Source organism: Molossus molossus, unplaced genomic scaffold (assembly GCF_014108415.1).
Source record: "Molossus molossus isolate mMolMol1 unplaced genomic scaffold, mMolMol1.p scaffold_m16_p_14, whole genome shotgun sequence".
Lineage (NCBI taxonomy): Eukaryota > Metazoa > Chordata > Mammalia > Chiroptera > Molossidae > Molossus > Molossus molossus.
This window is the reverse complement of record NW_023425349.1, coordinates 66044069-66165964: the sequence shown is the minus strand read 5'-3', so window position 1 is coordinate 66165964 and position 121896 is coordinate 66044069. Positions and strand designations below refer to the sequence as shown.

General features: G+C 36.7%; 2 protein-coding genes and 1 non-coding gene across 3 annotated transcripts; 2 read left to right on the top strand and 1 right to left on the bottom strand.

Annotated features, from left to right (window-relative positions):
• Positions 1-665: 665 nt before the first annotated feature.
• Positions 666-96179, top strand: ZDHHC21 (zinc finger DHHC-type palmitoyltransferase 21). The gene is made up of 9 exons (XM_036261375.1): positions 666-757; positions 6588-6720; positions 39535-39733; positions 40999-41097; positions 56344-56455; positions 59558-59696; positions 78669-78785; positions 95124-95167; positions 95714-96179. Exons 3-9 carry the CDS (start codon positions 39580-39582, stop codon positions 95844-95846), a joined length of 798 nt encoding a protein of 265 aa, XP_036117268.1. The 5' UTR covers positions 666-757; positions 6588-6720; positions 39535-39579; the 3' UTR covers positions 95847-96179.
• On the bottom strand, positions 28458-30875 carry LOC118629323 (spermatogenesis-associated protein 31D1-like). Its single transcript, XM_036260361.1, is given in 1 exon segment — positions 28458-30875. A coding segment is annotated over 1 exon segment (2418 nt).
• Positions 91124-91265, top strand: LOC118630398. Its single transcript, XR_004959622.1, has one exon. It is a non-coding gene; the product is annotated as a U4 spliceosomal RNA (small nuclear RNA).
• Positions 96180-121896: the final 25717 nt, after the last annotated feature.

Sequence of the window (121896 nt, the reverse complement as noted above, 5' to 3'; positions counted from 1 at the left end):
AACGAGGGTAAATGCCATCCTCAAAGGAAGGGTCGGTCCACCCTGCTCCCCGGGAGAGGGGGTCGGTGAGGGTGTGCGTACAAAGAGGACGGCCTGGGCAGAGCTGGGAAAGTGGCCTGGGTGGGTGGGGAGCCGGGGGCCCAGGTGCGTCAGGTACGAGTGTTCAGGTGGCGGGAGGTCCGGCCGGGCGTGCGGCCTAGGTCCGGGCGCGTCTGCTCCCGCCCGCGCCGCGATCTCTGGTCTTTCGGCCCTCGGCGGCTCCCATCGAGCCTCCCGGGCGCGGAGCGGAGGGCGCGGGCGGCAGCCGGTCACTCTGCGGCGCGGCGGGCGGATACTCGCCTCGCCGGTCCTGGCGCTCGGGCTCCCGGAAGCGGAAAAGGAGCGCGGCCTTGCCTGGGCGGCGGCGGCCCTGGAGGGAGGAGGAGGGGCAGGAAGAGCCGCCGGCGGCCGCGATAGCAACGGCGGCCAGAGGAGAGCCAGCCGGTGCCGGTGAGTGTGTGCCGGCGCGGGGGCGACGCGGCCACCCCTCCCTGGCCCCGCCCGGCGCTCCGCGGCGCCCGGCAGCCCTCACCTGGCCGCGCCCCCGCCCGCGCCCTGCCCGCGCCCTGCCCCCTCCCGCACCCGCTCGAGCGCCGGGCGCTCCGGGTGCCCTGCTCGCCCCGGGCCTGGCCTCCCCAGCATCTTCAGCCAGAGCGCAGCCGCCCGCCGGCTGCCCCTCCCGTTAACTGGTGGTGAGTGGGTTCCAGCTCGAGTAGAGGTGATTTTGCTAGATTTCTTTTCATTCTTTCTTTCTTTTTTTAAAAAAATGTATTAAATCTGTGCCCGGAGTTTCTCGCTTGTGAACTACTTGTTTCCCTCTCGGGACTCCGCGTCGGACTCGCGCAGGGACCTCGGATTGACGCCGCCACAGCCTTTCATTCATTTCCAGATGGCCGGCGTGAGGCCGCAGAGGTCCGCGGGAGGGGAGCTAGTTCACTCCCTCAGGGACCTGCCGCCCTCCCTCGCGTCCTAGGGCGGTCGGGGGCATGGCTTGTGGATGGCAGCAGTTTGCACTTGTAACCACTCACTGAATAGGTCTCTGCATTTTAACTGGAGAGTCCATTGAAAGTGGTGGTCTTTCTCAAGCTATATTTGGGTCACGGTGTGTGATGCCCTGTGGGTCAGTGGGGGATGTCTGGATCTCTAGGGCTCAGAGAGCCTGACCGGTTATTACTTGAAAACATTGCGATATAGTCCGTAGAAGTACAAGAGGGAAAAAAAGAAATCAAGGTCATTGTGGGCGGGTCATAAATCATAGTGTAAAGTTAGAGTCTAAAGTAAAGAGGACTAAGGATAATTAAGCCTAAGTTAAAAACTTGCCAAATGGGTCCAAGCCCAGTATGTTAATATGTGTACTTAAAAAATTTACTACCTTGTGGTGGTAATAATAGTAATAGTAATAATAATAGTAATAATAAGGTAGTATGTGCTATACCTGGACTAAAATGCTTTTGGTGTAATATCTTGTTAAAATTTTCCAACTTTTAGATTTTATTTATGTTAAAGATAAAACCCAGAGAGGTGCTTTATTTTGCCTTAGTTATGTATTAATGGCAAAAAGATTTTTGAAGATGGGGTGAGAAATCAGAAAGAAAGAGCCAAATGAGATTTAGTGTTGTGGAAGGAAAAACTAGATTTTAGTCCCAATGCTGTCACACACTAGCCTGGGGGGTCGTGGTTAGGTCAGTGACCCATGCTGTTTTGTCTCAACTATACAACTAGGGAGTCAGGCTAAATTCTCTAAGGCTTATTTGCATTTCCATGTTTACTTGGCATATGCATGTTTGTAAATAATTTAAGATGCTTTAACATGTTAAAGGTACATTTAAAACATTTACTTGAAGAAATATTGGTAAAATTATATCAAAATACAAGCAGGAAATGTATAATTCTATACTTTTGAAATAATGTTTGGTGTAGTACTATTCCAGAATTTCTCATTTGGGGTATAAAACAATAGGATTATATTAGTTACCTTCAAACTTGTAATTTCTGTTAAACAAAACATACTTTAGAAACTGTAGTTGGAGTAAATGAAAGAGAGCATATTTTAAATAAAATGGTGATAACTGTGTTACATTTCCTGTCTCTGGGTTCTAGTTAATAAAATAAATTTAAGCATTTTATTTATTTAATTTTTTTTTCTTTATTGATTTTTTAGAGGGAGAGAGAGAGAGGGAGAGAGAGATGGAAACAGAGAGAGAGAACATTGATTGGCCACCTCCTGCATGCCCCCCACTGGGGATCAGGCCTACAACCTGGACATGCACCCTGACCGGAAATCAAACCAGCGACCTCTTGGTGCATGGGTCCATGCTCAACCACTGAGCCACACAGGCCGGGCGAAATTTAAGCATTTTAAAGTGCAGGTACATAACCATTAGCTTAACAGGTAGGTTCTAAAACAAGAAGTAATCAGTGAATCATAAAATTTTTACTTACTTGCCCACTGCCTGATTTCTTTAATTCATAGGAAGTGATTCAGAACTTTCAAAAGGAGCATGGATAAAATAATGCCATGTATTAGTGAAGAAATGAATTGAAAAATCTAGTAATGTCTCCATGGGGCTTTTTTTTCTGGCATTGTAATTGAATATGTGTCAGTAAAATCTTTCTCAGCTTAGAAGGCCACATGGTGGTGGTATCAGTACTACCAGGCATAACAAGGAAGGGAGAGGAAAAGTTATTTTTATTACCAGAAAGTTGTTCTCTAAGCTCAGTTTTACTTTATATTAAAGAATGAAGACTTTTGCTCTGGTTGGCATCATCCTGTGCACCGAATGGTTGCTGGTTCAATTCCCCTGCAGGGCACATCTCCAGTAGAGGGTGTGCAGGAGGCAGCTGATTGATGTTTCTCTCTCTCCCTCTCCCTGTCTCTTTCTTTTAAAATCAATAGAAAACATTAAAAAAAGAATGAAGACTTTTCATTTAGTAAACTATTAGGACTCAGATTCTACTTTTTAAATGCACTAAATATAAATGGCATTTTAGCATTTAGTAGAATAGTCAGTGCATTAATACCTCAAGTTGAAAATGTTTGAACTGTTTTAAATCAGTACAAAATATAGGTAAAAGATAAGAATGGAAAATCACCAGTCTTTCTTATTGTCAGAATAGTGATTTGGGGGCAGGGGGGGATGTTAAGAGTCATTGGTAAATTGACTTAGCCTAGGTTAAAAAGCCCATCTTCATAGATAGGAAATAGCACTGCTCACATTTTCACAAAGTTTTCCTGGAGACTTCAGCAATTGAATCAGAATGCCTTACTTTAATTATGCATTCTTCATTAGTTTCTAAAATCAGGTTTTGATTTTCTTCCATGCTTCATTCTATAACTCATCAGTCCTCCTGCTTTTACTTGAAAGAGATTTAGTGTACAAGCTTCAGTTCAGTCTCTCAATTATAGATCACATCTCTGTTTTTGGTTTTCTGCTTGAAGAGACCTCATGCCAACCTGTGGGAATGGAACCTCCCTACATGCTTGTAGTATGATACTAGCTGAAACACTGTACCATTTGAGGTTTCTCATCTTTGACAGGTAGTTCCCAGACTTTAGTGTTAAAGAAAGTAGGTAGCTGGGGTATGGTTAAATTGTATTACCACTTTAACGGTGGGGACCCAGAATCATTTTTCATTCTAGAGTTTGTAAGACTAGAAATATAACTCATCTTTAAGTTTTCCTTCCTTTCATTTGCCAGGCAATTTCTCATTTCATCATGGCAACAAACTTGTGAGTTAATATTTTTATCACCGTTTTAAAGATAGTTAAACTGACTTGAAAAGAAACTAAAGCTTGGAGAGCTAATAAGAGACTACGTCATAATTTGAATGTGGCTCTTTTTTTAATATCTGTACAAAATTTATTTCCTACTCTATTGAAATAAATTGAATACTGATGTGGTATTTAAAAAATTCAATACCTTATTGGCTAATTATTAAGGATAGCTATACTTGAATTATTTAACTTGATCAATTTTCAGAGTAGATAAAATCAGAAGTTAAATAGCTGTATAAATATATACTTAAAGGTATATAGTTCTAACTTTGTTTTTAAAATTTATTTTTAGCTGCAGTTATAGGTTTACATTTTATATATTCATATATAATATTTTCTTTTGGGGAATTAAATGTTTTGGTGTACCTTATAAATTGTTGATTATATTCTTTCAGACATAAACAATGTTAAAAATTTAATTACATTTTATAGTTATGAAAGTTTGGGATATTCTTTGTTACCCAAAATTTCTTGGATTTTTAAGGCTAACATTGCTTTTATGCCATGTAGAGGAGATTTGATTCCACAATGGTGATGATGCTGTTGAACTAGATGAAATGTTCATCTAATTTTGGATACTATGGCTGCAGTGTAGATCTAACAACTATTAGGACTTTTTCTTGATTTTAAGGCAAGTGAGTGACTGGGGTTTGACTCATGGATGGTTGACTTGTGCTATTACCTAATAATGTTACTGGCAGAAACTGCTGTGCTGAAACATTAGGTAGCCACCATAGAGTCATAGTTTTTGCAGCATTATTGACCTTGGCCATGTTTCAGAACATTTTGATATACCAGGTTTAATTCGGCCTGAGATATTTTTTCCAGAAGATGAATTCATTCATTTCCCATTAGGACAGCAGCTCCTTTACTTTGTCATTCCATATTTTGTCTCTACGAAACAAAAGTACAACCAAGGAGACCACTTTAAATTAGCTTAGAAAGTTAGAGTGGAAATAAATTACCTTTGACAATCTAGTAATCATGGACCATAGAAAAATTGACCCTGGGAGAAAATAGTTTAAAAAAAAATCTCTAGGGAATGGAAATGTAATTATAATGATTTTGATGTATTTTTACATATTCGGTATGTAATAGTTTCTCATTGCTATGGTAAGCAGTATGCTTAACAAATTAATAACTTGTCCTTTATTTCCTGTCAAAAACTTGGGAACCATCCTAGCATGTTCTCTCTCTTTGCTTCCAGTTGTTCACCAATTCTTACAAGTTTTACTTGTTAAGTTCTTAATTACTCTTTTCCAGCATGCCTCTTGTCTTAAGTTTTCCTTCCTCCTCCTATCCCCTCTCACTTCTAAGTTACCACTTTTGGAGTGCTTACCAGGTGCTCTAATTTTTAATGTGGGTAACCAGTAAGTCTGTCTTATTTCATTTAGCCAGTCTGGGAGCCTTATCCATCTACCTAAGTCTATTCTTCAGAGTGTTGCTCTTCTTTCCAAGATGCAAGTTCATTATGGCATTCTTCTGTCTAAAATCTTTCAGTGGTTTCCACTATATTCAGGGTGAGATCCAAACTCATTGGCATAATTTAACAGTGCTTTTCACTTTTGGATCATTCTCTGCTTGTGTGTCATGAAATAATACCAGAGTGCATCACATATAGTAATGGTATTTATCTTTACTAAATACCATTTACTATCTTTACTAAAGATAAATACCATTTCATTAAACTCTTTCAGTTATATATTTCATACATGAAATATATACTTATATATGTAATATATTTGTGTGTACTGGTAACCTCATGAAATATATTTTTTAGAATTGATTGCGATAAAAAGGATAGACATGTTTTATCCCATTCTTCCATACGCAATGACTCTTGTCATTTCAGCTTAATTGGATTCTCTCTGCCTGTTTTTATACCTTTGCTTATTTATCCCTTGTTCAGAAGAGCCTCCATTCTTCATTTAGCTAATTCACATATTTCACTCTCTCCAGAAATCTTTTCCTGATGGCAGTTTACCATGATAAATGCATTTTTATATTGTATTCTAGTGCACACATAAATGTTCACATAAGTGAAAAAAGTTCTATGAAACAATATCCTTCCTATATGAGATGCTTTCTTTTCTTCTGGCCTCCTATTTACCTTGTCTTATATGGTATTGATCTTGTCTATTTACTACTCTTTCTCCACTGAGGATAGGGCCTTTCTCATATTTTCTTCCAGTTCCAAAGTACAGTATATAGTCAGTAGATATTGATTAATTAAATATTGAATCAGTATATGTTATCTAGAACTCTTTACATGTTATTGTTTAAGCTTGAACTGTAGAAACTAACTTTTATGGTTGCTTCTCTTAATGGTTTTATTACAGGAGGATCATTTTTCTCCTTAACAGCATTTTAAACTAAAACTTGCTTCTATTTTAAGCTCTTAATTTTATGTTTATGAATTGTGATTAGATAGTTCTAGCCTCACATCATGATAGACCTTACATTGCATTTTGTTCCATCAGTGATCTCAGAATCGATTGTCATTTTGTGATTTGTGCTCAGGAAGCTTGATGAAGCCCAAATGCTGAACACATAATGCTGATTTGATTTTATGAACACTGAGTGGTTTCAAAAGAGAACTTTCATGTATAATGGTAATCAAATGCACATTTTTTGTGGGGGGCTCTGAAATCAAGTCGAGTTGAATCTTATTTCTGAATTTAAATCTTCATAATTGACATTTTTATGGTTAGATTATTTAGCTGCTTTCAATTTTACCTTTGTGAGAGATAATTGTTTGTTAAACCATTAATAGATTCTTATGGAGAACTGTTATTGAAGAGAGATCCATTTGTTGGAATGTAAAAAAAAAAAAAGAATGAATCAAGATAAAACTTCTAAATGCAAGTACCAGAAAAATTACAACACATCACAGTGAATTGCAAGTGGTAAGTCTGCATTTAATTTTACATGGGAATATGTTTCTGAATTATGTGGCATAGTATCCTTAATTCTTATGGTTAGATGCATTTAACAATTGTTCATTTGCAAAAACAATAGTTTCTTTATGTTTATTTAAAATTATTTATATTAAATTTTAATTAAACATTTTCTTAATTAAGACTTTTTCCATAGAGAAAAATAATCTGTAAGTAATACTATTTTCAGAAACATGTTTCAGGATCATAAATCTTATGTGGCTTTACAGTTAATGCTTCTGCATTGAATTTTTTAAAATACTCATTTTCAAAGCATTGAAGATAAAGGTAAAATATAGTGATAAAGAGAGGCTTAAATTAAAGATTTTGTTTGTAAGGTTGTAGTGTCTACAACCCTGAGGCTATCTTTATTTTTCAGTTGGTTGAAAATAACTTAGAAGTGCATATGTTTACTAATAAACTTAGAAAAACACAAAATATATACATAAAACGTGAAAGCTTTGTCATTGCTCTTTCCTTCCTTAGTCCAGTGATAACCACTGGTAACAGTTGTGTAAGTGTGTTCTCTTTCACACTTTTTTCTATACATATACAGAAATTACTTACACATACACTACTAACAAAAACAGAATCATGTTGTATGCCTTTCTATAACTTGCTTTCCCCTCCAATATTTATTTATAAAACATTTTAACAGGAGAGTTGAAAGAATTATAGTGTAACATCGGAATATCCATCACCTACATTATAACTAATATTTTACTGAACTTCATCACATACTCATCCTTCTCTCTGTTCATCTGTCAATTCACTTTTTTTTTGACCCCATTCAAAGTAAATTGCAGCCAGCAGTACATTTCCTCCCCTCTCTCAGTACTTCAGCATCCATATTATTAACTAGAGGTCAGTGTTGATTTACAGGGTTTAAAAAGGTAAATTTAATACCATGAAATGTAACAATCTTAAGTGTATGTTTGCTGAGTTTTGACAGTTCATGACGTGTGTATCTCAAAATCTTATCAAGGTAGAGATCTTGACCAGCACCAAAGAGGTTTCCTTGTGCCCTTTACAATCCATATTTTTTCTCCTTTCCCTTCAGGAAACCATTATTAAGACACCCCACCCTCATAGATTTTGCCTATGTAACTTTTTTTTCACTCGGCACTATATGCGGGTAGCCATAAGGAGAGCTAGAGCTACCACCTTTATTCCCTTTTTTTTTCTTTCAGAGTTGCAGTGACTTGGAAATAGTTTACACTGTGGATTTTATAATTAATCTTTCCTCTACCTCTATACAGACATTTAGGTTGTGCTATATTATTGTGATTACAAAAAGTGCTGTATCCTTGTAGACACTCTAATAAGTGTTTTTTAGGTATTAACTAGAAATAAAACTGCTGGGTCAAAGAGTTTGATATTTTAATAGATACTGCCAAGTTGCCCTCCAAACGATTGTATCAGTTTACATGCATACCAGCGTGCCCTTTTCTCTCTGCCCTCTTGACATTGGGTGTCATCTGTCTTTCTAAAATTTTGTCAATACAAAGAATGAAAACTATACCTAGTTATTTCACGTTTTCTTAATTCCTAGTCGTCAGCCATTTTTTTGCTTCTGTGAATTTGCCTCTCTAAGTATTTCTTTTGTATGTTTCTTATTAGTCATGTTATTATTTTCCAGAGATGCCTTGTCTTTTGACTTTGTTTTTGGTATGTCTTGGGCTTCAGAACTTTTTCCTTTATGTGGTCAAACTTGACCTATAGGTCTTGCTTGTAAAGGCCTATCTCATTCCAAGATTATAAAACTACTTGCTGTTTTCTTCTTCTAGTTTTGCTTTATATTTGGAATAGAAGAGAAAGAAAAATCACTTTGAACTGAGGTGCCAGGAACATTTTTATATGGAGAGTGAGATTCAAATTGACCTTGAAGTGTAAAGTTGAATTTAGAGTAAGCACAATGGTAAGAACATTTCAGATAGAAGTGGGAGATGGAATACATTCTTCATGAGGTGGAGAGTCAGATAAAACTGTAAGTTTAGACATATATGTTTGGCTAGATTTCTTGTAAATTGTTTTGACTAACTTACCACATTCTAAAATCTGCATTGTGGTGTTATAGTTTTCTGTCACTTTTTTTTTTTTATAGTGACTTGAGTATTTTTCCTGCGGAAAATGTGTGGTGAAATTTAGTTGCCTGAAAAGGCATAAAAGGATAGGTGGTTTCCTACCAGAATAGTTTGAACATTGCAAATATTTATGTAGTCCAGTTTATTAGAATTGAATTGTAATTTCTTTTTAAAAAAGTTTGTGCTGTAGTAATTTACATCATTAATGAAGTTAGTCACAGCACTCAATTATAGTTACCAGATAGCAATCTTGAAAAATGTTGAAGTACCAGTGTGTCCACTAGTTACATCAAAGTTTGAGTTATGAGCTCACCATTTAATATACAAATTAATATGTTGGAATCTCTAGCTAATGAAAGTATTTTACAAATGCCACCCTTAAGACGGAGCAGCAGCATTACTTCAGTTTGGTTGTTTCTCAGGATGTGTAATAGTTTCTGTTCAGCCATAAGCCACTCCTGGTAGACGTGAACTGAGTGGAGTGATCCTGCAGTTCTACCAGTTACGTGTCTGGTTGTAATCTGATTTGGAGCTCTTGGGAGACTACTGTTTCTTCTCTGCAATCCAATTATAAGGGTTATGTGGCACTGCTTTTCACTAATCAGGTATTTAAAAAAAATATTCAACATCTTATTTATTTACTGTTTTATTTACTTATCCTTTGCTCACTTTTTGTTAGGGATGCTTGTTCTTTTAGAGTTTATCTGTATGTATATGTTTACATCCAGGAAAAATGGATACATTTTTAACTCTGCTTTTCACTATGTAATATTTTCTGTTGTGAAGAATCTGTCTCTTCTAGTGATAAGAAAAATTTATTCTCTGGTAGAGGAAAATAGAGTTTAAAAAAAAACAAATGAATATCTGATCATTTTGCTGCTTGTTTTGCTGGCTTGTTCACTCTTCTGTTTCTAATATTAATAAATTGGGAAATAAATAATGAAATTACTGTGCTGTATAATTATTGTAATTCATAATCTGTTGTTTAGTCCTGAATGGAACTGAAACATGAAAAGAAAGAAGTTAATAATATTGAATGTGTTGAGAGACAGAGCCTTCTGTCATTTCTCTTAGCACTTGATGGTTGGCAAGATTGTAAATATAAACATTCTTTTAATGTTTCTCTTTTTAGCTATGTAGATAGCTTATCACTTTTATTTGAGCATCTTTAGTTTTTAAAATAATACCCAGCAAGTTAAGTATCATGCTTTATCCTCTGTGACTTTTCTCGCGTAAATGATACTGATAGGTATTTTAATTTTCTAAGTAAAAGGTAATGAAGTTCAACTTTTACTTTTTTTAAAAGACCTAGGCACTATTCATATTTTAGATTTCATATGTAAGGACTAATTTAGACTGTATCTGATTTCAACAATTGAGTGGTGTTGCATTTGAATTCCTGTCTCATTTTCAGCTGCCTTAATATTTGTAGGTTCTAAGAATGATAGCATAGGGGTTTTCTTTTATTTTTATTTTTCATTTATTTATTTATTTATTTTTATTAATTAATTTTTGTTACAGATGTTTCTCCTTTTTCCCCCACTGTTTCCTCCCCCGCCCCGTCCCGTCCCGTCCCCAACTTTGTTGTCCATGTCCATTGTTCATGCATACATGCATATAAGTTCTGTGGTTTATCTCTCCCCCATCACCCCCTCTTCTGGGGATTGTCAGTCTGTACCCCACTTCCACGTCTCTGGGACTACCCCATTCCTCAGACTGTTATGTTTATTATATTCCACAAGTAAGTGAGATCATATGATACTTGGTTTATTTATTTTTTTAGAGCGGAAGGGAGAGAGAGATAGAAACATCGATGTAAGAGAAGCATCAATCAGTTGCCTCCTGCACCCCCTTACTGGGGATCAAAGCCCGCACCCCGGGCATGTGCCCTGACCACGAATTGAAGGAGGACCTCTCAGTCATGGGGTGATACTCAATCCACTGAGCCACACTGGCCAGGCTAGGGTTATTCTTTTAAAATTAAGTAACCCTTAATCTTTTTTTCTTTGTTCTGGTAGCTTTGTAACTTTAAAGAACATTGTCAAGGCCCCTAAGAAATGGTACCCTGAGGCTCTTCAACTGATGATAAATTATTCTAAGAACAAAGTAGTCTGGGATATAAACTGAAAATCTGGGAGTCATCTTTGACTCTTTTCCCTGTGACCCCTGATATCCAATCAATTAGTACAATTACTGGTTTGATTCTGTTTCTTCAGTTGATCTCTTCTCCAAAACAATTTTGGCTTTTGTCTTTCCTCACCCTAACTGATCTTTCATCTTCCTCGTCAGAGCTTCAATAATTTATTTAGAGTATAAATCTTGTTATAGTAACCCCCTTCTTCAAGCTTTCCATTGCTTAAGAATGCAATCTTAATATTCTAACATGGTATTTTTATGTCCTTCATGATACAGGCCCTTCTTCTCACCACTCACTCTCTAGTGAATGACTTTGTGATTTATGATGGCAACTGTAATACCTCCTACAACTTTTACTCTTGTATACCTCTTGCTCTTCCTTCTGTTTGCAGTATTGTCACTTTGCTTCAATAACTTTAACTCATTTTTTTAAGACTGAACTTAGATTTTACTCCCTATAGGAAGTCTTGCCCTGATCTAACTAGTCCCTGTCTTTTGTGTCTCTAGTAACAATTTGACTATATCTCTGGAACTTACCTTATTATACTGAACCCATTTTATGACTCTCTTCCCCATTAGACTGTTAATTCCTTTAAGCAAGTATGATGTCTTATTCATCACTGTATCTACAGTTCAACTCATTGTTGTAACATTGAAGTCTTAGTGAAGCTCCTGGATTAATGGTCCCTAGATACCACTCAGCTGTATCATGTACAATTGGGGAGCATTTTAAATATTTTGTTGTTTTTTGAGTTTTACTTTATAAGGAATTATGACTCAATAGATCTGGATTGGGGTCTAGGAATAGTATTTTTATAAATCTCCTCAGTTGATTCTGGTTTGCTTACAGGTTTGAGAAAACATCATCCTAGTTTATTATTTTATTAAAGGTGCCCTCTATAACCTCTATAATAATTTATTGTTTAAGCTTATAAGTTACATCTATTAAAGTATGGATTTTTTAAGTCACTTATTTTGTACCATAGGTATAGAAATATCTTAACATTAAGTGGCTCAGTGGCTCATTGGGAGACCTGTTAGCATTTTGTTAACACTCAACTGAAATAAGGCCTCCCTTCTTTTTTTTACCTTTTTATTTATTTATTTACTCTTTTGAAAAATTTATCTTTATTGTTAAAAGTATTACCTATGTCTCCCATTTTCAACCCCCAATAGTCCTGCCTTCCCCACACTGTTGTTTGTATCCATTGGTTATGCATATAAGTTTTTCATTTGTCTCTCCCCACCCATCCTTCCCCCTTCCCTCTGAGATTCTTCAGACTAACAACCAATTAGTACTTGTTAATCCCTTCACGTTTTTTGCCCATGCCCCAAGCTCCCTCCCATCTGGCAACCAACAAAAAGTTTTCTGTATCTATGAATCTGTTTCTGTTCTGCTTGTTCATTTTGTTTGTAGAAATCTGTTGTTGATAGATATGTATTTATTGCCATTTCATTATTTATGTTTTTATCTTCTTCTTCAAGAAGACCCTTTAACATTTCATATAATACTGGTTTGGTGGTAATGAACTCCTTTAACTTTTTCTTGACTGGGAAGCTCTTTATATGTCCATTAATTCTAAGTGATAGCTTTGAGGGATAAAATAATCTTGGTTGTAGGTTGTTGCTTTTCATCACTTTGAATATTTCTTGCCACTCCTTCTGGCCTGCAAAGTTTCTTTTGAAAAATCAGCTATCTTATGGGAGCTCCCTTGCAGGTAACTAACTGCTTTTCTCTTGCTGCTTTTAAGATTCTCTCTTTCTCTTTAGACTTGTGCATTTTACTTATGATGTGTCTTGGTATGGGCCTCTTTGGGTTCATCTTGTGTAGGATTCTCTGCCCTTTCTGAACTTGTATGTCTGTTTCCTTCACCAAATTAAGGAAGTTTTCTGTCATTTTTAAAATAGATTTTCAATTTCTTGCTCTCTCTCTTCTCCTTCTGGCACCCCCATGATGCGAATATTGGTGTGCTTGAAGTTGTCCCAGAGGCTCCCTACAATATCCTCATTTTTTAAAAATTCTTTTTTCTTTTTGCTATTCTGATTGGGTGTTTTTTGCTTCCTTATATTCCAAATTAATGGTTTGCTTCTCAGCTACACCTACTCTGTTGATTCCCAGGAAATTATTCTTTACTTCAGTTAGTGCATCCTTCATTTCTGATTGTTTCTTTTTTATGCTCTTGAGGTCCTCACTAAGTTCCTTCGACATCCTTATAACTAGTATTTTGCACTCTTCATCTAGTAGATAGTTTGTTTTCATTTTATTTAGTTGTTTTTCTGGAGTTTTGTTCTGTTCTTTCATTTGGGTTATGTTTCCTTGTCTCCTCATTTTGGCTGCCTCCCTGTGTTTGTTTCTATATATTAGATATAGTTGCTATATCCCCTAGTCTTGATAGGGTGGCCTAATTTAGTATATGTCCTGTAAGGTTTTGTGACATAGCCTTACTGATCACACCAGCTGGGCACTTTAGGTACATCCTCCCCCCTGTGTGCATACTGTGCACCCTTCTGTTGTAATTGAGTCTTGATTACTGTTGGCACATCAATGAGAGGGCTTTACTCAGGCTTTTCAGCTACAAGGACTGGCTGTGACCTCTGACCACCTTGGAGGATTAACCGTGCAGGGGGCCACCACACAGAGCAAGACTTACTCTAGCAGGGCTCTTGTACCCACTGAGTTAAGTCCTTGAGTTTGTTGCTTGTGGAGGTGGTTGGGTGGTGGTGCTTCAAGGTGGTCTGAAGCTGTCCACGGAGTATGCCGGCTCTGGGGCCTCCTGGGAGGTACAGACCAAGGTCAGCCACTACCTGGGGCCACCAGGTGTAAGCTACAAATCATTCTTTATATGGCAGCTGCTTGTGCTGGGCTTGGAGGTGCCCATGCAAGACCAAGCTGTGATCCAAGGCCACCTACTGGTGCTGGGTCTGGGGCCATTTTGCGAGAGGAATGGGGCTTACTGAGGCCGGATGCTGCTTGTTTGAGAGATGTTGGGAAAATCTGAAGCATGAGCCAAGACAGGCCATTCCTATGGTAAAACCACTGGAAACAACTTGGGTGGGCTGGAAAGTTGGGTGGGGCAGGGTCTCAGGGAATCACCAGGGTGGGGCAAACAGTGTGAGCCAGGTTGATGGGGTCTCAGATATGGTACCTGCCTGCCGGCTCTGGGGAGAGAGGGCTCGACAAAGGAACAACAGCCTTTGCCAACACTTCTGTCAGGGAGAAAGCTACCCCTCCAGCATTGCCATGATGGCAAACAATTTATTTCTTCCCAATGTGTTTCTGTTGCCATGCAAGTAGCTGCCCCTTTGTTGGAGCTCAGAGGGAAAGAGTCTGAGTGAGTCCTTGTGGACCCTTTAAGAGAAGCTCCTGGGACTCCAGCAGCCTCAGCCTCCTTCTGCCTCAATCCACGTTGGTTTCTATAGCCAGAAGTTGTGGGGAGTTGTCTTTCTGGCTCTGGTACCCTGAGCTGTGGGGCATGTTGTGGAACTGGGACCCCTCGCTCTCAGGGGGGACCTCCAAAGCTGTGATATTCCTCCTGATTTTATCTGCCACAAGTGGCTGTGGAACCAGCCCTTCCATGTCTCCACCCCATCTATCAGTCTCACTGTGATTTCTTTACTTTCCCAGTTGTAGGACTTTCATTCTGCTTGAATACAGGCTGTCCCGAATGATGGTTGTGTAGTTTAGTTGTAATTTTGATGTGGTTGTGTGAGGAAGCAAGTACCATGTTTACTATACCCAGGGATGGGGAAACTTTTTCTGTCAGGGTCCATTTGGATATTTATGACATCATTCGTGGGCCAAACAAAATTATCAACTTAAAAATTGGCCTGCTATATTTGGTCACACATTTAATTAACTCACCCCTAATGTGATGGCTAGAACTACTCTTTGGTGAGGCGTGTGATATTAGCTGGTATTGATAATGTTGCTTCTCAAAACTGCTTTTCCAGGTTTTGGTGGCAGCGGTTAGAGTGTCGGCCTGCGGTCCAGAGAGACCCTGATTCGGTTTCCACCAAGGGCATGTACCTCGGTTGCAGTTTGTCCCCCGGCCCTGGTTGGGTTGTGCGGGCGGCAACCACTTGATGTGTCCCTTTCATGTCGATGCTTCTCTCTCTCTCTCTCCCTCCCACTCTATCTGAACAAAATATGGAAAAATGTCCTCGGGTGAGGATAAAAAAAAAAATACAGTACAATGCAGTATAATAGTCTACTTTCAAAAACAGTGTAGAAAATATAGAACAGAAAGGGTAAATGTAAAGATTTTTATGCACATCATAAATTGTTAGTCAAAAAGTAGCTAGATAAGTAATATTCAAGTTTAATGTATAGGACAGATTTCCCCAGGATTTAGCTAGTCTAATAAAAGAAAGAATTCTCCATTAAGACCTATGTAAGAAAAAAGTCTTACCCCAAAATTGAATCCAGTCATTTGATGATACATAAGGTCGTCAGAGTCATAATCAGCAAACAACTGGCTAAAGAAAAATAATTTATCTTAGAAAAGTTCCAACTAAGAATTTTTTGGCCCATGGCTTAACGCCTTTGCCTTCCATTTGTAGTCAGATTAGATTAGACTAGAATAGATTAAAAATTGTGAAACCAGATATAACCACACTAAGTAAGATCATGTGAACTTTCAGTCTCAGGATTTTTTAGGCCCAAATCGGTGATTAATTAATGTTGTACTTATTTATGATCAATTAAGAATCGAGAACCTGCTTCCTATTTTAAACTAAAGATGTTTTTAAAAGAGAGATGAAGCTTCAGCACAATTTACCTTTTATACTACTACCTATAGTAGAAAAAGTTGGAAAACACCCGAATAGCAAATAATAGAGGAATTGTTACACAGTATTATATCCACTCATTGCAGTGTCTTTCCAGGAGTGGTGTCAGACACCCAGATGTGGACCTGCGGGAGGATGTTGCTGTGATATAATCCCCCACATTACCTTGTCCCACACTAAATACTCATGTGGGCCTGACGTCGGGTTGTTTGTTGTGAGACATTTGCCGTGTGTGGAAAGGCAGTGTTGCATAGTCTCTACACCAGTCAGGAAGGATTGGGAGCCAAGACACAACCCACAGATGACCATCAAAGACAGCATCTCGCCCTGGCTGGTTTGGCTCAGCAGTTGGAGCATCAACCTGTGGACCAGAGAGTCCCGGGTTCGGTTCCCACTAAGGGCACGTACCAAAAAAAAAAAAAAAAGACAGCATGTCATGCCTGGCAGGATCTTCGGTTGATAATTTCATGGGGTGCCCTGGGTGAACTTGAAAGTCATTGTACTTTCTGGGAATATGCTGTTTTAACTCCTGTATTATGTAGCCAAATGTTCAACTTCCCTATCTTTTGGTATTATAGAGTCTTTGTTTTTGTCTGGAGTCTGTCAGCCTCCTTGCAGTCCTATTTGACATAGCCCAACTATGATGTCATTAAGATTTGTATTTATAAAGACACAGTAACATTATGTTAAATACTTAGTCCATAATGCTAAGCAGAAAATGGTAGAATGCAAGCATGAATGTGCTCTGTTTAAAATGAACAACTAATCTTAAAGAAAAAAAGACAGACAGCCCTGGCAGAGTAGCTCAGGTGGTTAAAGTGTGTTTTTAATGACAAGGTTACAGGTTCAAACTCCAGTAAGGGCACATATAAGCAGCAACCAGTAAATGCATAAACAAGTGGGACAAAAAATTTTCTCTTTCTCTTCCCTTCTTCTTTCTAAAATCAATTAAAGAATAAAAAATAAAATTAATTTTAAAAAACAGAGATTAAAAAATATTTCCATATATTGACAGTCAGTATAAAAATAAGGTCATTTTTTTCTTCCTCTTATTTAACATCTTTGATGAACATAGACAACTTTAAATAGGGATATAAAATTTATTTATTTTTAATTAACCTGCCTCAGTTCTCTCCCCTTAAAAAAAAAGATTCTGTAAAATTTAAAAGATGTATTCTGGTTGATCCGTGCAAATAATTAGGACTACATTAACCACTGATGAATTTAAGTCAGAGATTGAGGGTGAAAATAACCATAGCTAGTTTCCCTCTTTATTACCTGTAGCCTCTTAAAGATATCTTTGCCTTAGCTACAGGCTGAAGATCTTTTTTATTTAATCCAGTCATTCCAAGAGCAGAACTTACTGGAGGTCTGTGAACAACAACATCCAGTAAGGCTTGAGCTTTATTCATGGATCATCACTCATGGGTCAGGGATCATTAGGTGTATAAAAATGAATTCTTGGTTCTGCATAGTCTCAGATGGGTTAACTGCCTGGGAGTGTAAAAAAGAGCTGGGACCTGTAAGAAAATGTGAAGGATGCATTTTTCCAATGGGAAAAGGTATCCTTAAGATTTGTATCAAATAAAAATAAAGGACATATATTTGTACTTTTGACATAATCAAATTTGAATTATTTCTTTGTAACTGTAAAATTCAAACAATAAAGAATGAGTACATAAATATTAATGTAATATTATTCAGAATATTAGAAATCTAAAAAAAGATAACTATATAAAAATTATACAAAGACAATGAATGATTTACTGAAGAAAAATCACATAAATTTATAGAAAAATTGTCATTTACAATTACTTAAAGGTAAAGTAAAAATGAAAAGTAAAAGATAAAGACAAAAGTAAATTGAAAGTTAAATTAAAAAAACACCTTTATAAATACCTGGCAATAACACATAGTCGTACACTCAGATTTATAAGGAGAGCTGAGAATGATTTTGTATTTCTGGATTACTAATTAGAGCAAAAAAATTGTAATGCTATGTGACTGTGTAAAAGAACAACGCACGTATATACCAATATAAAATAAGTCCAGTACATGTAATGTGCTACTACTTCTTTTAGAATATTACACATGAATATATGCATAAAACATTTCTAAACAGAGGAAGCCACTTCTGCAGGAAGTGCTGGGGCAGAGATTCCAGCGTCCAGCTGGCAGCAGGACATTAGTGGCTTCATGTTATCATGTCATCTGGTTCATGTTGCCCCAATTGCTTTTTCTGGTCATGTTTCATCCAAGCCCACTTCTTGACCCTTCTAGAGATACTGCAAATTAATCAATATTTTAATAAACCATTTTTACCTTAAACTATCAAGAATGTACCTGCAACTAAGTATCATAAATAATACAGAGACTAATAAATTATGTAATTATAATATTCATTGTTTTTAAAAATTAAATAAATTATTTTCAGTGCACTGTGTACCCAATCTAGAGAGACCTGTAAATGGAAATTGTTGTCCTTCCATTTAAGCTTCCTATCTAAAATATTAGACATACTGTAAATTTAGAAGACAATCACTGGGATCTATAGCAGAGGATCAGTCAGATACAGGCAAGCCAAGAACAAAATGAATCCAGAATGACCAAAAATGCAACAATAATCAGAAGTCCCTAAAAAAAAAAGAGTAGATATTTTTATTACTTATGTGAAATGAATGTATTATTTATTGTCTGTAAGCATGAATAGTTAGCTTTATTAAGCACTTAATTGGAAAATAATTATAACTTTGAAAATAACTGATCATTATGAAGTCATAAGTTACAGAGTTTTTCAAAGTATCTGCTACTGTAATATCACTAACTTAGAGTAAACTTGTTGGAATAGTGGAATGGAAACCAAATTACAATGGGTTGGGATGTATTAGATCACTGGGTGGTTTTATTTTTCTGGAAAGATCGGTGATATGGAAATGAGATAAGGATTATTAATGGAAAGGATATTTGTTCCAAAGTAACATTTTATTTGTGCAACAAATGTCCTACAGAAATTGGGTTCCCATATTTTAAAAAAAAAAAAAAAAAAAAAAAAACTTAACTAGAGACTTTAGACCATTTACAAAAATAAATTCAATATGAATCTTAAATCTAAATATAATTGCTAAAAAATAAACTCTCTAGAAGAAAAAAAATCAGAAAAAACTTGGGTTTGATGACAAGATTATAGATACAACATTGAAAGCATGACCCATCAGGGAAAAAAATGATATGTTGCAGTATATTAAAATAAAATTTTATGATCTGCAAATGTCATTAGAGAGAAGATCAATAGACAAGTCATAAACTGGAAGAAAATGCTTGCAAAACACATATCTAATACAGAGCTAATATTCAGACTATGTAAAGAACTCCTAAAACTCAATAATTAAAATATACAGCCAATATAATATGGGCAGAAGATCTAAATATACACCTCACCAAATGATGCCTGATGAGTAAACTTGTGGAAAGATATTCAACATCATTTGTCATTTAGAAGTGTAAATTAAAATGATACCCCCCCTCACATCTGTTAAATTGGTTCAAGTCCAAATCTGAGAGTTCCAGTTGCTTACAAGGATGTAAAACAACAGGAGCACTCGTGAATTGCTGGTGGAAATACAAAATGATAGACAGTGGAAGACAGTTTGGCAGTTTCTAACAAAGGTAAACAAAATCTCACTATATAATTTAGCATTTGTACTATTAAATGTTTACTCAACTAATTTGAAAACTTATTCCTACACGATAATCATTATGAAAATGTTTATAGTAGCTTGTTAATCACCAATACCTGAAAGCAAATAAGATGGTTTTGATAGGTGAATGGTACACCCATTCAATGGAATATTATTTTGCAGTAAAAAGAAATGTGCTATCAAGCCATGCAAATACATAGATACATCTTAAATATGTATTGATAAGTGAAATAAACCAGTTTGAAAGGCTATGTACTATAATATTTATATCACCTCTGGAAAGAGCAAAACTGTAGAGATAATAAACAGATCAGTAAATGGTAGAGATTTGTAGAGCTGCTATCTAGGGGATTTTTGAAGGTGGAGAAACTGTTCTGTATGATACTGTGATGATACATATGACACCATGCACTTGACAAAATCCATAGAATTTGACAGCACAAAGAATGGACTTTAATGTTTGCCAATTAAAATTAATCATTTAATTGGTCAAGGTATCCCAAGATGGAATGCAGATATGCCAAAAGCATCCAACTGTATTACAGATATATGAAACAACTTCAGTGGAGGAAACAAGCAGAAAAGGTGCTATCCTAAGTAACTTCAGAAGTTAGTGAAGACTATAAAACTAAAGGTGAACATAACTATTCATAGCAGAGAACCTTAGTTGATAAAGTTGTTTCTCAGGGGTGTTTAGGTTAACAATTCTGAAACTACTATGTATCTGTATTCTAAAATGGGACAATTAAGTAAATGCATGTTTACTTGTTAGAGCTAGGTTTCTCACTGTTGAAGTGGGAGTTATAGATAAACATGGGGACAAGGTTAGATAGATCCATGTGGTAATGAATTTGATTTAGAGACATCAGAATGAACTCATTTGAACTTAATATAGATACAGATAATTACATATAGAAACATGTATGTACACAGTTTAGCATGCATACATATTTCTTTGCTTTGTCAGCTAAGAGTATCTAGAACCAGACACCCCAGTAGCTATGAGCAAACCTAATGCCCAAATACTAGTTTTTAATACGATTTACCAGTAAGGGGAGCTGGGCTCCTTGGCTGATTTTAGGACTAGGCAGTGAATATACAGGACGAGCTTTTAGCGTATCATAAGGACATGTAAGGAAGTGCTTTTAAAAAAAAGAAAAAAAACACCCACACAAGTATGGAGGTAATGTGACAGGCACACAGGAGCCAATGAAAAAGCTCCTAATGGCCAAGTCTGGACCAATATGAGCAACAAAATAGACAAAGCAGTATTGGATTATAGTCCAAGGTATAATAAATATCAGTGAGTCAATTCTGATATAATGCGATTAATGGTTTGATAGATAAATAGAGTAGAAATCCTCCATCCAAATAATTTACGTACATACAAATTCTTCAGGGAGGTGGAACATCACTCTTTACTCCTTATGGGTGGGCTACACACACATAACTTTATATTAAAAATTGATATCCAAATGAAAATGGACAAACTTGCTGATACCCAATGCTATTCATTTGTGATGTTCATTGTGATGTTATACCCTTGAATACTCATCTTCACTTATTTTTTTTGAGAAGGGAATAAAACAGTTAAAACTACAAACGAGAAAGAAGAGACGTTTGCTGCTCTATAAAGGTGTTTCTCATTGCCGTGAGCCCAGGGCGCTGTGCTGGGCAGGAGTCTCTCGGCATCATTGCAGTTGGTCTGCGGTGCAGGACTCATGGGTGGGTGACTATTACTGGCCACCTGGATATGTCCCCTTCTCCTCCTGCAGTGTACCAGCAGCAATGCTGTGACAGAACAGGTTTGTCTTGAAATCCTGAGACATTTCTCACACCAGAGGTGGAGTTTACAAACACACTGATTTGGGGATGTTGGCTTCACTTGACTTCCTGGGCTACCTTGTTTAGCCTGCAGCCATGAGGTGTTTGTGAAACCTCCAGTGGGGGAGCCTGGGGTCGGGTGTGAGGCAGCCCTGGGTGGAGAAGAGCATCTTCGGGAGCCCTGACTGTGAACACTCATTCCCGTTTCCATACATGAGATAAAATAACATATATATATATATATATATATATAGAGAGAGAGAGAGAGAGAGAGAGAGAGAGAGAGAGAGAGATTTTCTCAAATATCTTCAGATAGGTGGAGGGGGGGATGAGGGAGAATAAGAGAGAGAGAGAAACATCTATGTGAGAGGGACACATCGACTGGTTGCCTCCTGCACGACCCCGACCAGGGCCGGGGACAAACCACAACTGAGGTACGTGCCCTTGGCCAGAATCAAACCCAAGACTCTTTGGTCTGCAGGCTCACGCTCTAACTGCTGAGCTGAAACAGCCAGGGCTATATATGATATTTTATTTTTATATTTGCCATTACGGATGTCTCCCATTCCCGCCCCCCTCACTTAGCACCCCTCCCACAGACCCTGCCCTCCTTACCCCTCCCTTTGTCCCTCACCACATTGTTGTCTGTGAGCATGGGCTCCGCATATATGTTCTTTGGCTAGTCTTTTCACCTTCTTTCATCCTGTTCACCCCCCCACCTCCCCTCTGACGTGTCAGTCTGTAGCATGTATCCATGTCTGGCTGTTTTATTCCTAAGTTTATTTTGTTAATTAGATTCCGAATATAAGTGAGATCATATGATACTTGTCTTTCTCTGACTGGTTTATTCCATTTAGCATAATACTCTCCAGGTCCCTCCATGATATCTCAAAAGGTAAGTTTTCCTTCCTTAATAGTGCCACCTTGTATTCCACTGTGTCATTGTACCACAGCTTTTTTATCCATCTACTGGTGGGCACTTGGGCTAGATCTAGATCTTGGCTACTGTAAACAGCTCTGCTATGAACATAGGGGTACATATATTCTTTCTGATTGGTATTTTGGGATTCTTAGAATATATTCCCCAAAGTGGAATCACTGGATCAAATGGCAGTTCCATTTTTAATTTTTTGAGGAAACTTCATACTGTTTTCCACATTGGCTGCACCAGTCTGCATTCCCACCAACAGTGCATTAGGATATTTTCTCTCTCTCTCTCTCTCTCTCAAATGTTTCTCCTTTTCCCCCCATTGACACCCTCCTTCTGATCCCATTCCCCACCGCGTCCCCAACATTCTTGTCTATGTCCATGGTTACCCATACATGCATATAAGTTCTATGGTTTATTTCTTCCCTCCCCCTCGACCCTCTCTTCTGAGGTTTGTCAGTCTGTACCCTAGTTCTATGTATTCTCTTTTGTCCACATATTCTCCAGCACTTGTTTGTTGATTTATTGGTGGTAGCCATTTTAGCAGGTGTGAGGTGATAGTTCATTGTGGTTTTAATTTACATCTCTCTGATGGTTAGTGATGTTGAGCATTTTTTCATATATCTATTGGCCATCTGTATGTCCTTTTTTTTTTTTTTTTCCAGTTTTTATTCAGATAGTGTGGGAGGGGGAGAGAGAGAGAGAGAGAAGCATTGACGTGAAAGGGACACATCGAGTGGTTGCCACCCGCACAACCCAACCAGGGCCGGGGACAAACTGCAACCAAGGTACATGCCCTCAGCAGGAACCGAACCCGGGTCTCTCTGGACCACAGGCCGACGCTCTAACCACTGAGCAAAACCAGCCAAGGCTGTATGTCCTTTTTTAAGAATTGTCTATTTGGGTCCTTTGCCCATATTTTAATTGGATTGTTTTCTTCCTGGTATTGAGTTGTAGAAGTTCTTTATATATTTGGGAAACTAACCCCTTGTCAGATGTATTATCGGTGAGTATTTGCTCCCACACAATGGATTCCCTTTTTATTTTGTTGATGGTTTCTCTTGCTGTGCAGAAACTTTTTAGTTTGACATAGTCCCATTTGTTTATTTTTTCTTTTGTTTTCCTTGCCCTTGGAGATATATTGGCAAAAATATTGCTACGAGAGATGTCTGAGATTTTCTTTAATGCCTATGTCTTCTAGGATTTTTATGGTTTCATGACTTACATTTAAATCTTTTATTCATTTTGAGTTTATTCTTGTGTATGGTGTAAGAAGGTGGTCTAGTTTCATTTTTTTGCATGTACCTGTCCGTTTTTCCCAACATTTATTGAATAGACGGTCTTTACTCCATTGTATGGTCTTGCCTCCATGGTTAAATATTAATTGACCATAGAAGTGTGGGTTTATTTCTGGGCTCTCTGTTCTGTTCCATTGATCTATATGTCTGTTCTTATGCCAGTACCAGGTTGTTTTTATTACAATGGCCTTGTAGTATAGGTTGAGATTCAGTATTGTGATCCCTCTAACTTTTTTCTTCTTTCTCTAGATTGCTGCAGCTATTTTGGGTCTTTTTTGAGTCCATATAAATTTTTGGACTTTTTTCCTAGATCTGTGAAATATGCCATTCGTATTTTAATAGGGATTGTGTTGATTCTATAGATTGCTTTGGGTAGTATGGAGATTTTAATGATGTTAATTCTTCCAATCTATGAACATGATTCTTTCCCTCAGGAAAAAAACACCTCATAGAAGAACAAGTGTCCGGCAAAGTTTCGAGGAGGATGGGAGTGTTGCCTTCTCTGAGCACAAACTTCTCCTTCATGAGTGTCCTAGTAGTTCTCATCTGCAGGTAGAAATGGCCTCAGTTTGAAAAGGGAAATAAAAAAAGCTTGAGAGAGCAGAGCAGACTGCACCAATGAACAGAAAGCATGACAGAGGAGACGAGGGCACGGCACACCCACGCACCAGTGGCAAACATCACTAAACTCTCTAGTAGTCCTTTTGCTGCCAGGATCCCTGCTAGCCTATTCAGCCCCTAATAGCCCTACAGCGCCTAGATTCTCGAATGTAACCGCCTTCACCCATACGGTGCCCAGCCCTGCTGTTTCCTCTTCTCTCTGCCCAGTCCCTTCTCTCCCCACAACATGTTTAATTCTTTATTTCCCACAGCAGTGGTGCTAGTCCACAACACACAGGACCGAACTCATCTTCATTAGGGAGTGGGCTTCTCTTTAGCATGACATCTAATGAGTATGACTTGAATATATTTAGCAATACATTTTTGTTTATTGTTAATCACAATGATGGTTGCTTTTATGAAACCTTAATGGTTGTTTTCCCCATCTACTTTTTAACTTTTTGCCAAAAGTCATACTGGATCTTTGTATCTTTTGAAATAACATAATTTTTGTTGATATTGTAGATGTATTTATTCCACCTCTTCATTCCAGATAATCCTTTAATAGTTATAACCACTACAGCATCACTATTAGATTATAAACTACCGAAATAAAGCCCTGTGTCATTTCCTTACTTTTCTTGCCTGCATTCCCTCACTGAGTCTGGGAATCAGTCTTGGCCCCAGACCCTCATCCTCCCCCTCCCATATGAGGATATTTTACTGGAAGTGACAGCTCCATTTTTGATGTGTCTTCTCCTGCATCCCCAGCTTCACCATCGTCTCCAACCAAAAGCAAGGAAACTTGAAGCCTCCTCCTCCCTTATTCCTCCTTGGCTGCCAGAGGTGTCTCAGAAAAATCCTTCCACTTACCTTTGTACTTCCAATACTGTTTTCTTATAACAAGACGGGTCCTGACTGTCCCTAAAGTCCCTAAGACTCACAGCCACAAAAGTATCTGTTAAGATCAGTATAAGGTAAAGCTACACCAAAACATTTCCAGGTGAGAAGGCATTATAAAAATGGCACATTGGCTATGTTCTGCAAACAAGGGCCTTGTCATAGAAAGGAAAGGCTGAGAGCCTGGTACAGATTCAAGGAGACTAGAGACAGGACAACTCAGTGCAGTGTGTGCTGCTGGACTGAGTCCTGCGATAAGGTTTAAAGAGCCACAGAGGACAGCACGCGATAGATTGACACAAATAGAATATAAAGTGGAGATTAGTGAAAAGTTTGATGCCAAATGTTATATTATTGAAGGGACAAAATGCACGGAATGTAAGAGAGTCTTTTTCTTAAGAAATATACTGGAATATTGAAGGAGAAAGTGCGTGATGCATGAACTCAAGTACGCAGGAATGCACGCATGTTTTTCATCTGTGTGTGTTCATATAGAGGGAGGAAGGGGAGTGAGGGAAGGAGACAGAAACAGAGACAGAGACAGGGAGAAGGGAAATCACAAATGCGTCGAGATGTTAGTAGGTAAATCGGACAAAGGGTTTCTGGTTTTAGCATGCATGCAACTTTTCCACAAGTTTAATTATTTTCAAATAAAAACATTATAAAAAGGGACCATTGATTGTTTTCCTGAATGTCACCTGCCCTCTGAGATTTCTGGCTTGACTTCCACGGCTGCCACCACCCACCCAGACCCCAGAGGTGCGCAGTGCCAGCTGTAAGGCAGTTGTCTGCTGCTGCCCCAGGCAGGAAACCTGGCGTCCACTGCACACGTGAAGCTCGCCAGCTTTTCTAAAGGATTTTACAAATTACTGGAGACCGGCATGCCTCCCCCAAAGAATAAAAGATTTAACAAACTATAAAAATATGAAACAAAACCAGTAAAATAACAAAAAACTCGAGATGTTTACCGCACGGAACACCTCTTTCCGTATAACAGGAAGGAAAAAGGAAAGGAAGAATGTTTAAATGTTTTGTTGAAAAGTCCCCATCGCATGGCCTCTAGCTCCTCTGTGAACTGTGGTCCAGCACATCTGTGGAGGAGTGGAGATAGCCTCAGTTTGAGGAAGTGAGATTTGAAATACTTTTGAGAAATTTTGAGTTGAGAATGGACTAAGGAAACAGGGACCTAAGCTCCATTTATTTTGTTCATGTTAGTAAGCGTTTGTGGAATGAATGAATGATTTCCAGGTAGTTCCGGAGCACCAGTAGAATTGACTGTGAGATTTAATCCAACAGTGATCAGTTTCCTGTAGGAGGACATCACTGGAAAAACACAGAGTTGAAATTTTGCCCGACAGAAAAGATTAAAGGGGACTGGGAGGGGCCCATTGTAGTGGAGCTTTTTGAATGTTACCTGATAGACCATCAAGTCCACCTGGGTAAGGGAGGCAGATAAGAGCTTCGTGGATGGACAGGGAGTGGGAAAATGACCTGGATTTGCAAAATTAACAATGGGCATCTATGCTGGAAGGATAGGGGATGAGGCCACAGGTGTGGAGGTCCGGCTGGACTCCCGAAGGTAGAGGTGTGCCTGGTGATAGCCCTACGGTGTGGCAGTACCTGCACTGCAGTGAAGTAAAGGGCCCTAGATGAGACGATGCATGAACTGGGGGCTGGGTTACTGGCTGCTTGTCCACAGGACGTTAGAGCCCTCCACTGCCTGCTCCCCTCTTCAAGTTCCCTGCCTGGGGCCCATCCCACCTTTCTGTCCCTACTAGAAGTTTCACAGATCTGCACCTTTTCTGTGACCCCAAGCTTCAGACATGGTAGGTTGAACGCATCACTCTGGACAAGAAGATACAAGTGTGGTGGTGAGAGGGGGCTGTGGTGCACATCTGCGGTTCTTGTTTTGTGTTTCCTCTGTACACCCAGGATTCACAAGGTTTACTAGGAAAGCTCCCTGAAGTGCCCACCAGGACACTCACTCCATTTGTGATTCAGTCTGTGCAAGTGGACTTGCCTTCCCTCCCGACCGCTGTAGTAAGGGTGGGTGTGTGTGCAGCTTTGGCCAAAAACAGCATTCCACGGAGGCCCATGGTGAGCCCTCAAATATCTGTAACCCTGGCGCATAGTCTAGAACTCACCTCTGGCTCGTGAGAGCCGCAGGTGTTCTGGGGAGATTTATTATAGCTCCACCAAAGCCATGAATATCCAAGGTGACATCTCCACCCTGATAGGGGAACTGTGCACACCAAGGGCAAGATCGTATATATTTCCACCCAGCATGGACGGTAGGAAGGCACCAAGGTCACCTTTCCCATAGACAGGGATGCCATGCTGACGACGTCCCTGCCAATACTGATCGAGTACTCGAGGAACAGCCGTGCCTCTCTGGTGTAACACCTCAGTGTGCTGTGCTGTGCTCTGATCAGCCCCGGCAGGTGGAGCTTAGGTCAGTGTGAGGAAGCTGGGAGCAAGGCAGTGTCCCAGTGTGGGGCTGACGAGCCATCAACCTGTGTTCCACCCGCAAGGTCACTCTTTCCCTTCATTGGCTCTTCCTTTCTCACTCACTCTAAGGCATCTTTTTCTTTTCAGTTTTATTTTACCTGGGAGGTAGGTGCCTGCCTGGTTAACATTCATTCCTACCACTGAGAGCTGAGTGATGCTTTTGCTCAGCAATGATCTGTCTGTCCGTCTGTCCGTCCGTCCATCCATCCATCTATCCATGTATCTATCAATCATCAATCCCTAGCTTGAAGAAATAACTGGAGATGGGAACCACTTCCTCAAGGTGACTTTCCAGTAAGCACACTTCAGGTTAAAGTATGTGCTTCCCTAACATGTTAACATGACCCACAAGAAAGATCTTTGAGCAAGGTCTATGCTGTTCCTAGACCCTACCCCAACCAGCCCAGGATCCACTGCAGCAACATCCCCCCAAACACTCCCATTCGGGGTTCACCCACCTGTGGGATCCTCTCAGAAAGAATGATTAAGCCACTGTCTCTTTTTCACTGATATCTCTGAGAAATGTACACGTCCTTGATCTTCAGCTGTAGAAGGCCTGTCTTCTCTTCTGCCCTAAAGGATGTAAAGCATCCCCGAGGGGCAGGTGCACGTGTTCACCAAGGCTGAGCTGTGAGGAGGAGGCAGAGCCCATCTCCCAAACTTCATCGGGAGGAAGTGGGCTTCGGGGGAGGACACGTGATTGCTTCTCAACAAGAGTCCAGGGGACTGGTCACTTTAGGAAGCCAAAGGAACTAACTCCTTCCTTTTCCTAAGCACAAGCCCTGAGATACTCCAAACCCATGTCCCAACACAGGACACAGAAAAGACATCACTATTGTTAGAGAAAATTTCATTAGACAAGTCAGTATTCTTCACAAGGAGGGAATTTGGAAGTAGGATATTTTTTTCCCTGGAAATCTTGGGGAAACATTTTTTATCTAAATCAGAGAGACTGATCTCTGAACTCAGTGCCTTCAGCAGTGGTGAGAGCAGCAGGAGGTCCCTGGGCAGCTTGAGGCCTGTAGGTGGGGCTTGGATGGGGCACAGTCCCCCTGCGGGGCACAGATTGGGGGTGCTTCTGACATAGTTGTTGGTCCTTTAATGCCACAACTTTCTGGGGGTGTCCGCCCTTGTTTCTGGTCTGTCTACTACTTGCAGAGCTCTGGCCAGCGAAGATGGCTTCTTGGCGGCCGGACTTGGTATGTGTCACTTTACAGGAGGGAGTCCTGGAGCGGAATGGATGCCCCTGGACAGGCTCTGCTCGGGCCCCCACTGCTGCCTTCTGCTGAGCTTTCCCGAACTCCACTGCCGAGGGAAGGGGCTCCTGCGGGCAGGTGGTATCGACTGCATGCCGACGCCTCTGTTTCTCTTCTGGGAACTTCCCAATGTCAGACCTGACTCTCTGAACCTTCATCCTCCCAGGAAAGGGGGTTCTACTTTTGACTGGGCCTCTGCTCTGTGCAGATGATATGGGCCTGCCCTTGCTCTGGGAGTGTTCTTGCTCTGTGAATTTTCTCTCGGGATGAAGCCATTGGAAAAAGGTCTTCATTTTACTTATGAAAAGGCTGTCAGGAGATTGTCCCTTCTGTGGTAGGGTCTGGGGAGGCTTGCCACCAAGCATCTCCTCTAATGCTGTGTCCTGAGAAGGAAATCTCTTCCTTCTAGCTTGGGAAGGCCTCAACCCTGCATCTCCTCCACTTCTCAACCCTGCATCTCCTCCTCCAAGCTCTTCTGATCGGGAGCCTGCGGGGCTCACTTTCTTTACAGCTGGTGGGAAATGCTTATCCTCACAAATCCTCAAGATGTTCTTAGGAACCCAAGGTTCCTGCCTGTGCTCCATACTGACTCCTCTGTCCTCCAAATGGACATGCAGCACCTGGACAGCTCCCGTGTCCACAGTGGAGACATCCTGAGCGGGAGACAGGGAGGCTTTGCAAGTCAAGCTGTCCGAGTCATGGTGCGTGTCAGTGGGTTGGCCTTGGGCCTGGCTGTGGTTCCCCTACTCCAGTTTAGACTTTAACTCATCAATGAGTTCCTTCTGTACGTCTGATAATTTGGGATTTTGGAGAACTGACATTTTTGGGGGGGACTCTTCAGTGGTCACAGTAGTTTCTCCTTTATTCTCATCCACATTTATCTTTTGGGAAATTTCTGGTTTGCTGGTTGTTAAGAGGTCACTAGTTTTGGATTAAAGAGCATCGAGCTCCTCGGCCCTAACTGTCTCCCTGGACACGGTGGGCATGGAAGCAGGTTCTGACTTCTCCCCATTTGTGCCCTGTAGTATTTCTGCTCTGTCACTGGCATTCACAGTCTTGTCCTTCAGCTCATGCCCGGTCCCTGCTTGCACTGTGGGCAGCTTTGGTCGTGGAATGTTGGGTCTCGGAGTATGTCTCTCACTTGTTTTGCTAATGGTACTGTTTGTGACAGGCAGAAGAGTCTTTTTGGCATTCAGAATCTTTTGTAGTTCTTCTGAAAGTCCTTGTCTGATATCAGAGGGTGAATTTGTCAGGGTCCCTTGTCCTTCCTTGTCCACAAGTGGGGCGGCAGGGAGAGGAAGATGCAGGATGGTGGCTGAATTCTCTGGTCCCTCTCTGTCCACGTGGGGGGATTTAGAGTTTCCTCTCAGGGCTGTGAAGCCCCCAGATTCGGAGCTCACCTCAGAAACCAGGTTGGTTGAAGAGGAAGACTTGGGATCAATCAAGGAAGGGGGTGAAGTATCTCTCAATTTAAAGGTCTCTATGGACTTACGGACTATGGGGGGAAGGCCCTGCACCATCCTTGTACGAAACTCAGTAATGTGGGCTTCCAGCATCTGCTGAGCGCTGGACTGAAGGAAGGAAAGCTCCTGGCATGTACTCAGGCGGTAGCCCCCACCCACTGGGGCTGGCCCACTGCTCCGTGCTGTTTCGGGGTGGGGCTTCACAGGAGTCTGCCCGATCGTGTGCCGTGAACTATGCACAGTCCCTGGGAGCTGACCTTCACTGATTTCCTCAAACTTTTTGCTCAGGTGTACTTTCAGGACATGTTCCAGTTGTCTCTGATTTACGCTCTGTCCTGACATCATTGAGTTTTTCCCTGACAGATTCGTAACATAACTGATATTTTCTATATTCTTATGTGAAGAACTCTCTGAGTTACTCAACAGATGATCTTTTGGATCATTCTCTTGGCTGTTTCCCTCATCCTTCCCCTCATCCTCCTCTAGCTGAAACATGTCTGAGGCCCTCTTGTAGAAGCTTCCTGGTTGGCTCAATCCAACATGTAGATTTTTGCTACTCTGGCCCTTGTACACAGAGATCTGTGAGAGGCCATAACTGCTCTTTGAGTCAGATATGTCTGAGCAGTCGCTCAGAGACCTCATCAGTGACAGGGACTCATGGACCCTGTGGGGCAGGCCCTGCTGCTGTTGGATGAGTCTCTGTCTAAGGTGATGCTCAAATATCTCAAAATTGACTGCTGAGAGGAAACTCTATAGGATCGATTGAGATTGAAACATGGACATTAGCGGGCCGGCAGTAAGGAGAGGTGGACGCTGAAGGACAGGAGTCGGTCTTAGAATTTTGAATCACAGAAGGTACCCACAAACTTTCCTGTTTCTTCTGCAACACATTCCATTTCTAGGTGTTGAATGTCAGATGAGGTGAGACATTCTGATTCATTCTGGGGTCTGTGGACATACACCCTGATCTGGGATGTGGGACTGGGTGGTAGGATTTGGAGTTGGGATTGAAGGTGGGCCTGGGGTTGGATCTGAGTAAGAGGTAGGGGTTGGGATTGGAGCAGGGTTTGAGGCAAGAGTTGAGGTTGAACTTCAGGCAAGGATGCAGGTAGGAAATAAGGAAGTACTGGGGATTCTTTGCCTATGGAGGCATTTGAGATGCTATTGAAAATAAGGGTTGTGGAAGAGTCACCCTAGACATGGACAGCAGAGGTCAAGGACTCTGTGCAGAGATGGAAAACCCCAGTAAAGCTGGATAAGTTTTTGCTTTAAATGATCCTCCCAGGTCATTGGATATGAGTACTGCTGTACTGAGTCATGCTCATCAGAGCTGAGAAATGGGAGGTGTCTAGGATCTATAAATGTCACTGCAGAGTCTCCCCCAAAGAGTCTTTGTAGAATGGAGGGCAGAAAACTCTTGATGGAAATCACATTGTGTCAGGGTTGAAGAGAACAAGTCTTTGGGTTGGGGTGGGGAATAGTGCACTGGGAATTTGGATTCCGAGGGAGGAAAAGGCTCTGGAGACAGGGTTTGATCCGGTGATGAGGGTGACAGAAAACTACCCACGGGGGTCATTGGGTTAGGGGAGAGAACGGAGGAGGGAGGAAAGGCTCAGGCAGAGGAGGTGGTATCAGGTCTCCTGGAGGGACTGCTGAGATGGCAGAGGACTGAGTGAACAATGGCTCAGTCGCAGGAGCTGTGGGAGCCCAAGGGGACACAGAGGGAGTAGACTCTTCCAGGCCCTCTGAGTACAGCAGCTCCTTGATTTCAGCGGTTGCATTATTACACACCTCACAGGAGGGGTCTGGACATAAAAGCTGACGAATGCGGTTGGTATCATGATGCTGGCCCAGGGGGCTGCAGGAGACAGGAGGTACAAAGCTGCAGCCAGGACCCGAACAAGGAGAGGAGGACCTACTGGCCTGGTGGGGGTGGGGCCACCTGAAGCCTGCTGCCCCTTCCCATTGCTCCACACCCATGACTTCACAGTGCACTCGGGAGCACCCACCCCAAGGCATTCACTCACATGCCCGTTCCTATGGCAACCCTTCCCATGACTATGGAAGGCTCCACTGAATCCCTGGAATTGCGTAGAACATGCTACAGAGAGATCAGGAAAAGGGGGGAAGACTAGTCACCTTCTCAAGATAGAAATCAAGCTCCTTTTCTCCTCCTCTTCCCTGTGGCAATATCTCAAACCTGGGAGACCAGGAGAGTGGGTTATATGCAAAGAAGGTAGAGAAGCATAAGCATTAAACAGGAGTCCCTATATGGGCAACCATTGGGATATTAGACTCTTTTTTTTCCCACCCTTTATTGATTTTAGAGAGAGAGGAAGAGAGAGGGAGAGGAAGATAGAAACATCAATGTGAGAGAACATCGATTGGCCACCTCCTGCACGCCCCTCACTGGGGACCAGGCCCACAACCTAGGCATGTGTCCTAACCAGGAATTGAACCAGTGACCTCTTGGTGCATGGATCAACGCTCAACCACTGAGCCACACCAGTTGGCCGGGATATTAGACTCTTAAAGCCCCAAGAATTAGTAGAGAAAGTCATATGGTCAGTGATAATACTAATAAGGTCCCGTGTATGTGTGTGACTTAATTTATAAAGTACTTTTAAACACATTATCTCATTTGCTCTAAACAACTCTGTGAAGCAAAGAGGTTAGTGGTTACAACAAAGAGGAATCTGATCATCCTCAATCCAAAGTACTTTCACAAAGTCAGGAGACAGAAGTTCTGACTCTCGCCGTCTATGGGGCAACACCCATGGCCAAGGTCCCTCACTGCTTCAAACCCAGGGACGGCAGAGCAGGGAATCTGAGAAGTGTCTCAGGTTCTGTCTTTCCGTGAGCCTCTCCTCTGAGGGCTCTGTTTCCTGAGCGGGTGTATCTACCAAGTGACACAGAGATCATGGACCTGGTGCCTCATGGAAGGAGAGAGAAAGGGTCCCCATGGGGAGCTGGGATGGAATAGGCGGAACCTTACCTTTCGGTGTCCCACCTTTCCTTCTCCTCTTGGCTCTGCCCTGACGCTGAGAACACAAAGGAAAGAGTGAGGGGTTGGGACTCATTTCTCACTCCTCTCCCTAGGAAACTCAGACATTTATTATCCAAGACCAGTGTCTCTCTGAGCTGACCAATGCATTGTAATTAATAGAACTTTGTGTCCCTTCCTTGTGTTCATTTCCTTGTGTTTTTAATTTTCCCATCTTGAAAAACTCTAAGTGTTTTGCCTACGAGGTCCACACTTGGTGTTCTCAGAGGTCCTCTGCTCACTGAGGCACATAATCCGAGGTCTGCAGTCACGTCTGTTTCCTCAGAGAGGACCCTGTAGCCTGGGATGGTGCTCAGGCTGCAGCCTCTGCTCAGAGGCTCTCAGAGGCTCAGCACTGCTCTCCTGACCAGCCCAACACAAAGGGTTGGTCCAGTGATGCCTGACGGGAGTATGACTCGTGACGAAGTGCTGGTTAACTCTGACGTCCTACAGAGATCCCCAAGTCCCTGAATAACTTGACCCAGAACCAGGGAACCACTGTGTTTGTAGCCAGAAACCTGCCACCACACCCAGATGGTCTGTGAGCTTCATATGGGAACCCGAGTCCTCCCTGAACCCCTAGACCTGCCTGGTCTCTTCCCCTGGTCTGTTGGCGCTTGCTCAGGGTTTCTTACCTTTCATGTGTGTTCATTTTTCCAGAAGGTTGGGACTGATGGAATTCCCACGAGGAAAATGAAGAACAGAAGGAACAACCACAATACACAGATGCAAATTAGGTTGCTGTCACTGTCTAAAGATTCTGAGCAGAAGCTCAGATAATGCTCTGGAAGGCTATTCAGAAATAGGCAGGGCTCCATTTGAGGCAGCTGAGCTCTGAGAGTGCAGACTCTTGACTTTATTGCCAGAGCACTGTGGAGTCACACAGGGTTTCTGAGGGTGAAGGAGGGTACACCTTTAAGAGGATGTATCCACAGCCCCTTCCCCCACCAGCCTAGCGGATTCCCTCCACACTTCTTGGGCCTCTAGGTCCTTCTGCCCTACTCTGCTATCCTATTTTCCAGTCTGCCTTTTAACATGTTATGTATTTACCTTAATAAATGCTCTGTTTGTTTCATCTGTAACCCAGATATTTCCTGGGTCCCCCTTTAATGTTTGGAGAACTTGAGTTCTGTGTCACTATGTCCACTACCTTGCAAGTCTGAGGTCCTGCCTGAAAATTATGCTTGTGCCGACATTTATACTGAGGACCATGTATGTCCTCAAATCCAAGTTACACAAACCTGGGTACAGAACTTAAAGTTCCTTTAGACTTTCTTAGTTTTGTGAATGTTAAATAACAAATTTAACATTCAGTTTTTATCAGTAAATTATAAGAAAATAAATGTTTAAAACATTATCCCTCCCAGGAATACACACATATTTTATATATATCTAACCCCTAAGTTTTGTAATAAAGCTCAGGGCATTTCAGGTGGTAGTTGGCAGAGTAAAATCCCCAGATAACCCCATGACATCTTCCCAGTTGAGGTCCATCACCACACAGAAGTCCGGTCCCAGATCTCAGACTATACTCGGTTATCTTGTCTCCAAGGGGGAGTGTGTTCCAGAAGCTGTGCTAGAATAAGTGCTGCTATTTAGGGGGGCTCACTGAAGATAAGTCATTAGTTTAGGATTCTCAGACGTTTTCAGATTCCTAGGGACCCTCCTCAGTGCTCCCTCACTCCCGTCCTGATCACTACCCCTGCGCTGGACCACATGGGTGCAGCTGTTTTCAGGATCCCCAAAGGCATCTGGTTCAAATGGAAAGGGTGTAGCCTCTCAGGGCTGTCCGCGCTCCCGTTTACGTAGTCATGGACATGACATGCTTACCCTGTGCTCATGTTGAGTCTCACTGAACTCTCGCCATCATGGGTCCAGTGGCATCTGTGCCCGGGGGCTTCCCATATGCTGTATGTAAATGGAAAGGCAGGTACATGGCGGGCATCCCCTCCGCTCGTAGGCGTGCACCATTGTCTCCTCGGACTTCACTTACAAACCCGAGTTAGATAAAATTAAGAACCTCAAAATAGTGACAGTGGAGCATTAAGCCCACCCTGAGTGCTCCTGGGTGTGTCCCCTGAGTGACAGCGCAGGTGGTATTCCTGTGTCCTGCTGTGCAGCTTGGTTCCTCACCTCGGCTTACATCCTGGTCTTCTCACGTTTGACCGTGTGAACTTGAGGGTGTTAGTCAACCTCTTGGAACCTCGGTGTCCTCGTTGGTAAAACAGGAAAGCACATAGTGCTTATTTTCAGCTGTGGTATAAGGCATTTGTCCAGTGTCTGTCCTACTACTGGTCAAAAGAAATATAATGTGAGTCATAAAAGCCAGTCCCATGTGTACTTTTAAAATTTCTACTAGTCATCTTTATAGAGCTCAGTCTCTGATTTTTTTCTTCCTGGTCTTTGCTCAAAAGTAACTTAACATCGAAAGTCCTTCCCTGACCATGCTGTCTCTTGTAGGGATAATTCTAAGGTGGCCCCCATGATCCCCACCCCTGGGTGTATTGTCCCATTGCAAGTAGAACCTGTGATTCAGTGAGATCTAACTCCCATGATTAGGTTACTAATCATTGACTGAGTGCAGATTACCCAGGGTGGTCCTGACCTAATCAGAGTAGCTCTTAGAAGATGAAGAAGCAGGTACAGACATTGTCTCTCTATCTCCATGAGTTCTACAGCTGCAGGAACTGAATTCTGCCAACAAACATAAGTTTGGAAGAGGACTTCAAGCCTCGGATCCTACCCAGCCCTGGCTGACTCTTGACCACAACCTTGTGAGACTTAAGCAGAGAACCCAGGGAACCATAGGCCTTGATTCCTGGTCTTAGACAATGTGAGATAATACATGTGTGTTGCTTTAAGTCACTAAGTTTGTTGTGATTTATTATGCAGCAATCGAAAGCTAATATAATATCTAAAATACACTTTCTCCCAGTATTCTCTATTCCTCTTTCCTGTATTATTTTCCTTCAGAGCATTTTTACTACCTGAAGTTGTATTATGCAGTTATTTACTTGTTTAGTCTGACTGTCCCAGTGGATTATAATCTCCACAAGGGAAGGGACTCTGTCTTTTTTGCTGCTGAATTCCCAGCTTCTTAGAACAGTGCTTGGCACACAACAGGTAACTCAGTAAGTATTTGTTGAATGAACTCATAAACAAATATATGTGTTCAGTGTTTTCGTAATAAAAAAAAAATTCTTACAGGTGTACTTCAAGCAAACTTGGCATAGGGAATCTCAATTTATGCATAAAGGAATTCAGTGTTGGTTTTTATTTTCTATAACAATATAAAATATGAAACCATTTACCAAAAATTCTACTTTGGTGCAACTTTTTAGGACTATATGTATTGCATGAAGCAAAGTATACCTGACAGTTTAACGGCCTCATTACAGTTTCTTTCAACAAATGTTACTGTATTTTAGCAGCAAACAGGAACAGAATAGGAGACAGACAACATTGACCAAGGGCACTTGTTGAAGGACATTTCAGTTAGAAAAGCGTATTGAATGGATGGAATGATTAAGGTGCTACCAATGCAGTTTAATTGCTCTTACAAATAAAATTACTTTTAAAAAAAAGTATCACCAACGTCCCTGACTTTTCCCCTCATTGACCCCCTCCACCCCATGACTATTATGTAATAACCAGTTTATGCTTCTTAACCCTTTCTCATTTTTCACTCATCCTTCCAACCCTCCTCTTATCTGGTAACCAAGAAAAAGTTCTCTCTATCTATGAGCCTGTTTCTGTTTTGCATGTTCATTTTGTTTGTAGATTCAATTGTTGATAGATATGTATTTATTGCCATTTTATTGTTCATATTTTTGATCTTCAAGAAGACCCTTCAGCATTTCATGTAATACTGGTTTGGTGGTTTGGCATTGGGGAGAGAGCTGGAGAGGCAGCTTTCTACTTGCCAGACATGCTGGTGGAGGCCTTTGTTCCTTTGGTGAGCCCTTCCCATGGGGCCAACAGAGAATTTACCAACCAGGCTCACACTGTTTGCCTGCCCTGGTGATATTCTGAGGCCCTGCTCCACCCAACTTCTGGGCCCACCCAAGTGTTTCCAGTGGCTTTACCATAGGAATGACCTGTCTGGGCTCATGCTTTGAATTTTCCCTAAATCTCTTAAACAAGCAGCATCTGTCCTCAGCGAAGTGGCCCCAGACCTGGCACTAGTCGCCCCTGGCCTTGGTTCACAGCTTACATCTCAGCTGGGCACCTTCAAGCTCAGAACAAGAAGCATCCATCTGCAGATAGCTTTGTAGCTTATGCCTGATGGCCCTGGGTTGAACACAGACAGTGGCTGACCTTGGCTTGCTCCTCCTAGGAGGCCCCAGAGCCAACACACCCAGTGGACAGCTTCAGACCACATTCAGGCATCACCACCCAATCACCTCCACAAGGGACACACTCAAGGGGTGGACTCAGTGGGTAAGTGTTGTTCTGTGTGGTGGGCCTCTGCACAACTGATCTTCCAAGGTGGTCAGATGTTGGTGGTCAGTGGTCACAGCCAGTCCTTACAGCTGATCAGCCTGAGTAAAGCCCTCCCATTGACAGGCCAACAGTAATTAAGACTCAGTTACAACCGAAAGGTATACAGTCTACATGGGGGGTGCACCTTGAGTGCCCATCTTTGGTGATCAGGGAGGCTGTGCCACTGGACCCTACAGGACACTGACTAAATTAAGCCACCCTTCCAAGCCTAGGAGATGTAGCAGCTCTACCTAGTACATAGAAACAAACGCAGGGAGGGCAGCCAAAATGAGACAAAAAACATGGCCCAAATGAAGGAACGTAACAAAACTCCAGGAAAATAACTAAATAAAATGGAGGTAAGCAGTCTAACAGATGCAGAGTTCAAAGCACTGGTTATAAGGATGCTGAAGGAACTTAGTGAGGACCTCAAGAGCATGAGAAAGGACCGACCAGTCAGAAATGAAGGATGCGCTAACTGAAATAAAGAAAAATTTATTGGGAATCAATAGTAGAGTAGGTGAAACCAGGAAGCAAACCATTAATTTGGAATATCGGGAAGCAAAAAAACCCAATCGAAACAGCAAAAAGAAAAGAGAATCCAAAAAAAATGAGAATAGTATAATGAGCCTGTGGGACAACTTCAAGTGTACCAACATTTGCATTACAGGAGTGCCAGAAGGAAAGGAGAGAGAAGAAGAAATTGAAAACCTATTTGAAAAAATGACAGAAAACTTCCCTTACTTGAAGGAAAGAGACCTACAATTTCAGGAAGCAAACACATCTCAAACAAGATGAACTCAAAGAGGACCACACCAAGACACATCATAATTAAAATGCAAAAGTTTAAAGACAAAGAGAGAATCTTAAAAGCAGCAAGAAAAAAGCAGTTAGTTACCTACAAGGGAGCTCCAATAAAACTGGCTCTTGATTTCTCAAAAGAAATTTTGCAGGCCAGAAGGAGTGGCAAGAAATATTTAAAGTGATGAAAAGAAGGACCTTCAACCAAGATTATTCTATCCTGCAAAACTATCACTTAGAATTGAAGGACAGTTAAAGAGCTTTCCACGCAAGGAAAAAGAAAAGCCCCATTTAAACAGGAGTCTTCTTGAGTTGGTAGTAATGAAATTAGTTGGGCTTCATTCAATCAATTTAAATATTTTTGGCAATTTGTAATTACTTTTTATTACAATTTTTCAAAATGATATATAAACATTTTACTATGATTTAAAATTAAACTAAATTGCACAATAGTTATGTGTATGGCTCATTGAATTTTTTTTACATAGGTATATACCCATAAAGTATTACCCAAGAGATAGAACATTTTGAGCCCCTCAAAGGTCCCTTGTGTCCTTTTCCAGTTAACAAACAATCCACCACAAAATTACTACTATTTTGACCATTAGTTAGTCTTATGATTAAAACTACTAAAAATTATATATATGTCTTTTGGGGGATATATGTACTCATTTATTTTGGGTTTATACATGGAATTTCTGGTTTAAGGACAGACTTGTGTTTAAATTCAGAAAGTAGTGCCAATTTATATTCTATGATAGCAATTTATAAAGAAAATTTAAATTAAATTATTTGAAACTTATGGTAAAATTTGAATGTCCTGAAACTTATCTTGGTTTTCTAAAGTATTTTATTTTGTCAAAAATATACAAAGAAAATGCAAGTATCATTTTATAGTTGCCATTATTGTAGTTTTGTTTTAATCAAATAATTTTTTCTGTATAATTAACTTTTTTCATTTTTCTCTTTCCTTAGGATTGTCTTTCCTTGTGGGTCGACAGGCAGTAATAGGACTGCAAAATGGGTCTTCGGATTCACTTTGTTGTTGACCCACATGGTTGGTGCTGCATGGGTTTGATTGTCTTTGTTTGGTTATACAATATTGTTATAATTCCCAAAATTGTCCTGTTTCCTCACTATGAAGAAGGACATATTCCAGGCATATTAATAATAAGTAAGTTTCTAAGTCTTTATTTCTTTATATAATTAAAGATTTTTCTCATTATGAATGTTTTTGGAATTTAGTGCTACTATGATAACTTTCTTTTTAATATTAGTGCTGTTAATACTAAGTTATTTACTAAATTATGGAAGTTTTAAAAAAATGTTTTTTATATACTATTTCGCAGGGTTAGATAAATGTGATATCATACTCTGGAAAATATTAAAGATCGCTTTTTAAAAAAACTGGTTCAATAATGCTAATTTGTGCATATTTAATATTTCTGTTATGTACTTATTACAGATGTAGAAAGAGTGTAATAATGAAGATGTATACATTAATGAGAAGTGAGATTTTTATGATAAATATTATTGATTATGATGTTCATTATAACACTTTGAACTTGCTTATGATTAAGTTTGAAATGACATATTTTATAATTACATGGCATTTACAGTTTCCATGTGCATTATGTCATTTGGACCTTATAAGAGCTGCGGAAAATACCATCTCTGATACACAAATGATAAAATAACCAGCTGGGGTTATCACTTGAACTAAGTTTCCTATTACAGATGCAGTGTCCTCTTCTCCCCCCAACAAAATGCATATTTTTTATTCATTTAAAAGGTAGAATTATGAATGAATCCTTTTTCTCTTAGTGTTACTTTGTCTAGTTTTTTATGTAAAAAAATTTTAATACAATTATTTCTTGATTGATTTTTAAGAGAGAGGGGGAGAGAGACAGAAACATCGATGACAGAGAACATTGGCCGCCTCCTGCATGCCCCCCCACTGGGGACTGAGCCCACAACCTAAGATCTATTGAAAGGAAAAATTAGACATCACTAACTCAAAGTAATTTTGAACATAGCCAGTTAGAGTTAATGAAGAAGTTTAATTGCAGAAGAGGTTTTACAATGCTGCTTTAATTTTTGAAATATAGTAATTAAAAGGGAACCCATTCATTTATACTATTATTTATAGGGAATCTCTGTTAATAAAGAATCTGATTAATAACAAGTTTATCAGTTATTATGCAAAACATTTAAAAGTTGTACATTTAGGATAGTCCTCTTGGCCATATTAATTTTTTTTATCTTTTGAAAATGATTTATCTGGATGGTATTAATTAAAATATACATTTAAACTTTAAATATGCTTGTTGATAAAAATGTTTCAAAGGGGTAAGTGATTAATTTTCTTTCTTACCTTTCTTTTCCTTACCTTTCCTTTCCTTCCCCTTCCCCTCCCCTTTCCCTGTCCCTTTCTTCCAGTATTCTATGGCATTGCCATATTTTGTCTGGTCGCTTTAGTAAGGGCCTCAATAACTGATCCAGGAAGACTCCCTGAGAACCCTAAGATCCCACATGGAGGTATGGTACCCTTCAGATTTAGCAGTCTTACTATGCCAGAGTTACTGTTTTTATTAATGTATTTATTGCTTTTAGTATATATTGGTTATATATAATATCTACTACAACTTTCAAGTTTTTTCTTAGATGTTTCCTTTCCAGACTTCTTATTTAAAATTGTAAATCCCAGTTGACTCCTCATACCCCCATTCCTTGGCTCCCTTACTGTTTGTGTATTTGTTTGTCGCTCCTCCCACTCTAGAGCTGTATAACCTCTGTGAGGGTGTAGATTTGTCGTTTTGTTTTCTTCATGTGTTCAGTACTGTATCCTTAGAGCCTGGAACAATCTCTGGGTAAATATTTGTGGAATAGTATATATATTTATTTGAGAAATTATATTTTTATTTAATAAAGGATATTTTGGTGGTGCCACTTGCCTCATGATATAAGTATAATGTTGCTTATAGTAAATCATGCTGTATTATAATACTGTTGCCTATATTTTTCCAAGTTCTAACAATTCAGTGGAAAATTTGAAAGCCTCGGTCTAGTGTCAATTGAAGGCCTTTTTTTTTTTTTTTTGGTTAATCCTCACTCGAGGATAGTTTTTCATTGATTTTTCAGATAGAGTAGGAGGGGGAGAGAGAGAGAGATGCATCAACTGGTTGCCTCCCACACGACCCTAACCAGGGCCTGGAACTGAACCGCAACCAAGGCATGTGCCCTTGACCGGAATCGAACCCGCAACTCTTTCATCATCAAGCCCATGCTGTAACTGCTGAGCCAAACCGGCCAGGGCGAAGGCAATTTTTAATGACCTTACTGCATAGTAACAACTCACATCACAAAAATAAATTGAAAATGCATTGCTTGTTTTATTACATGTTAGATATAGTAAATCCCATTTACCCTCTTTAGTGAGTTTTATCTTTTGATTATTTACTGTGTAAGCTTGTATTTTTTTTTCTTTTTTTATTGTTGAAAGTATTACAAATGTTCCCCTTTTTTCCCCATTGAGCCCCTCCTACCCACTTTCACCCCCCTCCTTCCTTCCCCAGCCTAGTGTCCGTGTTGATTGGTTGTGCATATATGCATATAAGTTCTTTGGTTTATCTCTTACCTCCCCTGCCACCCCCCATCTCTCTGAGGTTTGTCAGTCTGTTGCTTGCTTCCATGATTCTGGATCTCTTTTGGTCAACAGCTAATTTTGTTCATTATGTTCCACAAATAAGTGAGATCATGTGATACGTGTCTTTTTTTTTCTGACTGGCTTAGTTCGCTTAACATAATACTCTCCAGGTCCCTCCATGTTGTCTCAAAGGGTAAGAGATCTCTCTTTCTTACAGCTGCATAGTATGCCATTGTGTAAATGTACCACAGTTTTTTTATCCACTCTTCTATGATGGGTACTTGGGCTGTTTCCACATCTTAGCTATTGTAAATAGTACTGCTTATGAACATAGGGGTACATATATTCTTTCTGATTGGTGTTTCAGGCTTCTTAGGATATATTCCAAGAAGTGGGATCACTGGGTCAAATGGCAGTTCCATTTTTAATTTTTTGAGGAAACACCATATTGTTTTCCATAGTGGCTGCACCAGTCATAGTGGCATTCCCACCAGCAGTGTGCTAGGGTAGTCTTTTCTCCACATCTTCACTAGCATTTGTTGTTGGAGGATTTGTTGATGGCAGCCATTCTGGCAGGTGTGAAGTAATATCTGGTATTTATTTTAATTTGTATCTCTCTGATGATTAGACATGATGAACATTTTTTTCATATGTCTCTTGGCCTTTTGTATGTCTTGTTTGGGGAAATGTCTATTCAGGTCCTCCACCCATTTTTAATTGGCTTGTTTGTCTTCCTTTTGTTGAGTTGTATGAGTACTCTCTATATTTTGGTTATTAACCCCTTATCCAATGAATGTATCATTGGCAAATATGTTCTCCCAGAGAGTGGGTTCTCTTTTCATTTTGATGTTGGGTTTTTTTTGCCATGCAGAAGCTTTTAAGTTTGATGTAGTCTCATTTATTAATTTTTTTCCCCTTGACCTGGGTGATGTACCAGTGAAAATTTCTCTATATATGATGTCTGAGACTTTTGCCTACATTTTCTTCTAGGATGTTTATGGTTTCACGGGTTACATTTAAGTCTTTTATCCATTTTTAGTTTATTCTTGTGTATGGTGTAAGTTGGTGGTCTACTTTCATTTTTTTTGCCTATGGCTGTCCAATTTTCAAGCACCATTTATTAAAGAGACTGTCTTTCTTCCATTGTATGCTCTTGCCTCCTTTGTCGAATATTAGTTGTGCATACTGTCTTGGGTCAGTATCTGGGTTCTTTGTTCTGTTCCATAGATGTATATATCTGTCCTGATGCCAGTACCAGGCTGTTTTGATGACAATGGCTTTGTAGTATAACTTGATATTTGGTATTCCTCCCACTTTGTTTTTCTTTTTCAAAATCGCTGTGGCTATTCAGGGTCTTTTATAGTTCCGTATAAACTTTTGGAGTGTGTGTTCTAGTTCTGTGAAATATGTCATTAGTACTTTAATAGGGATTGCATTGAATCTCTAGATTGCTTAGGGTAGTGCAAACATTTAAATGATGTTGATTTTTCTGATCCATGAACATGGTATATGTTTCCACTTTTTAATGTCTTCTATTTCTTTTTTCAATGTCCTATAGTTTTCTGAGAAGGTCTTTTACCTCCTTGGTTAAGTTTATTTCTAGGTATTTTACTTTATTTCTTTGTTGTTGCAATGGCAAATGGGATTGTTTTCTTTCTTATTCCCTTTCTGAGTGTTTATTCTTGGTGTATAAGAATGCCATCAATTTTTGGATGTTAATTTTGTATCTTGCTACTTTGCCAAATTCATTTATTAAATCTAGTAGATTTCTTATGGAGTCTTTAGGGTTTTCTATGTACAATATCATGTCATCAGCAGATAGTTTCACTTCCTCCTTTACGAATTAGATTTTGTTTATTTTTTCTTCTTGTCTTATTCCTGTGGCTAAGACTTCCTGTACTGTGTTAAATAAGAGTTTTGAAAGTGGGCACCCCTGTCTTGTTCCTTTGTACTTTATTCTATTAGGAAATTTATATGTCTTTGTTATACATTATAGAACCAGAATACTTTGTTATAGTAATTCAGCATTTTCCAAACTTGCTGCACATTAGAGTCACCCGAGTGGTTTTAAAATCATAATGTCCAGATCACATCCCATATTAATTAAATTAGGATGTGGAGGTGGGAGCGAGATATCAGTACTTTTGAAAGATCCGAGATGGTACAATGTGTAGCAAACTTTGGGAACCAGTAATTCCTTCTGAAATTAAATTAAGTGGCAAGTCACTTATAGAGCCTGCCTTGAATTCCTGACTGTTGTTTTTTGAGACCCATCGTTTAGGGGCTTACTTAACTTGGCATTCCAAGTTTGAATGATTAAATGGGAATGGTATGACTCTGATGTTTACACAGCTGTAGAAATTTCTGTAAACTATGTTGAATATTTAGTTTTTATTAACTTAGAGAAACAGTATCACTGTCACTTAGCAGTTTGTGTGTGTGCGTGTGTGTAGGTATGCATGTTTAGGCAGGGAGGGTGGCGCTCTTCAATTTGTACAAAATCCCTCTTCTCAACTAGTCTAAACCAAAGGCTTTAAAATATAGATACAAAATATAGATACATATATTTTTTACTTTAATTCCAAAACCCAGTGTTACCAGAAAATCAAAGAAGCAAACTTTTTCTAATTCAGGACCCATTTCTGATAAAATTGTTAGTTTGCAGTGGTCAAACACTCAAATACCTGCATGTGTCAGATACTACAAATCAGAGTATAGGGCTAGCTAAAAACTGTTTCATATTGAAAATCTCTATCGTATCTGAGGGGAGTGGTTGCTATTCATCTACTGTGAAATTTTCATGTAGATCCAGTATTATTAGATCTTAAAATTATTGAAGTCAAAATAGGGAATATTAATATTTATGAGAAATGTCATGATTTTAAAACAATATTGGCAACTAATTCAAAATTTTAAAACATTGTTTTTAAATTAATACCAAACAGATTATATCTGTGGGCCTATTTGAATTTATGTGAAACCACTTTGTTACCTTTAGCTTATAGACTGTAGCAATGGAAGACATCATTTTACTGACAATTGGATGTCGGCATTATGTCTTGTCCCAGTTGACATTTGTCCTACTTTTCTTCACTGAGTTCGGAAGATTTCCCTTTTGTCCAATTGAAAAAAGTATATTAATTTATCATATTTTAATGTTTTCAAAGTCTCTTGATATCTCATGTCATATGATCCTCGGTAATTGTATGAGGTAGGTAGCCTGGGTAATCACGAGCATAGTTATCCTTTAGAGGTCACATAGCAGATTATTACTGAACTGATTAAGGTCCCATATCCTTGTCTCTACCAGCTTTTACCATGGCTCTATATACGGATTAATAATTTTAGCTCTTTATTCACCTTTGATTTGATTGTGGGGAAAATTTGAACTCATCATATGTTTTTAGTGCTGGTTAACTGATTATTTTGTAAATATGGTTTTAACTAGTAAATACAACATTTTAACAGTGAAAAATAATATAGCATGACTAAAAATTTGGGGCCATAGAGTAGTGACATTTATTGAGCTTCAGGTTGAGCAGTTTGGTATAATTGAATTCTTTAGAAAAATAATATAAAATCCTAATATTTCTGTGATTTCTACCATTTTAAAAATTCACTCTGAAGTATTTTATATGCCTCTTTTTATTTTCTTTTGTTTGTTTTTTTTATTTAATTAATTAACTTATTTTTGTTACAGATGTTTCTCCTTTTTCTCCCACTAATTCCCCCCATCCTCTCCCTCCCCGCCCTGTCCCCAGCTTTGTTGTCCACCATTGTTCATGCACACATGCATATAAGTTCTGTGGTTTATCTCTACCCCTCCCCCACTCCCTCTTCTGGGAATTGTCAGTCTGTACCACACTTTTACATCTCTGGAACTACCCCGTTCCTCAGACTGTTAAGTTCATTATATTCCACAAATAAGTGAGATCATGTGATATTTGTCTTTCTCTGCTTGGCTTATTTCACTTAGGATAATACTCTCCAGGTCCCTCCATGTTGTCTCAAAGGATAAGAGATCTTTTTCTTACTCCATTGTGTACATGTACCACAGCATTTTTATCCACTCATCTACTGATGGACATTTGGGCTGTTTTCCAGATCTTAGCTATTGTAAATAGTGCTGCTATGAACTTGGGGGTACATATATTCTTTCTGATGGGTGTTTCAGGCTTCTTAGGGTATATTCCTAGAAGTGGGATCACTGGGTCAAATGGCAATTCAATTTTTAATTTTTTGAGGTAACACCATATTGTTTTCCATAGTGGCTGCACCAGTTCGCATTCCCACCAGCAGTGTACTAGAGTCCCCTTTTCTCCACACCCTCGCCAACACTTGTTGTTTGATGATTTGTTGATGGCGCCCATTCTGACAGGTGTGAGGTGATACCTCATTGTTGTTTTAATTTGCATCTCTCTGATGACTAGTGATGTTGAGCATTTCTTCATATGTCTCTTGGCCATTTGTATGTCCTATTTGGAGAGGTGTCTGTTTAGCTCCTCTGCCCATTTTTTTAATTGAGTTCTTCGTCTTCCTTTGTTGAGCTGTATGAGCACTCTATATATATTGGAAATTAACCCCTTATCTGATGTATCATTGGCATTTATGCTCTCCCATAGATTAGGTTGCCTTTCCATTTTGGTGATTGTTTGCTGTGCAGAAGCTTTTTAGTTTGATGTAGTCCGTGTTTTCATCTTTTCCTTTGCTTCTATTGCCTTAGGTGATGTATCAGTGAAAATTCTGCTGTGTATGTCTGAAATTTTGTTGCCTACAGTTTCTTCTAGGATTTCTATGGATTCATGAGTCACATTTAAGTCTTTTATTCATTTTGAGTTGATTCTTGTATATGGTGGAAGTTGATGATCTAGTTTCGTTTTTTTGCATGTAGCTGTCCATTTTTCCCAACTCTATTTATTAAAGGGGCTGTCTTTACTCCACTATATGCTCTTGCCCCCTTTGTCGAATATTAATTGAGCATATTGTCTTGGGTCCATTTCTGGGTTCTCTATTCTGTTCCATTGATCTATCTACCTGTTCTTGTGCCAGTATCAGGCTGTTTTGATTACAGTGGCTTTATAGTATATCCTGAAATTTGCTAATGTGATCCCTCCAACTTTGTTCTTCTTTTTCAAGATTGCTGTGGGTATTCGGGGTCTCTTTTGGTTCCATTTGAACTTTTGAAGTATTTGTTCTAGTTCTGTGAAATATGTCATTGGTATTTTGATGGGGATTGCATTGAATCTATAGATTGCTTTGGGTAGTATGGACGTTTTAATGATGTTAATTCTTCCAATTCATGAACAAAGTATATGCTTCCCCTTTTTGTATCTTCCTCTATTTCTTTTTTCAATGACTGGTCATTTTTTACAAATAGGTCCTTTTTTTATTTTTATTTTTATTTTTTTAATTAATTAATTAATTTTTGTTACAGATGTTTTTCCTTTTCCCCCCACTGATTCCGCCTTCCCCCTCCCTCCCCGCCCTGTCCCCACCTTTGTTGTTCATGTCCATTGTTCATACATACATGCGTAAAAGTTCTGTGGTTTATCCCCCCCACCTCCTCTTCAGGTATTGTCAGTCTGTACCCCACTTCCACGTCTCTGGGACTACCCCGTTCCTCAGACTGCTATGTTCATTATATTCCACAAATGAGTGTGATCATGTGATATTTGTCTTTCTCTGCTTGGCTTATTTCGCCTAGGATAATAATTTCCAGGTCCCTCCATGTCGTCTCAAAGGATGAGAGATCTTTCTTTCTTACAGCTGCATAGTACTCCATTGTGTGTATGTACCACAGCTTTTTTATCCATTCGTCTACTGATGGACATTTGGAACACATTGGAAGGACTAAACAGCAGAGTAGAGGTCCTTTATTTCTTTGATTAAGTTTATTCCTAGGTATCTTAATTTTTTTGCACGATGATAAATGGGATTTTTTTTTTTAATTTCTCTTTCTGTGACTTCATCATTGGTATATAAGAATGTCTTGATGTTAATTTTGTATCCTGCTACTTTGCCAAATTTATTTATTAAGTCTAATAAATTTTTGATGGAGTCTTTGGGGTTTTCTATGTATAGTATGCTGTCATCTGCGAATAATGACAGTTTCACTTCCTTCTTTCCAATTTGGATCCCTTTTATTTTTTCTTCCTGTCTGATTGCTGTGGCTAAGACTTCCAGTACTATGTTAAAATTGAGTGGTGAAAGTGAGCATCCTCGTCTTGTTCCTGTTCTTAAGGAAAATGCTTTTAGTTTTTGCCAATTGGGTATGATATCGGCTGTAGGTCTTTCATATGTGGCATTTATTATGTCGAGATATGATCCCTCTATTCCCATATTGCTGAGCGTTTTTATTAGAAATGGGTGCTGGATTTTGTCAAATGCTTTTTCAGCATCTATTGATATGATCATATTATTTTTATCTTTCCTTTTGTTTATATGTTATATCACACTTATTGATTTGCGAATATTGTACCAGCCTTGCATTCCTGGGATGAATCCCACTTGTTCATGGTGAATAATTTTTTTGATGTATTGCTGCATTCGATTTGCTAGTAATTTTTTCAGATTTTGGCATCTATGTTTATCAGGGATATTGGCCTGTAGTTTTCTTTCTTTGTAGTCCTTTTTTTCTGGTTTTGGAATTAGAATTATGCTGGCCTCATAAAACTAGTTTGGAAGTCTTCCTTCTTCTTGAATTTTTTGAAATAGTTTGAGGAGAATGGGTATTAGTTCTTATTTGACTGTTTGGTAAAATTCCCCGTGAAGCTGTCCGGGCCTGGGCTTTTGTTTGCTGGGAGAATCTTGATTACATCTTCAATTTCTTTTGTTGTTATTGGTGTGTTCAAGTTTTCTATCTCTTCCTGAATCAATTTTGGGAGACTGTGTGTTTCTAGAAATTTGTCCATTTCGCTTAAATTGTCGAATTTGTTGCCGTATAATTGTTCATAATATTTGTGAACAATCTTTTGTGTTTCTGTGGTGTCAGTGATTACTTCTCCTCTTTCATTTGATTTTGTGTATTTGGATTCTCTCTTTTTGTTTCTTGCTGAGTCTTGCTAAGGGTCCATCAATCATGTTTATCTTTTCAAAGAACTAGCTCTTTGTTTCATTGATCCTTCGAATTGTTTTTTTGGTCTCCATGTCATTTATTTCTGCTCTGATCTTTACTATTTCCTTCCTTCTACTTGCTCTGGGGTTTTCTTTTTGTTTGCCCTCTAGTTCTTTAAGTTGTGAGGTTAGATAGTCTATTAGAAAATTTTTTTGGTTCTTGAGGTAGGCTTATAATGCTCTGAACTTCCCTCTCAGAACTGCTTTCGCTGCATCCCATAGGTTTTGTGTTGTGTGTTCATTTTCATAGGTTTTCAGGAAGTTTTTAATTTCTTCCTGTATCTCCATGGTAACCCATTCATTGTTCAATAACATGCTATTTAGCCTCCATGTGTTCAAATGTCTTTGCATGTTCTTGTTGCAATTGATTTTTAGCTTCATGCCATTGTGATCTGAGAAAATGCTTGATATGATTTCAATCTTCTTGAACCTGTAGAGACTTAGTTTGTATCCTAACATGTGGTCTGTCTTTGAGAATGTCCCATGTGCACTTGAGAAGAATGTGAATTCTGCCGTTTCGGGGTGTAATTCTCTGTAGATACCTATGAAATCCATTTGATCTAGCACTTCATTTAGAGTCTGTGTTTCCTGGTTAATTTTTGGTTTAGATGATCTATCCAGTGATGTCAGTGGGGTGTTGAAGTCACCTGCTATGAATGTATTGCTGTTGATTTCTCCTTTGAAGTCCTCCAGAAGATTTGAAATATATGTTGGTGCTCCTATATTGGGTGCATATATGTTTACCAAGGTTATATCTTCCTGTTGGATAGATCCTTTCAATATTATGTAGTGACCTTCTTTGTCTCTAATTTGGTCTTCATTTTAAAATCTACTTTATCAGATATGAGTATTGCTACCCCAGCTTTTGTTGCTTTCCATTTGCCTGAAAGATTTTTTCCCATCCCTTCACTTTCAACTTATGTGAGTCTTTTGTTGTGAGGTGGGTCTCTTGTAAACAACATATATGTGAGTCGTGCTTTCTTATCTACCCAGCTACTATGTGTCTTTTTATCAAAGCATTCAAACAATTTACATTTAAGTTGATAATAGATATGTACTTATTTATTGCCATCTTTTTTAGTTTGGTTCTATTTTTCTTCCTATTTCTTCTAATTACAGCAGTTCTTTTAGCATATCTTGAAGTGCTGGTTTGGTGTTAATATATTCCATCCTTGTTTTTCATGACCTCTGATTACTTCATGCCACTCCCTTCTGGCCTGTAGTGTTTCTGTTGAGAAGTCAGCTGAGAGAGCCTTATGGGGTTTCCTGTGTAGGTAACCTGTTGCTTATCTCTTGCTGCCTTTAGGATTCTCTCTTTGTCTTTAATTTTTGGCATTTTAATTACTACGTGTCTTGGTGTGGGCCTGTTTGGGTTCTTCTTACTTGGGGCTCTCTGTGCTTCTTGAACTTGAATGCCTTCTTTCTTCAGACAGTTAGGAAAGTTTTCTGTCACTATTTCTTTAAATATATTCTCTAACCCTTGCCCTTTTTCTTTCTCTTCGGGGATGCCTATGATGTGAATATTATTATGTTTCTAGTTGTCCCACAGTTCTCTTAAGCTATCTTCCTGTTTTTTAATTGATTTTTCCTTTTGGATGATTTTTTTCTACCCTGTGTTCTAATTCACTGATCCGGTCCTCAGCTTCCTCTACTCTGCTGGTTAGTCCTTCCAATGTGTTCTTAATTTCTGTTATGTCATTCTTCATTTCCACTTGGTTGGTTTTCAATGTTTCTATATCGTTACTCATGGTGCTGATGTCCTTAGTCATGCTGTTGATCTTCCTCAAAATCATGGCTCCGAATTCTACTTCTGATAATTTGCTTAACTGCATTTCATTGATCTCATCTTCAACAGAGTTCTCTTGTTCTTTCATTTGGGATTTGTTTCTTTGTTTCACCCTTCTGGCTATCTCAGTGGGTTTTGGAGCCTGCCAAATTTTCCCTGTGGGTGTTGGTGTTCTGCTGTTTGTGGCTCCCTCTACTGGGTTTGGATGAACCTGAGTGGGCCCACGTTAAACACATCTGTCAAGTCTTACTTTCCTGGGTAGATTTGCAAGCTCAGGAAAGGTTCTGTTTTCCTCTAGCTTTTTCCTGGTGGCTAGTAGTCTCAATTACTCAGTGCCTTGGAATGTAGCCCTGGTGTTCTGCGTAAGAGGATTTCCATAGTGGGGGATAGATGCTGGTTATTAATCTGTCTCAATTTGGATTTCTTTGCCTCACCTGGGAAAGGCTGATTCTCAGAGGTGGGGGCTGCTGCTTTTCCCCACAGCTCGGGGAAGGAGCACACTGTCCACTGTCCTTTGTGGCTGAAAATCAGCAAAATCTCTGAGTGTCCTCCAAATCCTGGGTGTCCCCACAGACTTCCAGCCCAGTCTGCCCTCCCTCTCCAGTAGCCCCCAGGTGAGTGGCTGTGGCTATTTTAGCGCTCTGTCCTGGCTCTCTGCACTGTGGAGTGGGCTTCGTCTTTATTCCCCAAGGGTGCTGCTCACAGCTAAGACTGTTGCTGTTCATGGGCTCCCAGCCCACCACCCTCTTGCGCCTCTGCAGATCCTACCAGTGTCCCTGGTTATATGGTCCTGTCCTGCTGCTTTTCTGTTGCTTTTTTCCGAGGATTTGTCTTTATTTTAGTTGTAATTCCCGTTTGGTCCTGGGAGATCGTCTGCATAGCTTCTATTCACTCCACCTCCACTTTTCACATCCTCTATGCCTATCTTGTGCGCAGCTGGGTCACACAGGCCTTCCTGGTGCCCCAGCACCCTGCAGGTCCCACAGGTAACTGGATCGCACTGTCCCTTTGGGGACCTGGCTATATGTCTATGTATGGGCTGCTGGGTCGCACTAGCCTCTCTGGTGCTTGAGCACCCCACAGGCCCCGTGGGTAACTAGATCATGCAGTCCCTGCTGGGTCGCACAGGCCTCTCTGTTGCTTAAGCACGCTGCAGGTCCTCTTGTAACTGGATGGCCCATCCCTGCTGGGTCACACTGGCCTCTCTGCTACATGCCTCTTTTTAAAAACAGAATTAAATTTAATATCTATATGACTCACCAAATATGAAGCAATTTTAATATAAGAGAATAGTCCATTTTCTCATGCCTAGATCCCCAGAATTTGATTTTATAAACTTCGGGCACGTACGTAAAATAGTCAAATGTAATTATTCAATGTCTATAGTATTCAAATTATTCACACACGTCTGAAATATAGAAATATTACTTTGTTGCTTTCAAATTTATGAAATGATTTAATTCAATATCCTAACTTTTAAAACAGCTTAATTAAGTATAATTCATATGATACATAATTTACCCACTTAAATTGTATACATTCATGACTTTTAGTATATCGACAGAGCTGTGCAACCATCACCACAATCAGTCTTAGAACATTTCATCATCAAGCTCTTTTTCAACTGGTAATTTTGACTTCACTGTTTTTTGTCATCACTAAAGCTACTTTTTGACATATTGTTGGAGAACAAAGTCTTCCTTCTAAGTTATGTATGTGTGTGTGTGTGTATAAATAAATAAATAAATATATATATATATATATATATATATATATATATATATATATATATATATCTTTAAATTTGTTTGATGCTGTTCCCTTGAAATTTAACCCAAGCTGAAGGGATGCATATGCTGTTAATGCTGAGGGTCATGTACTCACTCATAGTTTTGCCTTTTTCCTTCCTCTCATCCTTTTTAAAGGTGATTTGTAGGAGACTTACTGTCATTTATTTCTTACATTGGCAACCAGTTTTGTCAGGGAATCACTATTAAGACGTAAACCTTGTATTGATTCTGGTATTTTTAAATTATATATTTTTCTAAAACATTACTTTTTGATTTTTAAATGCAGTTTTTGAGAAAAGGCCCCCTAATATGTGAGTCTTTTAACATACTTAACAGAAAGCAATTCCTTCCTTTCTGATGGGATAAACAAAACAAAACAACACCTTGCTTTATATTCATTCATGCATTTACAGCATTAATAAGACCACATATTCAATAGTATGATGTTGTTTATAAATATTAAACAGAGCCTCAATGATTTATGGAGTTTGTCCTTTTTCCTTTGATTAGTTTTTATGTTTTGATTTTTCTTTAAAAACATATATCTGTGAGTTTTTAAATTTTTTTGTAGTTACCATAACTTAGCGATTAGATTTTCTGTCCTATAGGCTTTCATTTTCTATTTTCTATTATTAGATGGCTAGTACAAAAGTATTGTAGGCACTTATCAGACATCAGAATGTATGAGTCACCAAGATCCTATTTGGACATTAGTACACCCTGAAGAAAAGGAAAGAGAGAAGACTAAGAAATAATTTATAGATATTTAGGATAGGTTAAACTGGATGGATTTTTTTCTTGGTATACAAGGAAAAACATAGATGATACTTTAATTAAATTTCTAGATTTTTACAGTACATAGGTGTGTGCTTGTGCTCATGTATATGGGTGCAAATGAGTTTTCATAGTTATTTCTCATTTTAGATGCTTGTCTTGCATCTTACATTTTAGCTAGAGGGATGGCTCAAGCTCTTTTAAGAAACAAATTTATGGTCCAGACCATAATGCAGCAAACTCTTTACTTGGAAGATCAGATAAAATATTTTCAGCTTTCTGGATTATTCAGTCTCTGTCACTGTTTCTCAGCTCTATCATTCTAGGGTGGGCATAGTTTTGTTCAAATAAAACTTTATTAATGGACATTAAAATTTGATTTTCATGATTTTTACATCCCACAAATTATTATTAATATCAATAATTTAAAATTGTCAAAACTATTCTTAGCTCATGGATTACACAAAAATGTGTGCTGGCCTGGATTTTCCTGTGGACTGTAGTTTGCCAGCCTGTGGTCTAGACTACCGAAGTACAGATTATTTCTGACTATAGCCACATGCTCTCTTCTTTTCTGAGGATATCACATTTTACATTTGAACAAAGGAATTTTAGTCTCTAGCTAAAATTGCCAATAATGAATACACCATATTTATGTTTTAGGGATTGGTTTAAGAAGGTAAATGTTGTCTTTTAATGAAAATTGGCTCACTAAGGAAAATCTCTTTTTTGACTGTATTTTTTTTTTTTTTTTTATCCTCACCCGAGGACATTTTTCCATTTTTTGTACAGATGGAGTGGGAGGGAGAGAGAGGAAGGGAGAGAGAGTGAGAAACATCGACGTGAAGGGACACATCGAGTGGCTGCCACCCGCACGACCAACCAGGGCCGGGGACAAACTGCAACCGAGGTACATGCCCTTAGTGGGAACCGAACCTGGGTCTCTCTGGACCGCAGGCCGACGCTCTAACCTCTGAGCCAAACCGGCCAGGGCTTGACTGTATTTTTTAAAGTATGTGAATTCAGAGTTTTAGCATTAGAATGTTTGAGATTATCTAGTTAAATGGGGTGGGGGGAGTGATATGCTTGTGACATTGTGTTTTGCTGCATATGGATAAGTTGCCATTTTGCAGTTAAATAGTACTGGTTTAACTAAATTAAGCTTTAATAGTGTTGCTTTCTCACATGATATGTTTTCATTAAAAGAACTGAAATGAAAGTATTTATTTTAAAATGAGATTTTAAATGTAAAAGTTGATTTTTCAACTTTTATATTATTAGAACAAATTGTTTGATATAGATTTTTATTTATATTTTATTGATTTCTTCAGAGACATCTGTAGCAGAATGTGTTTCCAACGCTTCACTATATAAAATTCCAACATACTGATTTTACTCCTGGCCATTAAATTAAAATTGTGTATCTTTTTAGAAAATTGAATCCTACCTGCTATGTTCTCTTATTTATGTTTAGACTCATTTTTTTTAAATTTAAACTTTTTATTCTTTAGCAAACAAGCATTTAGTGACCATATACTGTATACTAGGGTAATACTTTGCTTATTCTAGTATTTACTCTGAATGTGGAGTTATGTTAATTTTACTATGCCAATACTTTTAGTGAGGTTAGAGTGTAGTTTAAAAATAAGTGATGGGAGGTTTAAGAATTTTGTAAAAGTAAAATTTTATTTCAACAAATATAAAGATTCCTTCTGTGTAATAAAAGTTGTTTCTTCTTGATAGATCACTATTCCATATAATTTTTATGGATCTGATTAGAATAATTTATAATGAAAACATTACTTTTCATTTCTGTAAACTTTATGTTTTTAAGTTTTAAATAAAAAATTATTTGTAGGCTCTTGGGCTAGAGGAAATTATTCTTGGTGGTAGGACTGAGTTTTGTAAAGAAATTTACTTCTATTAAATAGTAATTTTCTTGTAACTTTTTACTTCTGAAGCTGTTCTTATTTTTAATTGTTGAAAGTATTACAGATGTCCCCCATTTTTCTCCATTGACCCCTTCCTTCCCGCTCCCACACCCCTCCTGCCTTCCCCAGCTTAGAGTCCATTTTGATTGGTTGTGCATATACTGAAACTATTCTAATACCTCCTAAACTCATCTGAAATTCTTTTCCAAATCTCTCCCATAAACATTCCCCAATGAATTCAATAATATTAAAAAATAAAATGATTCGGGGATTGGGAATATAATCTGTTTCTCTAATGAGGTTATTGGATTGATTTTGATTTATTAATCCATGAAACCAAGACTCAGCATTATTCCTTTGTTAGAACCTTTAGAAACTAAAATTTCTAGAAATTAATTTGTTTAAATAAAATTGTTTTAATATAATAATTTGGTTGTATTTATGGTTTTGTCATTAAATTTTACATGTAGCAATATGTCAGAAACCCAAATACATTGTTTGATGTCCCTTAGTTTGACTATTAATATTGTTTTATTTTATAGTGTTTTAAATCAGAAACATAAAATCAGACACATATACAACAGATCAGCAACATTTATGGGAAACATTTATACTGGAGACTAGAAGAAAACTTTCTTAGACATATATATTGAAGACTTTCTATAAAATCTTCTAAACAGTTATTGCTAAATTTCAGCATTACTCATTTGCCTGTGTTAAATGGATTTTAATTTCTTTCTCTAGAAAGGGAGTTCTGGGAATTATGTAACAAGTGTAATTTGATGAGACCAAAGCGCTCCCATCACTGCAGCCGCTGTGGCCACTGCGTTAGGAGAATGGATCATCACTGTCCTTGGTAAGAAATGAATAATTCACTTTCAGAAAAAAAAACTAATGAAAAATAAATGGTAGTACTTAGCAGATTTAAAAGTTATATTAAGGTGATGTAGTTTAAAACATCTTTTAATAAGCATACAGTTTTTATATGGTTCTCTAAACTCCCAAAGTCATTTTTTTTCAGAGATCCTATCTTTTCTAACAAGAAAGTATTTGAGTAGGAAGCTAAGAATGAACAGGCACCCAAATATGCAAAAGAACTAAGGCGATTAGAGTAACTGAGGCATTGTATGTAAAGCATTTTATAGTATCTGAGACTTTGAAAGTACTTAAGTAATAGCTCTTATTGTTTCTATCCGTAATGAACCATATACATCTTATTGTTTATATTTCTCTTTCCATTTGTTTAAAGAATAACACATTTCAGGTACTCTGACCTCATTTCTCCTCATTTAAGCCTTTTTCAGCATTATGTATTTTAGGTATTAACATTACATACATGCTGCATGTGTGTGAGTGGTAATCAGCTATTTCTGCTGAACTGCCAACACTTTTGGTCAATAGGTGGCTCTCTTGTAATATTTAAAGAAAATGTTAGTTGAAAAATATGTTTTAAAACAAATGTTAGAATTCTGCATTGTATCTCATTTCAAAGCTGTCACAAAAATCTGACGAGATACTGTATTTAATTCTGTTTCTCTAGCATGGGATCTTGGTATAAATATTTAAACTGGTATAGTGTAGCACTTTATAATAAACATACCTATATACATCTGTACTTATGTTTGTGCATACATGTGTGCATATATACAAAATTAACTCTATCACAGGCTTGTTAAATTTATAACTGCATTTATCTAAAGTTGACTCAAGGGAAGAATTTATCTTTGCCTTATAATGTTAATCAATTTAGAGTTTGCTTATTTTTTGATAACTTGATAGCACAAGTTATTAACATGGTTTTAGTGGAAATTTGGGTTTTACTATAAACTGATAATTTAGATAGGAAGTACTTTTCTGAAATTAGGAAAAAAACATTTTAGATTAAAGCACTTTGTTACTATATATATTTCATCAATAGAATAGCATAGTGTATAACACATAGTTGGTCTTTTAAAATGTGCCTAGAATTTATGCAGATTAATCCTCAGGTATTTTCTGCAACTGAGTGATCTGTTTATAATTATAATAGTAATCGATTAATAAAAGCTGGCTAAATGAGTAAGTGGTAATCACACTGAAAAACTATTTTATGTACTTTTTAGAGCAAGATTTTTGATTAACTAAAATATAATAGGTGTTCATATACAGATGAAGATGGATACTTCCTTTTAGAATAATGCAGTAGTTTAAGCTTAAAAACATAAACAATGAATTAGGAAATATTTTGGTACTGTAGAGATTAGTGATATCATTTATTTACTTTTAGGGAATAAAGATGAACTCAGTGACAAAATAAAGTGATATTTAGCCTAAACTCTAAGATTGGGGTGAGTTCTTTGTTTCTAGGCCTCTTGCTTCCAATTTAGTCAACTTCTTAGATAATTGATGGGAAGAAGAATGGAAGTAGAAAGAGTTGTAGGATGGAAAGGCGGTAGACCAGGGCCTAAATGGGTTTAGGGATTTTCATGATTGAATTGCCTAATAGAGCCTTGTTGAGATACTCAGAGTGAGGGAGATTATACAGTGTAAATTGGAAGAAAGAAGAATTTTTGTTATTTTCAGAAACTGCATTGTTCTAATTGCCTAACAGCTTTAGATATGGAGGTTAGTTCTTAGATCACCATAAGATTTTCTCTATTTGTGGATCTGATCACTATTTCTATGTAGTATAATTATTACCAAAGGAACTCTTACATGTATAGACTGAGTATGTTAAGTGTTTCTTAAAGCTCTCTGGATAAGAAGAAGGCTATTATCATAACAGTTATTTCTTGAATTTGGGGGGACAGGAAGGATAAGTCTTCTTTTAAGCAGTATCTGTTGAAGAGTATTCTTTTTTTTTTTTTTTTTATCCTCACCCGGACATTTATTTTTCATTTTTTGCACAGATAGAGTGGGAGGGAGAGAGAGGAAGAGAGAGAGAGAGAGAAACATCGACGTGAAAGGGACACATCGAGTGGCTGCCACCCGCACGACCAACCAGGGCCGGGGACAAACTGCAACCGAGGTACATGCCCTTAGCGGGAACCGAACCCGGGTCTCTCCGGACCGCAGGCCGATGCTCTAACCGCTGAGCCAAACTGACCAGGGCTGAAGAGTATTCTTAAGTGAATACATAAAAACACTTTTCTGATAGCCCTGCTTGTGAATAACAAAACACAGCATGAGCTCTTAAGTCTAAGAAATGCCTCTGCAAGATTTTCTGTTCAGTTCTATATCTGATTTTAAAAATTATTTAACAACACACTTTTAAAACAACAGTTTAAGTTAGGAATTGAACCTGTTTTATATATGTATAACAACCTTTGGAACCATTAATCATTTAGCTTGCATTAGCTTTGAAATTTTTGGGATTATGACATTAATCATTTTTCCTAGTTATGGTTCACTATTGTATGGCTGGAAATGTAGCTCTAAGAATCTGTAAATAGTTTTGGATATGTATTTATTTATGGCAGTCAAGTATAGTTTTTAAAAGTAAGAAAAATTGTGAATGCATAGCAGTTATGTCAGAATGGCAGGTTTAAATTATTTTACTTCATGTCATTGAAATTGCTCTCCAAGCTAGAGTGGAAGAGCAATGTATGTATAGAAGAGGGTTCTTGTTCTGTTGGCCACTGACCAACTGTACATCGCTGGCAAGTTTAACTCCTTTGTTCCTGTTCTCACATCAGTGGAGCAAGGAGACTGCCATCTGCTCTTCCTGCCTCGCTGGGTGGTAGTAAGTTGAAAGGTGATCATACACGTGGACATCCTTTGTAAAGTGGAAAGTGCTTTACAGATGTGAAGTGGAATATTTATATTATATCTTTTTCTATGCACTGTTTGCTTTTAGGTTTGAGTGACTGTAGTGTATCTCCATGAAGTTAAGCATATAGGAAGTTCTTTGTGTTTATTTTTAGTTTTACCAATCTGAAATTAACATCTTATTAAAGTAAAAAAAAATTTTTTTTTTCAGGATTAACAATTGTGTTGGTGAAGATAATCATTGGCTCTTTCTGCAGTTGTGTTTCTACACTGAACTTCTTACTTGCTACGCACTGATGTTTTCTTTCTGCCACTATTATTACTTTCTTCCACTAAAAAAGCGTAACTTGGTAAGAAATGTTTATATCCACTAATGTTAGAGCAGCTGTAGCATACAGTTATCAGCGTGGTTCCTTTAAGTGGTTCCTTTAAGATTGAAAACAAAAGTAACAAAAAATATACCCCAAATTAATGGATTTTAAAATATATTGAGATTAAAAAGGTAAACCCTAATCAGACATTCCCATTTGATCAAATCCATTTATGATTATTAGTGTTGAATGACTTTCTTTAAAAAGCAACATACCACCCTGGCTAGTGTGGCTTGGCAATTAGAGTGTTGGCCCATGGACTAAAGGGTTGCCGGTTAGATTCCCAGTCAAGGGTACATACTTTGATTGGAGGTTCTATCCCCAGCCCTGGTTAGGGTTTTGCCGGAGGCAACCAATCTTTGTTTCTATCTATGGGTATTTTGTGCATGCTAGTAGTGTAGTTTTAGGAATGTTTCATTTTATTTATAGAATAATTTCTGATATGATTGGTACTATATTTAGAATATGTAAAAGGTTGTACATAATTCCCAAGAGTAACTTGTTTCAGCTAATTGAGCCTAATAAGAAAAACATTACAATAAAATTGCCCAGTAAGATTAAGGTCAAGATTTTTTAAACAGTGAAAGAAAAAATGTACTGACGTTAATAAAAAGCTAATAGATGTTCTCTAGGAGGGAATGCATTGTGTTATCTTGGAGGAATTGGAGAAACTATGGGCCTTGGGTTAATTAGACCCTCCACCTATTTTTTTTTAAATGTATTTATTTTATTGATGAGAAAGAGAGAGATATCAATCAGTTGCCTCCCACATGCGCCCTGGTCAGGGATCAAACCTGCAACCTGAATATGTGCCCTGAACAAGAATGGAACTTGTGACCTTTCAGTAGTGTATAGGATGATGCTCCAACCAACTGAGCCACACTGGCCAGGGCAACTATCTAGATTTTTATATTGCATTTGCCAACCCCTGGTAGTGAAATGATCTTGTCCTAATAAACAGACATACCTGGGATTAATGCCTGGCTTTTCTTCTTATATGCATGACCTTTGACATATTGTTTAACCTTCCTGGATTGCAATGACTTCTTCTGAAAAATGTGAATAATCATGATATTAAATAAGATAACCCATGTAAAAGTACCTGGTTTATAATAGACCTTCAATTTATGTTACTTTGATTGTACTGAAAGCTCTCAGAAGGAAGGAACAATTTATCTTTGGCCTGGTTTTATGAAAATTGTACAGACTTTAAAAACATTACTAGGAAATTATCATAGACTTAAAGAAATTCCAATACTCAAATAAGAATGAAGTGGTAATAAGGATTAGACATTTGAAATTACAAAATATAATTTTCTCTCCAAATGAAATACAGAAATTCTGGAAAAATTACTACTAGCAATTGATATTTTTTAATGGAAAAACTGATTATAGGTGATAATATTTGAATACTTAGAAATATATATTATATATTTATATGTATTTTGGATGTCAACAGAAGACTAGCAGCATAGTAAAAGTTTATTAAGAGATTAAAAATCTAGATGAAAATTGAGTGTAAATTAGGTTTTAAAAGTTCAAACCAGATTTTCCTTAGAGCAATCAATTGTAGAAGCAATACAGATTATTTTTAATTATTAAAAAATCATAATGTTATCCAGTAGGCTTATCAAATAAAAATAAAATAATTAGGTAGCATGCTGGTTGTAAATAAGTGCCTTAAGTAATAAGCAATAAGTTATAAATAGTTCCAGGGACCTGACAGAGTCATTCCAGTAGTGCTGAGCAGTTGTTGTTTTAGCCCAAGTCTTATAGTATCCTTATTGTATTAAGTAGGATGCTTTCATAATTACCTTCGTATTAAAGATAATGAAATTGAAACCCACAGAGGTTATGTTACGACATTTCCAAAATCACATTGTGGAATCTGGTATGTTTTAACTTTGTTTATGATACATTCTCTGAATGAATGTGGTGATTCATGTATTATCAAGTTAGGTATATGGAGAACGTTATCATATGTTGCTCAATATAGGAAAAGACAATTTTGTTTGACTATTTTAAATTCATAAAAGTGGAATGTTTATTTTTAGTGTTTCTAACCTACTTAAGTTTACTAGAATAAATCTAAATTCTAGGACCAGAATTATAATTAAGCTTAGAGAAAACATTTTATAATTTATATATCCCCAAATATTTCAAGGATCTTGAGGCAAACCAGATGTTCAATAGGCACTTAGTATTCATTGAAATAAATTCTAGTCATTTAATTGATTTAGATGTTGATAATTTGAAGCTATATTACTAGTTGCATACAATCTTAGAATTCTAGTATCTTTCTGGATTGGATGGATTAACTCTTGTATCACTATAAATTACACCTCTTTGTCTGTAGTAAAGATTCTTTCCTTAAAGTATTTTTTTTTCTTTTATTAATTTGCTACATCAGCTTTATTTTGGTTAGTATATTTATAGTATATCTTTTTTCTTTTTTTTTTATCCTCACACGAGGACATTTTCCCTTTTTTTTTTGTTCAGATAGAGTGGGAGGGGGAGAGAGAGACAGAGAAAGAGAGAGAAACATCGATGTGAAAGGGACACATTGAGTGGCTGCCACCCGCACGACCCAACCAGGGCCAGGGACAAACTGCAACCGAGGTACCGTGCCCTTAGCGGGAACCGAACCCGGGTCTCTCTGGACCTCAGGCCGACACTCTAACCGCTGAACCAAACCGGTCAGGGCTCATCGTATATCTTTTTCTCTCTTTTTACTTTCAGTCTTTCTCAGTTGTGATGTTATTTCATTTTTTAAAAATCTAATGTGATAATCTTTGTCTTCTAATTAGAATACTTAGTCCATTTTTATTTAGGGTAATTTATATTAATTCTATCATCTTAGTACTTATTTTATGTTTGACTCATCTGTTTTTGTTTTTTTGTTTCCATTTTACTCCCTTTTTTATGCCTGCTTTGGAATTTTCAATTTTAAAAAATCCCATTTATCCCTTCTGATAGCTCTTATTTATTTTTCATTCTTCTTTTAATGAAAACATTCTTCCTTGATTTTTTGAAGTTTAATGTTAGTACTTTGATCATTGCCCAAATAAATGCAGTGGCCTTAGAACACTTCCTATCATTATCATTTTTGCTGTTGTGGGGTACAAAATAAATGTAGAACTAAACGACATGATAAGACATTATTATTGTTGTTGTTGTTTATATATTATGTGTTATAGTGCATGTTATTTGAAGTCAGTTTTCATTTAGAGTTATCCAGATATCAAAGCTTTTCCTAGTTCTTCATGTCTTTATAAATATCTAACTTCTTTCTAGGGATATTTTTTTCTATCTATTGGTGAAAATTTTCTGGAACAAATTTTTCTAGTTTGGGTTCACCTGAAAATGTCTTTATTTCTTGTTCATTTTGAAGGATTTATTTCCTTGGAGTAGAATTATAGCATGGAGTTATTTCCTGTTATTAAAGGTGTTATTCCATTGTTTCATGGTTTCCATCATTTTGTTGTAAAGTAAGTTGTTAGTCTTAATGTTACTTCATTGAAATAATGTATCTTTTCTTTGGCTGCTTTTATGATTTAGTTAAATAGTTAATTATTTAAACTTTATTGAGGCATAATTGACCTATAAAAATGTAAATATTTAAATTGTACCTAATGGTGAATTGATACACATGTATATTGTGAAAGGATTTCTTCATTTATTTAATTAAAACATCCAAATATATCTCCTTTTTTGTATGTGAGAACATTTAAGTTCAACTCCCTTAGCAAATTTTAATTATACAATACAGTGTTATGAACTATGGTCATCATGTTTTACATTGTATCCTCAGACCTTATTCATCTTATAGCTAAAGTTTATACTACCCTTTGAACAATCTCTCCCTATTTCCTGCAACCCCAGCCCCTAGAAACCACTTTACTTTCTGTTCCTATGAATTTGAACTTTTAAAAAAAATTTTTAAATTCCACATATAAGTGATGCCATGCAGTATTTGTCTTTGTCTGGCAGATTTCACTTAGTCTATATATTGTCATCAGGTGCATCGGTGTTGCAAATGTTCCTATGGCTGAATAATAATACTCCATTATGTATACATACCACATTTTCCTTATGTAGTCATCTGTTGATGGACGCCTAGGTTGCTTTCATATTTTGATTAATGCTACAGTGAACATGGAAGTGTAGATATCACGTTTTCATTTTTTTGGATATATACCTGGAAATGGAATTGCTGGATTATGTGGTGGTTCTATTTGTAATATTTTTAGGAGCCTCAATACTGTCTTCCATAGTAGCTACACCAGTTTACTCTCCCACCATAGTTTACAAGTGTTTCCTTTTCTTTACATCTCATTCTTACCAACATTTATCTCTTGTTATTTTTTTAATGATAGCTGTTTTAACAAGGTGACAGGTGATATCTCATGACTTTGATTTGCATTTCCCTGATGACTAGGGATGTTGAGCACCTTTTCATGTAACTGATAGCCATCTGTATGACTTCTTTGGGATAATGACTACTATATATATACTTCCATTGCACATTTAAAAATTTTTATTTTTTGCTACTGAGTTGTAGGAATTCTTTATATATTTTGGATATTAACCCATTGTCAGATAAGTGATTTGCAAGTTTTGTTTTTTCCCCCATCCCATAAGTTGTCTTTTCATTTTGCTGACGATTTCCTTTGCTGTGCAGAGGCTTTTTAGTTTGATGTAGTCTCACTGGTTTCTGTATTTTTGTTTGTTGCTTTGCTTTTGGTTTCAAATTCAAGTCTATGTCAAGACCAATGTCAAGGAACTTACCTGGTATGTTTTCTTCCCTGAGTTTTATGGTTTTATATTTTATGGTCTAGTCTTTAATCCATTTTGAGTTGTATTTTGTGTATGGTGTGAGATTGGGATCCAGTCTATTCTTTTGCATGTGGATGTCCAGTTTTTCCAACACCATTTACTGAAGAGACTGTCCTCTCCCCATTGACTAATCTTGGCTCCTTTGTTGAAAATTAATTGACCATATATGCTTGGGTTTATTTCTTGGCTTTCTATTCTGTTCCATTGATCTGTGTGTTTGTTTCTTTATGCCAGTGTCAAACTATTTTGATTGCTGTAGCTTTGTAATAGGTTCATAATATAGTTTGAAATCAGAAAATATGGTGCCTTCAGCTTTCTGAAGATTGCTTTGGTTATTTGGGGGTCTTTTGTAGTTCCATACAAATTTTAGAATTGTTTGTTTTATTTCTATGAAACACACTGTTGAAATTTTCTTAGGGATTGCATTGAATCTGTAGATCACTTTGGTAATAGTATGAACATTAAGAATATTTAATCTAATCCATGGAATAGCTTTTCATTTATTGGTGTCTTCTGTTTTTTTCATGCATGTGTTATAGGTTTCATTGTACAGATCTTTCACCTTTTTGGTCAATTTATTCCTACGTATTTTATTCCCTTTGCTTCAATTAAAAACAGGATTGTTTTCTTACTATTTCTGTCTGATAGTTGTTATTAGTGCAACTGATATTTGTGTATTTATTCTGTCTCCTATAACTTTACTGAATTTGTTTACTAGTTCTAACAGATTTTTGGTGGAATCTTTAGGTTTTCTCTGTACAATATGTCATCTACAAATAGAAACAGTTTTATTTTTTCCTTTCTAATCTGGAGACCTTTTATTTATTTTTCTTGCCTATTGCTCTGACTTTCAGTACTGTGTTGAATAAAAGTGGTGAAAGTGGGCATCCTTGTCTTTTCCTTGTTCTAGCTTTTAGCTTTTCACCATTAAGTATGAGGTTTCTGTGAGCTTGTCACATATAGCCTTTATTATGTTGGAATATGTTCCCCATATACCCAGTTTGTTGAGAGTTTTTATCATAAATGGATGTTGAACTTTGTCCAGTGCTATTTTTGCACCATTTAGATGATTATATGATTTTTATCTTCCGTTTTGTTAATATAGTGTACCACATTGATTGATTTGCAGATGTTGAAGCATCTTTGCATCCTTGGAATTAAATCCCACTTGATCATGGTATATGATTCTTTTAATATATTGTTGAATTTGGTTTGCTGATATTTTGTGGGAGATTTTTGCATCTCTGTTCACCAGGGATATTGGCTGTAATTTTCTTCTAATGTTCTCTAGGTTTGGTATTAAGTTAATACTAGCCTTATAATATGATTATGAAAGTGTTCCCTTCTCTTTAATTTTTGAGAAGTTTGATAAGAATTGGTGTTAATTCTTTAAATGTTTGGCAGAATTTAATCCCTGAAGCCATTTGATCCTGTAATTTTCTTTGTTGGGGTGTTTTAGATAATTGATTCAATCTCTGTACTTAGTAATTAGTCTGTTTAAATTTACTGTTTCTTCATGATTTGGTCTTAAGAGCTTGTATGTTTCTAGGAATTTATCTAGTTCTTCTGTCCAATTTGTTGGTAATTTTTCATGGTGAAGTCTTTTTTGATCCTTTGTATTTGTGTGGTATCAGTTGTAATGTCTCCTTTTCATTTTATTTGAGTTCTCTCTCTTTTCTTAGTGAGTATAGCTAAATGTTTGTCTATCTTTTTTTAAAAGCAGATTTTATTTTATTTTTTTTCATCGTTTCAGTCTCTTTTATTTATTTCTGCTTTGGTCCTTTCCTTTCTCCTAACTTTGACTTGGTTCTTTTTTTCTAGTTTTCTTTTTCTTTTTTTGATAGGAAATAGGAGAAACTTCATCTTAATTCAGTCACTGGTGTACATATAACAAATATTTCTAAGGCTAAATAACAGAACATTGGTCTTAATACAGCAGTTCTTTTGATGATGGTATTTATTGAAATTTTATAAAGATTTATGATTATTGGGTTTTGTCTCTGTGAAAGACTAGTTTCAGTTTGCCTTTTCTCTTATGTAGTGCTTCAGGATTCTCAGCTGGAAAACAGGTGTTTACTGCAGGCTGTGCCTTCTTATTGTTTTCCCCGCTCTGTGATAGTGCTCAGATCTCTGAGCCTCCACTTTTACTCAATCTTTCATAAGTACTGCTTATGAATTGCCAAGTACCTTATTGCAGCATTATTCACAATAGCTAAGATCTGGAAACAGCTCAAGTGTCCATCAGTAGTTGAGTGGATAAAAAGCTGTGGTACATTTACACAATGGAATACCATGCAGCTATAAGAAAGAAAGATCTCTTACTGTTTGAGATGACCTGGGGGATCTGGAGAGTGTTATGCTAAGTGAAATAGGCCCGTCAGACAAAGACAAATATCACATGATCTCACTTATTTGTGGAATATAGTGAATAAAATAAACCAATGAACAAAATAGATCCAGAGTCATGGAAGTAGGGGACAGACTGACAAACCTCCGAGGGAAGGTGGATGGGGGGGGATGGGAAGAGATAAACCAAAGAACTGATATGCATATATGCATAACCAATGAACACAGACAACAACGTAGAGAAGGCGGGGAGGGAGGAGCATGGAGGAGGTTGTCAGTGGGGGAACAAAGAAGGAACATCCATAATACTTTCAATAATAAAGATAAATTTAAAAAAACAACAACAAAGCAGTGCAGAATGTATGAATCACCTCCATGCATCTCTACTTTCTCTGGGATCTTGGGCCTTTAAGTCCTAGTTAGTTTGGCTACTTTCTAGTGTCTTCAGTAAAGCAGTTTATTTATCAATTAATTTGATTTTATCTGGATTTTAGTACTGTTCTTATTGGGAGGGTTTGTCTCATACAATCTCTTCCCTCACAGGTGTCATTGGCACTAGCATTTTGTTTAAAAATTTCTTCCCAAGTGATTCTAATCAGTGCTGCCTAACTTGACAACTCCAGGAGGCAACACTCAGTCAAAAGTCTGTGTAAACAGTGTCCTATGGAGTGGTGCAGAACAGTACTCCTGTAGGAGTAAGGTTTGAGAACTGTTGTACTGTAGGGAGTAAGACTTGTGATGGACTTTATAGTGTAGGTAGAGATTAACCAGATGGGGACATGAAGGAAGTTGTTGCTGGACAAGAGAACAATAAAAGACTTGAGACAGTAATTGGAATAACTGGTTTTAAGATCAGATCTGTTCTGTAATACAGTATAGCAAATATTTCTAGGGCTAAATAATAGAACATTGTGCCTACTATAGCAGTTCTTTTTGTTGTTGTTAATTCTCACCTGAGGATATGTTTTTCAATTGATTTTTAAATAGAGTGGAAGGCAGAGAGAGGGAAACATTGATGTGAGAGAGACACATGATCGGTTGCCTCCCGCACGATTCCACTAAGGCTGAGGATTGGACCTGCAACCCATTTACTTCCCCTGACTGGGAATCTAACCTGTGACCCTTTGATCCACAGGCTGATGCTTTAACCACTGAGCCAAACCAGCTAGGGCATATAACAGTTCTTTCAATGATGACATTTAGTGTATTTTCTAAAAAGGTAGAGAAAAGTGTCAGTAATTTCAGTACAAAAGTCACCATTAATATTTAAAAAAATAAGTTTTTAAGGGATTACAAAGTACAGATTGATTGTTAGACTGATGAAGCTCAGGGGGAAGGAGGGAGGGGGTTGGGAAGAAATAAACCAAAGAACTTATATGCATATATGCATAACCGATGGGCAAAGGCAATAATGTGGGGAAGGCAGGAGGGGGGGAGTGGGGAGGAGGGGGGTCATTAAGGAAAATAGGGGGACATCTGTAATACATTCAACAATAAAGATGTTTTTAAAAAATACATTTTTATACTGGAATATTCTTCAAACAATCCTGCCCCATACATTTTTTTTTTCTGAATCTTTGCCTGTGTCTCTGTTACTTTTCTATGAAACAACCAAAATATTATATCCAGTTCTTTGTTTTGTTTGTAAAGCTGCCATAGAGTTAGAAATCTTATTTATTCTCTTTGTTACTATTTTTATTATTTGAGTTATTACATAAAGATCCCCCAATGTCCCTAATTTTCTTTGGAGAATATATTAATAACTATTGTGCATCTTTCTTGCAGGGATAATAGTACAGTTAAAGTATGCCATAGACTTTGACCCTGTATTCTTCTGTCAGCCAGAGTAAGCGAAAGCTTGTCTGCATTTTTCTTTATACCATTTTGGGTAGATAGATGGCAGTATAGTATCTTTACTAGCCCAACTTTAAATTCTAAACCTGCCTGCTTCTTCTCTAGGTGGGAAAAGAAAGTGTTAACAACTCAAGTTTTAGTTTTGTTTTGTTTTTAAGGTGAAAGTGTTTATTCATTAAACAAAAGGGAAAAAATGAATTGCCCTTTAACCTTTGTGGTAATGGCACTTAACCTGTATTCAGTAGAAAACTGGTGCATTCTGGTTCGGCTCATGGGAAAGAGAAAGCTTAAAGAAAGCAGGCTGTTCACAGACTCTGGGAAATGAAGGGTTTGGGACCCTTGATTTTCTTCCAGGTCTCTCTCCTCCTAGCTTTTCTTTTCAGGGCGTTCTTTCTATGCTGAATTGTTTTCATTGCTCTGCAGCTACCCCACTGTTTTTTTTTAGAGTAACTTAATGCTTTTTTAGATTTCTTCTTAATATTTACTTTTCAAATATCTATCTATCGTGAATTTTTAAGGACTTATATGTTTTTACTATGTGAAGTTTTGAGGAGATACTTTAATATATCCTTTAATGGTGGAAGGAGGTAGTAATTGGTAGAGGAGATAAGGAATTTATTCGTCATGAATCAATGCTCCGAATAAGGATTTCTTTTTAAGCTGGAAATATTGATTTGCATTCTGTCTTTTACTAAAAGAGGCCTACAAATCTAAGGAGAATTAGTATTACTATCTTCTTTGTAAATAGTACCTTAAGAAAATCTCAGAATTCTCATTAATAAGACAAAAATTCATTCGTATCATAAAAAATTTAACAAATCAGTGTCTTACTAAATAAATGGGATACATTAAATATTTTGTTAGAATCACAGAATCCAGAATCAATAAAGAGTATAAGCTTTGAGATAATTGGAAAAGTTTTTCAGGTGATAAGTGTCAAATTAGTTTGACCATCATTTGCACGTGTAATGCCAATATAATGTTAAATTTTACTTAAAACCTTTCTTGAAACTAATGTCTTGATTTAGTTAGTGGGAGGAAAATAATTTTATTTTTTCTTTTAATCGTCACCTGAGGATATTTTTCCATAGAATTTTTTTAGAGAGAGGGGAAGGGAGGGAGGGAGAGAGAAACATCAATGTGAGAGAGATACATTGATTGGCTGCCTGCCGCTTGCACTCTGACGGACTAGGTACCAAGCCTGCAACCCAGGCATGTGCCCTTGACCAAGAATTGAACCCTGGACCCGTCAGTGCGCAGGCTGACACTCTATCCACTGAGCCACACCGGCCAGGGCAGGAGGAAAATCATTTTAAAGATTACCAAAAAAATCTGCCATTTGGAGAGTGATTTGGCATTTTCAATGAATAAAAAAGATGGATATTAAATGAATTTTCTTTGATCAAGGTTCATATTTGATTACTTTTCACATAGTTTTAAATGTTTATAAGCATATGCCTAGTCTTTGGCATATTTTTAAGTTATAATATGTATTTCATTTTATTATATGCTAGTTGTTTATCAAAACCAATATTAGATACTTAGCTTTTTAATTAAATGTGAAAGAAGTACACTTTTTTAAAAATTCATTAATGTGTTTGTCCATGAGTATTTCATTAGTCAGATATTTAATAATTTTTACTCTGTGTTATTCTGGATTTATAAGCCTTTGATGAATCAAAAAATGTCAACATATTTAAAATATTACTGAGAGGATAAGTAGTAGGTTCCCATTGTACAGATAAGGTGACTGAGATCCAAAGAGATCCAGTAATTTGTTGAATCAGAGAATTTTCACTAGGCAGAGATGTGATTTGGGTCCATTTCTGTTATTCTCTAAGTCAATATTCTTTTCAATAGTACCAAGCTGCTATTCTACTTTTTGCATTTTTCCCTGAGGAAATTTTTAGCAATATTATTGTAGCAATGTTCATTAAAGAAAACATTTAAAAAATGCTCAAGCATCACAAAATCTGCTCTTCAGAGAGAGCTCATTGAAGCTTCTGATTGCCAAATTCATACTTTGCTGTTTTCATTTTTTATTGAGGTGACACATTTTTAGTGGTTTATCTAATATAAAGACTTCAAAATGCATCTTATAAAGGTATTTTAGTAGGTTAAAATATTTTTAAAAATATGTATCTGCTGGCAAGCACATATTGTAGGCAATACTGTCTCTCTACATGAGAAGAGTTTTTTATTTTTAGTTGTGGCTAATAGTGTAGAGATTATGGCATACCATTTTAGTTCTAAAGTTATATTCTTTCAATTCGTATTAGGTGAAATAGATTTAGATAATTTTTTATGATTCTTTTATCCCTATTTTTATGTGAGGGTCAAAAACTAATATACTAACTGCATTTAATGCTATGGGGAGAGTGACAGGAGGAGGGAAGGAAGGGAGAATTTCAATCAAGGATATGCTGCCAATATTCAGAAGAGGAAAATAAATAATGTTTAGCAATCCAGCCAGCTTTTCAGCTATGAAGATACATTATTGTTATTCTAGTTAGCTCATATCTAATAGTGTTGCTAGGGACTGATGTCAGATATAACCATGTCACAGAAATATTTGCCTAGTCTTTTGGCTAACAAAGAATAGTAATAGCTAGAAGACCTGGTTGCATATAGGTAAATCTCTTTATACTTTATTTTAATATTTTATATAATCAATCTTAATGTATCCTGAATGCTTCTGTTATTTATTGCTATTTATAAAAATATTTTACGCTTTGCCCAATAATCTTTAGGGTTTTTTTGTTTGTTTGTTTTGGTATCTATATATGGTCATTTATTTATTGTGGTCACTTTAGAATGGCTGTGATTGCTGCAATATGTATTTAACATTTTAGATTTTTGGCTAGAGTAGGTAAGAATAGCCAAGAATAGTGTGGATTTAAGATAAATGTGAAATGAAAATTATTTTTAATGCTAGTATAAAGTTAATTTGCCATTTTCATGTATCCTGAAGTACTAGTGGAGATTGTCCCTTGGTAAAATTTTTCCTTTTTTTTTTTGGCTTGGAAAGAATAGAATCAGACATATAATTAGTTTATTTTTATAGGGGGAAATACAGTTTAAATGCCCTGTTATTCAAACAATTGTCAATTATTTGTTTCAATATATATCTGCCCTTTTAGTGACAAATGGAACACAGAAATGTTATAATAAATGTTGACCTTCCCCTGCAATACCAGATCCACTGAATATATGTCCTCATTAAATTTATTTAGGTAGTTAATTATTCATGAATATTATAGCATTTAGCATAAAAGATTTAGCAGTTTTTCTCTGTAAGAATGTCTCCCTTTGAGTTTACATAGTGTAACCTTGGTAGCAATTTTATTATTTCACTCATCTTTTGCCAAACTGGAGCACTGTATTAAATGATCAGTGTAGCAAGGAAATATGTCACCTTGTTTTCTTATTGAATTGTTCTAACTTTTCTAGAATTCTTACTGCTAAAATATGGGAAGGCAGACAAAATGTTTTTTCTGAAATATTTTACCCTCACCCATGAACCTGGTGTTCAGGTGCCAGTGAAATTTGCTGTCTTAGAAAGCTGCATTTATATCAGAATCAAAGTGTAATGTATAATTCTAAACACTCAGTGATTGCCATTAGTTAGGTATGAATAGTGGTTTTTAAATCTAAATTCACTTCATTCAATTTCCATTATAAGAAAAATGAAAAAGTGCATATTACCTGTAGGATGTTTTTCTTTTATTCTTTTAATGGTATTTTTTTATGAAAATAAGTTTGATTTTAATGTACTCCAACTTATAATTATTTTCCTTTTTGGTTAGTGCTTTTGGGTTCAATGTCAGAAGTGTTGTCCTATCCCCATTTTACCAATATAATTCTCTATTATCTTCCAAGTGTTATATTTTTTATATTTCTACCTGGAGGTGGTTTTCGATATTCTTAGGAGGTTGGAGTCAGGGTTTAATTTTTTCACAGATGGATATACAATGGATTTATTGTGAAGATAATTCTTTCCACTCTGTGATGCCATCTTTTCCACAAACCAAGAACCATATGTATGTGTATCTGTTTCTGTATGTGTATCTGTTTTCTAGTCCATTGGTGTATTTGTTTATCCTTATGGTTATACATACTATCATTACTTTATTTTTATTAATATCTTGTTCTTCAGGAGAATAACTTTTTTTTAAAAAAGTTTTGTTCCACTAAGGAGCCTTATTAAACATTTTCTCCCCTTCCCTCTATGAAGTTAAATACAAGGGAATAATATTTTGTAGGGTAAGATTGATTTGTATATGTCCACAAACCATTGTAATAGCTAAGATTTTGTTTTTTTCTCTTTAAGAACCAATCTTCCCCCTCCTGGGGGCGTTACTACTCCATTGATAATGCACACAGTACAGCAAACCCTCCGACCTTTTCTTTTAATATGCTATTCTTTGTGTTTTTTTGTTCCTATGAAATTCTTACTTAGCAATTTCTTCAAATCATAACAAAGTAAAAATAAAAAACTTCTACCAGTAGAGTATATACTCCACTAGTGGGGGGTTTTTATTGCAATTGCATTCTGTTCATCAGTTTGGATGGTTGACATCTTTACATTGCTGACTTTCCTGATCATAAGCATTGTATAGGTTTACAAAGAAAATTGCTTCAAGAAGAAATTGGAAACATGAGTAGTCCTATGATAATGAGTGAGTTGTTAAAACGTTTCATGCAAAGAATGTTAATCTCTATAGATTTACCAACGAGTTCTAGCTGTCAAATGTGATAGTAAGTAATAATTCCAGTCTTATGTAACCTCTTTAAAATAATATAAAAAAAAAAGAGGAATTATCTCGAACTCATTGTATATGTAAGTACATATTTGATGCATAACCTATTAAGGATAATAAGAAAAGAAAATTATAGCCCTGGCCAGTTTGGCTCAGCGGTTAGAGCGTCAGCCTGCGGTCCGGAGAGACCCGGGTTCGGTTCCCGCTAAGGGCATGTACTTCGGTTGCAGTTTGTCCCCGGCCCTGGTTGGTCGTGCGGGTGGCAGCCACTTGATGTGTCCCTTCACGTCGATGTTTCTCTCTCTCTCTCCCTTCCTCACTCTCCCTCCCACTCTATCTGTACAAAAAATGGAAAAATATCCTCGGGTGAGGATAAAAAAAAAAAGAAAAGAAAATTATAGACTACTCTGATTATGAATATAGATAAACAACTCATAAACAAAATATTAGCAAATTGAATCTGGTTATGTATAACCAGCCTAATGAAGTTGAATTTATCTTAGGAATGAAAGGTTCTTTTTACATTAGAAAATCAGTCAGTATATTTTATCACATTAACAGATTAGGGAAATAGATCATATGTATGAAGACTATATATCAGTGTATGAAGACAAAAATAAAATTCATCATCTATTCATGTTATTTAATTTTTAGTAAACTAGATCTAGAAAACTGCTTTGAGGAGATAAAAAGTGGGGAAAAAAAACACAAAACAAAACACAGCAACTATAGCATGTTTGATGGTAAAATGTTGACTTCGTTCCCTCCAAGCTGGGGACAAGGCATTGATGGCCACTAAGCCCCTATCACTGTTGTTATTAAACATAGTGCTAAGAGTTCTAGTCAGTGAAGTATGAGGCAAGAGCAATTTTTTTAAAAAACAGTGTAACTTCTGAAAGAAATACAACTCTCATTACTCTTAGATGTTACGATTGTGTGAATGATTTATCCTTAGTGTTCTTGGATTTTTAAGAAAACTTAAGAAGTGTGACTATAAAATAGTATTTAAAATGTATTTCTATATTTCTAACAAACAGTCCTTTAGACAATGCAAAACCATTTAAAATAGAATCAAGAAATAGGAAGCTCCTGAAATAATTCTGACAGGAAAAGTACAAAAGCTCTAGGGGAAGTTGTGAAACTTAATGGAGATAGTGTTGTTTGTGTGCATGTCCGAGTGTGTGTTGTAACCTGAAAATTTAATTTAAAAAACTTTATGGAAATACAGGTTATTTAGAATAATCAAGACATTCTTGATAAAGATGGGATGACTTGGCCTACTAGATATGAAGAGTTATTACAAAGCCATAGTAATGAAGACATGTGCCATTGTACAGAGATAAACAAATAAACCAAGAGAACAGAAGAAAGAGCCCACATCAGACTCATGCCTGTATGGATACTTCACCTTTGTTCAATGAGGAAAGGACATCTTTTTAAATAATCCATCCTGGAACAAAAAAGTAAATTCAGACCCCTGTATTTCACTGCTCAAAAGTATAAACATCAATTTAGTTTCAGGTGGATTAATGACCTAAATGTGAAAGGCAAAACTATAAAATTTTTAAAGGCTTTAGAAGATAATGTAAGAGAATCTCATTATTACCTCAGGGTTGGGAAAGATTTCTTGAACAGGAAATACAAAGCACTAAAGGAAAAGATTAATAAATTGGACTGCATTAAAAAGAGAAACTTGCTCAGCCAGTGAGGTCACTGGTTGAGCATTGACCCATGCACCAGGAGGTCACCAGTTTAATTCCCGGTCAGGACCCATGCCCAGATTGTGGGCCAGATCCCCAGTAGAGGGCATGCAGGAGGCGACCAATCTGTGTTCTCTCTCATTGATGTTTCTTTCTCTCTCTCCCTCTCCCCTCCTCTCTCTCTAAAAGTCAATAAAGAAAAAAAAATTTTTTAAATGAGAAACTTGAGATTATCAAAAGATGCCATAAAGACAGTGAAAAGATAGACTCAGAGGAGGAGAAGATGTTTGCAATATACAACTGCAATATAGTACCCAAAATGTATGAAGAATGAATCAGTAACCTTTACCTTTAGGGTTAGGATTACAGAGAGAACCTAATGGGGAAATAATGCACAGAGGAAGGCCTCTATGTAGTTTCAAATGTTCTCATTCTTGAAAGGGTTTTGTCACTTTTCTCTAACTTGAACTTATGCTTTATGCATTGATCCGAATATAAGCACATTTCTTAACAAAAAATGAGAAGAAATGAAAACAAATACAGTTATTAGTTTGCTAGGGCTGTCAAATAAAAGTCCAGAGACTGGGGGGCTTAAACAACAGAAATTCATTTTCTCATAGTTCTCTAGGTTAGAAGGTCAAGGTCAAGGTGTCAGCAGGTTTGGTTTCTCTGGCGGCCTCTGTCCTGGGCTTGTAGGTGGCCATCTGGCCGCTGCGCCCTCACGTGGCCTTTCCTCTGTGCTTGAACATTCCCTGTGTCTCTGTTTATTTCTGAATTCCCTCTTCTTAAAAGGACACCAGTCGGATTGGACTAGTGCTCACCATAAAGGCCTCATTTTAACTTAGTCACCTCTTTAAAGGCCATATCTCCAAATATAATGACATTCTGAGGGCATTTGGGGGAGACACAATTCAGCCACAACACTGATTATGTAGTCAAGATCTTGAATGGTAAGTGGGTTTTTGTGATTTGGGATAAAATTTCCCAAGCCAATTTTTGGATTTAAAAAGTCCTATATCTAAAGAAATCTAAGACATAAGTAAAGATATACTCTGGAAAACTTTGATAACCGACTCAAACTATGGTTATGTATGTGTAAACTTGGAATACAACTATTTTTGAAAATGTGAGAGTGATAAAAAAAATTCAAATTAAATTAAAGGTTTTTTACAAAAACCTAAATATAAATGTGTAACCAAGTGAATAAATTTAATATTATAAGTAGATATTTTAGTCTCATCTTCATCCCTAATATTCATAAATTCTAGTTGGCGAAAACAAAATTTTTAAGTCTTTTCAGTGAGAGAGGAGAGGATGCATTTTATATGGTCATTTATTGTACTTTTCTTACAGTCACCTCTATTGTAACACAACTTGTGTATTCCTAAAATTCAGCCCACTATGCAGATCATGCAGTGAAAACCACGGGGCTTATGGAAAATGGAGGCACAACACTCAAACACTTTGCCAGCGACACTCAAAGGGGTAGGAACATAACAAAAATAGCAGTGCAGTTTTATACATGTTTAATGTTAAGAAATACATAAATATTATAATGAATGTGACACTTGACCTTAAAAGATACCTGATGTTTTCTTGGGGAAGTGGGCATTTGAAGGGTTACAGTGTGTGAGTGAGTCATTGTGAAGTGATGGAAGGAGGGTCATCTGAAATTGGAGGGTAAGTTGTGATACCAGTTACAGATGAGTGTTGCTCATGATAAATTGAGGCAACTGGTAAATGTTTGGGGGTATGTGTGTGTTTTATGTATTCTTATATGGCTTGGTTTAGCTCTCTGTAGTTTTTCGTGTTCATCTAGGGTTTCTCACAGATAAAATCACGCATAAGCAAACACAAAATGCTTGCTATGCTCAAATTATTGCTTAATTATATTGGAACACATCTGTGTTTTCAAACAGCAGAACCTTATTTTATGTAATTTTTTTATTGCTTGTAGCTCCATCTTACTATCTTTATATGTTTTGTAGGCTCTTTTCACTGAGCTTTTGAAATGACTGTCCTGTATTTGAATGCTATATCCACCTTAAGTGTCTTGGTGAATTTAAAGTTTTTCCAGGCTAATGAATTGAGTAACTTGGGTGTGGAATCAGATTTTTGCTTGAGTGTGGTAGATGATCACTGGGATACACAGGAAAACATCAGTTCTTTTGTTTCAAGCAAGTAGATTATGTTCAATGACCTCCCTGCTTTTGGTATTGCTACCAGGATACCTTTAAGCTGTAACCTGAATCAATAATATAAAAGCGTGTGGTTGGTTATGTTTTGGGGATCCTTCCTGTTCACTTCTTGCTTCTATCCACATGGCCATGTTATATCAAAGTGTAGCAATCATGGGTTTCCGGGAGAAGTCTTTGTTCTTTCATTCTCTCTCTCTCCTCTGGCTTGTCTGGTTGGTAACAGTGAGGGTACATGAAATGCTTCCCCTTGTTTTTCTATCAGAGTTGTTTTTGGTTATCTTTTAAGACCCTTATTTTTATGCTTTGAACCAGAAAATCAGCTTTCCTTCGCAGCTTTCCATTTCTCCTCCCCGTCTAGGCATTTCTTTATGTTTCTGTAGTCCTCTGTGTGTGCATCCCTGTTACAGTATACATCACATTGTGTTTTACAAAGTTGGGCTCTCTCTCTCTGAATAAACTGCATACTTCCTGAGGGCATGGACCATATTTTATCATTTTTACATTTCTATTATATAGCTTAGTGTTTGAAGCAGTGGTTAGGTGAGTGGATAGGTGAATGAATAAAATGAGCTTTAAGAGAGCTGTTCATATGACCCTATCATTTACTTTTCCCCCTCATTTGACTAAGTTACATAATCACTAGGTATCTTGGTCACTTGAATGTGAAGGGTTTTAGCAGTGCAAAAACAAAGTTTACTTTTGTGGATCCAGTGATTCCATATCATCTATTTTGTATTTTTCATATTTTTTGCTGTCAATAGTAAACGAGCATGGCTAATTTGCAACCTTTGAGTTGAGGTTTATTTGACACAATAGAATGATAAAATCCTGTTTTTCAGCTTCCTGCTTTGAAATTTAAAAATATATATTGATTACATGAAATAAACTTAAAATGGGGGAGAGGATTTCTTTTAAGATAATAAGGGGAGCATTATGGCTCAGTTGGTTGGAACATCATCCCGTAAACCAAAAGATTGCAAGTTCAGTTCCTGGTTGAGGTACATGCCCAGATTGCAGGTTCGATCCATGGTCAGGGCGTATACGACAGGCAACCAATCGATATTTCTTTCTCACATCGATGTTTCTCTCTCCCTTCCTCTCTCTCTAAAGTCAATAAAAACATATGCTAGGGTGAGTATAAATAAATAAATAAAATAGATAATAAGGAGAAATGTTGTGGGTCAATTTTTTATTACTATTGCAACTATATAAATAACTTTTTGAATCAGTTTTAAGTCTTTCTTCTTTTTCTTATAGGACCTCTTTATTGTTAGACATGAATTGGCCATAATGAGGCTAGCTGCCTTTATGGGCATTACTATGTTAGTTGGAATAACTGGACTCTTTTATACTCAACTAATTGGCATCATCACAGTAAGTATATTTTTAATGTTCATTATTATATTTGTGAACATATTCCCTAATTATGAACGTAATTCTAAAATGTTACAGAAAGTTTGGAAATTAGAGGAGAAAATTACCCATAGTCATTTATTCCCATTTCCATATGCCTCTGTAGTTTTAAAGTAGTTATAATCAGTGTACAGAATGTACATACGATTTTTCATCCTGCCTTTAAAAATTAACATAAAGTATTTTTATATGGCTGTAGACTCCATTAAGTAACCTTTTTCCTATTGAACAGGATCTAGTGTGCAATTTCTATATTACAAATACTGCTTTGAACATCTCTTTTTCCTCTTTATGCTAGTATATAAGGTAAAGTCCACAACACATGGAGTTGCTGGTAGAAATATTTTATTAGTAATTAACTCTTTTTTTTTTTTTGCATGTACATATTAGCTAAATGGGATTTAGCACAACAGAAAAGATCAAAAAGTGTGAAAAATATTGAGTAAGGATTTAAAAATTTTACAGTACATTGCATTGCAGAAGATGTAGGGCAAACAGACTTTCTCATATATTATTGGTGGGGGTATAAATTGGTATATCCTTTTTGAAAGGCAAATTGTCAATGTCAAAATTTTAAATGCACAGCCCTTTCTCTACAAATTTATTTTATTTTGTAGAGACTATTTACTCATATGTTAATAAACATGTAAGTTAAAAAAAATATTTTATGTATTGTGTATGAAAACTTAAGTGATTACCAGAATATACTCAGTGAAAGAAATGTACAGTAAGAAAAAGTGCATCAAGATTTACTATAAAGCAATAGTAATCAAGAAATGTGGCACTTATAAGACAAACTAGATCAGTTGGACTTAATTGATATTTACAGAACATTTCATACCAAAGCTGCAGAATATACATTCTTCTCAAGTGCACATGGGTCATTCTCAAAAATAGACCACATGTTAGGACACAGAGCAAGTCTCTACAAATTCAAGAAAATTGAAATCATATCAAGCATCTTCTCAGATCACAGTGGCATGAAACTAGAACTCAATTACAATAAAAACACACGAAAACATTCAAACACTTGGAGGCTAAATAGCATGTAATTAAACAACGAATGGGCCACTAACGAGATCAAGGAAGAAATTAAAAACTTCCTGGAAACCAATGAAAATGAACACACAACAACACAAAATCTATGGGATACAGTGAAAGCAGTCTTGGGAGGGAAGTTCATAGCACTACAGGCCAACCTCAAGAAACAAGAAAAATCTCTAATTGACTTTCTAATCCTACAACTTAAAAAACCAGAAAGTAAACAAAAAGAAAACCCCAGAGCTAGTAGGAGAAAGGTCATAGTAAAGGTAAGAGCAGAAATAAATGACATAGAAACTAAAAAAAACAATTCAAAAGATCAATGAAACAAAAAGCTGGTTCTTTGAAAAGGTGAACAAGATTGATGGGCCTTTAGCCAGACTCACCAAGAAACAAAAAGAGAGAAACCGAATAAACAAAATCAGAAACAAAAGAGAAGTAACAACTGACACCACAGAAATACAAAGGATCATCAAAACATACTATGAACAATTATACACCAACAAATTGGACAATCTAGGAGAAATGGACAGATTTCTAGAAACACGCAGCCTCCCAAAACTGAACCAGGAAGAGATAGAAAACTTGAACAGACTAACAACAACAAAGGAAATTGAAGATGTAATCAAGAAACTCCCAGCAAACTATAGCCCAGGCCCAGATGGAGGGGAATTCACAGGGGAGTTTTACCACACATTCAAAGCAGATCTAATACTCATTCTCCTCAAACTATTCCAAAAAATCCAAGATGACGGAACACTTCCAAACTCATTTTATGAGGCCAGCATAATCCTAATTTCAAAACCGGAAAAACACACTACAAGGAAAGAAAACGACAGGCCAATATCCCTGATGAACACAGATGCCAAAATCCTTAACAAAATATTAGCAAATCGAATCCAGCAATACATCAAAAAAATTATTCATCATGACCAAGTAGGTTTCCTCCCAGGCATGCAAGGCTGGTACAATATTTGCAAATCAATAAATGTGATACACCACATAAACAAAAGGAAAGATAAAAACCATATGATCTTATCAATAGATGCTGAAAAAGCATTCGACAAAATCCAGCGCCAATTTTTAATAAAAATGCTCAGCAATGTGTAAATAGAGGGATCATATCTCAACATAATAAAGGCCATATATGAAAAACCTATAGCCAACAACATACTCAGTGGGCAAAAACTAAAAGCATTCCCCTTACGAATGGGAACAAGACAGGGATGCCCACTTTCACCACTCTTATTTAACATAGTACTGGAAGTCTTAGCCACAGCAATTAGACATGAAGAAAAAATAAAGGGGATCCAAATTGGAAAGGAGGAAATGAAACTGTCATTATTTGCAGATGACATGATATTGTACATAGAAAACCCTAAAGACTCCATCAACAATCTAGTAGACTTAATAAATGAATTTGGCAAAGTAGCAGGATACAAAATTAAAGTCAAGAAATCAATGGCATTCTTATACACCAATGATGAAATCACAGAAAGAGAAACTAAAAAGACAGTTTCATTTCCCATTGCAGCAAAAAAAATTAAGATACCTGTGAATAAACTTAACCAAAGAAGTAAATGACCTTTTTACAGAAAACTATACGTCATTGAAAAAAGAAATAGAGGAAGATATAAAAAAGTGGAAGCACATATGTTGTTTACGGATTGAAAGAATTAACATCATTAAAATGTCCATAATGCCCAAAGCAATCTATAGATTCATTGCAATCCCCATTAGAATACCAATGACATACTTCACAGAACTAGAACAAACTCCCCAAAAGTTTATATGGAACCAATAAAGACCCTGAATAGCCATAGCAATCTTGAAAAAGAAGAACAAAGTAGGAGGGATCACATTACCAGATTTCAGGTTATACTACAAAGCCACTGTAATCAAAACAGCCTGGTACTGGCACAAGAACAGGCATATAGATCATTGGAACAGAACAGAGAACCCAAAAATGGACCCAAGACAATATGTTCAATTAATATTTGACAAAGATGGCAAGAGCATACAGTGGAGTAAAGACAGCCTCTTTAATAAATGGTGTTGGGAAAATTGGACAGATACTTGCACACAAATGAAACTAGAACACCAACTTACACCATACACAAGAATAAACTCAAAATGGATAAAAGACTTAAATGTAACTTGTGAATCCATAAAAATTCTAGAAGAAAATGTAGGCAACAAAATCTTACACATCATATGCAGCAGAATTTTTACTGATACAACACCTAAGGCAACAGAAACAAAGGGGAAAAAATGAACACACGGGACTACATCAAACTAAAAAAGCTTCTGTACAGCAAAAGAAACAACCATCAAAACAAAAAGGGATCCCACTATATGGGAGACCATAATCGCCAATGATATATCAGATAAGGGGTTAATTTCCAAACTATATAGAGTGCTCATACACCTCAACAAAAGGAAGACAAAGAACCCAATTGAAAAATGGGCAGAGGACCTAAATAGACACCTCTCCAAAAAGGACATACAAATGGCCAGGAGACATATGAAGAAATGCTCAACATCACTAATCAGAGAGATGCAAATTAAAACAACTATGATGTATCACCTCACACCTGTCAGAATGGCCGCCATCAACAAATCATCAAACACTGTTGGCGAGGATGTGGAGAAAAGGGGACTCTAGTATATTGCTGTTGGGAATGCAGACTGGTGCAGCCACTGGAAAACACTATGGTGTTACCTCAAAAAGTTAAAAATTGAATTGCCATTTGACCCAGTAATCCCACTTCTAGGAATATACTCTAAGAAACCTGAAACACCATTCAGAAAGAATATTTGTACCCCCATGTTCATAGCAGCACTATTTACAATAGCTAAGATCTAGAAACAGCCCAAGTGTCCATCAGTAGATGAATGGATTAAAAAGCCATGGTACATGTACACAATAGAATACTGTGCAGCTGTAAGAAAGAAAGATCTCGCCCTGGCCTGTTTGGCTCAGCGGTTAGAGCATTGGCCTGCGGTCCAGAAAGACCTGGGTTCGCTTCCCACTAAGGGCATGTACCTTGGTTGCAGTTTGTCCCTGGCCCTGGATGGGTCATGCAGGTGGCAACCACTCAATGTGTCCCTTTCATGTCGATGTTTCTCTCTCTCTCTCTCCCTCTCCCTCTCCCTCCCACTCTATCTGACCAAAATATGGAAAAATGTCCTTGAGTAAGGATTAAAAAAAAAAAAAGATCTCTTATCCTTTGAGATGGCATGGAAGGACCTGGAGAGTATTTTGCTAAGTGAAACAAGCCAAGCAGAAAAAGACAAATATCACACGATCTCCCTTATTTGTGGAATATAATGAACTAAACAAACTGATGAACAAAATTAACCCAGAGACATGGAGATGGGGTACAGACTGACAAGCCTCAGAGGAGGGGGGGTTTGTGGGGGGAGAGATAAACCTCAGAACTTACATGCATGTATGCATGACCGATGAACATGGACAACAAAGCTGGGGATGGAGCGGGGCGGGGAGGGGAGGAGGGTGTCAGTGGGGGAAAAATGAGAAACATCTGTAACAAAAACAAATTAATAAATAAAAAAATTTTAAAAAAAGAAAAACAGACACAGACAACAGTATGGTGATTAGCAGAGGGATGGGGGGGTGCAGAGGATGTAGAAGAGGGTAAAGGGGGGATAAATGGTGATGGAAGTAGTCTTGCCTTTGAGTGGTGAACACAATATAATATACTGATGATGTATTATAGAATTGTACACTTTAGACTTATATAATTTTATTAACCAATGTCACCCCAATAAATTCTCTAAAAAAATTTTTAGGAATAAAAAAAATAATAATTTTTAAAAAAATGTGGCACTGACTTAAGGATAGACATATTGATAAATGAATTGAGGGTCCAGAAGTAAACACATATACTTATGGACAGTTATTTTTCAACAAGTGCGTCAAGACTATTTAATGGGGGAAGGAAAAGTCTTTGCAAAGAAATGCTGCTGGAACAAATAGATACCCACATGTGAAGAAATGAAATCAGACCCATACTTCACACCATGTACATACATGAATTAAAAATGGATCACAGACCTAAATGTAAGATCTAAAATTATAAAACTCTTGGAAAACATAGTAATACATCTTGTGTTAGGCATTAATATGACACCAAAAGTGCAAATGACCAAAGAAAAAAAATTGATGAATTGGACTTAATCAAAACTATAAACTTTTGTGAATCCAGGGACACTATCAAGAAAGTTAAAAGACAGTTCACAGAATGGGAGAAAATATCTGCAAGTCATATATCTGATAATGGACTTGTATCTAGAATATATAAAGAACTCTTAAAACTCAATAATAAAAAGACATTCTAATTAAAACATGGGATAAGGATCTAAATTTGAATTTCTTCAAAGAATTTATACAAATAGACAATAAATTCATGAAAAGATGCTCAACATCATTAGTCCTAAAGGAAATAAAAAACTAAACCATCATGAGGTTTTGACTTCACACACACTAGGATCGTTATAATAAGAAAGGCACTAACAAAGGTTAGGTGATTCAATATAAAGCGATTATAAAGTAGTGATTCAGTTATAAAGTAATTCACAATTACAGTAAACCCTCGGTTTTGCAGACCTTGATTTAACAGACAAAATTTCCAGTCCATACATCATATGTGAAAATTAAAACCTTTTAAAATGCTTTTAACCAAGATATGCTTATAATTAAATTAACAGGTTATTTTTATTATTATTAATTCACTGTTATTTTTAACAAATTTTAGTGAATAGACCATATGTTGGGGAAAACAATGTAGTAATTTTGCTGACATAAATAAATATTACATATCGACAACTATAGTCTACATATTTAAATCCAAGAGTCGCTGCTCTTAAACAGTGTTTAGGGAATGATTAGGACGTGATCACACCAAACTTCACTGTAATTCTGTTCTCCCATGGCATGACTTCGCAGCAGTTTTAACTCAGCTGCCAATGTTCCCCCATGCACTAAGCCACGCCCCCAGCCACGTGCATTTGTTTACTCATCGTGAGTGATAAATGTACTCATTTACTAGACCTATTCAGTGTAAATTTAAAAGTACTGTAATGCATATAGAAAACTTTTCTGTGAAATTAAAGTTTTCATACATACTTAATTTTAATTACACAAAATGTTTACATAAGTACAAACAGGTAAACTAGCTAATTTGTCAATTTTTTTGCATACAAATTTGGAAAACGTACTTTATTATATAATGGACTTTCAGCTTCAGTAGACACCCCCTTGCCCGAATTAGTTGTTTTATTGAGGTTTTTCTGTACTTACAGTCTGCTTGTAAGTCATATAAAAATTGCCAGATTATGCTTGTGGTTTTTTAATTTCCACTTTTGAATTTACCAAAATCTTTGGTATGTTTATGTCCCCTAGAATGGGATTTCTCATGGTTCCCCATTTTCTTCTGATTAATGACTGGAAATGACATTTGGGAGCTTTGCTGCTAAGAGTGCGAGTTGCTTGTGAGGGCGTCAGGTGGTATAGCTGAGGGCGACAGTGTCCTCTCACCTAACAGCCCTAGCTTCAGAGAGTGGGGCTCGGTAGCAGGGCCTCAAGATCTTTCAAGGATTTCTACTCTAAAATTTTAGCATTTGCTTCTGAGTGGACATAACATTTCATTTATCGTATTTGTTGTTTTTAAAGGATTTACAGTAGACCCTCCATAGCTGAGCTTTTGCTTTCTGTGGTTTCAGCTACCCATGGTCAACCATGGTCTGAAAATACTGTATTAAGTGGACATTTTTAGAAATAAACAATTCTTAAGTTTTAAATTCTGCATATCATGAAATCTCAAACCCTTCTCCTCTGCTCTTTCTCATTTGGGACATGAATCCTATTTGTCCAGTGTATCCATTACCCACTGTTGGTTATTTAGAAGCTGTTTTTTTAGTTATCACATTGACTGTCATGGTATCATAGGGTTCAAATAACCCTTATTTTACTTAATAGTATTCCCAAAATGCAAGAGTAGTAATGCTGCCAATTCAGATATGCCAAAAAGTAGCTGTAAAGTGTTTGTATATATAAGAAAAAATGTAGTGTATATATGTATGTATATATGGTTTGGTACTATACAAAGTTAGAGTCTTCCATTGGGGGTCTTGGAAGGTATACAGTGCAATAAGGGGGGACTGCTGTATAATATCAGGTTCTGTTCTGACTCTGTTTCATACTACCAATTATGTTAATATCAATTTTCAAATTGCACAATGTCCTTTTTTGCTGTAATAATGAACATTTCATACTTAAGATAGAGAGATTGCTTCTAATCTTGTGCTATTTCTAAAACTGAGTGGAAATCACATTTGTTAGATAATGCTCTCTCCAAAAGTTTTCTCTCTCTCTGTATATATATATTCTCTCAGAATACTTTGTACTAGAGAGGTCTGGCATCTGTAAAAATTATACACTTGTAAAACATTAAATAAAAGAATGCAAGTATTAACAGAGAGAAAAACAAAAAATATGAATTTTTTGTTAGTCCAATCTGTAGTCAGTGTACGTCCTATTGAATCCAGATTTTCTGAAAAATTACAGTAAATTTCAGTTCCATTTACCTGGGCTTTCATAGTGAACTTCAAACATCAATCACTCTTTTTGGATTAAAAAATATATTTTTAAAGGTTTCTAGAAAATATTTCCCTACACAATGATTTAAGGTTCTTTAAGATTTAGTTATTTAAAGTTGTTATGCATTTAGTATTTAATTTTAAATATAGTGAATTATTAGCATTTATATAAAACTACTTCATATTTTAATTATAGTAAAAAACATAGATTTTGCTTACTTTCTTTATAAAACGTGCTTGCTGTTTCATTTTATGAAAAAATTAAGACTACCTACAGGAAATTTTAAACCTGGACATGTTTTTGTCATAATCTGAATCTGCCCATCTCTCTTTACAGTGTGAAAGAAGTGATGAATTTGTTAGGTAGCATAAGAAAAAAAAGGGGGGGATGAAGGAAAATACAGTGTATTTAATCTTTCCAATGAAGTCTCTCTCCTTCCCCTACTCCTATACCCCAAAGACCAAGAGGCATTTTGGGAAAACACTGGTAAGAGTAGAATTTCATTATATAAACTATGTAATGGCATAGTTTGAATGTAGGCCTATTAGACAACATACAAACAACAAATGCTAACTTCTTTAAGGTTTAAATTGAAGTTTTGAGGAAAGAAATATCAATTTTCAACAAATTTTTTTCCATTATTTGTTCTTACTTGAAATAAAGAAATCTTTCTCTTCTGGGTAAGAGAAGTGCGATCTTCTCGTTGACAGTGCAAAGTAACAGCACAATCAGTGATGGTAATCCAGTGTAGTTTTAGACCTAGCGAGAGCAGATTATCTGTCTCAGATAAAATAATTAGAAATTACTTAAATTTAAAAATAGTAGATTTCTAATCCCATTTCCAAGGTTAAAAGTCAGCACAACCAGATGTTTCTGTGGACTAGACTGACCTTAAGCCCAATTTTAAAGGATTACCTTTGATTATTTTTACATTTCATTTTTGTACAGGATTTAAATAGAAATATATGTGTTTATATATTTTTACTTAATATTGAGGTTAAAGTATTTTCAAAGCAATCAACTCCAAAACATTCATTATTTAGGGAATAGATTATTCTAATTATTTCTTACTTAGACTGTTTAACCTTTTTTTTTTTCTGTTTTTGAATGAAATGATAGTGATGTTGTTTTTCATGTAATTGATGTCAGAATTTCTTATTGAGCAGTAGTTCCCACACAGCCAAGAATAATGTCCATCCTGCAACCACCAGTGCGGATAGTGCTGGGTGATTGTGTCAGTCATGTTTTCGGTCACTGGGCTTGGAGAGAGCTAATCAAAAAGTGCTGTAGCAGCTGGTACAGCGCCTTCTGGCGAGCTTCTGACAGTGAGCTATTGTTACTGTGACGCTGCTCTGACAGCTCTCTGAATTCTGTATACAAGCATTTTTGTTTTGTGGGCACCGTGGAGTTAATGTAATAGCTTAAGCTTTTGGTGGTGTCTCTAGAGCTTACTGTTATTCTCAGTTATGGTGAGGTTCAGGGTAGGGTGGGGAAGATGTATTTACTTGCAGTTTTGTAAAAGGCTTTAAATTCTCCAAGAAAAAATTGAGCATTTGCATTTGGTCTCACAGGTTCTGTTGTTGGACTCTACTTGAATTACTAAAGGTAGCTTAAAGAAAAACTTTAACAATTAAAAGGGGAAATTGCACCCCCCTCCCCCCCCCCACACACAATACTGATTTATGGTTACCTAAATAAATACAGAAAGAATTATAAATCCAGGGGTAACTTAATTTTAATTTGATTATGTTGTGCAATGAAACGTATCTATGTTCAAAACTTTATATTAGTTTAATGAGATTATCTATTAAATAATATTCTCATTCTGAGACAGTAGTAAATTTACCTGCCTTTTAATATATATCAGAAATGTAGTCCTGAGATTATTAATCCTTATATTTAAATTTTGTCAAGTGTCCCACTGAATCAGTGTAGTGAGTTAGCAGCATTCAATATAATCTCTGTGCAAATTATGTTTGGGTTACTCAACTCCAAACTAGCATTGCACAAATGGAAAACAATTGAAATCTATTTGTGTAATGGTGCATTTTAATTTTTTTTAAAGCATTACTGGTTCCTTGAGTGATTAAATAGATGCTTTTTTTACTTGGTTAGGAAGCTAAACATTTACGAGTTTTTCTTTTATTTGCAATTTTTCCCACATCAATTTTTAATCTTACTTTAAAACATAGGATTGGAGAAAACAGTGACTCATGTTTAACTTGTAGATCTTTTTCCACAATGATTCATATGCTTCTCTCTGTCACATTTCATCAATATATTAGTTACTCCCCATATCCTAGCCAAAGGGGTGCATTTGCTCACTTTACTGCTACTGATAACCAAAAATCTTACTGAAAGTATAATTTTGCATTAAAAATCTAAGAGTAGTTAACCTTTTTTTTTTTTGCAATTTTTATTGATTTATTTTTGTTACAGATATTTCTCTTTTTTCCCCTCTAGACACCCTTCTCCCAATCCCCCCCCCCCCCAAACCCCACCCCAGCATCATTGTCTATGTCCATTGGTTACACATACCTGCATATAAGTTCTTTGGTTTATCTCATCCATCCCCTCCGCCCCGCCCTCTTCTGAGGTTTGTCGGTCTGAACCATACTCCTTTCTATGTATCTAGGTCTGTTTTGTTCATCAGCTTATTTTGTTCATTATATTCCACAGATAAGTGAGATCATGTGGTATTTGTCTATTTGGCTTATTTCACTTAGCATAATACTGTCCAGGTCCCTCCAAGTTGTCTCAAAGGATGAGATCTCTCTTTCTTACAGCTGCATAGTGTTCCACTGTGTATATGTACCACAGCTTTTGTATCCACTCATCTGTTGATGGACACTGGGCTGTATCCAGATCTTAGCAATTGTAGACAGTGCTGCTATGAATATAGGAGTACATATGTTCTTTCTGATTGGTGTTTCAGGTGTCTTAGGATATATTCCTAGAAGTGGGATCACTGGGTCAAATGGTCGTTCAGTTTTTAATTTTTTGAGGAAACAAGTGCCAGTGGTTGAGCTATTTAACTTTTTGAAATGGAGTTGATGTTTTAAATCAGCGGTTCTCAACCTATGGGTCGCGACTCCTTTGGGGGTCAAACGACCCTTTCACAGGAGTCGCCTAAGACATAACAGTTATGAAGTAGCAATGAAAATAATTTTATGATTGGGGGTCACCACAACATGAGGAACTGTATAAAGGGTCGCAGCATTAGGAAGGTTGAAAACCACTATAATACTATATTTAAATTGAGGTAAGGAAAGTCAATAAGTACTGTTCTCTGTATCACACAGAGCTAAATGTCTTAACTGTTGATTGTAAACACACTTTTTCAGCTGTTTTCAATATTTAGTGTAAGCCTTATTTATACAACATATTACTATGTGTAATTATCCTCTCTGGCATCCTCTATATTCCTATATAATTATTTCTTGTAAACTTGATTGCTTTTACTAGACCGTAAACTCCTTGATGCTAAGGACTGTGTCGTAATAGGTACTTAGTAAATTTTTGATAGATGATAAATGAGTAAATGAATCTTGGTTTATGTACTTAGTACTTGGTTTCTCAACTAGATTATAAGTCCCTTGTGGACACTGGGTTTTATCTGTCTCCCAGAGTCCTGATCATTTTAACTTTTATTATAAAAGCCGCTCTTTTATTTAAACATAATTTTTAAATGTAGTATTCTGATGTAATTGAGATATTATATCGCCAAGCCTTTTCAGAAAGTGTTTAGTAGGCAGTATGGATAAGAATGAGACTACCATTTATTGAGGAATTATTAAGGGCTCTAAAATATTAACTCCTTTTTTTCCTGCAAAAAACTTATGAGGTAAGTATTATTATTTGAAATTTGAGACTCAGAGTTTTAGCAACTTCCCTAAGGTTTTATATAGCCCCAAAATGGCTTGATGAAAAGAAGAATGGGAATTATTTGAAAAAAGATTTTCAGTGACTATATAGATTTCCTGTCCTCTCACTTTGCTTTCAAGAGTGATTAAATCCTTTTGTGAATTTCATATTTTTAATAAAAGCTATAGCTGGTCCTCTGTGGAGATGGATACTTAAAGAATCATTTATTTCAAATGGGGGGTATAGTGAGTTTGACTTCAGAGGAGGAGAGAGAGCTGATATTAACAGGAAACTTTTTCTCTTTGAACCGCAGATATAAATTAAGGAATCATGCTGTTTCAGTTAGTTTAGTGCTGCAAACAGATATTGAGTACTCACTTTGAACAGTATGTACTGCCGGGTGCTATGGAAGATACACAGTTAAATGAGCTTCTTACTGTCCGTATGTTGATCAGAGGTGCTAGAAAGTTAAACAATGGTCTATCTTACAATTAGTAGAAATTAGTAATAAATAAAACAGGTATGTAATCTCTAGTTCTGAAAAACTTTTTTGAATCGTTTTTTAAAGCCCAGATTAGATCAACAGGGCCATTGAATTAGGTATGTGCAACACAGTTAAAAGCATTGACAAGACCTATATAAGAACAAAGGTGTAGGCGATCATTGAGGTTAGATTGGATTGTCTTCATGGAGTCTCTCTGATAGAATGTTCTTATTTTCCTCAGGTCTTCAGTTTGGCAGGTCTAGAAAATCCATTTTGAAAATGTTTCTAAGCTTTGCACAGTGGCAGTATGGTAGCCAATAAGGTTTATCTGAGGTGCGATTATTGCTGATTGAAAATGTTTCCACAGTTCATGAGGCTGTGAAGCAGTGATTCTTACTTCCCACTCAAATGTGATAGTCATAGTCATATAAACCAGATTGACTGTGTATTCCCTTATGTCTGATTGTCTGGTGTGTCAAAGGACTCTTTACATTCTTTCTTTCCTATAACAACATATATGGCAAAGTGTTGGTTGGTGAGAATGAACTCAAAGCAGGGTAAGTTAGTTGGATGGATTGTATCATCAAAGTTATCTGTCCCAGAGGACCAAATTCTCAGGTCTGTCAACCAGGAAATGTCTGGTGATAAATTCTTCCTCTTGCCCGTTAACTCCCCACTGCCAATTTTTCTAGTACACAATGAATACCTCCCTCTTCTTTTCTGCTAGGAACTTTTTTTCTCTCCACGTTAGATATAATCTTATTAGTTAGCATACAGCTTTTTAAAAAAATAAATATAATCATATTTTTAGGCTGAACCTGAAAGATCATTTCTTAGGGTAAGAGCCGCCATCAGGAGAATTATAAAGTATTGGTTGATAAAATAGGTAAGGCCTATATTTCTGTAAGTCTTGCTTTTTCTAGTTTTTTAGAAAATAAACTTTCAGTTTTTATTTATTTATTTTTTTATTTTATTTTATCCTCACCCGAGGACACTTTTTCATTCTTTGTTCAGATAGAGCAGGAGGGAGAGAGAGAGAGAGAGAAACATCGATGTGAAAGGGACACATCGAGTGGCTGCCACCCGCACGACCAACCAGGGCCGGGGACAAACTGCAACCGAGGTACATGCCCTTAGCGGGAACCGAACCCGGGTCTCTCCAGACCGCAGGCTGACGCTCTAACCACTGAGCCAAACCGGCCAGGGCAAACTTTCAGTTTTTAAAATAGGAAAACATTCTCATACATCTGTTAATTATGCAGACTGAAGAAGGTATTAGCTATTTTGATCATTAGACCATAATCAAGACATAAATATTTCTCTGGAAATAAGATATTCCGAGTATACATAACAAAATAAAAACCTGTTTCATATTATTCCTGGAAGAATGAATTTTTCTGGGTAGCTGAATTTTCTATATTTCTAAGAATAACTTATATATTCCTTAAAGATAGCAATTATCTTTTTTTTTTATTTTTTTATCCTCACTCGAGGACATTTTTCCATTTTTTGTTCAGATAGAGTGGAAGGGAGAGAGAGAAACATCGACGTGAAAGGGACACATCGAGTGGCTGCCACCCACGCGACCAACCGGGGCCAGGATAAACTGCAACCGAGGTATGCTCCCGTAGCGGGAACCGAACCTGGGTCTCTCTGGACCGCAGGCCGATGCTCTAACTGCTGAGGAAAACCGGCCAGGGTGCAATTATCTTATTTTTCATTTTCTGATGGCCACCAAAGGTATTGAGTCATTTCTATTGAGTGAAATTATGTTCACCAAAATATATTCTAATTAGTTTTTTTTGTCCCTTTTTTCTAAAATATTCCACATTTCCCTGCATTATAAATAGAAAAAGATATATTAAATCTAATTTGGCACTTGAAAATAACTTATGGTTTTCAGTGTTCTAGCCAGTAGTAACTTCTGCCCCTTCTAGTTTGCTGTTCCCACTGTGCTTGCGAATGTGACAGTATAACTTGTGTTGCTCTGAGTACATCGTGTAAATGCCAGTGCAATAATTTTGTGACATGTTTAGTTGTTAATATACCGATTGTACTGTTTCCTTATATTATAACAGGATTCAGGATAGCTGGGTTTCAGAGAGATAAGCATTTGCTGTTCCTAGAGAAAAAAATAGCCTTTATGGCTACACTCACAAATTGTGTTCATAAAGTCACACTAAACATTATATCCTCTGATTGAATAACCAACTGTTTATGATGACTTAATAGGCAGTAGTCTACTTTTTCTTGAACCAGGTTCTAGAAAGATGTCACAAGCACTTGAAAATAAAAGCTTTTCCCATATGAAGTCTAAATCCGAAGTCTTTAAAGTTGATTCTTTTATAGCCACAAATAAGTTATAATCAAGTTGTAAATTTCTGCATAGTAAAAATTTCCCATAATATTAGCTAGTTATAGTAGGGTGACCTTGTAATTGTTGTTTTATCTTGAAATACTTTCCGGTTTTTTAAGTATTTTCCACAACTGCAATTTTAGGCTATTTATATATACCTTAACTAATAGCACTTGACTTCTGTCTTATCTGTTTGTATTTTTGCACCATCTCAATTGTTTTAGAACAGCCTGTCACCCATCAGTTCTAAGACACCATTAACATTACTTCAGTCACTCTATAGAGATGTGAAACCAGAGGCTCGGCTTTCCTGACACCCAATCAATGTTGTCATGTATTTGCAGACTGTGTTTCACAAAGTAAAACATTATTTTGAGGAAATTATGCGTCAGAACCAAGAAAGGTTAATTATAAATAGAATTGTCATTGGATACTATGAATTTCAAAGCACAATAGGAAAACTAATTAATATAGAATATATAGCTAATCTACAATCTTGTCCCAAATTCCTAGGTAATCTGGAAATAAAATTCTGTTATTAGTTACTGAAACATCTAAAAACAAGATTTACTTTTCTGTATGTGGGCTAACTGTAGTTATTCTGCTGTTCATATATAAGAAATTAATATTGTAGCTATTCATGTAACTTCTATAACAAGTCTTTTAAAGTGAAGGTGCTGCCCTGGCCGGTTTGGCTCAGCAGTTAGAGCATTGGCCTGTGGTCCAGAGAGACCCGGGTTCGGTTCCCGCTAAGGGTACGTACCTGGGTTGCAGTTTGTCCCCGGCCCTGGTTGGGTCATGCGGGTGGCAACCACTCGATGTGACCCTTTCACATCGATGTTTCTCTCTCTCTCCCTCCCACTCTATCTGAACAAAAAATGGAAAAATGTCCTCGAGTAAGGATAATAAATAAATAAATAAATAAATAAATAAATAAATAAATAAAATAAAGTGAAGGTGCTTTTTATTAGTTTCATTGGAGGAAAGTTTTACAACCAAAAAAGTTCTTGGGGTTGCAGTGGAAACCACAAATATTTGCATGAGTAATACTGCTTAATAATAGTACAGTTCACCTGCTATACACGAGCAAGCTGGTAAAGGAGAGGAAGAAAAAAACTTGTGTAACTTTTTGGTATATTTAAAAGAAGATACTTTCTCTTATACTACTTTAAATTATACTTAAAATGTAACTATCTACACTACGATTATGTCATTTGTTTTGATTATTTAGATATTATTTATCATCACACTTTCTCAATCTAGTGGTAGATCTTCTGTTAATATGAATTAAGCCAGCATGTCTAGAAACTACTTTTTGTTTGTTGACTTGTTTTTCTTACATATTTGTTAGAGCTGTATAGAAAACACATAATAAGAAATTGTATTATTATGAAGAGACTGATTTTTCTGTTGAAACAAGGAAATCCTTGTTTTTTTAATAGAAAACTCCAAGGCGCCCTGTTTGGGGCACTGGGCGTCGCGGTGGGTGCGCAGTGCCTGTGAATCCACTTGCTCCTGGAAACCCAGACCAGCAGCACTCCTGGGCCCTTGGCAGTTGTCTGTTCATTAGGGTCTTTCATTTGTCATTTTTGGTATATATTTTTCATGCATAGTCACTGACAGTTAAATTGAAAATAAGTACTGGACTTTTAAAAGAATTGTCGAGGAAGCAAGTATACTGAAAACTTTTGTGAGGTTTTGTAATTGAGTAATATTTGTAAGGTGGGAGTACAATGTAATGTTGATTCTGTTTTTTCCAAAGGAATTTCAGCAATGTCTATAGATAATTTGGAGATCTTATTACCCATATATAAACTGTTTAAATTGTCAGAATATGTTCTGGATATGATTTTAAAACATTATAAGATTAATATAGAATAAAGTCTTGAAAGCTTTGTTACATCTGAGTTTTTTTTTTTTAATTTTTAATAGGATACAACATCTATTGAAAAGATGTCAAACTGTTGTGAAGAAATGTAAGTATAAAAGTGAAGTCTGTAGTGCTCTTATTAAAAATGGAATCCACTGGCCACATTTGAAAAATGCGTGCATGTAGTAGTGGGAAGATAATAGAATGATGGCTTTCTCTACCTTGCCTGAGGCCTGAGCTAGACAGGCATAACCACAGTCTTACAATAGGGGTCTTCTAGCCATGCTAGTTTTCATACAGAATAAGTACTGATCATTCTTGTTCCTTGGCTCACTAAAGTAAGTTAAATGATTTGTCCTGAAAGTACATCAAAAGAGATTTGCTTCTGTGGTGTTGACACACATTCTGTTAATCCTGGAATTCTCCTCTGCTTCAAAAGTTACCCTAGGTTGATTGACGACGCAAATACAATATCTGCTAGCCAGAGTTAAAACTCAGCTGCATGCCATAATGAAAGAAAAGCTGTGTTTGTGATGCTGGGACACAATTCATCAGAGTCCAGTAATGGATCCCCAGCCAACCTGTATTGTTTTAGCTGACTGAAGTGCACCATGGGAGTGCTGTCTTTCACTAATAATGCTGTCTTCTGTAGATCGAGGCCCCGAAAGCCATGGCAGCAGACCTTCTCAGAAGTTTTTGGCACTCGTTGGAAGATCCTGTGGTTTATTCCTTTCAGGCAGAGGCAACCACTGCGAGTTCCCTACCACTTTGCCAATCATGTCTAAACAGATGGACGGTGGGCACAGATGGGTCCCCCATGCTGGAAATGCGCTACAGGTTTTCTGATAATAGAACGATGACAGTCTTCAAGTCAATTAAAATCCACCCACCAATCTTAGGCATCATAATGTGCCCCAGGCTTTATTTTAATAGTGATCTTGATCCTGTTGTGGGACTGATACGAGATCTGTGTTTAAGTTTTAAGGCATGTTTACTTTCAAATTAGCTTTCCACAGGGGTTTCTTAAAGTGCTTTTGTTATTAAACTCAAAACGCAGTGATTAGGATGAAATAATTGTACATAATTTCTTTTAGTACTGACAATATTACAAATTTTAATTTATGGGACTTTTCAGATGTTTATTTAAATTTTTCACTCTTAAGCAGTACTAACCAAATCTGAATTTAATTCTTCAGGTTTTACAAAATGTTTCACATCTTATATTATTTGTAAATTTTCTTCTTCAAATACAGTTTAAGATATGTTAATACTTCCTTTTATATATGCTGCAAGATTTTTTTAAATGCAGCATTGAATTGAACAACAGAAAAAGGGCAGCATTTTCTTAGAAGTAGCTTTCTAATGTTTTCACTAAAATAAAGCACCAACTACCTACCTTATTTTAAAGGAAAGATTTAATTTTCTTCCATGTTAACTTTCTCATTTCTTTACCCTGTACTGTTATAACTGATTGTTGTTAATGTATATTTGCTCCGAGGAGAAAACGTTGACTAAGTGGGCATGTATTCCTATTTTACTCTAAGATTTTGATGAGCAAACAGGATATAGAATTTGCAATAATTCTACAAATACCTTTTCTAGTGCAGTTATACCAGAATGTGTATTTTTAAAATGCTAGTATAATTAGATAATATATAATGTACAGTATAAAGAGGAATATTGTGCTTTTGAAAAAATATATATACTTTTTACTTTTATTTACTTACTAGTAGATCTAAAATTACACATTGAAAGTTTATATATAATAAATATAGGCCAACTACTCCTGAAAATTTATCTATAGGAAATTACTAGTAAAAGTAAAATAACTTTTGTGTACCTATAACCAGTCACCCAAATTGAAATTAAATTTTAATTGGCCAACTATAATTTGGATGGAAAGAACTGTTTCTGTAGCTAATGTTAGGAAATAACATTAAAATAAGAAAATGTAGTGTTCTACATTTTTCATTAGCCTTATACAAACTTAAATTGCTAACGGTGATGGTCTCTTGGAAAGCATAGAATATTTGTGTAAAAAGACCTTTAGCATGCTTTGAAAAAAATTCAGCTTTAACATTTTTTTCCATTAGAATACTGCAAAATCCATATATCTTTTTTGAAAATTTATATACTCATAGTCTTTCCCTTGAAAAGATTTAAGGGTCTACTGTTTGGGGAGCATATCAATAGTTTCCTTTTTCTTAGTTTTGACAGTAGGGAATCATACCTGAGAAATCATGAAACAGAAAATTAACCATTGCCAGCCAGTTAACTATACTGTGGTTAGTTCTTTGAGAAATTGTAAATATCTTCCAAAATAATAGAATAAGCTGTTCTCCGAGATATAAGTGCCATGTCTTACATGTTCTGATTATAATACTTTATTATTTAAAAGTTTAGAAGTGGCAAATGAAAATATGTATTGGTGCTGATAACATACATCGTAAATGTAATATGAGAAGTGTATTTGTAGAGCTTAATGAACCACAAAATTCATATGTTCGTGTCATGGAAATGGGTTGGGTTTTGTACAAGCTAGCATATTGACCAAATTTGGCCTGGTGACAGAACTGTTATAAGGAAGTAATGTATAGATAATGCAGATAGATCTATCAGTTGAATGCCCTACCTAGCTGTATACATTCCTTTCAAATGAGGACCTTGAGAAAACAGCAAAGTGTGAAGTGAAGATCCCTTGAAGAGCTTTATAGATACAGTTATACTTCATGCAGTAGTGGTAGCTACCTTGAAAGGTGCCTGGGAGGTTCTCAGAGCTAACTTCAATTCTCATTCCCTCAGTAATGAGACCACAGGTGGTCCCTTTCCCACTCTAAGAGTTTTGTTTTTCTTAGATTTACCATTTCTAGGGCACATTCTCTTCTCTCTTTTCTCTGTACCTGATTCCTCTGGTACTGGATTGCAAACTAATATACTAGGCAAGGCATATCTTTTATTAGAATGGCAGAAATGCTACATATCTATATATTTATATAAGATTCTTTATTAAGGTATATATATACATACTTATGCTGTAACATTCAGTATTTCCAAATCAGCACGCCTAACTGTGGGTTTAGTTAGTCCTTGTTAGACAACTTGAGAAAAACCAATGGGTAGTTTCATAGGGTGTGCATATGCTCCAGTGTTCTCTATGCGCCCTCTTTTGGCTAATTGATGTAATTATACTGGCTCTAAAGATTTACTACCCCACAGTAAATTGTATAGCCACATTCTGAACCTGTCAGAAGTGCAGACTTAGGGGGAATGTATGTAGAAAACTATATTTTATGAAAATTAATGTGTTTCTGTTTGTGATATCATATCTAGTTCATGCAAAATGATGATTAGTTGGCTTCATTAGTGTATATTCATACATTTTTTAAAACTGTTGTTTACAAGTCTATATCAGATCAGGATAAACAAATGTAAACCATTTCATGAATGTTATTTTAAACCTTATTTTGGAAGATTAAGTCCTTAGAATTAGAAAAGTCATTACTTTAAAATTACCAATTTATTAGGAAACACAGAAATCTATTGTAGTTACAGTGGCAAGCAAGTATCTAATGTGTTTTACCAAGTATCTAGAAATACACTTAGTTTTTTTAATCTTAGTTTTGGAATTATTATTATTATTTTGCTGATTTTATTACACTAAAATAAGAGCTCAATAATTCTTTTTATACTTTTTAAAAAACTTCCCTACTCAGAGTTATAGCTGTAGCTTTAGTAGCCAATTTATTATGGTTTCTAGATAACCATGAAAATAACTAATGATGTTGAGCATTAGAAAATAATAATGAGCCATGAGGTAACTGATATAATCTATATGTTGGATAAAGTAGTTCCTTATAAACATTTCATTTCATTTTAAGCAAAATATATTTTAAAGGATATTTTGCATCAGCAAAGTCATTAATTTGACTTCTGGAAATGAGCGTTACTTAGATATTGTAAGGTATAACTTATGAACAATTATATTTGTTGTTTTTTTCCTTAAACAAATCTTTATGGGCTCAAGACTGCAGGCAAAAATTGGCTGGTTCACAATCCCCCAACCAGTAGGCGTTTGGTTAAAGTACTTTTGGTGCTTTGTAACCAAGACTTATGGTTTAAAAATACCAAGTTAACTGATGTTCCATTATAAAAAAAATATATACTATTTTGCATAAGAGTTGTATTAAAAATATCTGTGGTTAACATAAGAGATAGCTATATTTGAATTTTTATTTTATGTATTGATCTCTTTAACAGAAGAAAGCATAGTTTACTTTTAATAGTAATAGCAGTAGAGAACGTAAGCTACATAAAGTTCAGTATAACGATGAAGTTAAAACTTCTGAGAGAACGAACATCAGCAAATGTTTGCTAATGCTTAGAGGTATCTTCCTCTAAGGATGGTAGCTAATTATAACTATACTTCATCAGACTTTTTCAGATCGGTTCTATACAAGCAATTAGATGAATATTTGTTTCACTCAAAGGGGTTTATTAATTCTGAATGCTAATCGTGAAGACTTAAGTTAGGACAACACTTCCAGGCAGGAAGTGTGAAGTACTTTAGAATATGGCCACACAATCTTTTATGTGTTAGGTCATGGGGCAGCTAGAGTGTTCTCACCTGTGTGGCTATACCATCACAACTTTCCAGCCCTGGTTTGTAGTGGCATTAATATTAACAAAGCTGCTGGTCTGTCCCTAGATTTTTCTCTAGTCTCTAGCTAGTTCCCTTATGCTTCATGGAAAAATAGATCATCTAGCTCAAGTTTACTATACTATTTGCTGCTTTATTAAATATGTTGGTTTGGTTTTTTTTTTACATGATATTTAATATACATAGATCTATTTAGAATTTATTTGGTATAATTTACACTTACAAACATTAAATAATGTACTAATAGTTACAAATATTAGATTTTTTTTACCCAATTCTGTCACTTTCAAAAATGTAATATTGGCAAATGTAATTAGTAAGTCATGTACATTTAGTATGTTCTATTTGCTAGTATTTATTTCCATTTACTCAGTATTTATTGAGTATTTAGCACTTTTAGGAATTATGCTAAGCTTTGAGAATACAAAAATAAAACATCCCTGCCCATACAGAGATTACAGTCTACATACTTCATGGTATTACAGAAGTCAACTTTAAAAAAATGAGTTCTGGGTAGAATGTTAATATAGTTCTAATAGTACCCATTATATAATTAAAGAGTTGGAAAGTCAAGAAAAGCAAGAAATTAGTATCTTAAATCAGAGGAAATATAAGGATGATTTTCAAAAAACATAATCTGAAAATAATGTAGCACTGAGAAAATATCAAAGAAATATTCCCTATAGACATTTTTCACAGAAATGTTTAGGCAAAACTTTTTACCTAGTATTTGGTAAATTTCTGACCGTTCTGTCCGTACTTTCAGTGCAGACTTCAGTTTAGCACACAGAGGGATATAATTCAGTAATCTATTAATATACGAATAATGCTGCCTACCAAGTGTTTCATCCAAGGAAGGAACTGTAAAAACTCACAGAACAGGTTGTCCTTTATTACACAAGATGTCCGCCCTGGCGGTACCTGTCGTCTGTGACCACACAGACGAATTCCCAGAGATGCCCGTGCATGCACTCCCAGCACAGCTCTCTGCAGAAGCATCATTCAGGAGCAGCCTCAACATTACCTTGTCGTTTAGGGCGTGCTGAATGGCACTGCACACAGAAGGACTTCCGTGCAGTGACATTGTTATTAGAGACAGCAGCCTGCAGCGCAGCCTTCCTCTGTCGTCACAGCTGTCGGCAGTGTGCTCGGCAAGCGTAGTACTGACAACAAAGCGTCTTCAGTGAGCAGTTCTGGGCACTGGACGTTTGGCCCATCTGCTGCTGAGTGAATTGGTGTTAACCCACTTTTCCGGATTGTGTATTTGGATATTATTGGGGTAAGATATTTCAGCACAAGATAATGTCCCTTGTAGGCAGCTCGTGTAAAGGAAGATGCCCTGCGCTGCTAGGTATACGTCCGCTTCCTTCATGCTCCGGCAGGAGAGAAATGCAGTCAGGATTGCCCCGCCTGCTGCCTCAAGCAGCACAGGCCCTTCATCCGCCAGAGCAAACCCATCACCCCCTTGTGGATTAGGCGTTCCCACAGTGACCACGCTCAGCAGCAGCACCTAACAGTGCCACTCCAAACCCATCTCAGGTGGACATTGCCACCTATGTAGTCTTCGCGGCCTCGCGCATTGCCGACCATCGCGTGACATGGGGCTGGTCACGGCCGGTGCTGTGTTTGAGCAGAGCAGACACCATGTCACGGGAGCCCTTTTTTCAGCTGGAGATTTTAAAAGGAACAATTGTCAGTCGGCATAGTAACATGAATATCTTAGATGGTATTAAACAAGTTACCAAATTTACCATCAAAAGAGATGTTAGCTACTCCTTTCTACAAGAGAATAAGGTATTTTTCATACCCCTTCCATTTCTCAGGTCCAGATGTCTCCTGTAGAGTAAGCATGCAAGATAACACTGCCTTTCTTTAAGACCTTGATCTGAGGCGGTTCGGGAGTTTCATGAAAATAGTGCACATTGCTAATACAAAATGCTGTATACAACGTTTCTAAATTTTAATTTATTAACAAAATAAAAATAACAGCCACTGTTGGGTTGTGTAAGTTAGTGTATATAAAATGTTTAGTATATACAAGGAGCTCAGTGAATGATAACTATTATTATTAATATCATTTCATCACTTCTAGGATCCTGGAGCCACATGTGTAAATAATGTTTATCAAATTTCCCCCTCTAGAAAGGTGTGTGTGTGTGTGTGTGTGTGTGTGTCCCCTCCCCCCCAAAGACAGCAGTATGAAAGGAACTTCTCTTTCCCAGCTCTTCATGGGCGTTTAGCAAGGGGTGTTTGGAATCCAGGTGGCTGTTTGTTCTAGGCAGGGGAAGCGTCTGGCAGCTGGCTGGGCCACTCGGTACTGTGCTGCAGTCCCAGAGGTGCACTCAGTCAGCTGTCTCTGCTCGTCCCTAGTAGCTGAATTACACTATTGAAAGTGTTTTCTCCCTTTAGAGTAATAACAGGTTTTCCCAGCTTAGATACAAATATTTTTAAAAGATGTAATGCATTTTCTCTTATGAAAAAAGGAGAGGAGAGGAGAGAAGGGGAGGGAGGGAAGGAAGGAGAGAAAGAGAGTGAGTACTTGCTAGTACTATTAACCTATAATTAACAGATGAATTAGTGTATTATTTAATGCTTACATTTATTACCTTCTATTCTAAGAATTATCTTCTGAATTTATATATAAATCATAAATTTTATTAGCCATTCTTAATTGAATTCTAGAATATTCCACAGTAGAATGTGAGAAAGTAATAGAGCCAACTTGCTTAAAGTATTTTGAACCGATGTTGTTCTATGTATTGTTATTTAGAATTTCTGCTGCCTTTAGGATGATAATGGTTTAATTTCAGGAAAGTGACTGTTTCCTCAGACATCTCTTTTAATTATCATTGTGCAGTTTTAACAAAATTTACTATATTTTTGTCTGTTCTTTAGATGTTGTAATAGTGCCTGGTATGCTAATTTGAAAGAGAAATAACAATGGTGTTTAAAATTCTTAAGTCGTTTGTATTGTCAGTGTTTTGTACTATCATATGTTTTTATTTTTATGTTCTTTCCCCCTAGTCCACCATAGAGGATACAGAGTACAAATGAGTAGTGAGTAGCCAAAACTGGAGAAAGAAAATAGGGGAACTTATAAGGTGGCGAGAAGAGCAGACAGAGCATAGATAATCAGCATCTCAGCAACAGGGTTGACTGGGTACAGTTTCTGGGCTTCTGAAAAATCTCCCTGCTACAGTCATTTTAGCCTTATTTCTTGATACCATTTTACTGTAAGAGTTGTTAATGCATGTGAGCGTTTAGTTTGAGTTATCTAAGGAATTTATATTGCTGCTTCTCTTCAGCTGGTCAGATGCCTTTGAGAAATTATTTTAAATGTTAAATATTGGAATTGTGTAGTGTGAGCTAACAGAAGTGTTAAGAATAATGTGAAAGTTGCAGTTATTTAATGCAGAGGAGAAATGAACAGATTGCCCAAAGTTTGATTGAAAAAACCTGGGAACATTTTCACAGGTCTCCCATTGCAAAGAAAGGATACTAACTAGTATTATAGTAAATTTTGTCACCAGAGTAAAAATTAAGAATTTGTATATAAGGGGTGATTTTTCACTTTAAAATTTGGGCTGTTTTGGCATTCTTGACCTTGAAGGTCTCAATACCTATTAGTATTGTGAATACCTGTAACATGTAATGTAGGGCTTGCCACAGTTATTCACTGTGATCTTTTTGGTATTGATAGTTTTATATATAAACAAGGATGTGGGTAAAATGGCAACAAAAAAAGTATGTTTCTCTTTGTGGTTTTCTTGATTGACTAAATACAGGGTTTAATTGCATAGACTGTTAACAACAGCTAAAGGTTGTCTGTATATTGCAAACTCTGTGTTCTTGCCAGTGTTCATTGGGTGATATTTTAACCCACTGGTGCCTGAAGCTAGTGTTGTACAACCTCAACAACTAAAACATCCTGGTGCTACTCATTTAGCATTGAGTGACATTTTATTTCCTGTACCAAAGAGTTAACTTTCTTTTTGGTTGACTGAGAATTTTATTCTCACATCCTTATGTTTATAAAGTAAAATTTAATATTATTAAGAACAATTTTGATTAACAGATCTTAGTTTTTACACACTGCTGCCTCAATTTAATTGGTTTTATATGTCTCTCATTTGAACTTTTTTTTCAATTAGGCAGATTAGTATGTTTTTCATTTTGTATTTTAATATAGATTGGCTACTGTAATGGTTAGTTTAATAGGTTGAAGTTGCAAAAGATGATCAAAGCACATTTCACAAGATATTTTGGTTTTGCTTTATTTCTGCAAGAATACATGAGAAATAATAATAAATCTGCTTTTATTTCTATAAATGAACTGTATAGCTTATTGGGCCCTTTAGTGAATGCTGAAACAAAATGCTAAAATGAAAAGGTAAGGGCCCTTTCTGATTACAAATGAAGAATTCTGCATCTCTCTCTCTCTCTGTAATCCTTAATGCTATTAAAGAATGATAGTTCCATTTGTCTATTTTGTAAACAAAGGAAGAATTAAAGAACATTTCTATATATATATATAATTTCCCAAGAGGAAATGCAAATATACTTGATTTAAGCAAAACTGTAATAGAAAATTGAACTTTACCAAAAAAGGTCTTTATGTTGATACCTTACATAAAAAATTAAGAGTATTTTAAAAACTAATTCTGAGTGATTCATTTTATAAAAATTGAAAGGAAAAAACTCTTAGAAGTACTTGTAATTGTCCAAATGTAATACTGCTATTCTGGTTTTCTATGTTTTCCTACAAACTTTCAAAACACTCATTGGGTGTTCTTAAAACTGTGGCTGAAATGGTTAAAAATTCTAGTAAGAAGATAACAGTATGTATATATTAGAAGAGTAGACAGTAACATTTGAGAATGTTCTGCATCATTTTTACTCAACAGAAAGTATGGTTTTGCAGTGAATTCTGTATGGAAAAAAAGAATCGCCTGACACTTACATGAAACATGATAGGATCATTTTGAATGATATGTAGAAATACAGATATACATGTCATTAAAGGTGAAAGCAAAATGGGAAGAAGCAACATTATGTCTGTCTAATTGTCAACAATATATTTTCTAGATTTTGTTGCCACAATATCAGTACTGAGTTATTCAGCTTATTTATATATTATTAAAACTAATATGGCTGAGTACAGTTATTTATTCAAGTTATTGGGTAGTAGAAAGTTCACCTCTATCTATCCTTTGTCTTCCAGAAATGAATATTAAAAAGAAATTTCTACTTTAGGATAGGTAGAATAAAGCAACTAAATTATATGATAGGAAGAATTTCCACCAGAGAAATACTCAGACAAGTGAGTTGCAAGCCTAAGGGGGGACAGGATAGGCTTTGGGAGAACTGAGCACAGGTGATTTTTGTGCTTGTATGAACTTTATGTCTCTGGAATTAGTCTTTTAAAAATAATCAACTAGCAAGTTTAATGATGAGACAAAATCTGTGGTATTTTGAGTCTCGTTGTATCAACCTCCTTTTGTGTCTAATATTATCCCTAAACTAAAGGACTTTTAATAGTGCCTTCCAAGTGCCATATAAAAATTCCATTTTTAAGTGAGTCAGGCAGTTATTTCATTCAGTGCGTATGTTTACATCTGAGTGCTGACGCTGCATTGTCTATTTTACCTTGTCTGTTCCCCTAAGATTACTGAAAGAAAACTTTCACTAACATTTTCTAGTGCTAATGGTAATACAGAAAATAGTAGTTGAGAAATAAGAGACTAGATTGAGAAGAGGGAGGAAAAAAGGACACGTGTGAGCCATGCTTCTGAGATATACTTGCTTAAATGAAGAGTCTACACTGGTTCTTAAAATGAAAAACAAACTGTATCTACCTTAAGAATAATGTTGTTTTTGTTTAATTTATTTTAGTGATTTAGTTTTATTCCTATAATAGCTCTATTTTTCTTTGCAGATTGTTTTTAATTTAAATTGTGGAATTTTTACTTCTCTTGGAATGTATTATGTAATGTATTTTTAGAAATTTTATTTTTAAATAAATATTTTTTAAAAACAGGACTGTCTTTTGCCCCTCCCCCACTTTATTTATTAAAATCAACCAAATTCTAGACTTGAGCACTGTCAATGGAATAGGTCGATTTTTTTAATTTTATACAATTTGGATAATTATTCAAAATTAGTAGCCTTATGATATTGTTCTGCTGTAATCTTAAAATTTGTTTTGTGCTCAAGAAGAACTAGGTACACATACTAGGGTTGAAATCGACAAACACAATATTCCAAATTAGGCACATTATCTTAGAGATGACCCAGATGGCTAGATTTACTCACACAATTTATTTAACATTTATTTTGCCAGACACTATGTTATGGAAATATTTTTTTCTTTGAGGAGTAGTTTACATGAGATAAAATGCATAGAGTTTAAGTATACATCTAGGTATTATTTAAGATCTAGGAATACTGAATTACTTAAAGCCTTTGCCCTAATGGAGTTATATTCTAAGAGTTTCTGGATAGGTTTTTATTGACAAATTTTCTAAGTCTGAACTAATTGCTTTACTTGTACATGGAAGTTGTCACAGAGAAATGTATATTAGTGTAAGTTTGTCAATAAAGATCATCTGAAAGGACGACAGATCAGTATGTCTTAGAAACAGTGAAGGAGTGAAAACTGCCCCGAGACTGCAAGATAGGGGCTTGACTTTATTTTTAATTTTTTTTCTTAAATTTTTATTACCAGAAAAGTAATGTTGATAAATATTCTGGATTAATGCATAAATTAAATGACTTGGTCAGGTTGTATGTAAAACTATCAATTTTGTTGCATTAGTAAATAAAAGCAAATTGTTGCATTTTGGCAAACTTTCAAGGATTATAAAACTTTAATCTTGTTCCTTTTCCAGTTTCCTTTGCTCTGATTCTAAGAAGCATTTGCAATAATTATGCTTTCTTAGTGATGACAAGTATGATTCTCAATTTTTTGTTTATACTCATAAAAATTATTGCAGGTACCAAAGAGTTATTTCTTATGTAGGTTTTCTTTATCAATATCAACTGTATTAGAAAGTAAAACTGAGAAATATTTATTTATTTGAACATAATAAACCCATTGCATGTTAACAGTGTATTTTTATTTAGAGACCCATGATTTTACATTGTTTGCAAATCTCTAACATCAGCATTCATAAAAGTTGGATTCTCATACTGCTTCTGCATTCAGTTCGTTACATTGTTATTCTAACTAAACTCTCTAAAGAAATCCAGTCTCATGAAAATACATTTACTACATGTAAACTTCTGAACATCATAGCTTAGCCTCGCTGGTTTCTACTGAATGTGTATTGTTTTTGCAGCATCGTGAAGATGCAAAATCTTAAATTGGGGATCATCTGTAGTTGGAAAAAGGAATATTGTCAAGTGACTTGCACTTTTGTGATACAGCACAAAAACTCAACATGTGATGTTTTCTTAAAGTTTGGTTACACTATTGGACAAGAACCAATACCAAGATAGTTTTGTTACTCTTTTATATTATGGTCTAATTGGTTTCTTTTTTACTTTGGAAAATTCTCTTAACTCATACATGATTTTGTGATATCATTCATTGGTCATTTGGGAAATATTGAAGTAATGCATTTCTTCTAAATGTTGACACATTTCATTCTATAAGGTTAAATTAAATTAGATTAGATTACATTTTAAAAAGTAATAGTACCACTGATCTTGCCAGAAAAGTAAGTACTGGAAAGCTGTCAAGCTTGTAATGACACGTTACATTTTTCAAAATTCTAATTTTCACTTGAGGGCTTGAATTTTATCATTGCTAAGGTCATACTGCCAGTGGTTTTCCTTGAAATAACACGTTCACTTCAATTATTGTTGAGAAAATATTGGCCATATATCCACATGTGAAAAACTATAGTTTGTCAGTTCTTTCAAGTAAAAATTGGGTTTCCGTGAAAAAAAAATGCGGCTAGTTCAGCTCGCAACTCTAAACGTTGCACCAGTGTCTTTCCACAAGAATGTACAACCATACTTTGGAATGCAGGTGAAATAACTTTGTGTACTGGCCATGTTGTCAAACAGAATATTAAAAATATACTAAAACATCAAGATAAAGTGTGACTCATGTTTACTGATTCCTCAAAGATATTATTAAAGACATTTGTATATTCCTGCTTTTGAAGCACTTGAAATATAGCATTGTTAAAGATTCACCTCTATTGAGCATTGTTAGAAAGAGACAAAAACTGAAAATACATGATAATATAATACTGCAGAATCATTGGAGAAGCTGCCAGATACTGTGGAAGAACAAGTGCATAGAAATGCTGCTCTAGGCTGACCAGTTACCCACATGAGCAGCAATTATATTAGCGTGCAAGAGCAATTGGAGGGAAAATTGGACCCTGTGGACATCCAGCTGAGCAAACAGGACTGAGGAAGGATAGAGAATGTGTGTTAGTTTGAAAAAAATTTTTTTTTCATCTAAGCTTACTTGAAAAATATTTGTCTCAGTCAAAGCACATCCGTTATATGTCCTCTAGTTGCCTAGTAGTTTTCAAATTAGTTCTTTTCTCCAAACAAAAGAGCACCTCTGCTTGAAGATCAAACACCCAAATTGCAATCTGTTTTGCACATAAAAATGCCAGAATAATTCAGGAAATATGAAACGTGGAATACACATACCCAACATTCAGATGCTACTGTAAACATGCACTTAAATGTGTCATTGGTAGTAGTTTAATTGTGGCATGGTCTAGATATTTGTCCTTTTTAATAGCAAAATGGACTGTTCTTATAACTAGAAGTGTTTCCTAGCTCTCACTTGTGATGATTTTTGACAAAAACTGGACGAGGATCTAATATGATGTGGAGGTCTTATAGTTCCACATTGATGAGTTGAGGAATCTCTGATGAATAAGTGATGACCATCAAGTTAATGGAATTTATTCTATAAATTGTAAGCTGTGTAGCTGTAGCCAGTTTCCCTCATTCCACTGAGGTTCATATTCTAATTACAACTATAAGAAACCAATATCAAAGTTTTTTGGGTACTCTACACTTGCTATGACTTGATGTCTGCTTTAGAGAATTTTTGTTTTGTTTTGTTTTTGAATGTTTGAAAGCATTTCAGATATTCTCAACATGGAAAAGTACTATCCACAGTATGGAAAATAATCTATCCAAAGTGCTCTAATTTTTGCTGTTCGTTTTCCATGTGTATTTTTTGTTTTTAGAAATAATTTCAATACTTCAGGTGGTCACTGTGGCAGGTCACCACTAAGGCCTTCAGGGATCCCACGTCATGTAATTCACACCATTGTAGAATGTTCTCTTTTTCTCTTCCTGGAGTTAACACTATTCTGAGTTTGCAATTTATTGTCACATTCATGTTTGTATAGTTTTTTGTGTATAAACATGAAAAATACTTTGATCAATATTTAAAATTTATATGAACCTCTTCATAGTAGTCCCTGCTTTTCCCCCATAGAACTTACCATCTAAAATAAAATGCAAAAAATTTCCAATCCCACTGTCCTTCCCAAAGGTAGCTACTGCCAACGATTTGGTGTCTATTACTCCTCTTCTCTTCTGTGTATCACATGTATGGTTGTTTGGTTTTCTAGGAAACTCTACTAACTCTTCTGTAATTTGCGTTTTTAACAATAATATATCATGGTGATCATACCTATCAAGACATAATAGTCTACCCTACTCTTTTTAACTTTTCTGTAGATTTTCTCATACCAATATACTATGATTTATTTAACCATGTCTCTATATCAAACATCAAATAGACTTTTTTGTTGTTGCTATAGTAAACACTCTTGTACAAAAATCTTCGTGGCCACTTGCTAGTATTTCTGTAGGTAGATTTTGTTTTCATTTTTTTAAATCTTCATTGTTGAATGTATTACAGATGTTCCTCATTTTCCCCCTATTGACACCCTCCTCCCCACTCCCGCCCCCCTCCTGCCTTTTCCCACACTGTTGTCTGTGTCCATTGGTTATGAATATAAGTTCTTTGGTTTATTTCTTCCCACCCCCAAACCCCCTTCCCTTTGAGGTTTATCAGTCTAGCAACCAATTTGTACTTTTTTTTTTTTTTTTTATCCTCACCCGAGGATATTTTTCCATTTTTTGTACAGATAGAGAGGGAGGGAGGGAGAGAGAGAAACATCGACGTGAAGGGACACATTGAGTGGCTGCCACCTGCACGACCAACCAGGGCCGGGGACAAACTGCAACCGAAGTACGTGCCCTTAGCGGGAACCGAACCCGGGTCTCTCCGGACCGCAGGCCGACGCTCTAACCGCTGAGCCAAACCGGCCAGGGCCAATTTGTAGTTCTTAATCCCTTCACCTTTTTCACCCATTTCCCCAATCCCTCTCCCATCTGGCAACCAACAAAATGTTCTCTGTATCTATGAGAATGTTTCTGTTCTGCCTGTTCATTTTGTTTGTAGATTCCATTGTCGATAGATATGTATTCACTGCCATTTTGTTAATATATTTTATCTTTTTTTTCAAAAAGACCCTTCAACATTGCATATAATAAGGGTTTGGTGGTGATGAACTCCTTTAACTTTTTCTTGTCTGGGGAACTCTTTATATGGCCATTGATTCTAAATGACAGTTTTGCAGGATAGAGTAACCTTGATTGTAGGTTCTTGCTTTTCCTCACTCTGAATATTTCTTGCCACTCCCTTCTGGCCTGCAAAGTTTCTTTTGAGAAATCAGCTGACAGTCTTTTTGGAACTCCCTCGTAGGTAATTAACTGCTTTTCTCTTGCTGCTTTTAAGATTCTGTCTTTGTCTTGAACCTTTTGCATTTTGATGATGATGTGTCTTGGCGTGGGCCTCTTGGGGTTCATCTTGTTTGGGACTCTCTGTGCTTCCTGGACTTGTATGTCTGTCTCCTTCACCAAGTATGGGACGTTTTCTGCCATTATTGTTTCAAACAGGTTTTCGATTTCTTGTTCTGTCTCTTCTCCTCTGGCACCCCCAAGATGCGAATGTTGCACGCTTGAAGTTGTCCCATAGGCTCCTTACACTATTCTCATTTTTTTTAATTCTTTTTTCTTTTTGCTGTTCTGATTGGGTGTTTTTTGCTTCCTTATATTCCAAATCGATGGTTTGCTTCTTGGCTTTACCTACACTACTATTGAATCTGTGTAAATTATTCTTTATTTCAGTTAGTGCCTTCTTCATTTCTGACTGTGCATCGATCATTTCTGACTGGTCCTTTTTTATGCTCTTGAGGCCCTCAGTAAGTTCGCTGAGGTTCTCACTAAGTTCATTGAGCATCCTTATAAGCAATATTTTGAACTCAGCATCTGTTAGGCTGCTTATCTCCATTTCGCTTAGTTCTTTTCCTGGGGTTTTGTTCTGTTCTTTCATTTGGGACCTGTTTCTTTGTCTCCTCATTTGGGCTGCCTCTCTGTGTTTGTTTCTATGTGTTGCTTAATGAGAGGTATGGGGCTATCTGAGACCAGATGCTGCTTGTTTGAAAGAATTTAGGAAAACCTGAAGCAGGATCCAAGACAGGCCAATCCTATGGTTAAGCAACTGGCAACAGCTTGGGTGGGCCTGAAAGTTGGGTGGGGCGGGGCCTCAGGGAGTCACCAGGGCGGGGCTACCAGTATGAGCCAGGTTGCTGGAGTCCCAGATATGGAGACTGTCTGCCGCCCCAGGGAAGGGCTCACCAAAGGAACAAAGGCCTCTCACAGCACGATTGTGCCAGAGAAAGCCCCCTCTCCAGCCGCAGCTCCAGTGCCAAACAGCTCAGTTCTTCCCTGTATGTCTCTGGCGCCCCTCGAGCTGCCTCCCCTCCAAGCTCAGAGGGAGAGAGTCCGATAAGTCCGTGCGCGGGCCCTTTAAGGAGCTGCCTGGGGCTCCAGCCGCTTCAGCCTTTCTGAGCCTCAGTTCCCGCTGGTTTTTCCAGCCAGAAGTTATGGGGATTCTCTTCCTGGCACTGGAACCCTGAGCGGGGCACCTGGTGTGGGACGGGGACCCCTCAGTCCTCAGGAAGGACCTTCCCGGCCGAGGTGTCCTCCTGATTTTTATCCTCCACACATGGGTGTGGGACCAGCCTGTCCGCCTCCATCCCTCCTACCAGTCTGGATGTGGCTGCTGCTTTAATTCCGTAGTTGTAGGACTTCCATTCAGCTTGATTTCAGGCTGTTTTGAATGATGGTTGTCCTGTAGTTTAGTTGTAACTTTGATGTGGTTGTGGGAGGACGAGATACCGCGTTTACTACGCCGCCATCTTGACCGGAAGACCTTCGGTAGGTAGATTCTTAGAAGTGAAACTGTTAAGTCAAAGGATTTGACATTTTTAATTTTGATAGGAAATACCAAACTGTTTTGCAAAATTATTTGACACACAGTCTCACTTGATACTATTAATTTTTAAAATTTGTGTCAATCTATAGAGGTAAGCATCGGTTCATTTTTTTCTTTTCCAAATCCCTTGTTCATGTTGTTTGGGCCATTCTCTTTGTTCAATGTTATTAACTCTTTATATTTTCTGGATATGATTTTTTATTCACCATATTTCTAAATTTTAGCTCAGTTTCTTATTCTCTTTATGGTGATTGTTCCAGTAACTGTTGTGTGTAACACATAACTCCAAAATTAGTGACCTAAACCAACCAACCTTTTTCTTTTATGGTCACAGATTTTATGAGTCAGGAAATTCAGAACAGGCACAACAGTTTTTCTCAGAAATCCTTGAAGACTGTGAAGGGGTATTACTGGAGACTGCAGTCAGCCAAAGCCTCATTTGCTCACGTGTCTGATGCCGGCTGTCAGCTGGGACCTCAGCTCAGGCTGTCATCAAGAACACCTACATGGGCCTTTCCATCTGTCTGTTCTGGCTTCCTTACAGCATGGTGACTGTTCTAGGAGAGAGTGTCTCAGGAAAGTCTGGCAGAACCTATATCACCTCTCATGACCTGGCCTCAGAAATCACAAGCACAGCCTAGCCTATTTGGCTCAGTGGATTGAATATCTTCCTATGCACCAAGAGGTCACCAGGTTGATTCCCAGTCAGGGCACATGCCCAGGTTCTCTCATTGATGTTTCTATCTCTCTCTCCCTCTCCCTTCCTCTCTCTCTCTAAAAATAAATAAATAAAAATAACTTTAAAAACAAGAAAGAAATCACAAGCCAGACCAGCCAGATTCCATGAAAGAGAATGGAGACTCCACTTCTTGAGAAGAGTGTCAAAGTCACACTTCACAAGACAAGCATGTTGCAGGGGAGATATGCTTGAGGATATCTCTGGAAAATAAAATTCACCACAAACATTATGTTTTATGGAAGAATTAAATTACCTTGAAATTTAATTGTTTTCTTTAAGACTTCTGTGTTTTGTTTAAAAATCAAGATTATTTAAAAAAAAAAAAACTTTTATATTTGTTGCTGAATTCATTTGAACTTTGTCTTTATAAATATTAATTTTAATAAACATCAGTGTTTTTGTATATTTCTGTAAAATTTTATTTTTGTAATAAGTGTATAATGGGAGACTAAATATTTTTAGATTTGCAAATATCACCAACAGATAATTTTGCATAGTTTATTTTTTCACATCTGATTTATAATGTCACTGTCTTCTTAAAGGTATATAATATGTGTTTAATTCTAATAATTATTGGTAAAAATTTCAGAAGCATTTACCTATATTATTGTAATTGTAACCTTCATGTAAGAAATGATATTTTTAATACCTTCATTTGAGATAGATTTTTCATGTTTTTGTTTCCCATTCTCACTTATTATATGCATATATTTTAGAATTTTAGTCTGATTATTATTTTATATCTTCCATTTAATAATCAACTGATCGGCTTTATCTCACTATTGATTAGATTTGCCTTTTTCAGAACTTGACTTAAATAGAATTATATAGTATATCCTCTTTTCCCAACAGGCTTTTCTGCTCAGCATATGTTTTTGAGATTCATTCATGTTGTGAGTATCAATTTGTTCCTTTCTGTTGTTGAGTGATATTCTGTAGTATGAATTATCCTCAATTTTTTTTATCTATTCTACTTCCTGAAATAGTTAATAAGGATTAATATTATTTCTTTAAATATTTAATAGGTTTCACCAGTGAAACTAACTGGACCTGGGCTTTTCTTTGCTGGAAGATTTTTAATTACTCATTTTATTTGTTGTTATAGTTCTATTCAGGTTTTCTATTTCTTCTTCAATTTGAGGGATTTATGTCTTTCTTGGGATTTATCTATTTCATTCAATTTATTCAATTTGTTAGCACAAAAATGTTTAAATATTCCCTTAGAAGCCTTTTAGTTTCTGTAGTGTCGGTAGTGATAGCCCCTCTTTTATTCCTAATTTTGATAACCTGCCTTCCTTTTTTGTTTTGTTTTGTTAGTTTACTTAAAGGTTTGTCAATTTGACCATCATTTTAAAAGACATATTATGTTTTAATTGATTTTTCTCTATATTTGTTCTCTATTTCATTGATTTGTACTATAATTCCTTATTTCCACAGTTTCTTTTCTTCTGCTTGCTTTAAGTTTGCTTTTCTTTTTCTGGTTTCTTAAGGTGGTAGCTTAAATGACTGATTTGAAACCTTTACTGTTTTCTGACACAGATTTCCAAAGCTGTACATTGTTCGCTTCGTACTGTTTTAGCCGTATCCCATATGTTTGATAAGCTGTGCTTTTGTTTTTATTCAATTCAAAATATTTTAATTTTTCTAGAGATTCATTTTTTAACATAGAATATTTAGAAGTGTGTTTAATTTGCAAGAATTTAGAAATTTTACAAATTTCTACTACTGATTTCCTTTTTCTTTCTTTCTTTTTTTTTTTTATTAATTCATTTTTGTTACAAATGTTTCTCCTTTTTTTCCCCATCGGCACCCTCCTCCCCAATCCTCCACCCCTTTTTTTCCCCATTGGCACCTGGCTCTGTTGTCTGTGTCCATCAGTTATGTGTACATGCATGAGGTTCTGTGGTTTATCTCTTCCCTCCCCCCACCACCCCCTCTTCTGAGGGTTGTCAGACTGTATTCTTCTTCTACGTCTCTGGGTCTACCTTATTCCTCAGACTGTTATGGTCATTATATTCCACAAATAAGTGAGATCATGTGATATTTGTCTTTCTCTGCTTGGCTTATTTTGCTTAGGATAATACTTTCCAGGTCCCTCCATGTCGTCTCAAAGGATAAGAGGTCTTTCTTTCTTACAGCTGCATAGTACTCCATTGTGTATATGTACCACAGTTTTTTTATCCATTCGTCTACTGATGGACACTTGGGCTGTTTCCAGATCTTAGCTATTGTAAATAGTGCTGCTGTGAACATGGGAGTACATATATTCTTTCCGATTGGTTTTTCAGGCGTCTTAGGGTATATTCCTAGGAGTGGGATCACTGGGTCAAATGGCAATTCAATTTTTAATTTTTTGAGGAAACACCATGTTGTTTTCCATGGTGGCTGCACCAGTTTGCATTCCCACCAGCAGTGCACTAGAGTCCCCTTTTCTCTACACCCTCGCCAACACTTGTTTAATGATTTATTGATGGCGGCCATTCTGACAGGTGTGAGGTGATACCTCATTGTTGTTTTAATTTGCATCTCTCTGATGATTAGTGATGTTGAGCATTTCTTCATATGTCTCTTGGCCATTTGTATGTCCTATTTGGAGAGGTGTCTATTTAGCTCCTCTACCCATTTTTTAATTGGGTTCTTTGTCTTCCTTTTGTTGAGTTGTATGAGCACTCTATATATTTTGGAAATTAACCCCTTATCTGATGTATCATTGGCAGTTATGCTCTATCATACAGCAGGTTGCCTTTCCTTTTTTATGGTTGTTTCTTCTTTTTTTCCTTTTTATTTAATTTATTGGGGTGACACTGGTTAACAAAATTATACAGTTTTCAGATGCACAATTTCATAACACACCATCTGTACACTGTATTGTGTGTGCACCACCCAAGTCTTCTTCCATCACCATTTATCCACTCTAACTACCCTCTCACCTACCCCACAGCCATCATCACATTGTTGTCTGTAATTTAATTCCATTGTGGTTGGAAAACACACTTTAAAAAAATTGATTTTAGAGAAGGAGGAAGGGAGAGACACACACACACACACAGAAAGTGAGACAGAGAGAGAGAGAGAAACATTGATGTGACAGAGATACATCAGTCGGTTGTCTCTTGTATGTACCTGGACTGGGGATCAAACCTGCAACCAGGTATGTGCCCTGACCAGGAATCGAACCCATATCCTTCTGGTGCATGGGATTATGCTCCAACCAACCAAGCCACAGTGGCCAGGACTTTGTATGATGTCCAACCTTTTACTTTCTGGAGATTTATTTTGTGGCCTAGCCTATCATGTTTCTTGAAGAATGTTCTCAGTGTGTCTGAAAAGATTGTATATTCTGCTTGTTTGGGTTACAGTGTTCTATAAATAGGCAGTTATGGCAAGTTGGTTGATATGTTTACTCAAGTCTTCTATATCTTTAGTGGTTTTCTGTCTAGTTCTTCTAGTAATTGTTGAGATGAGGGTGTTGAATTCTCCAAATATTATTGTTGAATTGTATGTATCTCCTAACCATTTCAGTTAATGCTTCATTTACTTTATGGCTCAATTGTTAGAGTAGTATGGGTTTATAATTCCTATCTTTTTCTGATTATATGCTACAATGTTTGGTCTAGATTTTATATATATATATATATATATATATATATATATATATATATATGACATTTCCTCTCCTTCGTGTTATTTTGTTATATATAATTATATATGTATTATACATAATTATATAGTATAATATATGGTAAAATAATACAAAGAAGGAGAGGAAATAGACCTATATTAAAACAAAGTTTGTATTTTACTAGAATTAACAGCATTAATTCATAGTAGATAGTGTTCAGTTATAGTGGGCATTGTAAACACTGGAAATACCACTAAGAATATAATTTCATAAAATACAGTTTAAAATCAGTACAGGAATTAAAATGATACACCAAAAATATATATATATTTATACAAAAAAAGGCAGTAAGGAAGGACCAGAGAAGAGAAAAGATATAAGACATAGAAAACAAATGGTACATGTAAATTTAACCACATCAATATTACTTTAGTGTAAATGGAATAACAACTCCAGTCAAAAGGTACAGATGGTCAGACTGGATACAAAAGCAACATCCAGCTAATGCTCTCTACCAGAGACAAAATCTGTGTTCAAAACATCAATAAATTGAGAATAAAGGATTACAAAAGATATACCATGCAAGTAGTAATCATAAGGGAGCTAGAATAGCTATAATGATATTGGACAAAATAGGTTTCATGCCAAGAAATATGCTAGAGGGATATACAAAGATGGGTATTTTATAAAAGAGGTGTACTGAAGGGTCATAATTTAAGAATATCAATAATTTTTACTGCTTCATAGAGGATTTTCTTAAGTGAGACTGGCATTTTTTCCTGCCTGCACTTTTAATGACGAATAATACAATGATTGCTAGTACAGTTTGATGTTCTGTGTTGATTTGAGCACTGCTGATTTAGGATATTTACACTTAATGTAATTATTATTATGGTTGTCTATCATCTATCATCTTTCTATTCATTATTTGTTCTGTCTGTTTTTTGTTCTGTCCCCCCCCCCCCACTTTTTTTGGTATTAATTTAGTATTTCCTTACTACTCTTTTTAATAGTTTTTCTCAGAATTAAAAGATACCTGTTAGATTTATCACTCTACTTTTAATTGTTATTATTTCACTTCATGTATAATATAAAAATCATACAACACTTCCATTTTTTTCTTTCCTTTTGGATATTGTTGTTTGATATTTTGCTGATACATGTTACAAACCTCACACTACATTATTACTTTTATTGGTCAATTATCTTTTAGAGAAATTTAAAAGTAGGAAAAATATTTTCTTAAATTTGCCCATCTGTATGCCATTTCCGGTACTTTCCATTCCTTTTGTAGATCTTGGTTTCCATATGTATCTTTTCCCTTCTGTCTGAGAATTTCCTTGTGATTCAGGTCTGCTGGTCATGAATTCACTCAAGTTTTGTTTGTCTGGAAAAGTTCTATTTCACCTTCATTTTTTGATGGATATTTTTATTGAATATAGAATTCTAGGTTGGTAGGTCGTCCCACCCACCCCCACCACCAATCAGACCTTTTCATTCCATTGTTTTCTGGCATGTATATTTTCTGGTAAAAAAAAGTCTGTTATTATTGCCCTGGCCGGTTTGGCTCAGCGGTTAGAGCGTCGGACTGCGGTCCTGAGAGACCCGGGTTCGGTTTCCGCTAAGGGCACGTACTTCGGTTGCAGTTTGTCCCCGGCCCTGGTTGGTCGTGTGGGTGGCAGCCACTCGATGTGTCCCTTTCACGTTGATGTTTCTCTCTCTCTCTCTCTCTCTCTCTCTCTCTCTCTCTCTCCCTACCACTCTATCTGTACAAAAATTGGAAAAATGTCCTCGGGTGAGGATAAAAAAAAAGTCTGTTATCTTTTTTTTTCCCCTCAGTGTGTCATTTTACTTTGTTTTTTGTTTTAAATGGTTCCTTTGGCTGTGGTTTTCAACAGTTTAGTTATATGTCTTGGTGTAGTTTCCTTTGTGTTTATTCTGCTTGGGTTTATTGAACACCTTAAATCTATGGGCTTATTCTTTTTTATCAAATTTTGAAAACTTTGGCTGTTATGTCTTCACATATTTGGTTCACCTCATCACTTGTAAACATCTGCTATACCACTTGGTATTGTTCCATAGGTTACTGAGGCTCTGGGTTTTTTAGTCTTTTTTGCTGTCTGTTCTTCTGTTGGAATAGTTTCCATTTTGATGTTTCAGGTTCACTATTTTTTCTTATACAGGGTTTCTACTGTTTTTAACAGTAATGTGTTAATCTTATACAGTGGGTTTTTAATTTTAGATACAATAGTTTTGATTTCTAGAAATTATATTTAATTTATTTATTTATCTTCTTATGTACATTTTCTTTTTAAAAATCCATTTTGAGTTTATTCTTGTGTATGGTGTAAGAAGGTGGTCTAGTTTCTTTCTTTCTTTTTTTTTTGCTCATATATGTCCAATTTTCCCAACATCATTTATTAAAGAAGTTGTCTTACCCCATTGTATGTTCTTGCCTGCTGTGTCAAATATTAGTTGGCCATAAAGGTGTGGGTTTACTTCTCAGTTCTGTTCCATTTATCTGTATGTCTGTTTTTATGCCAGCATCATGCTGCTTTGGTTATTATGGCCTTGTAGTATTTTTTGATATCAGGTAACATGATTCTTCCAACTTTGCTCTTTTTTCTCAAGATTGCTGTGGCTATTCAGATGCTTTTGTGGTTCTATATAAATTTTTGAAAAAATTGTATTTATTCTAGTTCTGTGAAATGCACCATTAGTATTAGGAATTGTATTACATCTATAGATTGCTTTGGGTAGTATGGATGTTTTAAAGATACTAATTCCTCCTATCCATGAACACAGTATACGCTTCCACTTATCTGTATCTTCAGTTTCTTTCTTCAGTGCCTTGTAATTTTCCAACTTCAAGTGTTTTACATCCTTGGATAAATTTATTCATAGGTATTTTAGCTTTTTTTTATCCTCACCCAAGGACATTTTCTTGCATTTATCTTCAGATAGAGTGGGAGGGAGAGATGGGGAGAAGAGAGAGAGAAACATCGATGTGAGAAAGACACATCGACTGGTTGCCACCCACACAACCCCAATCAGGGCCGGGGACAAACTGCAACCAAGGTACATGCTTTTAGCGGGAACCAAACCCAGGACTCTCCGGTCCACAGGCCGACGCTCTAACCACTGAGCAAAACTGGCCAGGGTGGTATTTTATCTTTTTTTTTTTTTTTTTTTTATCCTCACCCGAGGACATTTTTCCATTTTTTTGTACAGATAGAGTGGGAGGGAGAGAGAGGAAGGGAGAGAGAGAAAGAAACATCGACGTGAAGGGACACATCGAGTGGCTGCCACCCGCACGACCAACCAGGGCCGGGGACAAACTGCAATCGAGGTACGTGCCCTTAGTGGGAACCGAACCCGGGTCTCTCTGGACCGCAGGCCGACGCTCTAACCGCTGAGCCAAACTGGCCAGGGCCGCTGAGCCAAACTGGCCAGGGCTATTTTATCTTTTTTAATGCAGTTGTAAATGGGATTGTTTTCTTTGTTTCCATTCTGATACTTTATTATTTGTATATAAAAATGCAACCAATTATTTTGTATCCTGCTACTTTACTGAATTCTTTTATCAGTTCTAGTAGTTTTTTGGTGGAATTTTTAGGATTCTCTATATACAGTATGATGTCATGTGCAAATAATGACAGTTTTACTTCTTTCTTTCCAATTTGGATGTTTTTTATTTCTTCTTCTTGTCTGATTGCTATGGCTAGGACTTCCAACACTATGTTGAATAACAGTGGTGAAAGCAGACATCCCTGTCTTGTTCCTCATCTTAAGGGAAACACTTAGTTTTTGCCCATTGAGTATAATGTTTTTTTTGTTTTTTTTTAATCCTCACCTGAGGACATTTTTCCATTTTTTGTTCAGGTAGAGTGGGAGGGAGAGAGAGGAACAGAGAGAGAGAGAGAAACATCGATATGAAAGGGACACATCAAGTGGCTGCCACCCGCATGACCGACCAGGGCCGGGGACAAACTGCAACCGAGGTACGCGCCCTTAGCGGGAACCGAACCCGGGTCTCTCCGGACCGCAGGCCGACGCTCTAACTGCTGAGCCAAACCGGCCAGGGCCCATTGAGTATAATGTTTGCTGTGGGTTTGTCACATGTGGCCTTTATTATGTTGGGGTATGTTTCCTCTATTCCCACTTTGCTGAGAGTCTTTATCATAAGTGGGTGCTGGATTTTATCAGATATCTTTTCGATATCTTTTCTGCATCTATTGATATGATCATGTGATTTTTTTTATCCTTGATTTTTTTTATGTGTATATCACGTTTATTGATTTTTGGATATTGTACCTACCTTGCATTCCTATAATAAATATCGTTTGATCATGATTTATTATCTTTTTAATGTATTGCTGGATCCAGTTTGCTAATATTTTGTTGAGGATTCTAGCATTTATGTTTATCAAAGATATTTGCCTATAATTTTCTTACTTTGTAGTGTCTATCTGGTTTTGGAATTGGGATAATGCTGGCCTTGTAAAATGAGCTTGGGAGTCTTCCCTTCTCTTGAATTTTTTGGAATAGTTTGATAAGAATAGGCATTAGTTTTTCTTTGAATGTTTGGTAAAATTCACCTGTGAAGCCATTGGTCCAGAAGTTGTGTTTATTGGAATTTTTTTTTATTAATACTTCAATTTCATTAGCTATAATCTGTTTACACAGATTTTTTGATTTTTCCTTATTCATTGTTGGAAGATTTTGTGTTTCTAGGAATTTACCCATTTCATCCAGATTTCCCAATTTGTTGGAATATAGTTGTTAATATTGTCTTACAATCCTTTGTATTAATGTGGAGTCATTCACTTCTCTTTCATTTCTGATTTTATTTATATGGGTCCTGTCTGGTTAAAGGTTTCTCCATCTTGTTTATCTTTTCAAAGAACCAGGTCTTGGTTTCCTTGATCTTTTATATTGTTTTTTTAGACTTTATTTTATTTATTTCTTCTCTGATCTTTATTATTTCCTTTCTTCTATTCACTTTGGGCATTTTTCTTGTTCTTTTTCTAATAATTTTAGTTGTAAAGTTAGATTATTTGATATTTTTCTTGTTTCTTGAGGTAGGCCTGTAATGCTATGACTTACCCTCTTAAGACTACTTTCACTGTGTCCCATAGATTTTGGGTTGTTGTATTCTCATTTTCATTTGTTTCAAGGTATCTTTTTATTTCTTTCATGTTCTCATGACTAACTTATTTATAGTTAGCAACATATTATTTAGCCTCTGTGTCTTTGTTTTTCTTGTGATTGATTTCTAGTTTCATACCATCATGGTCTGAGAAGATGCTTAATATGATTTCAGTCTTCTTAAATTTATTGAGACTTGTTTTGTGCTCTAACATGCGGTCTATCCTAGAAAATGTTCCCTGTGCACTTGAAAAGAATGTATGTTTTGTTGCTTTGGGATGAAATGCTGCTCTGAAGATACCAGTTAAATTTCTCTGATCTAGTGTGACATTTAAGGC

What these genes read in the sequence shown, in the direction of transcription:
- ZDHHC21 (XM_036261375.1), top strand. Translation starts at nt 39,580, where the DNA reads ATGGGTCTTCGGATTCACTTTGTTGTTGACCCACATGGTTGGTGCTGC. An exon ending in CCCTAAGATCCCACATGGAG is followed by an intron (nt 41,098 to 56,343) that starts GTATGGTACCCT and finishes TTCTTTCTCTAG; the next exon opens with AAAGGGAGTTCTGGGAATTA. An exon ending in TCAAACTGTTGTGAAGAAAT is followed by an intron (nt 95,168 to 95,713) that starts GTAAGTATAAAA and finishes TGTCTTCTGTAG; the next exon opens with ATCGAGGCCCCGAAAGCCAT.